The sequence below is a fragment of the Triturus cristatus genome, chromosome 7 (assembly GCF_964204655.1).
Source record: "Triturus cristatus chromosome 7, aTriCri1.1, whole genome shotgun sequence".
NCBI classification, from domain to species: domain Eukaryota; kingdom Metazoa; phylum Chordata; class Amphibia; order Caudata; family Salamandridae; genus Triturus; species Triturus cristatus.
The window spans coordinates 1,258,854,915-1,258,999,093 of NC_140590.1; the positions used below are offsets into that span (position 1 = coordinate 1,258,854,915).

At 45.8% G+C, this 144,179-nt stretch overlaps 1 protein-coding gene across 2 annotated transcripts; it reads left to right on the forward strand.

The window, feature by feature from the left end:
• The first annotated feature begins 17,824 nt into the window (after window positions 1-17,824).
• TRIM72 (tripartite motif containing 72) lies at window positions 17,825-103,595 on the forward strand. Of its 2 annotated transcripts, none has more exons than XM_085618754.1 (7): window positions 17,825-17,970; window positions 42,633-43,054; window positions 56,507-56,602; window positions 89,845-90,075; window positions 91,078-91,100; window positions 99,521-99,639; window positions 102,836-103,595. In XM_085618754.1, exons 2-7 carry the CDS (start codon window positions 42,662-42,664, stop codon window positions 103,396-103,398), a joined length of 1,425 nt encoding a protein of 474 aa, XP_085474880.1. In that variant the 5' UTR covers window positions 17,825-17,970; window positions 42,633-42,661; the 3' UTR covers window positions 103,399-103,595. The 2 variants fall into 2 exon arrangements, with proteins under 2 accessions (XP_085474880.1, XP_085474881.1); XM_085618755.1 differs by lacking the exon at window positions 17,825-17,970 and adding an exon at window positions 37,909-38,047.
• Window positions 103,596-144,179: the final 40,584 nt, after the last annotated feature.

A 144,179-nucleotide genomic window follows, 5' to 3' on the forward strand; every position in this document is an offset into this window, starting at 1 on the left:
GCCAAAGAAATGGAGGAACACCAAATGGAGAGTAGCACAGGACTGTAGGGAAAACAGAGGGCAGGAGAGAAATGGCCAATCTATCAGGTTTCATCTAGTGATGAAGGAAGATATCTCTCACCGGTTGACCCTCCTGCTTTTGGGTTTGATTCAGCTTGTGCTTTGAGATGCTAGTGAAGGAGTGTGTGTGGGTGAATCAGCAAGCCTTTTTATCATTCATATTCCTCCCCAAAGGATCTATGCTGGGGTCCTGACATGGGAAAGGGCCTTTATAACATGGGCTGAGCCACGCGTGCTGCTTCCTTGCAAGCTAAACCATGCTTGCCTCAACCACACATATACACTAACTACGCATATGCCTGTTGAAGGCTGTGCGCGGTCTAGATGCTGGGACGGGCGGGCACAGGAAGGATCAGGAGAGGACGTGGTCTGGTTAGCGAGCTGAGGCCAGGTTTTGGGGGGATGTGGGGTCGTTTTTAAGCGTTGGGGTAGTTTTTGGGACTCGGGGGGATCAAAGAAGTTTTTATGGCACGGGTTCAGGGTAGTGTTTACGGCTCGGGGTGTTGGGTAGTGTTTAGGGCTCAGGGTACTGTTTGAGGCTCAGAGGGAGTTGGGGTCATTTTTAGGGCTCAGGTGGGTAGTTTTTAAGGCACAGAGGGGTCGGGTAGTTTTTAGGGCTGAGGGGTGAGTCGGGGTCATTTTCAGGGCCCAGGGGTGGAGTAGTGTTTAGGGCCCGTGTAGTGTTTAGGGCTCGGGGGTTGAGTAGTGTTTAGGGCTCGGTGGGGGGTCGGGAGTTTTTACGGCTTGGGGGTAAGGGTTGTTTTTAGGGCTTGGGGGTCTGGGTAGTTTTCAGGGCTCAGGGGGGTCGAGTAGTGTTTAGGTCTCAGGGGGTGGTCGGGTAGTGTTCAGGGCTAAGGGGGATTGGGGTAGTGCTTAGGACTTGGGGGGATCAGAGTAGTGTTTAGGGCTCGGGTTGGGGTAGTGTTTCGGGCTCAAGGATTGAGTAGTGTTTCGGGATCGTGGGGTCGGGTAGTGTTTAGGGCTCAGGGGCGGGCTGGTTCATTTTTAGGGCTCAGGGGGTTGTCAAGGTATGTTTCATGACTTAAGGTGGGAGGGACTTATGACTATTGTGATCTTTACCACACATCCCTTTACCAGTCAGGCCTTCGCCACAAAATTGCCTGGTAAAGGCATGCGTGGTAAATGAATGTGTTGTTCAGATGCATTCCTTGTTGGGGCAGCGTTGAAGAGGCATGCGCGGTTTAGCCATGCGTGACTCTGTCATACAATCTCCTGACACTGGTACTTATCTTCACTATTCCACATATTTCTAGAGCCCACTCTCTCTATACCATGGAAGACATACACATCCTCTCCTGGGACTCTTGCCTCTCTATATACCCACCCAGTCTATTGCTCATCACAAACCCCAATAACAGTCAGTATTCCTTCGAAGCATATAGCAAGTAGAATAACAGGGCAAAAGGCATGTTAAGGCTTCATATTATGTTTTTTTTAGTTGTGCTCACATTGTCTGTCCCAATTCTGCAGAACAGGTGCTTGGCCGTACAACCCTAGCTCCCTCCGGGAAAATTTCCCTTGCCGTTGGCTCCTGGTGTCATTATGTGGAGCCCAATCCAGTCCCCTCTCCACCTCAGGCCGGTAGTAGCCAGTTACTTGGCCTGAAGCACCAGATTGTTAAATAAAAATCACTCTTTCAGCCTACTCAAAAAAGCAAAGAAGTTAGAATTCAGAAAACAGAATAATGTTTGGGGAGAGGAGTTGGCCTAACGGCTAGGGCGGTGGACCTCGAATCTGGGGAACTGGGTTCGAGTCTTGGCAACGACGCTGAACATCCTGTGATTCTGGGCAAATCATTTAATCTCCCTGTGCCTAACAAAAATTGAATGTGTCCTCATGTAATGCAACTGGTGCTATGTAAAGCGCTCTGATACCCGATACCTTCGGGTCAAGTTCGCGCTATATAAAACTCTGTAAAATAAATAAAAATAAATGTGGCTTCACCCTCCCAATGTTTATGCACATATGATAGTGATACATCTCGAAATCTAATTACTTTTATACTGTTTCTTCACATAGGCAAAGGAAAGAGTCAAAGAACAAAATGCTAAACTACTGACAGTAGGAGCTAGAGAATGTTTCCCCCATTCTCATAAGAAACAGTTGAAAGAGCTAGAAACCAAGATATATGGCAGAAGCTTCTCTGCTGAGCTAACAGGAGTCTAACTTTCTCATTTGCAAGTGCCAAGGGGAAAAGAAGGTTTAGGGCCTCTCAGATAAGAAGTCCTGCACATATTGGCACAACATTGGAATACATTGTAAATAAGGTTTCAAAATAACATGCTTGATGCAAAGTGACATTTTAATAAATGTATTACTGTTCATGGGTGTATACAAGCAGCCGAGATCTTTTTTTTTCTTATCGAGCTGCATGTGCCTGCTGGCTCTTTTTATCCACTAGAGAAGGATCACTAACACACATGTGATAGAGCTTGCCCTTTAGGTCAGACACATGCCACTGAGAGGTATGTGAGAGGTGGGAGTGCAGAGCTAACAGTGTAAGTGCAGGATGTGCGGTGTGATTACAGGGTGAACAGTGTGAGTGCATGATGAGCAGTGTAGATGCAGGGCGAACGGTGTGTGAGTGCAGGGTGAGTGGAAGGTGAGAGGTGTGGGAATGCTTTGACAAAGGTGTATGAGTCCAGGGTGAGCCGTGTGAGTGCAAGGTGAAAGGTGGGTGAGCAGTGTGTGAGTGCAAGGTGAACAGTCTAAATGCAGTGAAGGCACTGTATGCAGGGTGGGCGATGGCTCAGTGCAGTGTAGGCAGACAAGATGAGAGCTCTCTGAGTGCAGAGTTTTACTGCAGCGGGAACGATGTGTGAGTGTAAAGGGTCAGCAGGGCCTGTTGAGAGGTGTGATTGTGAGCAGAGTGAAGGGTTGTGAAGGCAGGGTGTGCGGTCAGCATGAGTGAGTGATGCATTAGCTGTATGCGAGTGTAGGACGATAGGTATGTGAGTGGTGCCAGTGCAATGTCATGGTGTGAGTATGAGAGATATATGGGTGCAGAGTGAGAGGTGTGTGAGGGCAGGGCGAGCAGTGTGTGACAGCAGCACAAGTGGTGTCTTTGTGTAGAATGAGTACTGTTTGAATGCAGGTTGAGTGGTGTGTGTTAGAGTGCAGGGTGAGCAGTGTCTGAGCGCAGGGTGTTTGGTGTGCAGAGTGAGTGGTGTATTAGTGTGTAGGGTAAGGGGTGTGTTAGTGTTCAGGTGAGTAGTTTGTTAACAGAGTGAGCAGTGTATGAGTGTGCAGGGTGAGCTGTGTGTGGGTTTGCAGGTTTTTCAGTATGTTTGTGCAGGGTGAGCAGTCTGTGTGTAGGGTGAGTTGTAAGTGAGTGCTGTGCAAGTAGTAGGCAAATGCAGTGTAAGCAGTGGATGGGTGAAGAGTGAATGCTGGGTGCTGGGGAGAGGTGTATGAGTGGTGTGCAAATGCAGTTTGAGTGATGTCTTAGTGTGAGGTGAGTTCCTGCAAAGTGAATGGTGTATGAGTGCAAGGTGTAAGAGTGGAATCTGAGTGCAGGATTAGCAATGCCCGAGCGACAGTTGAGTGTTCGTGTTCAGGATGTCAAGTGTCTAAGGCCAAAGAGAAGGTTGTCTGATTGTGAGATAAGCAGGGTGTGGGTGCAGAGTGAACGTTGGGTGTATAGAGTGAGCAGTGTGTGCAGGGTAAATGGTGTGTCTACATGGTGAGCAGTGAATAGACAGGGTGAACACTGTGTGAGTGTGCAGGTTTATGGGTGTGTGCAAAGGATGGTAGATGTGTGATTTCAGGGACAGCAGTCTGCATGAGTGGTGTGTTACTGCGTGGATGTAGGGCAACAGAGAATGTGAGTGCATAACCCTCGCACTGCGCCTACCCGGTATGACCTCTACCCCTGCTCCCCCCGCGGCACCCCCCAAAAACTTAGCCAACAAGAATGGTACAGTTGTGGTCGTTGTTGGCCGCAGTTTTATTCTGGTTACATACATCTGGCATGACATCGGTCGTATTGGGTTACTTGCGAACTGCCATCTCTTTGGACACAAAGCCGTGCCCCCATTCGTAGTTCGCTGTCCCTCCAGTTCGTAAAGTACCCGACCCACCAACCAGGTCTGTTGTTGTTCGTTAGTATTTCTCCTCTGGTCCAATTACCACTGGGACCACCCTTTGGTTGGTCACCCAAGCTTTTCTGCGTGTAGGGAGGGGTAGCTTCCTCTCCCCCCGGAGTTAGGCCCCAACTCGCTACCTTTTGTGCCCTGCCGACAGGCCGGGTCTGGGCCGCGAGCGCCGTCTCCGTTTGCTACCCCTCTTCCGTTGGCCAGGCCACATCACCCTGCCGTGCGGCATCCCAAGGTGAGCGGCCCTCCTCCTACACACCGCCCTGTCGGTGTGTCTCGTTAGCCAACCCTCGTACCGTTATTCCGCTACGCTCGTGTTGCTGTCCAGCACTGCGACATTGCTGTATCCTAGGTGTGGGTGGGTGGGATTTGCAGAGACAACGTTGGGGCGCCGCTCTCCCTGCTCCCCGAAGTTAGGAGCCCCTTGGGAGAGCGGCCCCTTATATCCCCCCATCTCTTCCTTCCCGCCGAACAGGCCTACCCCCCCATTGGGGGGTTTGCCTCATGTCTTGCCCCCCTATTGGCTGCGGGGGGGAGTGTTAGCTGCGAGGCCAGCGCGTGGGCAGGAGGGGCTACCACCCGCCGTCTTTGGTCGCCAAGGGCGCCCAAAACCGGTTCCTTCTTGTCCCCCTTCGGCGCGGCGCGGGTTATGGCGCCGGCCCCTTAGCCTCTCCCCCCCTCCGGGGAGGAACGGCGGGCCTCTGCAATAACCCTCGCACTGCGCCTACCCGGTATGACCTCTACCCCTGCTCCCCCCGCGGCACCCCCCAAAAACTTAGCCAACAAGAATGGTACAGTTGTGGTCGTTGTTGGCCGCAGTTTTATTCTGGTTACATACATCTGGCATGACATCGGTCGTATTGGGTTACTTGCGAACTGCCATCTCTTTGGACACAAAGCCGTGCCCCCATTCGTAGTTCGTTGTCCCTCCAGTTCGTAAAGTACCCGACCCACCAACCAGGTCTGTTGTTGTTCGTTAGTATTTCTCCTCTGGTCCAATTACCACTGGGACCACCCTTTGGTTGGTCACCCAAGCTTTTCTGCGTGTAGGGAGGGGTAGCTTCCTCTCCCCCCGGAGTTAGGCCCCAACTCGCTACCTTTTGTGCCCTGCCGACAGGCCGGGTCTGGGCCGCGAGCGCCGTCTCCGTTTGCTACCCCTCTTCCGTTGGCCAGGCCACATCACCCTGCCGTGCGGCATCCCAAGGTGAGCGGCCCTCCTCCTACACACCGCCCTGTCGGTGTGTCTCGTTAGCCAACCCTCGTACCGTTATTCCGCCACGCCGCAGGGAGGCTCCCGTCTTCTTGCGGCTCCCCCCCCCCCCACGCTTGTTCTTTTTTTTTTTTTTTATCTGCAACCTGCCAAGGCCATCGCGCCCCAAAGGTTGCCCCAGAAAATCTTCATCCCTTCCTCTGATAGATGCACCCCATCTTTGCCATACAGCTCCTGGCGCCCCAGGTGGATCAAGCCGTGTCTGACTGACTCCATGCCGTTAGCACAGCAAAATTTGTGCATCGCAATGTTCAGTTTCCTCCTGCTGTTTTCTACTGCTTTATGGGACTCTGCGCCCCTCCAGTGGCCCCTGCTTACTATTTCAGACCAGATGATGGTCGTTCCCCCGAATGCCGCCGCTGCCCTTACGAGGTCGTCCTGCATCGTGTGGCTGAGAACTCTCCTGCCCATGCCTGTCAAGTCATTCCCCCCGAGATGGATGATCAGTATGTCCGGGTGCCACGCTGCATCCGCCAGGAGATGCTCGAGCGTCGTTGTCAGCTTGCTCCAGCTCATCCCTGGTTGTCCCAGCCACCGTATGCACGTGTCTCTGGGCCTTTCTGCAAGCCTGTGGCCCGTCTGCCGCCACCAAGTACCCATCCTGGCGATGAACGAATGGCCCACAACCCACACTAGCCGGGGGCGTTTTCGTTTTCCTGTTGAACAATGGGGTGCATATCAGATCATCATACGGACCCTTTTCTCATTCTTCTTTTTTTTTTTTTTTTTTTTTGTTGGCCCTCCTGCCGCGTGCCACCCTGCCGTGCGGCATCCCAAGGTGGCATGCTGCGCGCCACTGACCCTGCCGTGCGGCATCCCAAGGTGAGTGGCGCGACCCCCATCTGCAGCTCAAAGCAGCTGCGGCCTGATATATGTTTTGTAGGCCCTGGACCGCCATCGGCCCATTTCTTGGATTCGTGCCTCCGGCATGCCGTGTTGTGATGCTGCCGTTGCCGCGCCGATCCTGAATGAGTGGGGAGCGAATGCTCGCGAGGGCAGCCCTGCTTTATCCAGGGCTTGGCGCATTAATGCAGTAAATTGAAACCTGCTCAGGTTACTCCCGTCCTGATGCTTGAACAATGCTCCCCCGCCAGCGGGGCGCGCCACCATGTATTTCTGCAGGCAGCATACTGCGCATGATCTGGTGTTCTGGATGCACCGCAGCTGCACTACCGCGCCCTTGCCCGCTTGGTCGGTTTTGGACCTTCGCAGCTTTATTTGCACCGAGGCTAGCCCGGGCGTGACGTCCTCTGCTTGAATGCAGCGCCCAGCCGGCCCCTGTCTCCTGGGGGCCACTAGCTCGCCAATGCGAAAGGCACCAAAGAACGCCACCGAGAATGCTGCTTGGAAAAGGAGGAGCTCAAAGTCATTCTTCGTGCACCCTGCTAATGCCTCCAACAAACTGCCCAATTTTTCAAAATCTATAGGCCTCCTGCCATCCACCCTTTTTCCTTCGACCCGCCTCCACCCTTTCATGGCCGCTTTGAGGTACAAGGATGCTGTTGGGTCCTCCCCCGTATGAATTTTTGGAAAATGAGCCATGGCTGCCAGATGTGCCTGTGCCCAGGACCTTGTCTTTTTGCTGGCAAATGCCCACTGTATAAAGCGCTCCGCCGCCGTTCTTGTTCCCTCCCTGTCGGACAGGGACTGGACCCCACCTATCTCCATGACTGTTGCAGCGTACTTCCTGTAGCGCCTAGCCGCATCGGGGGTAAGGGACTGGTTAACCAGGATTGAGAGGTCTACCCCCCCAGGTCCCACAGTTGCGCTGGGAAAGGTGTCATATGCTCGTCTGCCCCTGGCGCCAGCTCCCTGAAACGGTCCATCTGTGCCCTGGACAGGGCGTCCGCCACCGCGTTGTCCACCCCTGGGACATGGCGGGCCTTCACCTCCAAATTTCCTTCCAGCTGCAATTGAACCAACTGACGCATTAGCCTTAAGATATCGGGGCACCTGGCAGCCCCCCTGTTAATGGCCTGCACCACCCCCTTGTTGTCAGACCAGAGTGTTAGTTTCATGTTCTTTAGCTCCTGTTTCCATATTGTCATGGCCACCACAATGGGGAACAGCTCCAAAAATGTTATGTTGCTCGTGAGACCTATTCTGTGCCATCTCTCTGGCCACTGCCTAGCACACCACCTCCGGCCAAGAATTGCCCCAAATCCTGCACTGCCCGCTGCATCGGTGAACAGGGCTATGTGCTTGGCTGTCACCCAGCCTTCCCTCCATATGAGGATGCCATTGAAGTCTGCAAGAAATTTATCCCACATACCTAGGTCTTGTTTGACCCCCGCTCCCAGCCTTACGTGATGGTGCTGATGTGTGAGGCCTGCTGTTAACTGCATGAGTCGCCGTGCAAACAACCTACCCACAGGTATAACCCTGGCGGCGAAATTAAGCTTCCCAATCAGCCTTTGCAATTCCCTGAGCGTTGCTTTGTTCTTACCGCACAAGCCTCTCACTTCCGCCCTAAAATCTTCTACCTTGTCTCGGGGGAGCCTAGCTGTTCCGGCCTCGGAGTCCAGCTCTATGCCCAGGAATGTGAGTCGCGTGGAAGGACCCACCGTTTTGTTTGGGGCCAGGGGAATCCCTAGCGCCTCCGTAAGCTCCACAAACGCTGCCAACGTGCTCCCACAGATCGGTGACTGGGCGGGACCCGTGAACATGAAGTCGTCCAGGTAATGGAGCTTCCCCCCTTTTGGGTGTCTATCGTGCAGTGCCCATTCTACAAATGTGGCAAACATCTCAAAGTATGCGCATGATATGGCGCAGCCCATGGGCATGGCTTTGTCAATATACCGGTCCCCTTCCCACCGGAAACCCAGCAGATGAAAACTGGAGCGGTGGACAGGTAACAGCCGAAAGGCGGACTCTATGTCTGCTTTGGCCATCAATGCCCCCCGCCCTGCCATTTTTACCATATCAATAGCGTCGTCTACAGATGCATAGTTCACCGAGCATGCATCCTGGCTTAGGCCATCGTTCACTGAAGACCCCTCTGGGAAGGAAAGGTGGTGGATGAGCCGGAATTGTCCTGGCTCCTTTTTGGGCACGACCCCCAGGGGGGAGATCACCAGGCCCTTTTGAAGGTGCAGTGGTAGGGGGCCCTCTATCCTGCCCAATGACTTTTCCTTCGCCAACTTCTTGGTGACTACCTCTGGGTGCTGTTTAGCGGATTTCAAGTTCTCTGCCCCCCCCAGGGGAGGTGTGCCACTGAACGGTATAACAAAACCCTCTTCAAAACCCTTGACTAATGTTGCTGCGTCTGCTCTATTGTGGTACTTGTTCGCCAGTTTACGCAGCTGCTGAATGTGAATTGGAGACCTGGCTAACTGGCAATCCTCCAGACCCCGCTGCTCTCCAGCACTGTTTACTTTTCTTGTCCTTTTTGTCCCTCTTTTGGTCTTGCTTGCCTCGGCAGCTAGCTGACGGGTGGCCACCCCCGCATTTGGAACATGCGTGCAGGAATTTACATGCTGCGCCCCACGTGCAATCCCCGGCATCAAATCTCCAGCAAATTGCCGACGGGCCATTAGGTGGGTTCGGTTTCCCCCCGCCAAACTTGGGCCTGTGGAACGACTTCCCCTTCCCTCTATAGGAGGTCCGAAAGGACTGGTCACTCTTTCCTGCCCAGGTTTTTACCTCTTTGGCCACTAGCATCTTATGTATGAATCCAGAGACATCCTCCTCGTTCCATTCCATCTCTGGATGCCTCTGCATCTTCAACCTGAACCCTTTATCATACTCTAACCATGCATCACCTGGGAATTGCCTTTGGGCCCAATGAATGTTAGCTTCGTATAGCCATAAATCCGCTGCGCAGCGCGGGAATTTCTCTACAATGATGCATGCCATAATTCGGAATGCATCCAACCAATTATCAAAGTTTTGCTCTTTCCTGGCGCCGCGCCTCTCCTTCCTGTCTTCCTCCTTCCTATCACAGGCAGTGAGATCCAACCCCTCCATTTGAACCTCCAGCAAGGAAAAAATGTCTATGAATTCTTTCCGCCATATCCTTTCTTTAACCGCTACCGGGATAAGACTTGCTAAGCCCGTAGCCCTTGTGGTCAAGGACGCAGGACCAGGAGATGGCCTGCTGTACCCTTCAGTGGCCTGCGGATCGCTCGCTGGGGTGCCTACGCCGCCAGTGTACCCCCATGCTGCCACGGGTGACCCTGCATCGCCCTGGCTGTTCTGCCCACTTTGTCCCTGCAGTCTCGCCTGTCGTGCCCACCCGGGATCTATCAGGTGCCATGGCAAGCCGGTCGTGTCTTCTGCGCGCTGTGTCTGGGCTTCCCCGACCCCCTGCCCAAGACCCTTCAGTAATAAAGGCGCCATTGATTTAACGCATTCCTGCACAATAGTTGCAATATGCTCACCACTGGTCGTTTTGCTGGGCTCTCCTTCGCTGTCGCCTTTTTGTGCGCCTCCTGCCGGTGGATTCCTCTTTTGCGGCTTCCTCCTGGGCACCTTCCTCTGAACCAGCCCTGTTGTGGCAGACGCCGGCGCTGCCGTCCTCAGCTTTTTGGGTGATGGTGGGTCCACGTCCTCCGACACCCGCGGCTCCGTAATCCCCTCTCCTTCTAGGCCCAGATGAGGCTTCAGCCACTCCCTGCCGTGTACCTCCGCCGCATCCTTGATGCGCTTGAGGAGGTCGGCAAGCTCCTCCGGCTGCCCTTCTGCCATTACTGCTAGCGGGGTGCAGCCGCTCACTTATGCACCAAATTGATGTGGTGTCACAGGCTCCCTTTCACCAAGCCTTCTTAGTAGGGTATCGCTCCTTCCGTGCTGCTCGCGCTCAGAAAGGGAGGGGGGGGAGGGCGCGTGGTGCGCACGATGCAAATCAGGCCTGTTGCCGTGGCCTATGACCCCTTTCCGGCGTGCTCGCTCTGCCGCTGGATGCACCCGTGACCCGGCGTGTTAGTTATGGAAAGCGAGCTGCACCGCCCGTTGCTGCAGCTGCACACAATTCACTCTTTGTGACTCGTTATGCCCGCCAGGGCAGATCCTGATTATAAACTCTTCCGAGGCACCTAGTCGCTAAAGGCACTTCCTCTCTGTGGAGCTCCTCCCCTCTTTTCCGGGTTGCTCTGGGGGCCCTTGTCCCGGTTGGCTGCGTTCTCGCGTCCCGCTGGACGCACCGTCGCACAACGTGCCTGCGCTGCAGAGGCGGAGCCGATACCTGCAACAGGACCGCAGCCTCGGTGCGTCGCCAGGTAACCAGCCAGGTGTCTCGTCGCAAGCCAGCCAGGTGACTCGGAAGCTCTTTCCGAGAGCGGTGCCAACAATTAGCCCAACTTCGGGGCTGTGCGCCCGTCCTCCGTCGTCCTGTCCGGTCTCGCTCCCTGGGGTTCCGGTAGGCTCTTCGCCCGGCGGTGGTGCAGGGGTTGCTCTCGGACGTTCTCCTCTCCGGGAGTGCGGGTCAGCCCTTGCCAATCACGCCACTCAGCCGCTTGCTGCCCTGGTCGACGCCGTCCTTCTTTCGCCGGTCCTCTTCTTGCGCTGTATTCCGTCCAGGCAGTACTTCGTCCGTCTTCGTGTCCTATTTGCAGAGACAACGTTGGGGCGCCGCTCTCCCTGCTCCCCGAAGTTAGGAGCCCCTTGGGAGAGCGGCCCCTTATATCCCCCCATCTCTTCCTTCCCGCCGAACAGGCCTACCCCCCCATTGGGGGGTTTGCCTCATGTCTTGCCCCCCTATTGGCTGCGGGGGGGAGTGTTAGCTGCGAAGCCAGCGCGTGGGCAGGAGGGGCTACCACCCGCCGTCTTTGGTCGCCAAGGGCGCCCAAAACCGGTTCCTTCTTGTCCCCCTTCGGCGCGGCGCGGGTTATGGCGCCGGCCCCTTAGCCTCTCCCCCCCTCCGGGGAGGAACGGCGGGCCTCTGCAAGAGTGAGTGGTGTGAGTGCAGGGTGAAAGGAGCGTGGGTGCAGAGTGAGACATGTGTGAGCAATATCTGGAGGACAGGGTAAGTAGTGTTCTTCAGTGCAGGCTGAGCAGTGTCTTGAGTAGAGCAGGGTGAGTGGTTCCTTCAGTGCAATATGGGTGGTATCTGTGTGCAGGGTGAATGGTGCATGAGTGCTGGGTGTGTGATGTCAGTGCAAGGTTAGTGTGCCAAGTGAGCTGTGCCTCAGTGTGGCAGGTGAGTTGTGCCTGACTGCAGGATGAGAGATGTCTGAGTGCAAGGTGAGTAAAGTGTCAATGTGCAGGGTGAGTGGTGAGTGGTGTCTGAATCAGGATGAGTGGACAGTGTGAGTGGTGTGTTAGGGGTGTGTGAGTGCAGGACGAGAGGTATGTGAGCAGGTGGGGAAGTGCAGGATGAGAGATGGGTGAATGTAGTGTGAACATTGTGTGAGCAGAGGGTGTGAGGTGTGTGAGGGCAATTTGTGAGGTGTGCGAGTGTGTAGGGTGAGAGGTGTGTGGGTAAAAGGTGAGTGGTGTGTAAGTAGAGACTGAGGGATATCTAAGTGTGCATTGTGAGCAGGGTGTGTGTGCAGGGTAAGTGATAGGCTAAGTGAGGGATGGGTGAGCTATGGAGGTTAGGAGGTGGGTGAGTGAAGGATGTGGGGTCAGCATAGGTGGTATTTTAATGGTGTGTGAGTGCATGGTGAGGTGGGTTAACGGTGTAAGAGTGTGGGGTGAGTGGTATCAGGGTGAGAGGTAATTAGGTGCAGGGTAGGGTGACCAGATTCTCAAAACAAAAAACGGGGACAGGTCATAGACATAGAAGTAGGACTATGGTTTGCAGTAACCATCGACATAAAGGTAGGACTATTTGACAGCTGCCATGGACATAGAAAAAGGACTATAATGACCGCTCCCTCCACAGACCGAGATGAAGCATTTCAGACGACAAATCAGAGGTCTTTTATTGGCTGTAACCATTAATTCCATTTAAACAGACTTTGCCTCAACATTTGCTATAGTTGGTGACCACGGCTTTAGTGCTGGTGGCGCCCTGTGCGACAGTGTTTGTTGGTGCCCCCCCAAGACCACCTCCACCACGGATTCTCTCACTAGCACCCTTTAACAGTGACCAAGTCTCCATAACCACACTCTCTCAGATGCATTGAATTAGTTATATAGCGCCACTCATACCAGTGTAGGGTGTCCGAGCACTTGGCATCACACACACATTACACAGAGAAAATCAATCATGCATGTGTAATCAGTGTATAGGAAATGTTACATAAGCCAAAGGACTAAAAGTGTAGGGAGTCACATGTCATCCATACTGGTAGGCAGTATAGTTTAAGAGTGCTTGGTGTGGAGAAGCACAAACGCAGAGTTGAAAAAGAAACAGCATAGTTGGGAGTTTTCTTTAATAATAAGAATCGATTTCTAGCCAAATTATCCCTTTTTGCAACATTAATCAATTCTCTAATAATGTATACTTTGCAGTGTGTATGCAGTTCTAGGATGAAAGTTAATAGCTCACTATTCTATATCAGGACTTTAAGTTATAAATTGCAAGTAACAAAAGAATATCTCTTTTGAAAGCAGTAATCTGCTGATCTGTTTACATCATACGCACTCTGTAATCTACTTGGTACAGGTTCTTTGCAGCAGGCATGTTAACCCTCTACACTAACTTCACCGAAGTCAAAACCTCAACTATACAAAATGCTGATCTCTCTCCAGGAAGATTATTAATCACACGAGTTATCTTGACATTTATGTGAGGCCTGGTAATTGCTGGGGGTAAAGAAACGCTGCAGCAGGTGCTTCAAAAGCATAATAAACTTTAAAACACGGCGCCCCCAGGAAGCCAGCACCCGGTGCGGTGGCACCGCTCGCACCGCCCTAAAGCCGGCCCTGGACACGAAGTACAAACAGGTTACTGTTTCTAAACAAGGATATAAGCAGGTCCTGCAAGTAGGCTTTTACAAAATAAAGACATTCAAAGACGCACTGCCATCAGTAGCTGTTGGAGCAGGAGCGCTGCATTAACAAAACAAAGTTATCTCTGGAAGCACCCTAAGTGACCGGCATTTAGGTGTGAATGTATGCAGATTGCATCCTTTGACTTCTCGGCCTGGAGACAGAGGTCACATTCAAAGCGCTGAACCTCGCGCTGTGGAATGAAAGGAGCACCTCTCCCCACCCCCCATCCCATTCAAAGCCCGATTTCCCTTCCTGCTACAACGCTCACCTAAACGTCACGCTTTAATCAGTGCAAAGAGAGCATGCACGCGCATGCTCAAACAACCGAAACAAATGAAAAACCGGGACATTTGTATGTTTAACCCGGACACTGTTTAAAAACCCGGACATTTCATTGAATTGGAGAAAAGTGTCGGGACACTAGGTAGAGGTCAATAACAGAGGCTGTTAGTGGCTAGCTTGTACTGCCTATAAATAGAACCCTACGGCAGTTTCCTAAAGTTGTCAGTATAGGGATGGACCTGACAAAATCATCCCACAATCTTCCAGCTTCTGGCTTCTGCTTATGTCTGGTCTGGGTCATGGAATGTGTAGGGAGCTGGCTCTGTATACACCATATCAAAAAGAGATATAGTGTGTGCAGGATCCAGTAAGTCCCCAAAGGTATAGCAGAGGAAAAGGTAGATAATACCTTAATCTCAATTTAGTGGTAGCTGGGCGTAGCAGTTAGACTTATCAGAGGATAGTGTGAATGAATTGGTTTTACACACTCATACAAGGCAGGAAAACGCGCTCAATGACTAACTCCAGTCCAATGTTTAACAAAATATTACTTTAGGTACTTAGATTTTAGGAACCGAGTTGAACTCAGTTACAGGTAAGTAAACTTTTCAGAAATTTTTTTTATTGGCCTTTTTGTGCAATATGCTGGAGTAGGAGGTATCAGGGGCCCTGATCTTGTCTATTACGACTTAGGTCATCCCCCTATGGAAACAAGATGTTGGGGGAGATCTTTTTATCTGTCCGGCAGGGCCCTCTTTTTTTCACTTCCAAGGTCTACCTTTCGCTTAGGGGAGCTAGCCATTTTAACTACTCGTACAAGCCCATTGCTTGTTGGTTATTGCTATTGCATAATCATTGGACATCCATAAGCCATTCAAAAAATCCAATATACTCAAATTATCTCCGCTCCAAATATCACAAAAATGATATCCCTTGCTTTGTCTCCCACTACCGTCTAACTTAGTTACCCTCGAAATCAATGACAACCATTCCCACTGAGTTGGTGGGTTGGGCATTATCCATTTGATACACGTTTCACATCTGGCCAATAAAATTAAGAGGAAAAGGAGGTTTTCCTGTTTTTTACTTAGTTTGGGAAAACCTTCAATGAAGTTGCGGACCCCAACTATAACAAGATCTATGCTTACCTCTATTTGTTGGCCCAGTAAATCCGTGAGAACCTTACCGACTTCATTCCAAAATTTTGCGAGCTGGAGGCACTGCCGGAACATATGTACGTCATTCGCCCTCTCTTCTCCACATTTTGGGCAGCTTTTCAACTTCTGTTTGTTTAACTTAGACAACCTCTTCGGTCACCAGTACGCTCTATGTATAGTGAACAAATGATTCTTTCTTAAAGAGGCAGATTTGACAATGTACCAACATGTAGCCATAGATACTTGCCATCTGTCTTGTACATCCAGCGTCGGCAGCTCTTTCCCCCAGATCGTGACAGGCAAGGTAAACTCTTCTTCCCCGGCCGATATAAAGACCCAGTTTCAGCTTAAGACCTCCTGTTTTAATGCCCTGTTTCCTTGGAATTTCCTCTCTATCTCTCTCGTTCCTGTTTCGTTATGCCCGAGGCTCGTGACCCAGCTCATTAGCTGATAGTTTTTAAACTTTGATAGTGTGCCTTTAGTCTTGGTTATTAGTTGGTTTCAATTGGAGAGGTGAGTTAAATAGTGGGGGCACCCCGTGGCACCATCAGTTGGGCACTCCAAAGCCTGGGGGTTGCGGGTACAGGGGTGTCTTTGGTCATTGGGTTTCTCTCACCAGATCCGGTCGGGGGACCCTTCAAGATGAGCCTGCCGGTGTTGTGGAAAAGGTCAGGAGAGTTCTTCCAACACTGGATCCCAGGTCAGGATCACCAAGGAGACGTCACTGGATAGATGGGCCACTTGGACTCAGGCCATGGGTGAGGGGTGCAGAGTGGTGCAAGTCGTCACAGATCTGCCTGGATCTGGACTCCTTGGGTGGGTTTCTTTTCTGACAAGTCCAGTGCCTACGGGAGAAAATAGTCTTTGTTGAAGGCAGAATTTTGATACCAAACTTCTCAGTCTTCAGTAAAGCCATCAAGGAGCTGTGGAGTTCGTGTTGACAAACTCCCAGCGCATGTACTCAAAATTGCTTCAATGCACTTGCAGTGTACAAGAATGAACTAAGACACTGTCAGGGCATATTGCTCATGCAGCTATTCCCTCACCTGCCTTAGGACTGTAAGGCCTGCCGGAGAGGTGACTTATCTATACCACAGGCAGTGGTGTGTAGGCATGGTCCTCAGGAAAGTGTGCCATGTCGACTCTTTTAGTTTAGCCACACCACAACACATAGCCTGCAATGGAGGTGTGTACGTGTTAGGTGTGGGGTCCTTTAGGGTGGCACAATACATGCTGCAGCCCTAAGGGACCCTCTCTGGTCACAAGGCCCTTGGTACCACTGGTACCTATTACAAGGGACTTAAAAGTGGACCAAAGGTGTGCCAATTCTGGGAGCAATGGTACTGTTTTGGGAAAGAACACAGACCCTGGGAACCTGATTGGCAGGGACCCAGAGAACACTCAGTCAAAGTGCATCTGATATCTGGCAAAAATGTAGGGTGACCATGCAAAAAGGGGCACTTTCCCCTACAGAAAGAATTTATATTCTTACCCTGCCAGCAATCTCCCAAATGTCGAAAAACAATTCTGCAGAGCACGTAGGTGAAAGAACTCCACAGTGTATTGTATTGTAATTGCATTGCAATCAGTAGCGGTCCGTGGAGGGAGCTTGGTGGGGCAGTGAGGCGGGGCGGGGGAGTGGCAGAGTGGGGAAATGTAAACACCGGAATATGGATGAACGGGGGGGATAAGTACACATTTAAATAAATAAAACGAATTCCTTTGCGCGCGCTGCATCGCAAAATGCCCCACCGAACTCCCTCCACGGACCGCTACTGATTGCAATGCATTTGTGGACAAGTAGCACGCTACACTGATAGAGTGTGCCTGCTTGGAAGCCTGTCGAATTGCAGTGTGGCTTATATTATATGGCTAATATATTGTTAACAATTCTTTAAAATATACATAGAGTGGTCTTTGGCTCCACTCAGAGGAGTATAACTCTGTAGAACTCTTAATTTGAGCCGGTGGGTGCAGATGGGGCCAAATAGCACTTACTTTTTCTCAACTTTGACCCAGAATAAGAGAGAGAAAGCAATAAACGGAGGAAGAGAAAGGCGGGAAAACAATGGCAAAGGTCAATTGCAGGGATTGAAACAGAGTTACAGGAGTGAGACAAGGGGGCAGAGAATTTATGGAGGTGGAAGAAAGAGGCATGAGGTAAAATCCAGTCTACACAGCTTGATATGCAGCAATCCTGACATTTGTCAGTGCGGGTTGCGGCCTTCTCTCAAACACTTTGGGAAACATCATTTATTATTATACAAATTAATCACCGACTTTTAACCGGATGCTGTTGGCTATTCGGCGTATCATTCTGCCTTCCTGCAAATGCATCCATTGAAATACATGGGGACTATTTTACGTCCTAAAAATACAGTCATTCGCCACTTTGCCACATACAATTTCTCACTAAATGCATCCTATAGTTAAAGCAATCCAATCCCATTTTGCTACTTTGGTTTCCACCAATGACAAAGCCAGATGGACAGACATTAATGTGATACATGCCATTTATGCATGCAATGCATGTAAGAAGCATTCGCGAATACCTATGTTTAAATGCGTGGGCACTTTAAAGCTAACACTACTTGCTTTGCCAGTGGTTGTTTATTCTCCTGCCTCTATTTGCCATCGTTCCTCCTTTCGATGCCCTGTTGCTGTTTCTTGTTTGCTTCACCCGCCCCCCTATCCCCTTGCTTCCCTGTACTCTGCGCACTCGCGTGAACACTTGCTTACGCCACCCCAACTTTCTTCTCTCTTTGTAAGAGAGAGTAACAGTGACTCAAATAAATAGCCATAATGTTTCCAACTTCAGCCTCAGGATCCTACGTACGACTGGTAATTGTAACATCAATTATAAACAGAGAATCTAAACCGCAGAAACGTATCGTATCAAGCGCTATATACAAATTCCTATGTTTCTCTCCACTTTTTATTCACCCCACGGCTGTCCATTCTCTCGTGCTGTCATCTCTTGCTCTCTTCGTCTGTCCCCCGGCCCGCGTGCCCCTCCCCCTTCTCTCAGCTGCCACAGGCCTCGTGCCAGCCGTGCCCTCGACAGAAATAGGACGCAGGTGTTAAGTGGGAGGTGGGGGCGCGAGGGCGGCGCCGAGATTCCTCGTGCGGACCCTCACTCAGTCTCAATCTAGCGCCGCGGCAGACTGCTGTGACAGCCCACGAGCGGGAGCGACCTCCACACTTCCAGGTCAGATTAATGCCCTTCGGTGTTTTAACAAGGTGGAATATGTGTAGCGGTTAGTGGGCCAGATTGCGTATTGAAGCACTATAAATCACACCTGTTTTCCATAGTGGGCTCCGTGGTTAGGGCTGTACCTCTGAGAGGTCGGTAGGGTTGGGGTAGAAGAAGCAATGGGGTCAGGTAGAGCATGCCTGTACCTCGCCCAGACCCAAAGGGCTTCTTCCCCGATATCTTGACGGGTCGATCCCCTATCATATAAGACTCCCCAACTCTGAGAGATACTGGCTATGGGGTGAGCGAATCTCTCACACTTGGGTAAGTTAGAGGAGGTTTTCGAGAGGAGTGTGGCCAAGGATACTTTTGGGGTTATGCCCTGCGTTTAAGTTCCTGGTGAACTCTTCGCTAACCTGCAAAAGATTGAGCACCCATTAAGGTTTGCCAGGAAAACACGGAAATCCCTTAGGAAGAGCCAAGAGTGAGTGGTGGGGGCCCGAGGTAAAATGGCCGACATGTTTATTAAATGTTACATGGAAGTTGGATCTGTTCTGAAAGTGGACCAGTTAAATACCACACGCTTGAGGAAAGTATTCATGTGACTGTGTGCTCCTCATCAGGCATGCAACTGGACCCAAACTTTGGGGGAGGGGAGGGAGTGGGGGGTGGGGGAGTGGGGGTTGTCTCCAAAGCCATGTCTACTAACATTGGTAAACAGGGCTTTACAACAACTAAATTTGTGCTGCCTTGAGGAAGACGTAATGTAGTTGAAATGTTTTTATTCCTCCAAACTTAGCATGTCTGCGGCCCTGTACAGCACACATTCCAATGTGGGAAAAGTTTTAAATCAGTCTAAGCATTGTGTATTGCACTGGCAGTGCAAAACCTGTCTCAGAGAACATGTGCACACCTTTGCATGGTGCAAAGGTGGGTGCTGGTGCAAATTAGACAAATTGTGCACAGCACTTGGGAAGAGAGCAGGAGCTCCATATGTCTGTCGACGTGTCACTGTCCTGCCCTCTCCCTTTTACCCAATGCAGTACAGCAACTTCGGCTACTGCTATGCGTTGTTTGAAATAATAGTCCCCAATAGATGTCATCTGCAGAGACTAAAATGACTGATAGAACCAGAATGCAATATTCCACGCCTCGTATCATGAATGGGTCGAAGCACTTTGAAAGTAAAACAAAGCACTACTAATATTTGTTTACTTTTTCATATATTTTTTTTACTTTGAAAAGCAAAATCCCTCACAGATTGTTTGTCTTCTCATTGCCTTGCACATTGTGACAAGCTTGTATCTCTGGCTTTTGTTGTTGTCTGGGTGTGCAGGGCATCCCCTCTGCTCATTTGTCTTTTGCATCCACGCGGACCTATCCTATTCTAATGGTTACCTTGAAGAGGCCTAGATCAGGCACAGAGAGCAGGGCTGAGGGGGCACGGGAGGTATGGGCATTTAAAGGCAGTCTCATCAAACAGTAAATGGCCTCCAGAATGCCAGTCGAATATTTGAGAACTCCAAGTCAGCAGTACACGGAAACAAAAAACCGCTGCACGATCCTTCGCCGGAAACGCGCCCAAAATCTGGAACTCAATCTCAGCAGATATCAGAACTATCTCGTCCTTCACAAAATTAAACAAGCATTGGAAATGCAATAGGCCTCGCCTTTTATTAAGTTAAAGCCATTTGCTTTGCTAATGGTATTGTATAGCAAAGCAAATGGCTTTAACTTAATGAAAGGCGAGACCTATTGCATTTTTAATGCTTGTTAGTCACTGGTTCTGGAGCAGTGACGCTGAATCCGGGGGCGGGGCTTGCGAAGTACGAGTCCCACATAAAGGAGCCGCGGTGGGCGCCAGCTGCTTCCTCTGTGGTTGCGTGTTCCCTACGCCAAGTCCAGTCCGGCTGTTCCTCCTGCTGAGAAGAGAGCAGAGAACCAGACCTGTGAGGTACACTCCACCACTCATGTATCGCATCAGTTCCCTCCCTGGGCACAGGGGACACGGGGGACTCGTGACACACGTGTCCTACCTTTTAAGTACACTGCTCTCTGCCCATGGGCTGTCTGGGGCCTACTCTTGGGGTGTCCTATGTGTAATAAAAGGGAAGGTTTAGGCTTGACATGTAGGTTAACTTGTCAGGTCGAGATGGCATATCAAACTGTGCACACAGGCTCCACAGTGGCAGGTCTGAGACATGTTTAAAAGGCTCCTTGAGTGTGTGGCACAATCAGTGCTGCAGGCCCACTAGTAGCATTTGATTTACAGGCCCTGGGCACATGCAGTGAACTCTACAGAGGACTTATTAGTAAATCAAATATGCCAATCATGGAGAAACCAATTGCCATTACATTTTAGACACAGAACACATGCACTTTAGCACTGGTAGCAGTGAAAAAGCCCACAGAGTCCTAAAGAGAGCAAAAACGAAGTTCACAACATAGTCAGAAGAGGAGGTCAGAAAGCAAAATTTCACGGGAACCCATGACAAAAGACGCCAGGTCGAACAGTCACCTTGTTTGATTGTCTCTGAACTGTGTTCTGCACAGTCCCCTGCTGTTGTATCCTTCCTCCTTTGCTTTGAAGTAGCCTCAGCAACATAATAGTGCATTCCAAAGCAAATGAACAAGCAAAAAACGTTTGCATTAAAATGTTATATGTTCTCACTGAAAATCCATGTTCAGATTTGTAGTATTCATCAAATCAATCTGACACATGGCTGATAGATACGTATTGGCCTTGGAAAAAAGATATATATATCCTTGGAAATGATGTCATGCTGTAGAGACCTTTATGCAGAACTCAGTGTGTGGAATCGCTGTGCAGATTGATTGATGCAAGATAGCTCAGTAGGTTAATATCCTGCTCTGGACATCTGCTTAGAACTTTCAGGCTATGTTCTGGGGTGTTGACCTTTTCCACCTTCTGGGGCCGACGATGTGATTCCCGGTGCTACTAGTGACAATAGTGACATCTGTCATTTACAAAAGCTGAGCTGCTGTAGAACAGTGGACTGAGCACAGCATGAAAGAGGTCTTTAGTTACTCTCTGGGGCGGTCGTAGAATTCAACATGGAGGAAAATGTACATTTTGTAAACATCTGTACAGTATGTTTCTGTAATAATACACACAAGGCCAGTTCAGGGCACATGCATAGTTATTGTTATGTGTCATTTATTTTGCGCACAGTCTTCCACTGTCGTGTTATCTCATGGAACACCACATGACCTTCCGAGGTCATTTACCAATCCTTTTGACCCCGGAAGCACGGAACTCGCTGGAACTGTCTCTAAGGACATTTTCCTGGAGAAAGTCTACTGTATTGGAGCTTGAAAGATTGGCAGAAACCAGTTGAACACATTCTTTGGAGATCTACACGATTCCTCCCCGATGGACACATCACAGCGCTCGACTTGCAGAGTTTTGATGTACACACTCTGCCCCTTTCCTAACTTAACACCTTGCATGGTGGTGGCTGGCAGACAGTGCAGCGGAATGCAGCTCAGAGCACATCGCCTAGGTGCCGCCCTGCCAGGGGCTGCTCTGGGTCCGAATGAAATCGGTTTACGGCAGGTGGAGCCTGCCACCCTTGGCACACGCTCGCCATCACACTGCCAGTCCCCTCCACTGGCACCTGCATGTGTTGTGTCCTGACCCTTCAGTGCAACAGACGAGTTTGAAAAACTGTATTTCCATTATGTGTCGAATGGAGTGGCAGGTTGGCTTTGGTTGGTTGACACTGGGAATGTGTCCGGAATTAAATTCCGGACAGAGTGAAACTGCTGTTTCCAGTACACTAGGATCTGGCCTCTCTGCTGGTGTCAGCACGTGTAATACCCCCCTGTCTCCCGTGCACTGCACTATACCATTGTGCACTGTGGGTAAACGCCCAGCTATGGAGGCATGCGTGTGTTTACGGTTGTTGCACTGTAGATTTTGCTGTCACACGGGCTTTAAATCGCATGAATGTGGTGCTACCAGTTATTAATCCGGTTACAAGAAGCGGCCAATAGGAACGAAGCATTTACCTGGACCGGCAGAGATGACTTCCGGCGTCTGTGAAGAGGAAGTGACAGGTGGATGCAGGACTCAAGAAAGGTGGTCTCTCGCCCCCGGGGTCTTGCAAGAGTTGAGGGGGGCCCAAAGTGGAGGCACAGTCGGGCACCAGTGCCAGCATCGACGAATCTTTCTGAAGTCACAGAGCAAAAGAAAACTGGCTTCAAAATGAGGAAACGGGGCATGTGATCTGACAGAGATTAGGAAGTGTGCACCCTGGGGTTTCCTGCCAGCCCTCAGTGCCACCCAGCCAGAGGGGCTGCGGGTGGAGGTGGGTGGAGGCCACGAGACTGGGTCAGAGTTTGAGCACCGGAGACAAGACCATCCCCCCTCCTTCAAGCGGCAGCGAACATGTCAGAACAAGTGCTCGCTGCACTGGTCCCCTCCCATCACCTCAGCCCTCCTTATCCTCCTACCCCCAACACTTAGTTTCTCTGCCCTGCTCCCCTCCTGATCTCCTCGGCCCTCCTCGCCCCAGCCCTTTATCTCCTTGCCCGCACACCCCCTCAGCCTCTCCGCCCCAGTCCTGATCCTCCTCCTGCTGCTGCCTCTGGCCCGACTCTCTGCTCTCCCCACTCCGGGGTGAGTCCTCGCCACCGGTGCCCAGCCCCCGGGGCACATCTAGTCCCGCAGTCTCACCGGGCTTCGGGCACCGAGGCCTCCTGTGGCCGCCTCACGGAGTCCCTGTGTCAGCACCGGTGACGGTGCACGCGGCCTCAACCTCCGGTTCACCAGCGCGAACCCCGCACGAGGCCTGAAGTGTCGTCCTCGATGGCGCCTGAAACTGGTGGCGGCAGCGCGTGACGTCACGTGCCGTGGGGCAGTGCCCGCCGAGCTACCGCCATCATGCAGCCTGAGATGCGGATAGGGTGAGATCACCTAACATGGCTGCCGACCAAGAAAGACAGAGTACAGCCTAGTGTTACGGGCCCTGAAGACGCGGCCTGGAGTGGAGAAACAGACAGTTGTTGCAATTTAAGGTGTCGAATCGCGACCCTGAGGTTGGACTATTTTAATTAAATATGGCTGCCGGATTCTCGGCACGTGAGTCGGGGGAGGACGCCTTCAGGAAACTGTTCAAGTTTTACCGGCGCCGAAATATGGCACCAGACTTTTCTGCAGTCACCGACTTCTCATCTAATAGAGGTACTGACTGCAAGGTAAGAACCCTCAACGGAAACAAGCAACACCAACAACACCTCCCGCTTTTTTTTCTCTTTTAGAGTCGTTCCAGTTGGACTGGCTCGCGAGCCGTCCCAGTTGGGCTGTCTCGCATGACTGGTTTCTTATCTTTATGGGGCCATGTGCTTGCCCCCATAAAGTTAAAAAAACCTTTTACGCCAGCAGTAAGTCGGGACAGCCAGTCCAACTGGGACGGCTCTAAAAGAGAAAAGTGTACGTCACTAGACGCTCTTTTCCAATGGCTGGCCACCTTTTAGCATAAACGGTGACGCCAGCCAATGGAAAAGAGGGGCGGGGCTTAAAGCCCACTAGAGAAATCTACCCTAAAACGTTAAATCTCGCCAGCGAGACTGCGCATGTCTGCGCAGTCCTACGCCAGGCGAGACCTACAAAACAACTAAAAATACTTTTTCTCAACTGCTCCCTCCGGAAGGGATAGCCCCCGCCTCAACGCAAATCCCTAATCGCCGTTGCGCTCTGACACTGTATCACAATGTCCTACCTGCTCTCTGACCACCTCATGTTCCTTCCCCCGCTAAGGGTTCATCCCAAGACAAAGTGCACTAATTGAGGTTATCTCAGGTCACACGTACTACCTCAATACTGCACAGCACACTTGGACCTCCCTATCCTATATGTATAACACTCCTTTCTAACCTCCCCCTGTTCCTCCCCCCCTTAAAGGTTCATCCCAAGTCAAAGTTCACCAATAGAGGTTATCTCAGGACTCATGTACTACCTCAATACTGCATAAACAACAATTGATGGACAGAATGCAGAACAATATCATACACTCACCCCAGTCCAGAGATCTGGGCCTAAATCCATCGTTTTTTTGCTCACCATGCCATTCCAGTTTGAACCCAGCCATATGCAAATCAGTCTTGACCCTGTGCCCAATGTGAACTGTCCAGCCCAAACTGCCAGGCCACGTCCTCCCTGGACTGGAACCAAGCATCCTAGGACCGGTTTCGGGGTTTCACCCCTCTTCAGCCAGGATAGCTTGACTCCAGTGGCATGGCGAGCACGGGACCCACATCTGGGCATACCCGTCCCACTCGGGGTAACAACTGCAAAAACAACAATTGATGGACAGAATGCAGAACAATGTCATACATTCACGCCAGCACAGAGATCTGGGCCTAAATCCATCGTTTTTTTGCTCACCATGCCATTTCAGTTTGAACCCATCCATATGCAAATCAGTCTTGACCCTGTGCCCAATGGGAACAGTTCAGCCCACAGTGCCAGGTCCTCCCTGGACTGGAACCAAGCATCCTAGGACCGGTTTCGGGGTTTCACCCCTCTTCAGCCAGGATAGCTTGACTCCAGTGGCATGGCGAGCACGGGACCCACGTCTGGGCACACCCGTCCCACTCGGGGTGACAACTGCAAAAACAACAATTGATGGACAGAATGCAAAACAACGTCATGCATTCACCTCAGTACAGAGATCTGGGCCTAAATCCATCATTTTTTTGCTCGCCATTCCAGTTTGAACCCAGCCATATGCAAATCAGTCTTGACCCTGTGCCCAATGGGAACAGTCCAGCCCGCACTGCTAGGTCCTCCCTGGACTGGAACCAAGCCTCCTAGGACCGGTTCCGGGGTTTCACCCCTCTTCAGCCAGGATAGCTTGACTACAGTGGCATGGCGAGCACGGGACCCACGTCTGGGCACACCCGTCCCACTCGGGGTGACAACTGCAAAAACAGCAATTGATGGACAGAATGCAGAACATTGTCATACATTCACCCCAGTACAGGGCCTAAATGGGCCTAAATCCATCGTTTTTTAACACTCCGTCCATCATCCCCTTTGGTTTTGCTTTATTCGGCCTAAGTTGGCAGGATAGGCCCAGACGTGGGTCCCTTGCTCACTTTGTGACTCTATTCAAGCTAGCCTGGCTGATGACGGCTGATTAGCCAGAAACCGGTCCCAGGATGCTTGTTTCCGGTCCAGGGAAGATATGGCTTGGCAGTTCGGGCTGGACTGTTCCTATGAGGCACAGGGTCAGACGGATTTGCATATGGCCATGTGTGAACTTGGGTGGTGGAGTGAGCTAAAGAATGATGATGGATTAAATCCAGATCAGTTGACTGGGGGTGAGTGCTTGCAATGTTCAACACTCCGTCCATCATCCCCTTTGGTTTTGCTTTGTTCGCCCTAAGTTGACAGGGTATGCCCAGATGTGGGTCCCTTGCTCACTTTGCCACTGGATTCAAGCTAGCCTGGCTGATGACGGCTGATTAGCCAGAAATCGGTTCCAGGATGCTTGTTTCCGTTCCTGGGAAGACATGGCTTGGCAGTTCGGGCTGGACTGTTTTTGCATATGGCCATGTCTGAACTGGGGTGGCGGAGTGAGCTAAAGAATGATGATGGATTAAACCCAGATCACTTGACTGGGGGTGAGTGCTTGCAATGTCCAACACTCCGTCCATCATCCCCTTTGGTTTTGCTTTGCTCGCCCTAAGTTGGCAGGGTATGCCCAGACATGGGTCCCTTGCTCACCTTGCCACTGGATTCAAGCTAGCCTGGCTGATGATGGCTGATTAGCCAGAAACCGGTCCCAGGATGCTTGTTTCCGGTCCAGGGAAGACATGGCTTGGCAGTTCGGGGATGGACTGTTCGCATGAGGCACAGGGTCAGACTGATTTGCATATTGCCATGTCTGAACTGGGGTGGCGGAGTGAGCTAAAGAATGATGATGGATTAAACACAGATCAGTTGACTGGGGGTGAGTGCTTGCAATGTTCAACACTCCGTCCATCATCCCCTTTGGTTTTGCTTTACCTCAATACTGCACAGCACACTTGGACCTCCGAACCCATATGTATAACACTGCTCTACGATATGACTCTTGCGAAAAACTGCTGAGGTTCAACCCAAGACAGCGTGCACTAATCGGGGTTATCTCTGGACTCACGTACTACCTCAATACTGCACAGCCCACTTGGACCGCCAAACCTATATGTATAACACTGCTATACTATATGACTCTTGTGAAAAACTGCTGTGGTTCAACCCAAGACAATGTGCACTAATCGAAGCTATCTCAGGACTCACGTACTACCTCAGTACTGCACAGCACACTTGGACTTCCGAACCAATATGTAGAACAAGATAACAGGCTCTATTATATGACTCTTGCGAAAAACTGCTGTAAAGCGCTCCAATACACCCGGGTCCGGCCAGCGCTATATAAAACTCCTTAAATAAATAAATAATAAACATGGGGATAGGGGGCACTAAAGCCCTCTTAGCACAATGGGGTTTGTGCCCCTGCTCCTCACACAGGATACCTTTTATTCTCAGTTTACAAGGCCCAAGCTACATTGCTTCTCATTAACTTGAAAGGCCTAGTCTGCTGCTGTGATTCCAATTATTGTCACCCCACAATGCATTGACAAATGGATGGTAGGTTACATATGTCACATGACAGCACACCTACTGCTTGTAAAATGTATGAAAGAAATTACCAATCTGAAATTGATTATTAATTTATTTTTATAATTCCACTGATTGTCTTTACATTTATAGTAAAGAACCACAATTTCACACAGCATTGGCATGTATTACAATTTGACATAGATACAAATAACGAGATATGCATATATACCGCAGTAGGTCATATCTCGGGTTTTGTGTGTGAATCTTATGTGAAAAAGGTCGTAGGCAAAAAAAGTCCAAATGTAGCCAAAAGGTAAATCTCCACAAGGTAGTTTATTGTTCCAGTTACAGAAGATGACGTTGGTAGATAAGATGGTAAATAAGATGTAAGGTAACCCCACCAGAAGCAGCCTCCCAGCTGCTTAGCCTGGACACACCAACTGTCACTCAGCACATCACCAGGCACGAAAGCATTCCGTGACATCACCACACATTCCAACAGTCATCCTGGCTGAGCAGTAGGGAATATGTGACTAACAGAAAGGAGAGGCGACAATCAAGTCACAACAAAAACCAAAATGCGCTACCCTTTGATGTCATATTTTGGTGCCTCTAGATAGATATACCGGTTTCTCCAGTAATTCAATACTTCCTTAAACTACTAGTCAAGCTGTAGTGATTAGCTGCGTTTGTGACCTGCTACCTATTTTTGTGAGAAGAAGTGGTTTATTTTTTAAGTTGATGTGAGTCGTAGTGATTTGTGTCAAATGTGGATTAATGGTAAAATGACTCTGAGATATCTTGTAGTGAATGGGCTGAGATGCGTTTCAGTGGTTAAGATGATATGTTGTTGATTAAATTTAAATATGGTCTAGTGGATAGGCTCAGATGGGGGTAAGAGACTGGTTCTGGAGCCGGGTTCTAATCTCAGCGTCACTACTTATCCAGATTGTGTGATGCTGAATGGAAGTTGGGAGGAGGTGGGAAGAATCATAGTTTGTTAATAAACAGCTGGGAAAAATGTGTGCCTGCTTGATATGGTTTGTCATACCTAAGGAAAGATGGGTATCAGAGCACTGACCCACCATTTTGACTTGGCTGGCCAAGGAAGAGAAGTCAGAGTCTGGGATTCTGTGAGGAATTTATTCTCACTACCCGTTCTTTCACTATGCCTGCTGGGTTTTGTTTTAATGTTACTGTTTCATTGTTGTGTCATGTTATTGGGTGTAGACTAGATACACGGTGCCTGTTAGATATACGTCAATGAAGAAACAAGTACTAAATGTGCATTGTGCCCTTATTCAGGTGAGAAAGGCTTCCGCTCATTCAGCAATCAGTTGGTTGCTTGAATTTTGGAGTGTTGTTCCTTTATTTCTTATCCCTTTATGTCGGTAATCATATGTACTATCAGTCAGGGCCAACGCAGCATCAGTGCCTGCTGAGCTCCATGCTTTGTGGGAGGAGTATATAAAAAATTAGTTGGAAGATACTGTTTCTGTAAGGAGAGTGAAAGTAGTGTCTCTACCGCATCTGGGTGCAGGGCCGGACTGGGAACCTCAACCAGCCCGTGTTGATTGCTCCTCGAACTGCCCTTGGAGCAGGGGTCATAGAGGGCAGGTGGGGAGGGGGATGTCCCTGCCTGACCGGCCCTGGGAGCAGGGGCCAAAATTGAAGCATTACTGCAAAACTGGCTCCCACATGAGGAAAAACGGCCCTCACAGGCACAAAACCTGCTCCCACCCCTCCGGCTCACCGGGGAACTATCCGGTGCCCGCTACAGCCAGTCAGGCCCTGTCTGGGTATGAAAGGCTTTCATAACCTAACATATTCAATTGGGGGAGCAGTGGTCCAATGCACTCCCAATTTAGACAGATGATTAGAATGTGTCAAAACAAAGATCACCTGACTAATGGAGTATTCCAGTTTCCTTACCTTTAAAGCCCCCATTGACAGAGAACAGCACTTAAAAAGTATATATCTTCCCCACTTCAACCATTGGGTGACCACACTGAGTGATGGCATCATGTCAGGAGTGTTATTTTGCACAGAGATACTGATTTTGACTCATATTGCCTGTGTTCTGACCTTAAGATATCGCAACTTGTAACTATACAACCGTTGGAACCTGCACTGGACATCTATGGCGCCCCCCACTCTTATCCTGCTACATGCCCCTGCAGCTCAGCCCCCTGCGAGTAGGAAAAACTGCTTTAGCGGAAGACCTACTTCCTGCGACATAGGTACGGAGCGGCCGGAGGGGAGGGGCCTGGGATCGTTGCCGAGGTTGCCTGAGGGACTGGGACATCTGTGGGATACTCAGGAGCCCCCGGAGTGGGGCGCGTGTCCTGGGAACTTCCCCTTCACCCGGCGGCTGCTAAATGAATAACAAAGCCGAGAGAGTCCAAAGGGCATGCAGCTCATGGACGAATGCGCTACAGGGACTGACAAGGAAGAACCCCCAGTCGGGGAGACCCTGCTACAATGAGTGCCTCTCTCTTTCCAACCCAACTCCCTAAAATGGCCCCCATAAGTATGCCCTTGTCCAAAGCGCTCCTACTCCCCTTGTTGGGGATGGATCCAGCATCTTTGCCCTGGAGTCTCAGAGACCCCTCTGAGAGAGTCCACAGAGACAAGGGTGTCACACATAGTGGAGATCTGGGATTGATCCCCTTTCCACTGGAAACCGTATCCTACCCTGCCGGATGTCGGACACTGTATTCACACTAGGTTTCCTCCCCCCTCCCCCCACCTTTTCCCTCCTTCAGTCTTCTCAGTGTGCCTGTGACCAAAGCACTCCTCTCCCCTTTTTGGGGAGTGATCCAACATCTATGCCTTGGAGTCTCAGCGACCCCGCTGAGAGAGTCAACCGCGTCAAGGGAATCACACATAACGGAGGACTGGGAATGACCCCTCTACCGCGGGGAACCATTTCCCACCCAGCCGGACGTCAGACACAGTTACTTCCTCGTTTCCATACTGTGTCTTCTACCCCCTCCCCCACCTCTTCCCTCCTTCACTCTTTGCCTACCTTCCCTATTCCTTTCCTCTCTCCCCTGAATTTCTCTTCCCCTGCCTACTTTGTTTATCCTTATGCCTATGCTCCGCTTAATCTCCCTCCCCGCTACCCTTTTACATTACCCCCTTACCCTTCTACATGCCTTGAACCAACGGATGTAACCTGTAACGTATGTACCTTCTGTAACAATGTGTAATTTGTAACCTATGTAACTCGCCTCATGTAAAGCGCTCTGATACCTCCGGGTCTAGCCAGCGCTATATAAAACTCAAGTAAATAAAATATCATTTTACATCCACACACTAAGGGCATGATTACGATGATGGTGGGACCGCCACCGACAGCCCGTCGGTAGTGGTCTCACCGCCAACGCAATACTGATTACCGCCCGCCACTTTAGGATGGTGAGGGGATGGTTGGCGGTCGAAGAGACCGACCGCCACGGATCCAACGGGCTCAAGGAACCCGTTGGTCCGTCGGAGTGACTTGTATCTCCACAAAATTGGCAGGGCATGCCAGGGACCGCCGTAGGGATTACAATGTCCCTTCCCACCGTTTCATGAAAATTTTGTGCTGCAGCATGTGCTGTGGCCCGCAGCACCAATACAAAATATACACTTTGAGACCACTTTGAAGGCAATCGCATCGTGATTCAGGGTGCAGGACCGCCTACAGCTTGTTAGGCAGTCCCGTTTCCCACCAACGTGGCAGTGAGACGTAAGTCCGACCGCCATTCTAATCAGGCCCAAAGTACTTCCCATCAGTGCCAGGGAATACTCTGCAATATGTGCTTTTTAAGACTCCAAAAATATTTATGCTTTTAGCTAATGTTTGTTTTTTACATTGACATGGGCCTGGCAGCTTCCACCTACAGTAACGTATCGCAAAAACCATGGCGAAATCAAAACAAGCATTGGCAAAACCTAAATGCTTGGAACCAACACCAAAACTATTGACTTTGCCAATGCTTGTTTAAATGCAGGACTAATATTGTCAATTCATTTATATCCACATAAAAAACTAAATGTATATGTCACCTGGCTGAGAATGATGCCCCCCATAATAGCAAGCACCATACACTAACATACAACAAAACATGTCTGAACAGAATTTGGTGTTCAGACAAAATATTGAGTTTGAGATATCGCATGCAGAAATATTAGGGGGAAATATCGTGCTGCAACAATATTGTAATGCAGGAATATCATTGTGAAGAATATAGATTTTTTAGGTTAATAATATCGTTTCCAAGAATATAGTTGTTGTAAAAATAGTTTTTAATAATATAGTTGTAAAAAAAACAGTTTTTTAATTATCTTTATGTGTGTTATTTTATATTTACATTTTTGGGGGTTATGATCATTTGCATAATTGTGAATTATATTTTTAAATCTGGTTTGTAATGTTAAGTGGTTTATAATTTGTAATTTAATTATAATAGTAATTTATGTTGTCATAGCGGGTTGCTATGTTTGTAGGGGTGTATGGTGGGAAGTTAATTAAGTATAATTAATTAATAATGGATTATTAATGTATTAATAATTATGTAATTGATTATTAATTATGTAAATTGTGTAATTACATGTTTATGTTATTTGTTAGGTGCAGGTTGCTGTGTTTGTAGCGGTATAGGGTGAAATGTTAATTAATACTTAATTAACAGTTAATTAACAATTTACTAATAATTATGTAATTGATTATTAATTATATACATTTTTTAATAATTTTATTTTTTAAGTTAATTGTTAGATGCGGTATGTAGGGCTTGCAGGGGTATATAGTGTGGGACGATAATAATTAATTAATATGTTAATTAATGCATAATTATTAATTGATTAATTAACTTAACATGAATACTCCATTTATTAATTGTTGATTTAGTATTAATATTTAATTAGCTAATAATTATTTTAATTGTGTTACATTTATTTATTTATCTTATAATTTAAGTGTGGGCTGCTAGGTTTGGGGGGCATAGTGTGGGAAGTTAATTAAGTTATAAATAATTGTCCAATTTGTTTTAATTGATAATTAATTTTAAAAAATTGGTTAATCATTATTTAATTATTTTTGGTTAATTTATAAAGTTTATATTAAGAGTTTTATATTTTTATTAAATGAAAAAGTTTATGTTTCTTGTATGTTATGTGTTTGAAGTGAAGTACTTTTCCTACTGTTATGGGAATAGTACATTTTACCCCTCCGAAGTCCAGCACTTTCTCCACTGTTGCACAGACTGGAGTGGGAATAGTAACTTTTACCTCTCCTGAGTCCAACATTTACCCTACTGTTGCACAGACTGGAGTGGGAATAGTAAATGTTACCCCTCTGACCTCCAATGCTTTCCCTACTGTTGCACAGACTGGAGTGGGTATGATGTATGTATCACTCCCAGATTTTAATAATTGTTAATGATGTTTAAATATATTTATTATGATTATTATTAGTAAATTTTATTACTTGTCTAGTATTTGTGTGTATATAATATCTGTGTATATATATATATATATATATATTGTGGTAAGAACGGAGTTCCAATCGTGCACTCGGAACATTTTACAAAGATCACCAAAAACCACGGATCATTCAAAGGGAGTTATTAATTTCATAAACCCGACGTAACGCGTTTCACCCTCAAGGGGCTTGTTCACACACCGTTCTGCCCACCAACACAGGTTTACATACATTTCCGGTTTCTTCCCCATGGGCATCAACATAGGACTTAAAGGTCCATTTTGGGCGTCATTTTTCAATTTGCATAGTGTTAATACAATGCATACATAAAAGCGTGTTATTGCATTCTTAAGCCAACCAACATTTGCAAAGTTCCACTGCTCGTACTTTTGAGCATGACACAGTGTGACATGATGTTTGCGAAAGTTCTTCGCTTGGTGCCTGGTCGCGTTGTTAGGTTAGCGCATGCGGTGTATTCTGGGATTTGTAGTGCATAAAGGCTGAACTTCCCCGAAGAGTGGCGATAGGTATGTCTACCCATTGTGTTGCGGCATATATGTGTGAGCTAGTGTCATGTTATCCCAAATTAGTGGGAAAGGTGCTTGGCTCCAGGTCTGGTCATGACTCCTGGTGCCCTCGCTCGCCCTACACCTTCTCGATTGCGTTTCTGTGTCTCCTGTGTTTTTAACCCTGGTTAGTGGGTTGAATCATATTTGCCTGTCCCGTAGGGACATGTGGTGCGTCTCAGTCGCAGGGGTGTTCTGTGATATCTGCCTTGTGGCATGTGGTATCTTTCAATGTCGTGTTGCCTGGAATGTGCTTCTTATGTTGTGCTCATTGATAGTACTGATGAATCTCCATGGCAACCTAGCGCTAACCCGATGGACCCCTTGTAGTGGGAGGGACTGTGTTTTTATGCCTCCCATCAGCTGCCTTGTGATACCAGTACGCATATGTTCATGTTCGTCTGCGCGGTGGTGCACCACTTCCTCCCCAAACAAACCAATATGTGATAAATCATTTAATATTCAAAAAAGATTAAAATTGAGTGAGATCTTATCTGCTCCCTGGGAAGCAGCTGAAAAAAAGCGTAGGGATCCTTGTGTCACGGGCCCGATACATAGTCCCTTCCTTTCCTCCTGTGTAGATAAAATAACATAACACAAATAAATTTGTGTGTATGTGCAGAACAGATTGATACCAGCACATCGTTTGCAAGTATATGACTCAAGTTGCCAAGACTTCATACTACCACATGACTGTAAAAATTCATTTGAAATACATTAGCATCTCACTCAGGGGTGATCCTTTCTACATGGACTAATCGGTCTGTAAGTGTATGGCCATCTCCTCATCGAGGTTGTGGCCATTCGGATGTCGAGTCCCCATCCCTATGATGTGTCTTGACTCCCGTTGCCTAAACCTCAATGTCCTGTTGCCCCCTCTCATACTGAAGAATTACTTGTTCGATAGCATAGTAGGAACGTTTCGTACAATCTGAGAAATGTTTGGCCTCAAAATGGCGTGCAATAGGATACGGTTGATCTCTATTAGTAATGGCCCTCATATGTTCGAGAACTCTTTTCTTCGCCATATGTGTTGTGCTCCCTACATACCTTAGTTTACAGGGGCATTCCAGTACATAGATACCGTAGGTGCTGCTACATGTAAGGAATTGCGTAATGCTCACCATTTTGTTGGTGCTACTGTTCCAAAATTCCTTCTGCATGTGGCTGTTCCCGCAGGCCTTGCAGTGGCAAAAGCCCTGAAGATCTATTCGTCTTTCGTCTGTGTCGTTGGAAAGATCACTATGTACTAATAGGTCTTTTAGATTGTGCCCCCTCCTGTAGCTTATCTTAGGTTGTGTGGGTAAAGAGTTCCATATGATCGTGTCACCCCTGAGAATATTCCAGTTGCATGTGAACGTCTTGCGTATTTGGTCAGAGTGCCCATTGTATGTCAAAATCATGCGGGTGTCTGAGTTATCCAGGTCATCAGTACTGCTTGTGTCAGGTGGATTCCGGAGGATCATATCCCTATTGGCTGCTTTAACCCTCTCAACTGCTTTTCTAAGAACCCAAGTGGGGTACCCTCGGTCCTTGAACCTCTGTATCATGGTAGTCTGTTCTCTTAGGTAGCCTGTCTCTGTGCTGCAATTCCTTTTGCCTCGGAGCAATTCCCTATATATATATATATGTGTATATTTTTTGTATAATTTTGTTTTTAATATTTTCAGTAATCTTTTTATATTTATTTAATCTTGTAATTTATTTAATATTTTTCTTTCGATTTTTTTGTATATTTTTATGCTTTATACCTTAAAAATATATATATATAGACACATATATGCTTTTAAAGTAGTGGTCTCTTAATGTAGTTTTATTTATTTTGTATTTGCTATTATAGCCTGTTTAAGCTGGATTGTATCCCTCAGTGTTGCACAGTATTAAATTAATAAATAACAATACAATGTAAATGCAAGTAACCTAAATGTATATTAAGGTCCCAAGGGAAAGCCTACAAACGAAATTTAAAGTGGGGAGGAATAACTGGGGGCAGTGTATTTCGGCTACATTAGAAAAATAGGAGAGAAACACAGCTCACATTGACTAATGCGCTAATTAACTATAACTACAGGTCAGACCGGTTGCAGCACAGCTGAGCAGTGGGTGTGACCTAGCGAGCCCTCGTTGGGAGCCCACCCAGCCAGGGTAATGCATTCAGACAGTGGAGCATTTCTTCTGCTCACTCTCATTGCATTGCATAGAGCTTACTTACCCTCTGTTGCGCACTGAAGTTCATTGCATGTTGTGTGAAATATGGATCATCATATGGTGCGGTTGTGTGATCGCATAGTGTAATAATGACACAAATTGTATCAGGTGCAGGAAGGTCCAATTAAAAACCTTAGCTCAGTCCTGGGAGGCTGTGGCTCGGCGCAGGTAGTTACCTGTTAGTTTTAGCAGTCTCCAGTCCAGTTCCAAGTCCTTAGGTCAAACCACCATTGAAGTCAAAGAAGTGGTCCTGATGCAAGGGATACAGTATGCCGAAGGTGCTTGAATATGTTGAGGCTGCTGAACCAGTGCTGTGAGTCTTCCTGTAGCTACCCCATGGTGCTTGACCTGGGTGTGGGAGGGGAGGAGGGAGTTAATTTAGCCTCAGGGGTCGATCGTTCTTGCTGGGTGACCAAACTGCACTCTGACAACTCTCCTGAGTCCAGCAGACTCTGGGTCAACTTTTGAGGGTCAAGACTTGGTCTGATATGCTGCACCTGGGCATTCAGCAGTGGTCAGGCTTCTTGACGCTGGGCCCTCAAGGGTAGAGGCTTGTTAGTGTTTGTGGCCCTGTAACTCTAACAGGGATCAGCTAACTGACTCATGGCGCCACTTTCTCTGTCTGGCAAAGTTTCCACAAGTAGGGTACAACAGGCACAGTCATCTCTTTGCTAATCCACAGGTTCAGCAGGTGTAGTCCAGTCTTTGTTGCAGCCTCTCTTTGCTGGGTCCAGGGAGCAGCAGGGCTGTACTTTTTTACCCTCTTTCCAGTACAGAAATGATCTGATGTCTGGGTGCCACGGATGCTACTTTTATGCCCCCTTTGAGCCTACAGGGTTGTGGGACTAACTAGCCAATGGGCTACAAGTTTGCCTCCAAACTGATGAGGATTTCCTGTGAAGTTTGTCATTTAGATGTCCCTGAGTGCACTATTCTGCCCACTCCAACATGGCGAGGCCGTTCTCGCTCTGTGTAGTGCTCCATAGCCCAACCCAAAGGTGTGGCTACCTGGGGGCAACACTTTCCTTGAACAAATGGTTAGGCAACAGCTTTACCCTCTCTGCTTGAGATTGCGAGCCTGTCTGCCCCTTCCTAGTGTGACTACTATTTACCCTTCAAAGGTGGATTCCCCTGTGAAGCTCGCCTTTTGGGCCCACCCCTACTCCGGCCTTCCTGCCAGGAGGAGTTCACACCTCTTTCCTCGGCACGTCCTTTGCCCTCTTTCTGAAAGTCGTTCACATCTCTCCGCAGGAGGGCAGCAGACTGTCTTGAGGATATCTAGAAGCTGTGTGAACCATAAGCGGCTACTGTACAACTTTGGGCAACAAAGTGGCATCTTTCTAAAGTGCCATTTGTAAAATAGTTACATTCAATTAAATTCAACTTGAGGCAACAATTCAAGTTTAATTCGACGATTAATTTGGTACCTCGAAGTACCAACTTTAGTAGTCTCATTTGATTTGCACTTCTGAGTTTTCAGTGTGTAATTCCATAGTCGCTAATAGGGCTAATAGCCCTTCCACAGTAAAAACAACAATGTGGCGTTTTTACTGTCAGGACCTGGAAAAACCCATGTCTTTCTTCTCAAAATAATGCACTACGCCATTAGGGCTCGTTTGGCCTGCCATAGGGTCTATTATATATATTAAAAAGGAAGGTTTGGGCTTCGCTATTAATTTAAATGACGAAGTTGGGATAGCAATTTAAAACTGTTCTACCAGCCTGCAGTGGCAGACTAAGAGTCATACTTTGCTTTGTCACACTCGTGGTGGCAAAATTCGTGCTTCAGTCCACGAGGGTCACTTAACTTACAGGCCCCTGGATACCACTAATACCATAAACGAGGGATTTATAAGTAGGTTATCTTATGCCAATTGGGGAAGCCAATTAAACATATACTGTAAAGGATCGGAGCAAAGGGACTGGAGCCTGGTTGGCAGGTCTCAGTTCACTTCCAGAACCGAAAACCCAGCAGCATCAGTCCAAATGTTTGGGTGTGACCATGCAAAAAGAGACATTTCCTTACACATGTCAAGCACTTATGTGCCCTTAGGATAATAAATACACAAACGCGGTGTGAGACAAGACATGTGAACGTGCAGACAGCCTGATATCAAACTCAGAGAGTTAAAAGAGGGGCTAAGTGACCAAGGGCATGATTACAATGGCGGTGTGGCAGCGGGCCGCCACGCCAGTGCCCCGCTGCCACACCACCAAACCCCTAATCAGACCGCCGCTCGGTTATGAGTTTAATCCTGGTGGGCGAACCTGTGGTAGTGGTCCCATGGCAGTGCCTTTCAATGGCTCATATCTGAGCCTTAGAAGGGCACTTCAATGAGATTGTCACAGCACGTTCCTACATAGCATGGACTTTTAGGTCCATACCATGCAGGAATTGGGGTGCATATATACGGGGGGCACAACCCTGCATTCCCTGGCACTGAGGGATCAGGTGACCCTGTAGGGCCCCCTTTGTTTCCTCGTTGCCATACTTTTCATGGCGAGCTCACTGCCATAAATACTGTGGCGGTGAAGAAACTTGTAATATGCTTGACTGTGCCACAGTGGTACCGACAGCATATTTCAGGCCTCAGACTACTGCAAGACCACCAGGGATCACAGGTCCTTGGCAGTAGCAGCAGTCCTATGGCGGTCAGACCACCCAACTTATAATACGGTGGTCGGACCGCCGGTGGGGGGTTGGCGGACCGATGGACCGCCAAACTTGCAATTGGCTCCCCTAGATATCATGGTGACCAGTGGGTGGAGGCCTTTGGAAAAATATACACAAAGACACGACGTATTTCACTTAGCTTGCTTTCTTTAAATGCATTTGCCAGTGTTTAAAGTAAATAAATACAGTGAGTGTCTGAGTCCGAGCAGGCTGAGCACCTCTGACTTGCGTACAATCGCGGGTTTGGATCAGACGCCTTGCTCTCTGTCTGGGAACCTCCGTGCCTGACCTCCCCAGTGTGACTTTCACTTCTATATATAGTCACTTTGTGAGGCCCGGCTAGGCAAGTCACGCATTCCTCATGGACGCTCTCCAGGAGCTCTGCCAGCCCCCTCCCACCCATCCCACCGCCAGGTGCCGTTGGAGGGGGACGAGGCAGCTCTCCCACTCCGCCTCCGCAGCAGCATCCAGCAGCACTCTTAACCTCCAGACAGAACCCAGGGAGCAGGGAGTGCTCGGCTGAGGTGGCCCCGCTGACCAACGTAAGCTCATGACCTTTCTGGCAGCGCGCATGGACTCGGGAAGGGTGGGCTGCAGTGCCCCTGTAACTGAATGACCCCATGCGCGCGAGGGACATGCTGGGTGCGCCTACACTTCCGGTGCATGTGTGGTAACATCCTGTGATTCTGGGCAAATCACTTAATCTCCCCGTGCCTGAATGTGTAATGTAAATACGGTGCTATGTAAAGCGCTCCAATACCTTCGGGTCGAGTTCGCGCTATATAAATATGCAACAAAACAAAAAAAGAGAGCGGACAGACTGGCAGTGCCCTGTATCACTATCTGTTTATGGGACAGTGCCTGAGGGGGACAGTAGTGTGCTTGGAAGCGACAGGTTGCTGAAGCAAATTCTCTGCATGTAGTGGGTAGTATATGCCGGGTGTGAGGGGTTGGCGGTCAGGCCATATGGGTTCGATGTTCCTTGTACCTCTAGCACGGTGGGGGGAACATGTCTGTTGGGCCATGAGGTGTGTGTACGGGTGACGCCATGCCTGAGGGTTGGCAAGGGGTGATGCCCCTCTGGGATACTACATCTCTAGAAGAATGCCTTGGAACGGTGTGCTTGGTCCTGTAATGCCAGTGTGCCTGACAGCCGGGATTCCCTTTATTTGTATCATGCATGAGCTCTGAACAAATGGCAAATGAAAACCTGCGGCTCGAGCATTATTGTCTAATAAAAAATATCCCAAATGTTACCTAGCCAAAAACATGCTAATAAGTACGCCGCGCTTCTCCCTCCCGGCCCTGGCCCCTGGCATGTACCATGGGCAGCAGGAAAGGGTGGCTATATCCAGTGTTTAATTTGAGCAGGTGCTTTCCGGTGCTCAGCAGCGGTGCTTATAGCACCAGTTAAGGACACACTCATTTGGAAGGACCGTGATTTTCTACAAAATCACAGTATGTTGAGCAAGCCACGCCAAGAGTAGAACCCATTCCCCAGCTCCGAAACCAGCACCTTTAGCCATTAGGCCAACTCCTCTCCAGAAAAATGAGTGCCAGGGCTCTAGTCAGGAGGCAGTTTGCACCAGCACATTTCTCCTGTTAGCCCCGGCACTTTTTATTTGACAAATTAACCACTGGCTATATCTGTCAATGAGCAGGGGGCGGCTCTGGAGTACTCACCACCCCCCCCCCCCCACACACACACACTCTTCCAATCCGTTTTCTTGCCAGTGGGCATAGTTAAGAGGTGGAAGGGTGGGTCTTCAGGGTCCAAAGGGCCCCTGCTTTGCAACCAGTATTTGCTATAGCACAGTGACAGGGTTAGTGGTACAGCAATATGAGAGAGTCAGGGAGGAGAAAAAGAAAACTGAGAGAGAAAACCATGTCGTAAATGTGAAACAGGGGAGGAAAAATGATACAGTTTGGGAGGAAGAGCGCAGAGAAGATTTAAGGCATGGGCACAGTGGGCCATCCTAATGGGCAGGGACCTGGGAAGCCAGACAAGAAGGACAGGGGGGGAGGGGGGTTGTTAGGGGACATTAGGAATAACGAATGGAAAAAAACCACAATTTGGATAGGACGCAAATGTACATTTCATATTTTTCTATAAAAAAAAAAGAGGACAAAAGCATCGATTCTGTGTGTCTTACACTAGTGGGGGCTGACCCGCAGGCGGCGGGAACCTTTACCTCTGTGCAGCCCACGGTATGAGTTTCTACATTTTCGTGACAAACGAGTAGATAGATATGATTTTGTGGTTAATGTCTGAACAGATATATTAATATATAATTATCTTAGAACTGGGAGGCAAAAGTGGAAAGAAAATGAAAAAACCCAGCAAACCTAAAGAAAACAATGAAGGGTGTTAGCTTTAACTTAGAACACAGCAGACAGGGGTTGACCAGTAGAACAGAAAACATTACAGCAAGAGGAAAACAATAAAAGGTTACATGTGAGCAAAAAACACAAGAAATCAGGGGAAACGTTCAAAGAGGCCAACAGAATTAAAATTAAAGCAACAGCATAAAATAAACTGTTTATGTTATAGTATGTATTCTGAAGACAACTGGTTCTAATTATTGATAGGCAGTTCAGTGAGTCAATGCACTGACCAGAGAGATATGTGACGCAGATTCTAATCTCAGTCAGAGATCTGTGAGTGCATGCACCTAATGCAGACATCTGTGTGTAGCTTGTAATCTAAAGCTTCAAATCTCAAAGAACAAGAGAGCTATGTGTCATTTTGCTCACGTGTTCCAAATACAGCAAGGTTTATCAGTGCATAAACAAACCTACTGCAGAGATCTCAGTGTAACCTGTATATCAAAGGTTCAACTTCTAGTGTAACAGCTCTCTCCCAGCAGTACACTGACAGCATGGAATGTTCGGTGTCTGTAATTGAAAATTGCAAGCTTGTCACATTTTGCTGATTGTTCAAATGGCACAGTCAAACCAAATAAAAACATATCAATTAATTTATGTAGGATGGCGAACTATTTCACAAGAAGTTGCCTTCAGGTGAAAGGGCAGCACAATAGTTGCAATATACTTTGCCTCTTGCCCCACACCTACACCACGTGACACTCTCCCAATTTCACCCAAGATCACAGTTCCTGTACAGTCCTTCATAATTCTACCACTGATAACACGTTCCGGAGTCCTAATCTATGAAGTGGTCAGCAATATTTTGCAGATTGTATCAGCAGCAGTAAATTGAGGCAGTCAGTAGTGGCATGTACTATTAGCATGGATGGGGCGGTCGGGGCACAAACGCACACATAAACACTCACACTCATGCATTCACGCATGCATGCACACACACATCCATTAACAAAATTCTCTCCCATATATTTATGCAGGTACCAAACTTTAAAAATACAATCATACTTGCCTGTGTAGCTCTGCCTCGGAGGTCCGAGTAGGGTTGGGAGTGCTGACTTCCCTAATTGGCAGAACTTAGATCAGCCAATGAGGGAAGGCAGCAGTCCCTCAATCATCACCGAGTGAGATGAGGTCAGTAAGACTGCTGGTCCCACCCTCTCTGTGATGAGGTGTCAGAGATTGACAGTAAACAGTAAGCATTTCAGGGCTTAGAACTGAAGTGTCCAGGTCCAAGGCAATCAGTGACGCAACCCCTCATCATGAGGAGTAAGGCCTCAAGGTGCTTTATAGGCTGAAGATGTCACGCCCAAAGGAGGTGTGACCTCTTCAGCCAGCAAAGATCAGCTCAGGCAGCCAGGAGTCTGCACATTTAGTGCATGTCTAGCTCCCGACTGCCTGGCCTGAAAATAAAGTGTGTCTGTCAGGCTGACCTTTGCTCATCCTGACAGACATTCTTTATGGTGGCCAAAGGTGAGGGGGCGTGACTCCACAGCCAATTAGGATGGGCAGCGGCTGTCAGAATATTGAGTACAAAAATATTGTCCCACAAAAATATTGTAGCCGGCATATCAACTACCGCAATTTCATGTAGGTAATAGAGATGGGTGAGCAAAAAATGTATAGGGAGAGTCGAGTCAGAATCAAGCCAAGGGTCGGCTCTGTCTCTAAGAACCCCTGCACAAACCGAGCATTGGAAAAAATTGGCAGGTAAATCATGCAAAAACATCAATGAAAATAAGTTAGCCTTATCATTGCTTTAACACACAGAAGTGTTTCACCTGAATACATTAGATCATTTATCTACAGCGCACACCCTCAACTCACATATTGGTGCTCTTATATGTGATCACGAAGAAAATGGAGGCTTTGTGTTGTATACGAATAAACAATTTGGTCAAGTAGGGGGGGCAGGACTGGTCGCAGGTTTTCTGTATTCACATTATGCAATCTCCCCCCAGATGGCGGCCTATTTCTCTCCTTTTTAACACTAAAGGTTCACGCTTTGTTTATAATTCTTGGTGCATCATGGCAAACTCGTTTTCGACTTGAGGGGCCAAGAAGACCTCGAGCCAAGCCAGGCCTGCTCCAGCCTATATAAATACATAAATATCAATAAGATGCCTATATGTGGAGTACTTATCGTTATACTTACATTCATGGTTTACTGTTAGTTAATACTATGGCTATGTTCTTTTTTAGGACGATACTTGAAAAATAGTATTCAGGTACAATACTCTTGATTGGGCCTTGAATTCCATACATCTGTCTGATGCTATCACGCCTGGAACTGAACATGCCCCCTTCTTCCGACAGGAAGGATGGATTAGTTTGCTGTGTGTGTCATGCGTTAATACATGTTCTTGATTATTTAAAGTACTGAGTGAGTCATTGAGAACTTCTTCTCTTTGAGGAGACTGAAGGCTATCTCCGAGGGCGGGCTCCTACATTCTAGTGTGACCACCTCACCCCATGCCATTTTGGAACTTGTTTTCAGCCCTGTGCTTTAAACTTTTAAATCATCAATTTCAGGTGTGTTAGTCTCATTAGCAGAAGCGAAGCACAACGTCACTGTAAGGCCTAAAGTGCATTAGGTTGTTACATGAAGGTCCATGAATAGAAACAATGTCTGTAATGACATGGGGTGACGCGTCCACTCTGCTACATACTGTCTCATGTTGTGGTGCACATGGACACTTCCTGATTCCTTTGCTGACCTGTCCTCCTTGATCTTTCCCTTCCCAGATTGACGGCTCCCAGGTGACACCGCCACCATGTCAAAGCCCCTTCTGATCCAGGGCATGCACCAGGACCTGAGCTGCCCCATCTGCCTGGAGCTCTTCCGCTCGCCGGTGACCTCAGAGTGCGGCCACACTTTCTGCCAGATGTGCCTGGACGGTCTGCCCAAGGAGGAGGATGGCCAAACCACCGCCTGCCCCACCTGCCATGCCCTGACCCGGGCTGAGTCCCTGAAGATCAACCGCCAACTGCAGCACCTGGTGGAGAGCTTCCAGCAGGTGCCCCGGGACCACTGCGAGGAGCACATGGACCCCCTGAGCGTCTTCTGCGAGCAGGACAAACAGGTCATCTGCGGGGTGTGTGCCTCGCTGGGAAAACACAAGGGCCACAACATCATCAAGGCAGCGGAAGCCCATCAGAAGATGAAGGTATTACTCTTTCGGAGCTCCAGTGCTTAATTTGTGCCTGTCTTTGCCAGTGCTTAGCAATGGAACTTGTTTCTAAACACCAGCACTTATTTATGGCAGTCTACCACATGATAGCGCTGCGTAAATCAGAGCAGAGCTCAAAAATAAGAAAAGGTGTTCAATATAATTAAGAAAATAATAAACCCTCAGGAGGGAAGCGTGAGGTGACCCGTTAATACCTCGGATCCTGGCATTTATAATTTTACAAATTAAGCACTGCGGAGCTCTTTGTTTTTATTGCTTCCTCATGAAAGCAAAGGCTGTTTAATCAAATGCTAGAACGTTGACTGAGGGCTGTGAATGCAGTGCATTCATAGTAAAAAAATACCTAACGGATGTAAAACTGTTGTAAAAAAAAGTCACTATGTTCCTGTTTGTTTGTGCTCCCCTTCATTCTTCCTTTCTGCTTTTCTCTTGCCTGCTCGGTGTCAATGCTCGAAAAGGAAAAATTAGTACCGGTTCCAAAAATATGAGTGCCACCACCTGCAGACACCTTCTCAAATTAAGCACTGGGTTTATACATTCCGTTTTAGGTTGTTAAGTGGATATACATTTACGATAGATTACGAACACACGTGGGCACCCCATTATTACCCATGTGTCAAAATATGAATTAAATCATTTTAGTTAGAAAAAAATTTTATTGGCATTTTACCCAAGAATACATTTCAACCTTTGTGATGCACGTCCCCGCCCTCCCACCCATAGAACCACAGCGCACAAGCTATTTCAATCTTGGTAAATCTTATCAAGTTTCTGAATGAAGTCCACATCCCCACTCTCCAGAGGCTCCTTTTCCTGAATTCATGGTGCCTTTCAGTTGGGAGACTTGCAGTCTGTTTGGCCAAATAATACTGAAGCAGTCCTGCATAAATAACCGAAGAACACCTCGACAAAATCTCTGATATTATTTCGCATTGTCCTCCATTTCAGAAGCCTTTTTCTTACCAAAAAGGAAACAAGCTTTTGGTAACCACATGTTATATTCAGACTCTTCTTTTCCCCCAGAGTGTGAGAATTGTCTGCTTTGCTGCCAAGAGAAAGAAGGAGATTGTTTTTCCCTTTAGCACCATGCTAAGGACAGGTCTTCTCAGAAGGTGCTTCTAACAGTATGACTCAAGGGCATCTGGCCAAATCTTATCTGGTTATTCTGCGGATGTTGCTCAGAACTTCTTTCTAGTAATTCTTTTGCAAAGGCCCATCCCACAAGATATGAACGACTGATCCGTTTTCCCTAGACCCCTTCCAGCATGTGTCTGGCGGTGTCAAATCTATTTGGGGTAGTCTGTAGGCTGTGTGGTGCCATATATACAGCATCTTATGAAGTAATTCCTTGCGTTGTGCCTGTTTTGAAAAATTGTGTCCTTTCAGTATCTGATCCCATTGATCATCATATAAAGTAATTGACAGTTCTATGGGTCGAGCCTGCACCTCACATGCGCTGTGTGTTTGTGAGGTTCTTGTTTACAATAAAGGGCTTGGAGCCTGCCCGTTGCTTACTATTCATTTTCATCATTGTCACTCTACTATGCTGCCTCCTAATTGGCCAACATATGCTGGACGTCACTTCCATTTCTTTCTGTTGAGCATGGACCAAGCACAGGTTTATTCAACTTAATCAGTGTGTGCCTGCTGCACGTGATTGAGGGACTATTTCTTTCACTGCCCCCTCGCCCACTAGCCCCTCCCGGTATAAAAAGCAAGTCTGTTTCTGATCAGTGTTTCTTGGCTGTCATTCTGACACAAATCATTGCCATTCAGTTCAGATTTGGAATCAAATTTCCTTGGCTCCTTCTCAATGCGTAGTCTAATCCACCTTCTCCTTCCATTGGTAGTATTAATATAAATAATATTTTTATTATTATTTTGAAAAAAGACACAAATCAATTTGAATTTTCTGTTAGTGCCTACATCAAGGTCTTGCTGGCACAAAACTCAGCGGTGCTACTTTCTTCGACCTTGCAACGATAAAAGGCTGATTGAGCCATAATTATGACCTGCGAACTGCAAGTTAAAAGAATATCTTCGCAAAAGCCACATAACCCCACTGAGCTATCTCACTGAGATTGACGCCCAGTACTTGAAGGTTACGGATAGATCTCTAGAATAGTCAAGTTCATCCCCTGAGCGGTCTGAGTCAGATTCAAGCACGTGACCTGCAGGGTTTGCTTAGATCTGCACTTCAATGGCATTAACCAGATGAACTATATTAGTGTGATTTAAACTTTTGATCTGCTGCTTAGCAGTTGTCTCTGCAACAGTCTCTTAACCCCACTGAGTTATTTTACTCAGGTTCAAATCTAGGACCTTTGGCTTACAGAAAGTTCTCAGCGACTGGAACATGAATCCTCTCAGCTATCTTTCTAAAAACACACACACAAATTCACTCTCTCTGTCTCTCTCTCTCTCCTTGCATTGTTCTTGAAGGTGGGCGAGACAACCAATTACAGGAAAATCAAATCCTAAACTCTAAGAGCCCGTGCACAAGCCAAATTGCGAGAATATTTGAGTGTATGTCGTACACCAAACATCATGTAAAAGAGCAAAAATATAATACATTCCCTTCAAAATTCAAAAGGTGGTTCTTTCGCATGGTGAAGCGACTCAGCTTAGTACATTAGAATATATCACAGCATTGAGAGTTATTTATGAAAAGTAATAGTTATTAAATATGGAATGAAACCCACTCCTGTGCCATTAGTGAACAAAGGGACAAGTCAGCTGTCAAATGTATCATACATGTGGCTTACATTCTTATTATACATGGAGCAATATTATTGTCTGTTAAATCAAAAACGAGGTGAGGTTGCCACTATGACACTTCACTCTACCTCATTCCTATTTGTGCCACTTCCCTCCACTCTATTCCACTCCACTCTACTTTATGCCACTCCACTCTATAGCACTCCCATCTACTGTATTCCACTCCACTCTATGCCATTCCACTCTACTCTGTCACTCTGTACTATGCCGCTCTGCTCCACTCTACTGTACACTCCTATTCGTTACACACTCCAACCTTCTCTACGCCATTCCACTCTATACCACTCCACTTTACGCCACTCTACTCTGCACCACTCCATTCCAATCTATGGCACTCTAGGCCATTATAGTCTACTCTACTCAACCCCTTTCCATTCTACTCTCTGACACTTTTATCCACTCTACTGTGTTCCATTTTATGCTATTCCACTCTCCGCCTCCACTCTATTCTACTCCCCTCCACTCTGCTCCACTCCACCGTACTTTACGACTCCACTATACTCCACTCTATGCAATTCTAATCTACTCCAGTCTACTCTAAGCCACTTCACTCTACGCCCCTCCAGTCCACTCTACAGAATTCCACTCTACACTATGCCACTCTATGTCACTCTACTCTATCCTATACTATGCCACCCTATGACACTCCACTCCACTTCTCTCCACACCACTCTATGCCACTCTTCTCTATGCCACTCTACTCTATGCCAATCCACTCTATGCTACTCCATGCCACATCACTCCACTCTATGCCACTCCTCTCTTCACCAGTCCACTCTACGGCATACCACTCTGTGCTACTGTACTTTACTCCACTATACTACACGCCACTCTACGCCAATACTCTACGCTACTGTATTCCACTCTAGCCTGCGCTACTCTACTCTATTCCGCTACACTCTACTCTACACCACCATATTATATGCCACTCTAGGCCACTTTATTCTACTCTACACTACTCTATGCCACTCTATTCCACTGTACTTTATGTCACTCAAGCCTACACAACTCTACTTCACTCTACTATATGCCACTCTATGCCATTCCACGCTATGCCACTCCACTCCACGCCACACTGTGCTACTCTAAACCACTGCACGCTATGCCACTCAACCATATGGCATTCTATGCCACTCTACTCTGCGCCATGCCACTAACTTTTAGCCATGCTGAGCAGCAGCATACACAGCAACATTTTAGACCAGAAAAGTGAGAGATTTTTTAAAAAGAAATCTGGGAATGCATGTTCCCCTTTAACTTCTATTGAAGCAGAGGCAATTTCAAGCAGGAGACAGACAGCTATAATTATTATAATAAAGCCATTTTTGGTTTAAAAATCGTGAGTCTCCCACCTAAATTGGGTCTGTTAGCATGTATGCAGCCATGCTGCTATACAACATGTCTAAAAGACATAGCCAAAACCAATAGCTCTTGCATAGGAGAGACCTATTGGATTTACCAGTGCTTGTCTTCCCATTGTTTTTAGAATGGGAAGCATGCATTGTCCCTCACCTCCATCAGTAGTTTGTATTGAAGAGATGTCATGAGTCTGGACCAAATTGGCCTTATTCTGTTTTTTTAATCGGGTCAGCGATTCAGAGCTGCCTTCCCTGATTCCAAAAGACACACAATTGATTGACGGAATGCAAAACAAATCAAAACATTTGCCCCCAGTCAAGAGATCTGGATTAAATCCATCATTCTTTTGCTCACCACGCCACCCCAGTTTAGACATGGCCATATGCAAATCAGTCTTGACCCTGTGCCTCATGGGAACAGTCCAGCCCGAACTGCCAAGCCAGGTCCTCCCTGGACCGGAAACAAGCATCCTAAGACCGCTTTTGGGTTTCATGCTGCCTTTTTGATGTAATTTATCACCATCTAGGAACTTTCTTCATTTATTGCCCCTTGAGACCAACCAACGGTGGTCCATTCCCTGAAGACCTTTCCTCCATTAATTCTGGCTGTCCCTTGTATCGCCTTGTCCAGAGGAAGACCTTCTGTGCCTATTAGTAAATCACACACATTATGGGGTCGAAACGTCAACGTACTTGCGATAATCCTGACCCTACTCTCTCCGCCCCACATGAAATGAAAATTTAAATCTCAAGAGGTTCAGAGCTTCATGTACCTAGGGATGGATGTCCTCTGAATGATCAGTTTCAACAATTCTTACAGCACTGTATATATCCTGTTCACATTTAGCACATTTTGTTAGCACTTTTTTCAGTAAAGCACTTGCGCCGTTGGAACAAAGTGTATGTTCACGAACTCTGACAGCCTTTCAATGTCAGTTCGACACCATAAAATGTAAAAATATATGATTTTTCCTTAAATATAGACTCTAATTGATTCACATTTGGTGTGTCTTTGATTCATGTTTTTTGTCCATTCTCTTTTTTCCTTTTCATTGATTATTACTGAAAGGTTTGAGTACTGTTGTTTTGTATTGGTTATTATTGAGTACACCTAGAATCAATTCTGTTACCCGACAGAAATAACTTTCTCCACATTCTTGCACACTCAGGTTTTGAGAGGCACTAGGTCACCCCATTATTTTAAATGTACCTCATGTTGGTAAAGCGCAAAATCTGCCATGGGGAACATTTTGCCCACGGAAACGATTTGTCACTTTTTCACAAATTTATTGCAAACACGATTTTGTAGAATTGTGCAGTGGTTGCAGATTTTTTGGTCTTTTCTACCCTCAATGCTGCTTTGAAAGGTGGCAAAGAACCCCAAACCACCATGATACACCAAAAACTACAAATGGGCAAAATTTCAGCAATCCAGGAAAAAAGCATTTTGTTGAATTTGTTTTCTTCCACATTTTTGCAAAAATAGAATAATTTACACAGGCCTAGGCACTATTATGATGTGGGCATTTGAAGATGGATGCAGCAATATGGATAGTCGCAGAAGGTGAACAGGAGCCTGGGGAATGTGTCCTAGGTCCGCACAATGGATCATGCCTTCAGCCTTCCTATCCTTATCCATCCGTATCCTGTCATTAGTCCCCACTGGCAGGGAGGGTGGCCGGTAAAAGCAGTAGGGCACTGGAAGGTGCTCTTTGGGTGGATATCTTTAGCAATTCAGCTTGTCTTTGTTTATTCTTATGCTGTAGATCACTCTGTAGCCTGGTGCTATCAACACTAGCTTGTCGTTATTTGAGATTGTTCGAGGGCTGAGCGGACATGGATTGAAGCGTGTGCTTGCCATGAGCCGTTATCTGCCATACTTGGGCCACTTGAGCAGCATCCACCGAATTATCAGTTTTCATTGGGTGTTGATGCAGTTCAGGTGCTAGTAGTTGGGATTCAGGCATTGGAATAATAAGGCTAGATAGGTAGGTAGGTAGGTTAGGTACAGCGATGGCTGGCATAGCTGGGCTAATTGCAATGCGTGCTGTTCAATTTAAGAGTATAGTTTAGGATACTAGGGTTCTGCCTAGGTCTGTCATCTCTCTACTCCAAGAAAATCACATATTTACTTTTTCATCCATGAACTGTCACATTTGTATAATGCCACATACTCCTGAGAATGTCACAAATGGCTGCTGAGTGCCCTAGTGAGGAGCCTTGCTATTTGTAGAGCAGGACTAGTTGACTGTGGGTAAATAAAATGGCTAATGTAGGTAGCATGTTGAATCATGGTAGGAGCTTACTTTCAGTCTTCCCTGTAATGAAAACATAGATAGTTTCTACTGGTAGGACACCATGAGTGAGGAATACGTCTGGCATAGGTGATGCATAAATCTAGAATGTCAGCTTATGCGGCAAGCCAATACCAAGTAGATACTTTGAGGGGCATTTTGGTTTGTGAGTCTTCCACCATTATCGGCATTTCAAAGGGTTGGAGATTTTAGGCTCATCTTTGTGGTAGACTCTTCTTTTTCTGTAGGGCCATGGTGATGTTCCCTAGATGAGGTCACCAGGGTAAAGGGAAATTGATCTGTTGTTATGGATTTATCCTCTGGTTTAGCAGCATGGCAAATGACAAGGACCAGATACAAGAGAGAACACAATGCTCTTCTCAGAGACTTTACCTCCCTTTTCAGCAAAGACATTGGACCTAATGAGAGAAACATTGGAATAAGTTCTAAAGTAACAAGAATCACAGAAGACGGAGAAGAAAAGCAGCATAGTCCTCTCCAGGTACACTGAAGAAAGACATGCCTGTGATATTGAAATATTTGTATTTGAAAAAGAATTTTGACTTGACAGTTGAAGAAGCTCAACCTAACACCAGTGACTTGCTATTCTTCCACCCACGTAATCTCAATTTTTCAGCTAAGCTCCCAGTTTACACCAAAAAGAAAGATCTGACTTTTCTTGAATGGAGCGTCCAGGACAAAGGGCTCGTCTTAAAGTGGATGTCCCACTTATCTACAGGGGGACCAAGTTCTCCTATCTAGCTCTAGCCAGTTACATTACTTACAGCAGTGTCTTCCTCTCTAATAACAAAGAGACCAAGTGCAACAATACTCTGCAGAAGTCCCATGCTGAAATGCACATACTCTCTATCTTGGGATTATGCTAATTAACATCTCTCAGTATTTGGCAAAAGCCAGAAGTTGTCGATGACTTTGGAGGAAGGGTAAGAATTATGTGGACCTTTCTGGACAAGATGGAGGCTCAGACTTACTTTCTTTTGGATGAACCTTTGATAGTGTGAGTTTGGTGGTCATGGGTATGGTGTCGTTGATGGTGATGAGATTCCATATAAGGATGAGAGACATAAGGTGGATTGCAGTCAGAAGGAACATTCGTTAAAACCTCCTGTCTTCTGGAAGCGATGGAGCATAATCTGCATGCTGCACAAAGCCTTCAAGCTTAGGAATCACATCCTGCCAAAACCTTCGCCTGCTTCTGAGACCCCTTTGATTCTTCTTCCACTCACATATTGCTGTAGTTTGCCTTTGTCAAATCCTACAAATATTCCAGGGGAACTTTTAGTGGAAATCATCAAACTCTCTTGTGAAAGATGCACAGTCTCAATTCCATTCCATATGATATCACAATCTTCATGACACAGCACTGTTTTAGCAGCAGCACAAGGACACCACAACGAAGTTCTGTCAAGTCCCACTGTGCTGCTCCTTAACAATACCTGAGATTGCTCCTCACTATGTAAGTCAGGAAGAAGTTCAGATCCCTACGTTGGAGGTAGGCTGGCTTATGCTTGGGAAGGCTCAGTGACTGACGTTCAAGTGCAGGTATTCTGAGAAGTTCTTCCTGACGGAACAAAATAGTGAAAAAGAAATACGAGTATAATAAAATACTCAGTGACAGACCAGGGATATGGATAGTAAACAAAAGAGCATCAAGCTTTGTGAGTCCAACAAGGCAGAGAAGAGCTTAGCTTCATACTTAAAGTTTAAATTACAGAAGAATACGATTAAGAACCTAATAGAGCAAAAAGGTTTAGCTCACTCGGATCCTGACAGAATTGCAGACATTTTAAAGGATTTTTATAGCACTCTGTATAGCAAGAACCAGGATTTGGACAGCACAAAAACACAAGAATATCTAAAAGAATGGACATTTCCTGCACTCTCAGATCAAGAACAAATCAAAATCAATAGCCCAATCACCGCCTCAGAAATCGAAAGCTCAATTAAGTCCCTCAAAATTGGGAAAGCTCTGGGCCCTGATGGGTTTAATGCTAAGTTTTACAAATGCTTGTCCTCAACACTTACTCTCCCACTTTTAAACTTGTTACACAAATTTAGTAACTCTGGACAAATTAATGGGATGCCAGCAGAAGCCATTATAGCAGTAATCCCCAAAGAGGGGAAGGATCCAACACTCCCCAAAAATTATAGGCTGATATCTCTAATTAACTTAGACTTCAAAATTTATGCAATGATCCTCGCCAAACGCCTCCAAATTTTTTTCCCAAACTTATCCATCCCTCACAAGTTGTTTTTTTTAAAAACAGACTATCTAGTGATAATGCCTGCATCCTAGCTCATGTCCTGGAGAAAGCCAAACTTACTGACTCACCAACAGTTGCTATCACTTTGGATGCCAAAAAGGCTTTCGACAAAGTAGATTGGGCCTATCTGAAAGCAACGCTGGATAAATCGAACTTCGGTGAGAATTTTACGAGTATGGTAATGCCACTATATTTTAATCCCTTGGCCAGGGTACGCGCAGGAGGCAGCCTCTCATCTTCCTTCAAACTAGAACAAGGAACAAGACAAGGCTGCCCTCTTTCCTCTCCCTATTTCTACTTGCAATTGAACCCTTCCTATAGGAATAATAACCAGATCTCAGGGATACGTTTCAGTAATTGTACATTCAAAATAACTGCTTATTCTGACGACGTATTAGTTGTCTCCGAGAATGCGGAAGCTGCTATCCCTGTTCTCATGGCCTCAAGAGAAGACTTTGCTGCAGTATCCGGGTATAAATTAAATAAAGGCAAGACTAAGGTAAAACTCCTGAACAACCTTGGTGGTAAAGAAATTATTGGTGACTCGGGTCGCCTGTGGAAACCTAAGTGCTTCAAATACCTGGGATTGGACTTCACAGGAGATCTGATCACCACCCTCCAAACCAATGAGAATGCCCTCCCCAAGAAAATCTCTTCATTGTTAAATGGTTGGTCACCTACATTTTTATCTTGGTGGGGAAGAGCTGAGACTTTAAAAATGATGATTACTCCTCTTGTTAACTATCTAGCTAGCATACTACCTATGACGTTTTCAAATGACTTCCTGAATAGAATCCATAAACTTTTCAACACGTTCCTTTGGCAAGGCAAGAAACCCAGAATATCAGTGAAGAAACTCCAATTACCGAAAGAGAAAGGTGGTCTGGGCCTTCCGAGCTTTAGGAACTATCAAACAGCGTATCTTTGCAAACAAGATTCTAACTGGCTAATCCCTCAGACTGACTACTCCCCAGTCTGGATAGATATAGAAAGGTCAATCATCAACGATATGCCTCTACCTGCTCTCCTCACCATGGATATATCCTATCTCCCACACTCAAAATACATTTTGCTTAATACTAAGAGAGCCCTATTACGGCTGGAACACTTCTCCACACTAAAAATCAAGAGGTCCAATTTGTCCTCTCTCTGGTGCAACCCGAGCCTGAAGATTGATGGAGAGACACTCCATTGGGAACATTGGTCTAAAAACGGTATAAATCTAGTCAAAAACCTTTTTATAGGGACACTCCCATTACCTTTTTCCGCCCTCCAGGCTCGCCATGGGCTAAAACCGATGGATTTTCATAAATTCCTAAAGCTAAAATCTCTCCTCTTGATGCGCTCCATTAAACCCTTTGATCCGTGGATAGTCTCAAAGATGTCACAGCTACTAAAGTCAGGACACACGTCTCTAAAATATATAAACTTCTTTCCCCTAAACCTCGCAAATCTCACATGAAATGTGAGGAAAAATGGGAATCGGAACCCAACTCCAGCAATATCCAAAATGATTGGGAGAAAATACATATCACACCATTTTCTAATAAAATATCTCCAATATTGTCGCAAACCAAACTTATGCTAATAAATAGGACATACTGGACACCCGAGAAAATCTTTAAACTTAATCTCAGTGAGAGCCCGGCATGCCGGAACTGTAAATCTCACGTCGGTAATCTCGCCCACATGCTCTTCTGTTGCCCTACCTTACAAACATACTGGGATAAGGTTTACGAGTGTATAAGCAATACTTTCAACATAGCTCCTCCAAAGGAATTTTTCTATATTATACTAGGTGCTTTGGACCCTAAGATCGAAGATGTAAATGACCGATGCTTGATAGATCTCATGCTCACTTTAGCATGTAAAATTGTACTGTGTAAGTGGAAAAGCTCCAAAGAAGTTTCTTTTAGAATGTGGCAAGAATAGTTATCTTTCCTTAGAGGAGCAGATAATGTCGCACTTCATACCTCTCCCTAGCGTAAATCACACAGGAAGTCCCTTGATGCATCATCTTTCTCATATGACCCCCAGTGAAAATCGACCTAAGTTCCCAGACTGTAATGCATATTGTATGCTACATTTGCGGTGATACTCCTGTACTGCATTGTATTTCCTGCCTCCACAACTTTGAAAATGTACCTGCTTGACACACTTGTTCTACATATTGTATTGTATCTTTTTTGAACTCTCGTGGGGGAACTATGCTTGTTTGCCCACCTGTACGCCACTGCGGGTTTACTGCGACTACCATGGCTTGGCACTTGAGTAACTTGTAGTTTTCTATTTATTTATTTATTTTGATTTTGCATGATTTGTACTTATTATTATTGTTATTATTATTAGGATCTGTCAGTACTTCTCATTTTCGCTCTTGTGTTTTCGTTAATGTATTTCTATTAGTTATTTGTTCGTTTCTTGAAACTCAATAAAAATGATTTGAAATAAAAATAAAAAAAGAAAGTAAGGCCTGCTGTATCCTATTTCCACTTCTTAGTCCAGAATGGTAACTGGATGAAGAGTGGAAATGGTGACACAATGACGAAAGCCTCAACTCTTAGAGAAAAATAAACAATAGCTAAAACCCTCTAGGAATACAAACACATAAATAGCAGCTGCCAGAGCTTCATAGCAGAAGTGGGAAGTAAACTGAAATCTATCTAGAGTGAGCAATGAGTTAAGAATGAAGTGCAGTTGTGACACGCCAAACAAACTGACTAGTTCCCTTCTATACTCAGAATTGATTTGGAACAGAGAATGAAAGGGAAGTAACATTTAACCATATGGGACTGAGTAGATTACACTGGAAAAAGACAATAAAATAATTAAACCCATCAATAACATATCTGGCATGAAACAGCTACACTATAATGAAAGACTCTCAATTCTCAGCAGAGTCTGAACTAAATTGCAGCATTGTCCAACTAATACAGTTAAAAAAGGATAGAGTTAACTAAATCCTTCAGTCTGAGTAGACCCAACTCTTTTGTTAGAACCAAGGTTCTCTTTATCCTCTTTGATTCTGGAGCAACCTGACCCCTCAGTCCTGGGAACACATCAAAGAATTAGCCATGAGGGAATAGTGTATCCCTTCATGTCCACAAAGTGCAGAGCAACTTCCGTATGATTATTAACAGGAGGCGTGGCATCCTGCACATACAAAGATGCACTGCAAGAAGGACTTTCTCTGGAGCATATCACTTCCCAGGAAACTAAAGACATAGCATGGAAAATAAGACATTGCAAGGAATCAAATCAAGATACAGCAGCAAATCAAAGTCATGGCAGGCAAACAAATCTAGACAGCACAGGGAACCAAAGTCATGACAGTCAACCTAATCAAGAAACAGCAGGAAGCAAAGTCATAGCAGGGGAACCTAATAAATACAATCCAGGGATTTAAAGTTGTAGCCGGGGAAGATAATGGATACATAGCAGTAAATCAAAGTCGTTGCAGGGGAACCTATTCAATACATAGCAGGGAATCAAAGTTGTATCAAGGATCCACAAAGGCATTGATGACGCAACGTCATAGCAGGCAGCCAAAGTCATAGAAGGGAAACCTATTCAATACATAGCAGGGAATCAAAGTCGTATCAAGGATCCACAAAGGCATTGATGACGCAACGTCATAGCAGGCAGCCAAAGTCATAGCAGGGGAACCTAATCAATACATTCCAGGGATTTAAAGTTGTAGCTGGGGAACATAATCAATAGATAGCAGTAAATCAAAGTCGTTGCAGGGGAACCTATTAAATACATAGCAGGGAATCAGTCGTATCAAGGATCCACAAAGGCATTGATGACGCAACGTCATAGCAGGCAGCCAGAGACATAGAAGGGAAACCTAATCAATATATAGCAGGGAATCAAAGTTGTATCAAGAATCCACATGAAGTTATTGATGACCCAATGTCATAGCAGGCAACCAAATTAAGACGGGAAGTGAAATCACAGTGAGGATATGAGGTTTTATTTCATGCTGATTATTAAGTGATGCTGTTAGTTTAAGTTCCGAGATGAAACATTGGGCGAGCGGTGACCGGCTAAGGTAGGTCTAGATGCTTGGTTTCTCTGGTGCTGTACTGCTTGAGTCATAGTCATGGCCCAAGGCATGGTCGTTCACTGTTCTCTGGAGAGGTCTATGTTTGGTTGAGAGTAATGTCCAGCCTAAGGACCCATCCAGTTGTTGACCAATTGAGACAGACAGTTGGCTTTTAGATCCTTCGAGATACGTTTAGCTGGCATACCCATGCATTGTCAGACCTCTCAGCTGCGTGCACTTACCCCTGCTAAGGTTTCTTCTAATCTTTCCTGTATTTTAACTGACCTTTCAGTAGCAGGGGTCGTGTTGTGTCTTCTCTGAGAGCTGGAATGGGTAGGGGTTAGTCTGTTAAATCTGTGGCAAGGCATCTGAAGATGTCTAGGGCTGGTCCTTCCCTAAGAGCGGAGACCTTCTCCTCATATCAATTGTTTTTACTCCTGTGTAGCCTCCTAGACACCCTCTTCTGCTCACCTCTTCCTATCCTTATCTCTTGTATTAGCTCTCTAGCCTCCTCTGTTTACCCTAATTCCTTTTGTTGAATTTGCCACCTGCTGTGCTCTCGTTTTCCTGTCTATTTCCCCTCTCTCTTTACTCTCTTTTCCACCTCCACCCCTCCCTTCTGGAATGCACTAGAATCCTTTTTAAATTTTTTTATTTCGTTTCAGAAACAATTGCCTCAGCAACAGGTGCTCCTGCAGGAGGCGCGCGTGCGCAAAGAGAAAACCATCGCCCTGCTGGACCGGCAGCTCAACGAGGTGGAGGTGAGTCCATGGGTGGGGCAGCTTCCCCATGTCCCCTGGCAACCCGACTTTAACCCACCCGCTGACAGCCGCCACCAATACCAAACATCGGCAGAACAGGCCTTTGTTGGCATTTAACTTAACAATACTAAATTAAATGTACTTTTATGTTTTATGCATGCTGTTTGGGCTTTCACAGGCTGCAGACAGTAATAGCCCACTCTTCAGAAAACTGTAACTTTCTCACTATTTGACCAACGGTATTATTATTTATTTACTTATGTTTATGGCAGGGACACCACCGGTCAGAGTTTCTGGGCTTTGGAAAAGCGATTTACAATAACAATAATAAAAAGATATAGCTAGCAACATAATTTCAGATAACTGTATAAAGCGCTACAGTCACAGGACTCGAATAATCATGCAAACAATTTGGAGGATAACATGAGAATGGAAGGAGAAACAATAAAAACAAATAAAATCATAAAGGTACATATGTTTACAGTAACAAAAGCACAAGTAAAAGGACAGGTTTTAAAGAATCATCCAGTGCAACAATTCCAGAATACTTAACAATAGGTTTGTTGGAGATGGGCCAATTAGATTTGATTCCTTGGACTATCAAGGGTGTCTTGTGAAGCTTCCTTGGCGTTGCATTGTACTGCAGCATTGCATCGCGTTTCATACCGCTATGTAAGAAACAGAGGTGCATTTTCAAATGGGAGCTATCCTACACTTTGGGGTAGGGCATGGTTGTAGTGCTGTGTTTGTTGTAATCCCATGTCGGAAGCGTTTCGGGTAATGCCTGAGTGACCAGAGAAGTGCTTTTATCTTATCTCAACACACAGCGCCTAGCAGTGTGATAGAGGAGATATAAGAGATAGGTACGCAAAATATGACGGCATCTAGCTGGCGGGCACAATTTATTCTGCAGGTCCTGTGCAATATATCATGGCTTCTATTATGTTTGAGGAAGGGAAAAAAGTATGGATTTACCTTGATGCTCTGTATTATAGGTAGTTTAGTTAGAGGGGATTGCGTGGGACTAAAACATATATACAGCAGCTCTACACTAAGTTATTGAGAGGGGCAGAGCGGTGCTGTAGGCTTGTACATCAAAAAGGCAGGGGATTATTGCAGAAGGCCCAGTAATCCATATGGCAACATGCACATGACAGAGATGCTGTCTAGTGAGTAAAATGATGCCAAACTGGCAATTTTGGAAGCTGGTGATGAGTAGAAGTCATACACCTTTTTAGGTCTCGGCTAGACAGCGGATGCGCTATCTCTTCAAGACATTTTTTTTACTCACCGTGGGCTTATAGCCTGCCCACAGCTTTTCATTGGTTTGCTGCAACATCGCTCTTATTTCCTTCTTTCCGGTTTTTGAAAATATGCCTATGTCATGTCCTCTCCTTGTGCTTGGCCCTCCTCTGGAGAATAGACCAAGTACCTGTGTCCGTCAGCTGCTCCCGTTTTTGGAGCTACTTTTCTTTTTGTGTGTTTGTGTTTCCTCTCTGCCACAGTCTGCTTCTTCACCTGCCCACTTCCTTTTTCATAAACTCCACCGCCTTCCCCCGCTCAAACAACCTATGCCCTCCCTAAAATTTTCACCTAACTATAACGTCAGTTTATCATTTTTTTCAGTGAATATATATATACATATATACATACACACACACCCTGACGCTCCTTCTGGAACTCAGGACCCTTGGGAAGTGGCATGCATGCCAGCTGTCCAAACATTCACCAAAAGTTCAATAGGTGCGCTCACAGGACGAGTACAATCCACACCAAATTGTTGCAGGAAACTGTATATTCACACAACGCGTTTCGGCTGCCCAGCAGCTTCGGTCACATGAGGTGACATGAGGTTCTTAGTGTGCCCATAGTGTAATATTAACAGATGTGGTCACTATTTTACATTGCTAGTTTTTGCTATGAGTTTGAGAGGATGTTTCTTGAGCAGACATAGCTCTCACTGAAGAAAAGGTTGGAGGCCCTATATAATAAAATGCATTTTTTGAAAAGCCTTTCAGTATCCTGTAACTTGAGTAACTATTGGGGAAAGCATTAAAATACTATGGGCTTATTTACAAGCCCCTGGGGCCGTCGGTATGTCACTTTTTCCCATATTAAAAGTGATGCGTCGGCGGCGCAAGGGGCTTGTAAATAAGCCCCTATGAGTTCATAATGCGTTGTGTAAACTGTCCTATCGTATTTGGTAGGCTAAATGTTTTTTTGTGAAAATTAATCCACAGTTGTGCAGACAAAATGTGTTTCTGTGAGAAGTCTTCCAGCAGTGTTTGGATATTTTGTGAAAAAGCTTTCAGTATTGGGTGAATGAAACACATTTTGTGAAAGGGCTTGAAGTATTGGGTGAATGAAATACATTTTGTGAAAGGGCTTTCAGTATTGGGTGAATGAAATACATTTTGTGAAAGGGCTTGAAGTATTGGGTGAATGAAATACATTTTGTGAAAAGGCTTTCAGTATTGGGTGAATGAAATACATTTTGTGAAAGGGCTTGAAGTATTGGGTGAATGAAATACATTTTGTGAAAGGGCTTCAAGTATTGGGTGAATGAAATACATTTTGTGAAAAGGCTTTCAGTATTGGGTGAATGAAATACATTTTGTGAAAGGGCTTGAAGTATTGGGTGAATGAAATACATTTTGTGAAAGGGCTTGAAGTATTGGGTGAATGAAATACATTTTGTGAAAGGGCTTGACGTATTGAATGAATGAATGAAATGAATGAAACGGAACTTATAACGCGCAGACTTAGCCCAATGGGCGTCAAGGCGCCTAACATAAAAGCTGACTGGAAAAAACACATGAGAGCTTACTGATATGCCTTTATAAAAAACCAGGTTTTAAGAGCTTTTCTAAACAAGGCCAAAGAGGGAAGCGCCTTAATCTCTAGAGGAAGGCCATTCCAGAGTAGAGGCGCAACGGTGGAGAAAGCTCTGCTCCCCCATCTGGCTTTTTTAGAGCGGGGGACCACAAGCTTGTTAGCGACTGCAGAACGCAAAGACCGGCCAGGGACATATCGTGTAAGTAGAGACCCCAACGCATTTGAGGGGCCAGCCTGCACGGCCCTGTAAGTGAGACAGAGAAGTTTGAAAGAGATTCTGAATCTGACAGGGAGCCAATGCAGGTTCCTCCTGGCCATCGTCGCCGAAGAGTCCCTGGGGAGTCCTAGAACAAATCTAGCGGCAGCGTTCTGTACTACCTGCAGACGTTGTATCAGATATTTATTAGACTCCGCATATAGTGCATTGCAGTAGTCTAATCTGGAGCCCACGAGGGCCGTGACTGTCTGTTTTCGTGCCTGCGGGGACAGATAATGAATAATGCGTTTAAGAATTTTAATAATTCCCCAGCAAGTAGCCACGGTTCTGTTAGTCTGGCTGTTCATGGCAAGTGAGGTGTCAAAAATGACCCCAAGGTTCCTAGCCGTAGAGGAGGGAGTAGGGCAAGTTCCTAGGGAAGGAGGCCACCACTCATTGGACCAGATGTTTTGATCTTTGCCGAACACAAGGACCTCCGTTTTGTCGGCATTAAGCTTTAGGGAGTTAAGCACCATCCACTCAGCCACCATCTGCATACAGGCCCTAAAGTTCGCGGCAGAGACACTCAGAGAATGGTTAAGAGACACCATAATCTGAGTGTCATCTGCATAGGATACAACCTCCATCCCCTGCGATCTAACTAATCTTGCAAGGGGGGCCACGTACAGATTAAATAGGGTAGGGCTCAAGGCCGAGCCCTGGGGCACTCCACATTGCAAAGATTTGGGAGGGGAGAGGTAATCCCCCAGCAGAACTCTTTGCTCTCTCTGGTGCAGGAAGGAGTCCAAAAGGCTGAGAGCCTGTCCTGCGACCCCTGCCTCTCTCAACCGAGATGTAAGGGTGGAGGGAGACAGGGTATCGAATGCTGCAGTCAGATCCAGCAAAACAAGAATCGTAGACTGACCCAGATCAACTTTACGCCGGATGTTATCCACTACCATAGTCAGAGCAGATTCGGTACTGTGAAGTTTCCTGAAACCATGCTGTGAACTATCTAAGAACCCAGAGGAATCAAGGAAAGCAGAAAGGTGAAAGTTTAAATGGGCTTCAAGCATCTTTGCAGGAGCAGGCAAGAGGGAGATGGGCCTAAAATTCTTCATCACTCCCGGATCCAAGGAGGATTTCTTTAAGAGGGGTCTCACTATGGCCTTTTTCCAGACCACTGGAAAGCTGCCCTGAGTCAAGGCCGCGTTCATGACTGCCAGTAGTGGAGGCAGAAGTGATTCCCGACAGTCCTTAAGAACTTTCAACGGGCAAGGATCGGCCGGGGAGGCTGACTTAATCCGATCCAACAGTAGGTTGAGATCCTCGAGAGAGAGAGGCGGAAAGTAGGAAAGAGAGATGAGTGGATCTTTCCCCCAGCATTCCGAGACCTTAATGTTATTCAGAGAATGCTCATTCAGCAACTTCTTCTGATTGTCAAGGGCCGAGTGAATATCCGAGATTTTATTATAGAAAAAATCGGAAAGATTGTTGCAGAGCTCCTGCGAAGCCACCACAGGGTCAGGGGTCTGAAGCGAGCACAATGAGTCCACAATCTTAAAAAGCTCCTTAGATGAAGGAAGCGCCATTGTCAACTTGGCAAAATATTCCTGCTTCTCCTTGGTAACTTGAGATTTATATTCGCGCAGTGTCCGTTTGTGATCATCTCTGTCAGAAGGCGCCCATGACTTACGCCATTTCCGCTCCTTAGTCCTGCAGGATTGTCTTAAGAGTCTAAGTGGCTCCGTAAACCATGGTGCAGATGGTTTCCGCCGCGCGACATAGCGTAGAGAGGCGGGAGCTAGCGTATCAACCGCAACGGTGATAGAGTTAACCAGCTCCTGAGCGGCCCCATCCGCATCTCTTGAGCCGGAAATACCACAGTCTTTTAGGAAAGGAACAAGGGCATAATTATTAATATTCCTATAACCTCTTTTCAAAGTTTTATTGCAAGGCGCGGCAGCGAGAAGATCCTTAGTGGCGCATAAAAAACCTAAGGGAACCGCAAAGTGGTCCGACCAGACCAAGGGGAGGGGGGAGCCAACAGAGAGTCTGGGATCATTGGTAAACACCCCGTCCAAGGTGTGGCCAGCCCTGTGCGTCGGATGTTTTACACGCTGAATAAACTCGCAAGCTTCCAGCGCATCAATGAGCTGGGCAGAATCCCTGGAAACCACATCATCTAAATGAAAGTTGAAATCCCCCAGAATAGAAAAATGAGGTTTATCAAAGTAAGGTTCCAGGATACGGAACAGCTCAGAGCAGAAGCTGGTTCTAGGGCCCGGTGGTCTATAGACCAGGATACCCGTAAAGGACTCTGTCGGAGAGCAAGTTATACAGAAGTATAAGGCCTCGAATGCGTCTTCAGGGTCAGACAGTGTTTTAGTGGAGCACAGGAGTGGGGCCCTACAAATAATTGCCAACCCCCCCCCTCTCCGACCCACTCTATCCAGTCTATGTAGGGTATAGCCCTCTGGGATTGCCAACACCAGATCATGGCCCGACGAGGCAGATGCCCAAGTTCCAGTTACGAATACCCAGTCGGGTTGCCTGTCATTGACAAACTCGTGGAAGGCGATGTTGTTTTTTATGAGCGACCGAGCATTAATCAGAAAGCCGGTTCTAGGGGGTAAGGGAGTCAGAGGTGACGGGAATTTAGCACGTACCTTACCTCGAAAAGCCAAGGGACAGAGCACCACATGACACCGTGAACAGGAAGAGTAGCGTGTAAGCTCATCTGGCGACCAACTGTAATGACAGTGTCGAGGCGGGGGTCTCAGAGCTAAGAGCTCATGTACTAGGTAACATCTCCTTGTAAGTGCGGGAGGCACGGAGGTGCTAGAGTCGAGCCCAGCCTGCAGCCCGTCCTCAGCGCGGACGGGCGCAGACGGGCTGAACTCAGGCGTAACTCCGGCGGAATTACGGCGGTCCCGCTGCGCGTATCCGCTGCGCGCCATCTTCCGTCTAAAATAGGCGCCTAGTGTCCTTGTGACAACTAGCGCGTCACCCTCCAAAATGGCGCCGGCAGGCGTCTCGGAGTTCCCCCAATATGGCCGGCAAGCGCGAGCTGTCAGGGAAGAGGAGCCGCTCCAACGCGGTGAAAAACCAATTTAAAATGCAGGTAAGGGGCTTACATTAAAAACAGGGTAGACACTAAACTAAAATAAACAAAAATACAGAACAGGGAGAATTAAAAAAGCGCACCAGCAGTTCTGCGCGTGTCAAGCCACTCGTCAGCAAAGCGCGAGATACGCGCGTTAAAATGTCAGGCAGCACACCTAAACTGTTCCCCTTAAATAGGCGCCTAGTGTCCTTGTGACAACTAGCGCGTCACCCTCCAAAATGGCGCCGGCAGGCGTCTCGGAGTTCCCCCAATATGGCCGGCAAGCGCGAGCTGTCAGGGAAGAGGAGCCGCTCCAACGCGGTGAAAAACCAATTTAAAATGCAGGTAAGGGGCTTACATTAAAAACAGGGTAGACACTAAACTAAAATAAACAAAAATACAGAACAGGGAGAATTAAAAAAGCGCACCAGCAGTTCTGCGCGTGTCAAGCCACTCGTCAGCAAAGCGCGAGATACGCGCGTTAAAATGTCAGGCAGCACACCTAAACTGTTCCCCTTAAATAGGCGCCTAGTGTCCTTGTGACAACTAGCGCGTCACCCTCCAAAATGGCGCCGGCAGGCGTCTCGGAGTTCCCCCAATATGGCCGGCAAGCGCGAGCTGTCAGGGAAGAGGAGCCGCTCCAACGCGGTGAAAAACCAATTTAAAATGCAGGTAAGGGGCTTACATTAAAAACAGGGTAGACACTAAACTAAAATAAACAAAAATACAGAACAGGGAGAATTAAAAAAGCGCACCAGCAGTTCTGCGCGTGTCAAGCCACTCGTCAGCAAAGCGCGAGATACGCGCGTTAAAATGTCAGGCAGCACACCTAAACTGTTCCCCTTAAATAGGCGCCTAGTGTCCTTGTGACAACTAGCGCGTCACCCTCCAAAATGGCGCCGGCAGGCGTCTCGGAGTTCCCCCAATATGGCCGGCAAGCGCGAGCTGTCAGGGAAGAGGAGCCGCTCCAACGCGGTGAAAAACCAATTTAAAATGCAGGTAAGGGGCTTACATTAAAAACAGGGTAGACACTAAACTAAAATAAACAAAAATACAGAACAGGGAGAATTAAAAAAGCGCACCAGCAGTTCTGCGCGTGTCAAGCCACTCGTCAGCAAAGCGCGAGATACGCGCGTTAAAATGTCAGGCAGCACACCTAAACTGTTCCCCTTAAATAGGCGCCTAGTGTCCTTGTGACAACTAGCGCGTCACCCTCCAAAATGGCGCCGGCAGGCGTCTCGGAGTTCCCCCAATATGGCCGGCAAGCGCGAGCTGTCAGGGAAGAGGAGCCGCTCCAACGCGGTGAAAAACCAATTTAAAATGCAGGTAAGGGGCTTACATTAAAAACAGGGTAGACACTAAACTAAAATAAACAAAAATACAGAACAGGGAGAATTAAAAAAGCGCACCAGCAGTTCTGCGCGTGTCAAGCCACTCGTCAGCAAAGCGCGAGATACGCGCGTTAAAATGTCAGGCAGCACACCTAAACTGTTCCCCTTAAATAGGCGCCTAGTGTCCTTGTGACAACTAGCGCGTCACCCTCCAAAATGGCGCCGGCAGGCGTCTCGGAGTTCCCCCAATATGGCCGGCAAGCGCGAGCTGTCAGGGAAGAGGAGCCGCTCCAACGCGGTGAAAAACCAATTTAAAATGCAGGTAAGGGGCTTACATTAAAAACAGGGTAGACACTAAACTAAAATAAACAAAAATACAGAACAGGGAGAATTAAAAAAGCGCACCAGCAGTTCTGCGCGTGTCAAGCCACTCGTCAGCAAAGCGCGAGATACGCGCGTTAAAATGTCAGGCAGCACACCTAAACTGTTCCCCTTAAATAGGCGCCTAGTGTCCTTGTGACAACTAGCGCGTCACCCTCCAAAATGGCGCCGGCAGGCGTCTCGGAGTTCCCCCAATATGGCCGGCAAGCGCGAGCTGTCAGGGAAGAGGAGCCGCTCCAACGCGGTGAAAAACCAATTTAAAATGCAGGTAAGGGGCTTACATTAAAAACAGGGTAGACACTAAACTAAAATAAACAAAAATACAGAACAGGGAGAATTAAAAAAGCGCACCAGCAGTTCTGCGCGTGTCAAGCCACTCGTCAGCAAAGCGCGAGATACGCGCGTTAAAATGTCAGGCAGCACACCTAAACTGTTCCCCTTAAATAGGCGCCTAGTGTCCTTGTGACAACTAGCGCGTCACCCTCCAAAATGGCGCCGGCAGGCGTCTCGGAGTTCCCCCAATATGGCCGGCAAGCGCGAGCTGTCAGGGAAGAGGAGCCGCTCCAACGCGGTGAAAAACCAATTTAAAATGCAGGTAAGGGGCTTACATTAAAAACAGGGTAGACACTAAACTAAAATAAACAAAAATACAGAACAGGGAGAATTAAAAAAGCGCACCAGCAGTTCTGCGCGTGTCAAGCCACTCGTCAGCAAAGCGCGAGATACGCGCGTTAAAATGTCAGGCAGCACACCTAAACTGTTCCCCTTAAATAGGCGCCTAGTGTCCTTGTGACAACTAGCGCGTCACCCTCCAAAATGGCGCCGGCAGGCGTCTCGGAGTTCCCCCAATATGGCCGGCAAGCGCGAGCTGTCAGGGAAGAGGAGCCGCTCCAACGCGGTGAAAAACCAATTTAAAATGCAGGTAAGGGGCTTACATTAAAAACAGGGTAGACACTAAACTAAAATAAACAAAAATACAGAACAGGGAGAATTAAAAAAGCGCACCAGCAGTTCTGCGCGTGTCAAGCCACTCGTCAGCAAAGCGCGAGATACGCGCGTTAAAATGTCAGGCAGCACACCTAAACTGTTCCCCTTAAATAGGCGCCTAGTGTCCTTGTGACAACTAGCGCGTCACCCTCCAAAATGGCGCCGGCAGGCGTCTCGGAGTTCCCCCAATATGGCCGGCAAGCGCGAGCTGTCAGGGAAGAGGAGCCGCTCCAACGCGGTGAAAAACCAATTTAAAATGCAGGTAAGGGGCTTACATTAAAAACAGGGTAGACACTAAACTAAAATAAACAAAAATACAGAACAGGGAGAATTAAAAAAGCGCACCAGCAGTTCTGCGCGTGTCAAGCCACTCGTCAGCAAAGCGCGAGATACGCGCGTTAAAATGTCAGGCAGCACACCTAAACTGTTCCCCTTAAATAGGCGCCTAGTGTCCTTGTGACAACTAGCGCGTCACCCTCCAAAATGGCGCCGGCAGGCGTCTCGGAGTTCCCCCAATATGGCCGGCAAGCGCGAGCTGTCAGGGAAGAGGAGCCGCTCCAACGCGGTGAAAAACCAATTTAAAATGCAGGTAAGGGGCTTACATTAAAAACAGGGTAGACACTAAACTAAAATAAACAAAAATACAGAACAGGGAGAATTAAAAAAGCGCACCAGCAGTTCTGCGCGTGTCAAGCCACTCGTCAGCAAAGCGCGAGATACGCGCGTTAAAATGTCAGGCAGCACACCTAAACTGTTCCCCTTAAATAGGCGCCTAGTGTCCTTGTGACAACTAGCGCGTCACCCTCCAAAATGGCGCCGGCAGGCGTCTCGGAGTTCCCCCAATATGGCCGGCAAGCGCGAGCTGTCAGGGAAGAGGAGCCGCTCCAACGCGGTGAAAAACCAATTTAAAATGCAGGTAAGGGGCTTACATTAAAAACAGGGTAGACACTAAACTAAAATAAACAAAAATACAGAACAGGGAGAATTAAAAAAGCGCACCAGCAGTTCTGCGCGTGTCAAGCCACTCGTCAGCAAAGCGCGAGATACGCGCGTTAAAATGTCAGGCAGCACACCTAAACTGTTCCCCTTAAATAGGCGCCTAGTGTCCTTGTGACAACTAGCGCGTCACCCTCCAAAATGGCGCCGGCAGGCGTCTCGGAGTTCCCCCAATATGGCCGGCAAGCGCGAGCTGTCAGGGAAGAGGAGCCGCTCCAACGCGGTGAAAAACCAATTTAAAATGCAGGTAAGGGGCTTACATTAAAAACAGGGTAGACACTAAACTAAAATAAACAAAAATACAGAACAGGGAGAATTAAAAAAGCGCACCAGCAGTTCTGCGCGTGTCAAGCCACTCGTCAGCAAAGCGCGAGATACGCGCGTTAAAATGTCAGGCAGCACACCTAAACTGTTCCCCTTAAATAGGCGCCTAGTGTCCTTGTGACAACTAGCGCGTCACCCTCCAAAATGGCGCCGGCAGGCGTCTCGGAGTTCCCCCAATATGGCCGGCAAGCGCGAGCTGTCAGGGAAGAGGAGCCGCTCCAACGCGGTGAAAAACCAATTTAAAATGCAGGTAAGGGGCTTACATTAAAAACAGGGTAGACACTAAACTAAAATAAACAAAAATACAGAACAGGGAGAATTAAAAAAGCGCACCAGCAGTTCTGCGCGTGTCAAGCCACTCGTCAGCAAAGCGCGAGATACGCGCGTTAAAATGTCAGGCAGCACACCTAAACTGTTCCCCTTAAATAGGCGCCTAGTGTCCTTGTGACAACTAGCGCGTCACCCTCCAAAATGGCGCCGGCAGGCGTCTCGGAGTTCCCCCAATATGGCCGGCAAGCGCGAGCTGTCAGGGAAGAGGAGCCGCTCCAACGCGGTGAAAAACCAATTTAAAATGCAGGTAAGGGGCTTACATTAAAAACAGGGTAGACACTAAACTAAAATAAACAAAAATACAGAACAGGGAGAATTAAAAAAGCGCACCAGCAGTTCTGCGCGTGTCAAGCCACTCGTCAGCAAAGCGCGAGATACGCGCGTTAAAATGTCAGGCAGCACACCTAAACTGTTCCCCTTAAATAGGCGCCTAGTGTCCTTGTGACAACTAGCGCGTCACCCTCCAAAATGGCGCCGGCAGGCGTCTCGGAGTTCCCCCAATATGGCCGGCAAGCGCGAGCTGTCAGGGAAGAGGAGCCGCTCCAACGCGGTGAAAAACCAATTTAAAATGCAGGTAAGGGGCTTACATTAAAAACAGGGTAGACACTAAACTAAAATAAACAAAAATACAGAACAGGGAGAATTAAAAAAGCGCACCAGCAGTTCTGCGCGTGTCAAGCCACTCGTCAGCAAAGCGCGAGATACGCGCGTTAAAATGTCAGGCAGCACACCTAAACTGTTCCCCTTAAATAGGCGCCTAGTGTCCTTGTGACAACTAGCGCGTCACCCTCCAAAATGGCGCCGGCAGGCGTCTCGGAGTTCCCCCAATATGGCCGGCAAGCGCGAGCTGTCAGGGAAGAGGAGCCGCTCCAACGCGGTGAAAAACCAATTTAAAATGCAGGTAAGGGGCTTACATTAAAAACAGGGTAGACACTAAACTAAAATAAACAAAAATACAGAACAGGGAGAATTAAAAAAGCGCACCAGCAGTTCTGCGCGTGTCAAGCCACTCGTCAGCAAAGCGCGAGATACGCGCGTTAAAATGTCAGGCAGCACACCTAAACTGTTCCCCTTAAATAGGCGCCTAGTGTCCTTGTGACAACTAGCGCGTCACCCTCCAAAATGGCGCCGGCAGGCGTCTCGGAGTTCCCCCAATATGGCCGGCAAGCGCGAGCTGTCAGGGAAGAGGAGCCGCTCCAACGCGGTGAAAAACCAATTTAAAATGCAGGTAAGGGGCTTACATTAAAAACAGGGTAGACACTAAACTAAAATAAACAAAAATACAGAACAGGGAGAATTAAAAAAGCGCACCAGCAGTTCTGCGCGTGTCAAGCCACTCGTCAGCAAAGCGCGAGATACGCGCGTTAAAATGTCAGGCAGCACACCTAAACTGTTCCCCTTAAATAGGCGCCTAGTGTCCTTGTGACAACTAGCGCGTCACCCTCCAAAATGGCGCCGGCAGGCGTCTCGGAGTTCCCCCAATATGGCCGGCAAGCGCGAGCTGTCAGGGAAGAGGAGCCGCTCCAACGCGGTGAAAAACCAATTTAAAATGCAGGTAAGGGGCTTACATTAAAAACAGGGTAGACACTAAACTAAAATAAACAAAAATACAGAACAGGGAGAATTAAAAAAGCGCACCAGCAGTTCTGCGCGTGTCAAGCCACTCGTCAGCAAAGCGCGAGATACGCGCGTTAAAATGTCAGGCAGCACACCTAAACTGTTCCCCTTAAATAGGCGCCTAGTGTCCTTGTGACAACTAGCGCGTCACCCTCCAAAATGGCGCCGGCAGGCGTCTCGGAGTTCCCCCAATATGGCCGGCAAGCGCGAGCTGTCAGGGAAGAGGAGCCGCTCCAACGCGGTGAAAAACCAATTTAAAATGCAGGTAAGGGGCTTACATTAAAAACAGGGTAGACACTAAACTAAAATAAACAAAAATACAGAACAGGGAGAATTAAAAAAGCGCACCAGCAGTTCTGCGCGTGTCAAGCCACTCGTCAGCAAAGCGCGAGATACGCGCGTTAAAATGTCAGGCAGCACACCTAAACTGTTCCCCTTAAATAGGCGCCTAGTGTCCTTGTGACAACTAGCGCGTCACCCTCCAAAATGGCGCCGGCAGGCGTCTCGGAGTTCCCCCAATATGGCCGGCAAGCGCGAGCTGTCAGGGAAGAGGAGCCGCTCCAACGCGGTGAAAAACCAATTTAAAATGCAGGTAAGGGGCTTACATTAAAAACAGGGTAGACACTAAACTAAAATAAACAAAAATACAGAACAGGGAGAATTAAAAAAGCGCACCAGCAGTTCTGCGCGTGTCAAGCCACTCGTCAGCAAAGCGCGAGATACGCGCGTTAAAATGTCAGGCAGCACACCTAAACTGTTCCCCTTAAATAGGCGCCTAGTGTCCTTGTGACAACTAGCGCGTCACCCTCCAAAATGGCGCCGGCAGGCGTCTCGGAGTTCCCCCAATATGGCCGGCAAGCGCGAGCTGTCAGGGAAGAGGAGCCGCTCCAACGCGGTGAAAAACCAATTTAAAATGCAGGTAAGGGGCTTACATTAAAAACAGGGTAGACACTAAACTAAAATAAACAAAAATACAGAACAGGGAGAATTAAAAAAGCGCACCAGCAGTTCTGCGCGTGTCAAGCCACTCGTCAGCAAAGCGCGAGATACGCGCGTTAAAATGTCAGGCAGCACACCTAAACTGTTCCCCTTAAATAGGCGCCTAGTGTCCTTGTGACAACTAGCGCGTCACCCTCCAAAATGGCGCCGGCAGGCGTCTCGGAGTTCCCCCAATATGGCCGGCAAGCGCGAGCTGTCAGGGAAGAGGAGCCGCTCCAACGCGGTGAAAAACCAATTTAAAATGCAGGTAAGGGGCTTACATTAAAAACAGGGTAGACACTAAACTAAAATAAACAAAAATACAGAACAGGGAGAATTAAAAAAGCGCACCAGCAGTTCTGCGCGTGTCAAGCCACTCGTCAGCAAAGCGCGAGATACGCGCGTTAAAATGTCAGGTTGGGTGAATGAAATACATTTTGTGAAAAGGCTTTCAGTATTGGGTGAATTAAATACATTTTGTGAAAAGGCTTTCAGTATTGGGTGAATGAAATACATTTTGTGAAAGGGCTTGAAGTATTGTGCAGATAATGCATTGTTTGTTGAAACCCGGCATTTTGCTTTTAACCTTTCACTAGTCAGAGCCTGAAATTACACAGCCTTTTGGGGCCAACATATCCACCAAATGCACCAAAGTCTTGAAGAGCTGCAATCATTCACCCACTCCAATGTTTCTAGGAATGTTGGAACATACATGCCAAGGCACTGATAATCACATGGCAGACTCCAATTTTTATAAACATATGGGGCCTCATGTAGGTAGCCAAATACCGGTCGGTAACGGCCGATTTTCGGTAAATATGCCGTTACCGACCGGTATTCAGACAAGTGAGATGTAGGAGTCCAAAAACGACTTTTCGGTAAATATGAGGCGGTAAATACCGAATCATATTTACCGAATTCTAAAATACCGAATCAGAGTTACCGAATACATACTTAACGAATCGGTAAATATGAAGTGGTAAATATGAAGTGGTAAAAATTATAATGACATGTAGGAGCACTCGGTAATTAAGAAATCCAAGAAAATCGGTAAATAAGAGTCGGTAATTAACACGGATTGAAAGCAGGTGGTAACCATCAACAGTGCATATTAGCAATCCCAAAATGCAACAGCGTGGACAACATGGCCGCTATGTATGTCATTGCAAGGCGCCTACGTCTACAGGCAGCAGGACTGAGGGTTTGGCGACGGGAGGAACGCATCTACAGACAGCGCATCACACTATTCCACCTGACTGATGCAGAGATACATGAGAGGTACAGGCTACACCCCCAAACCATCATGGACTTAATCAGGGACCTTCACCCACTCCTGGACCAGCCAATAAGAAGGGCGCACGCCATACCCCCACATGTGCAGGTGCTCTGCAGCCTACATCTGCTGGCATCCGGCAGTTATCAGGTGGTGATAGCTGCGGTGGGTGGTGTATCCCAGAGTTGCCTGTCACGTTTCTTCAGGAAGTTCCTGGATGCCATGATGCAGAGAATGCACCACTACATCAGCTTCCCCAACACACAGGCTGCACTGCAGAAAACAAAAACAGACTTTTATCACATGGCACAGTTCCCCCATGTCATCGGCTGTATTGATGGTACACACATCCCAATCTGTCCACCAGCTGACACAGAGCACATCTACAGGAACAGGAAGTCCACCCACTCCATCAATGTGCAGGTGATCTGTGATGCAGGGAACATCATCACAGATATTGTTGCAAAGTTTCCTGGGAGCACCCACGACTCGTACATCTTCCAGAATAGTGGGATCTACACACGACTGAGTGCCGGAGAATTTGGAGAGGGATACCTGCTAGGTGAGTAACAGTGACGCCCCTTGCAACCTGCAAATCATAGTGTAAAGAGGCATGTGACTGATGTTTCCCTTCAACTCATATAGGCGACAGTGCATATGCATGCCGGTCATTCATCCTCACTCCCTACCTACACCCAGCAACCCAGAGTGAGAGACGATACAACGTGGCACACAAAACAACACGCAATGTGGTGGAGCGCACGTTTGGACTACTGAAGAGCAGGTTCCGCTGCCTCCACAAGAGCGGAGGTGCACGCCAGTACACACCCATCACCTGCTGCAAGATTATTGCCACTTGTGCAATGCTGCACAACCTTGCCACGAAAAAAGGTACAGATGTGGAACTAACATATTTTGAGGACAACGAGGATGAGTCAGGCCAGCCACAGGGCAACGCAGCTAGAGTGCCAACTGCAATCGATGGGAGAGAGAGACGGGCAGAGATCACATGCAACTATTTCTGAGTAAGTAAGGGGACACAGCCAGTTGTGATTAGTCATGACGTGGTTTTAATGTGGCACCACGCCATGAACACATGAACAAGCCAATCTGGCAATATAACATCTATACAAGGAGTATGTCCAGGGTTACGTCACCCATTGGGAAGTGGCTAAGCAGGGCCACATCAATGTTTGCGCATACGCGCTGCAGTGGTGGATGGCACGGCCTGTGCATCCTCAGTAGAGCCAACCCCAAGCCGCCTGCTGCTCCTGCGTGCTTCTGGGATGGGGGGTGTGATGCTGCTCCTGCTGCTGGTGTCGATGCTCTCCGCAGCATCCCCTGCAGCAGTTGTCGACGCCTGACTAGTCAATAGCACCCCTAGTGCACTTGTCACCTGCACCATCCCCCGAGACAGGTCGCTGCAGCAGTGTGTTAGGCCCTCCTGCATCGTCACAGAGCGCCGGCACAGTAGAGAAGTCGCAGTTGCCAGACGGTTGAGTGCCCTGTTGGTAGTGTCCCTTCTCTGCCGTTCCCGGCGCCGTGCCTCGATGTCAGCATCCAATTTGCTGCACAACTGCTGGACTGACTGGGACATGTCCCGAATGCCCGCAGCCATGCCGCTGATGTTATTGTCCATGTTGAGTAATGTAGTTTTCATCACCCGCATGTGCCTCTGGACTGTCATGACTGCCTTTGTTTGCAGGCGCTGTTGTTTCAACATTTGGCCCTCGAGACCCAAGAAGACACCATGGCCGTCAATGGGTGCTGGTGGACTCTGGACACGCGACCTGCGGCGCCCTCTTGCTCCCGTCTGTGCTGCCTGTGAGGTGTGGGGCACAGTGGCATGGCTCCCTTCCTGGGGCCTGGTGAGTTCTTCAGGGCCCATGCTGTCGTCTGACGAGGTGTCTAAGGCTCGTAGCCTGGCTGCTGGACACCTCCTCATTCCCACACCTGCAAGCGGAGATGTGGCCGGTGATTCAAACATGAGTGGCGATGCTGGCTCTGGGTGAGGTGATGCTGGCTCTGGGTGAGGTGATGCTGGCTCTGGGTGAGGTGATGCTGGCTCTGGCTGCGGCGAGGCTGCCTGTGTTGGTGGTGCGGCTGCCAGTGGGCCTGCTCCCTGGTCTGAACTTGTGCTGGCTAGAGGTGATATTTGTGGCCGGTGTGCCGTCTCTCCTGCAGCATGCCCTGTCCTGCATGATGTCACATCTGTGGACAGAAATACAACATTGGCTCAGTGTCCCCGAAGGGCTGCATTGCAAGCGTCACAATTAATAATTTCACATTCCAAAATGTCCTCTGTCTCCTTGTGCCTCGAGTGCGTGACATGCCTTGTTGCCCTGTAACATTTACGTCATGGTTGGTGTTTCCCTGACTACATCTCCCGGAATGCATTGCCTGTCTGCACTGACACGTGTGGACTGCAGTGTGATTCTCGTTTCACATTGGGGGATGTGGGATAGGGATAGGGGGTGCTACATTGCTGTGCTTTCGTCTTACCTTGTTGTGTGGCGGCTCTGGCAGAGCTGTCGGCGTCCCCAAGACCCACGACGCTCTCTTGCTCGATTGTGGCCCCCACCAGCTCCTCCAGTTCGGTGAGGGCAGGTGCCCTGTTGGTTCCACCTCCAGTCTGGCTGGCCTCCTTCTGGATGTCGCCCATCTTCCTCTTGGTTACAATCCTCAGGTCATACCAGCGCTTCTTTAGGACCTCTATGTCCCTGTGGGTCACTCCCACGGCATTCACATGGGCCTGGATGGCCAGCCATATGTTGCGCTTTTCAGCCTCAGGCACTTGCAGGGATTGCCTTCCAAACAGCTTCTGGTGCTGCTTCACCACCTCCTCCACCAGCACCTGGAGTTCCTTGGGGCTGAATTTCAGCTTCCTCCTCCTTTCCCCTCCGTCTCTCTGTGTTCTCTGGCTGGACATGATGTTCGTTTTCCCGCTCGCACAGGCACCGGCTCCCTGCCTCTCCTCTGCACTCCAAGCCTCTCCAGGGTCGGCTAATTATGTACACCTGCCTGGGTGTGGCCACTTCCTGGTTGGGTGGGCTGTGGTTGCACGGGATTAGCTGTTTCGTCAAGTCATGTGATTTTATTTACCGATTCCGTACATACCGATTCAGTATTTTCCGATTCGGTAAATACCACCTCGGTATTTTCCGATTCGGTAATTACCACCTCGGTATTTTCCGATTCGGTAAATACCACCTCGGTATTTACCGATTCATTGAATTCCGATTCGTGATTACCGAATGTTACCGAATCGGTAACTGTTACCGAATTTTTACCTACATATAACTTACCGATTCTAATTTACCGATTCGGTACGGCTCGGTATTTAAGAACCGGTAAAATGTATTTACCTACATGAGGCCCATGATGCCTTTATTTTAGTTATATTTCCACTTAGAATTACCTCAACTTCAATGCAAGTTAAATGGGAAAATACATCTCCCCTCCCAATGACATACTCTCCATCTTTCCTGTTTTCAGTGGCATGTCTGTGTGACCTGCAGTCTGACATATATCTACGGGAAGATGCATTGATAAAGGAGCGATCCTAAGAAGAGAAAAGTAACAGTACGCTATAACCAACCCTGCGTCTCTAATATTCACTAATATTAGGCATTCTAGAATGTTCCTTGCCTTGGTGATGTCTTTTTAGGGGGAAAAAGCCTTAACAACGCAGACAGAGCCACGTTTGCTGTTTCCCCACATGCGGAACCACACTTGCCTTAACCACGCATATGTGTGGTTAAGGCAGTGTGCATTCTCGATGCTGAGATGGGTGGGCACAGAAGAGGAAGGATGGAGAGAGGACGCAGACTGGTAAGTGGAGCCGGGGCCGCATTTTGGGGGGTGGGGGTAGTTTATAAGGGTTGGGGTGTTTTTTAGGGCTAGGGGGTCAGGGTTGCTTTTAGGGTCGGGGGGAGGTCATGATTATTTTTAGGGTGGGGGTTGGGGTAGTTTTTAGGGGTCGGGGTTGTTTTAAGGGCTCGGGGGTTGGGGTACTTTTTGGGGCTCAGGGGGGTGTTGGGGTACTTTTTAGGGCTCAAGAGGAAGGCTGGGGAAGTTTTTAGAGCTTGGGGGGTCGGGTAATTTTAGGGCTCAGAGTGGGGTCAGAATCGTTTTTAGGGCTGGGGCGGGTCGGGTAGTTTTTAGGGTTAAGGGTGGGTGGCCTCATGTGTGATCTTTACCACACATCCCTTTACCAGTCATGCCTTTACCTCGAAATTGCATGGTAAAAGCATGCGTGGTAAAGGAATGCGTTGTTCAGACGCATTCGTTGTTTAGGCATGGTAGTAGAGGCATGCATGGTGTAGCCATGCCTGCCTCTGTCATACAACCCTGTTTAGGTTTTGCAGCCAATTGTAACCTTATTTACCTGATTGTCCCTTCATCTGAGTGACCTGTTTAATTTCAGCTTAGGGTGGCGGTTAAACTCTTTTATTTTAATTATATTTAGTGTTTTGTGAGGAAATTTGAAGAATCCTGGCCTCCTCACATTCTGCAGCTCTCCCAGCCCCTCACACCGGCTCATCCTCATTCCAAGACGCGCTCGTGACACATTCTTTCATTCATTCCATAAGTCCTGGCAGCAGCAGCTGCCCTGGGCAGACACAGCTCTGAGCTGCCGGCTCCTGGAGGTCACTTGCAGACGCTGTCATTGGTCGGGGCGGTGGCTCGAGGGTCCATCACTGGCTGGGTCCTAGAGTCAGCAGCTGCTCTGTGGAATGGCGGGGTGTGGACTGATATTTATGGGGCAACTGCTTCCAAGCTGACACGCCCCTCACCTGACGGTCTGTCTAGGCTATTTTTAAATTTAAAAAGCAACCGTCTCTAGAATTGGTCATGGTTTTTTTGTTGCTTTTTTATGGTATTGATTTACGTTTAAGGAAGAGTATGTTCTGTTATGTTCTTATTTGCATAGAACCTGAAGAACCTCCATTCAAAGAGTGAGTAACGTTGGTTTTAGTGTGAAGAAGGTATGAAAAGACGCAGCGCTTGGAAAAGCATGGTGCAATTTGCGCTCAGATAAAAAATTATGGGTTATGGCTTGTGAATCTGCACTTTCTGGGATCCACCTTTTGTTCTGTACAAACAGGGCCCTCAGCAGCTTTGGTTGTGGGTAGATCATAATGCAGGGGTAGAAAAAAGGAGAAGTTCATGGAGTATGAATTCCTAAGAAGCAACATGGTAAAGGAAAATCTTACAGGACACGAGTGACAAAGATTTTGCTGTCACATACTCTTGACTACTTCTTCTCAGAACTGAATTGCAGGAGTAAGAAAAGGAGTAATACAAGAATTACCGCCCCTTCTTATAGAAAATTCTTTGTGAATCAGGCTCTCTGTGTTTTTATTGTTTCACATGAGTGGACAGTTACAACAGGGAAATGGTGAAAGAAGGCAAGAGTTGACTCCCATGGAGAAGGTTTTGGCGAAGCATGATTACGGATGGGAATTGGGGACTTATATATGAAAAGTGTCGCATCGCTGGGGCATCCTTGCGACACCATGAATGCGCCGTATTTACTGTACGGCGCTCCATTTCGCAACGATTTACAGATACGTCAGGAATCCTGACGTACCTATTGGCGCAAAAATGGTGCATTGCTGGAGTGTGTCTGGAAACAGACGCAACTCCAGCAATGTGTCATTTCACATGGGGCAAGCCCCACGTGAAAAGGCCTGCATCTCCCCTTAAGCCTGCTTCAAGGGCGTAAGGTTTTGATGCAGTGATGCTGTAGAAGTGACGCAGTGAAATCTCATAGATTTCACAGCGCCACTTCTATGAGGCTTTTCTGCGTCGGAACACCCACCCTGCATACATTATACCTGTCGCAGGTATAATGTAGTGCAGGGGTTTACAAATGACACATCTGCCTAGATGTGTTACTTTGTAAATATGGCGTAGTGTGGCGCTTTTTTTACACCACCACTGCGTCACAAAAAGTGACAGAACAGAGGCGTGAATTAGGCCGTGAGTTCTTGCCTGTGTAACTGTGTGAGCTCAACACAAAAAAAGGATCCATGCGAAATTCAGACAAGAATATGAAAGGAAATTAGGTCAATAGATTCTCAATAAGTTATGGAATGAAGTGCCTGATGACAGAACTTCTCCCTGCCAACATAGGTTTTGATTGCCTCGATAGAATGCCCCGGTGAAATTCCCATTACAATGGAACAGTCTCAAGAAATTTTGTTAATTTTGAGTTAAGCTTGTTACACAATCATTCCAAAAATGATGCCATTACATCATGTGGCAATTTCAGCAGGGATCCATGAAACAACACGATTGACCAAAATACGAGCGGCTGTTGTTCGCAGCACTGTGTTTTTTGTGTTACTTTTGTAGCGTAAAATGTGTCCTCAAGTCTAGTCTGGATGTGAAGACATGTTTCCTGCTAAAATGTAGTGCTAAATGCTAATTTTGCATTTCAAGTAATTATGTGTAATTTTGCATAAATATAGGTGACACTACTCCAAGGATAAATAGTCAAAGATATATGAAGGGCTCTCCAACATGTGTTGGAAATTGTGTTGGGCGGAAGTGAATTGTGGCTATGCCTTAACAAAATGGAGAAACACTGGACGAATGTGCTGAGCTGGATCAGGACGATCACTGGAGCCATTTTGCTGAGACACAAGCTATTAGTGCTTTTTAGCGTCCCATTGAAGGAGACAAGGTTTATAACAAACTTATTATTATGTAGCAACTGCAAGTTGGCAAGTAAGTTGAAGGCGTGGGGGCTCTCCATAAAACCGATTGAATCTTTAGCTGATGAGATTTCTTTGTCTTAGAAGAGTAGATATCTGTGGTAAATGATAAAGAAAGGCTATGGTGCACTGGGTCAAATACATTCATTAAGATAATTTTATTCACACCTGAGGTCCAAAAGGCTCATAAGTGTGCGAGAATTATAAGAGAGCTGCTGAGTGCAATTAAGTTGAGAGTAGGCATCAATGACAGTGGTAAATTTGAAATTCCTACCATGCCAGGTATCCCAAGTATTCCAGCTACCCAAACATACCCAAGTATTGCATCTTGACTTAATTTACTGCCTGTACCTCTCTCATATAAGCTTACTGCAAATATTCCAGCAATTATAACTATTTCAATAATAGCAGCTGAATGCAATTACTCCCCCGTTACCAACTATCCCGGACTATTCCAAACATTTCAGTCATCCAGTTTTTCTCGACTATGCTAACTATTCTATAACCCAACTATCCCAGTAGTTCTGTTATTACAACTTTACCAAGTATCCAAAATATCCAGTCAATTCACAGTATTCATAGTATTCAAATAATTGGACTATTCCAAGTAATGTCACTTGCCTATCCCTCACAAGTATTCCAACTATTCCAGCCACCCAGCCTATTCTATCTAATCCAACCACTTCAAATAATCAAACAAACCCAGCTGTCCATCCATTTCAGCAAAGGGTATTACATCTACCCAACTATTCCAGCTATTCCAAATATTGAAACTATCCCAACTATTCAAACATCACATCTATCCCCAGTAATACACAAGGTTAGATAGAGTATCCACCGGAAAGAGAGTAACCGAAGGTAAGCAACTTGTTCTTTAGGGCCTGATGTAGGACATGCTAGGATTAACAAAGTGATGACTACACTGAAGGAAGGTGAGGCAAGGAAGAAAAGAGGGAGTGTAAAGAAAGCATGGCAGGCGGGGGCAAAGAGTGGAGAGAGAGAGAAAGTAAAGGAGGGAGGATGATGAAATTATAGAGGTGAAAGCAAAACAAGAGAGGAAGAGGAAGTGGAGCAAGCAGCATGTGCCAACATCTGCCACTTCCTGTCCTCATGCACACCCCTGCCTGCTTCCTGCAGCTCTGCCTCTCATGCACATTCTTAGCTCAAAACAGCCAATGGGGGACTGTTCAGGAGCCCAGGGCGTTGCCCTGGGAGAGAGGATTGATGCAGTGCCATACACCCCTTCCTACTAATCTGCTTCCAAAGTAGAGGTGGGTAAGTCAACAAGTTCTTCAAGGCAGCCACGCCAGACGTGAGACAGGCATCTTGCGTATCTCTAAGAGCCTAAGAAAGAGCAGAGGCATCAAAAGATTAGGCATGTTAAGCAAGCAACACGTCACACAGAAACATAATAAAAACTCTTTAACACTCTTTAAAATTCAAGTAAGGGTTATTTGTTTAATATGTGCTTTTCAATTTAAAGTATATGATTATATGACGGCCTCAGCGACATGTATTTGTAAATAATACTTTATAAACAAAACTCCATTAGGGAGGAATGGGGACTGTGATGGAGCAGGATCAGCTGTGACTGAAGTACTTGGCCGTGCTCTATTTTGGCTCGTCAGTCCCCAGGGACCAAGAGCTGAGTCAGATCCAGACACTTGTCTTGAGCCAGGCGCGAGGCTTGATTGTATTGTTCACCTCTGTTATGTTCCCCGGCTGTGTACCATAGATGCCTGTAAGCCCACCACCACTTTGTTTTTGAATAAATTAAAGTGGATGTGTTCATTAATTTAAATTTAATAAAGGCCATGCAGACATTACTCCACACAAGTCTACTGTTCTTTGGAGAACTTACCTGGAAGTGCGCTAAGCCTATCCAGCCCTGATGGTCTTTAACATAAATCCTGGTTTCCCAGAGATATTATTTTCTTGCGTCTCCCGTGGGCAAAAATCTATTAATTTGCCGTTTTTTCTCTTGACTGTGTCTGTGAACGGATAGTGGATGGGGTTGTTCCATGTACCCATGAGCAGGGGTGTATCTTAGTCAATGCTGTTAGGAGGGTGTGTGCAGTAATGATGACACGCTGGTATGTTGTAATCCAAGTAGGTTTATTCAGGTAAGTAGACAAATCATCATTAACAGGTATATAAGTCTTGTAAGGCAGCCTGTAAGCCGATATCAACAACCCCACCAGGAGCAGCCTGCTAGCTGCTCAGCCCCTCTCACCAACTGTCATCACTCATCCGGTCACACAGGCATTCCACTCATGGCCCACATACCAACATTCCACTCAGAACACCCACACAGGCTCAGCAGCTAGAGAACAGGATAACATAGGAGAGAAACCATAACATCAGAATACTACAGTGTGAGTCTGAGATTTCCCAACAAGAAGCCTGCTGCAACCAGCTATAAAGACCCAGGTGATCTGTAGTGCACATGGAGGAGCAGTGAGTGGAGTTACGGGTATTTGTTGTTAATTATCAGTAATTTGAAACCATACCCCCAGAAAGGCCCCACGCATCCCTCTGCTTCATTTCAAAGATTCACTAGACCTAGAAAAGAAACATCTCCCAAGGTGTTGAAGTCTACATGCACCATCTGAGCTCCTATCCTCCAAACCAGCTAAAGAAGACACCGTCCTTGTCCCCACTGTTTTATCTCAGCTAAGATTCTCTACCAAAAACCCCACTCTGTTGTAGCTGCCATGTTCCCCTTCTTCATCTTATAACTCATGCTCTCCTCCTCCAAATCTGTGAGGAGCTCCCCAACTCTTCCTCTTAGGAGCCATTTCAAGGCATGTACAAAGTTGCCAGTTAGAAAGTGTCCCCAACTTCCAAGGGGTTAAGTGATCAAAACAGTCAGACGACTCATGCTTTCTGAAACCCCTGTCTCTCTCTACCTATCCCTACCTCTATGTATACCGATTTTACCCTATTGTTCTCTACCTTTCTTTATCCCTCTCTTTCTCTACCTTACGTATCTCCTAATCCTATCGTCTCTTTCACTCGCTATGTCTTTCTATCCTGCTCATCCCCTTTTACCTCTCTCTGTTCTTCTCTGCATACATTTAACTTATTCTAACCTCTCTCAGTCTTCCTCTCACTCTATGTCTCCCTTCTGATTTTACAGTGCATGTCTTGTGTTCATCTATCTCGTTCTCCATTATATATCTCAGCTTTCAACTCACCAATCCCTAAATCCTCACTCATCTCTCAATCTAACATTTTTAATACACTCTCCTCTTTCTGACTACCTCTATTTCACCTGGACCATGGAGAGAGAGGTCCATTGGGGCAGCCTCCAGGGCGCCACCGCAATGATCACTGACCCTTTAAGAAACCCCGAAGATTGAACCTACATTTGTACACAGTACACCTACTCAGATGTGTACCGACATCTGCAGCCACTGCGTAAAGACTCTTTTCCTGCTCTTCTGTCTGTATTGCACCTTCACGCTGGTAAAAAGAGGCCTCTTTTATTAAATGTGAAATGTGCAGGAATATATGAAGTTGGCACACAAGACCCTTCTTAATTGTGTCTTGGGCTTGAGGAAGAAGGGGAAAAGTAACGATAATGATGCGCACTGACAGCGCAAATTCTCCTACCAAGGAGTGCTGGGAGCAGGCAGTACCATGAGCTGGGTTATGGTACACGTATGTTGGAAAGCACATTGAAAACCTACGGAGTTGGTTGGAGCTGGACCTGGCAAAGCTTTTTCCATGGTGTGCACACAGCAGGATTCAATCTGAATAGAGCAAACAGTCAAGTAACCCCCGGAAATGTCTAGGCATATTTAGGGCAGAGCATTGGCTGCAGGGGTCATTTGACTTTTTGCGCATGGTCAGTTCTGGGTGGAAGAATTGTCCCGGTGCCTCTTCAGTGGGGAGAAGAATTCCCCCATGTGCATTTGTGTGTGAGCTGAGGACAGGTGGTCGGCATGTATGGGATTAGTGCTGTGTGTGCATTTTGTGATCTGTACAGAGGGTGAGGAAAATTAAGAATTGGTAGACATTTGTTTTAGTCACTAAAACCAGGGCCGGCTTTAGCGCTGGTGGCGCCGGATGCGACAATCACTTTTGGAGCCCCACATCCAATGACCGCCTCCTCGGATTCTATCCCTACCACCTGCAAAAGTGCCCCTCATCTCTCTTTTCATAAGATATTGATAAATACAGTGCCCCCTGAGGTCCCAGCGCCCCCCACACAGGTCAGCGCCCAGTACGGCCGCACCAGTCGCACTGCCCTAAAGCCGGCCCTGACTAAAACCAGGTAAGGTAAATGGGGTGGCAGAGAATCAGAGATTAAGCACTGAGCTCTGGAACACAGTTCATCTCCGTCTTCACAGCTGAAATGTATCACTTATCTTTAAACCCACTTGGCAGATAGAGATATGTAATGCTGGACTCTGTCCTATCACCTTCTAACAAGCCATATTTTACTGTGCCAAAAGCCCTAGTGGGTGAATATCATACTTTGTAAATGCTGAGCCACCTAATCATACACTGCACTTTGTAGCCTTTGAGTAGAGCTACACTAATAGTACTACAGTGGTAATGCTGATGAAGTACAAAACCTACACAAAACTGCGTCCGAAGAGCTCTGCCTCTCAAAACTATACTTCTGTGGCTGAGACCTCCACATATGTAATTATATGTTTAAGTAGTAAAAGTGGGAGGGACAGATGGGAGTTGATGGGAAAAGGGAAAGACTTGCACATACATGGGAGGGGTTTAGGAAGGAGTAAGAATGGTTCTAGAGAGGGCTAAAAAAGGGGTTTAGGGAGCGATAAACACACACCCACCCACAAAAGAGCAAACCCATTGCTGTTCACATTACTGTTCGTAGACTGCACTTCTAAAGTTTTTATGACCCAAAAGTTCCTAAAACAGTACTAAATATACTCCAGCTCAGCCTTGGAGTTAGTCCAGCACCAAACATGTATTGATGTGCTGTAACATTTTTTAGGTCTCGCCTGACTCAGCGCATGCGCTGGTCTGGCGAGACTTATTGAGAGGGCTCCAAAAAGTGCTACCAGGCCAGCCTAGAGCTACAGTGCATGTGCGCGGGCGCGCGCGCCACGTTTTACCGCCATTACTTTCACTTTCGACAACACGGCCGCTTTGATGTTTGATCGTGATTGCGATCGCAATCCCTTACACTTTTGCTGCCGCACGGCAACTTTGTATAGCCAAAAGGTCTCGCTTTTGGGACCTTATAAGTATTTAGTTACGCAACTGTTGCATGGCTAAACACTTATAAGGTCCCACAGGCGAGACCTATTGGCTAAGCCAATGCTTGTTTTTATTGCACTAGGTTTCAAAAACATTTTTGTAAACTATTTTGTACTCATATTTTACAATGAAATAGTTGTCTGTTTTTATCTTTATTATTTTTCCCTATACTTTACCATGGGAAGACCTCCACCCCGGTGGCGAAGACCTCTGCCAATGAGTAAAAAAAGCTATAAGTATTAACTTGACACTCAAGAATCCTGGTACAGGAGGCTCCACCAGGGGGCTGATACATGTAATTTTGCACCCAGGAGTATCTTTACAATGATAAATGATGAAAAGAAGAAGTTACTTTTAAGTGTAGTAGTACATTTCACACGAGTAAATCTACACATGTAAATGTAACTTTGTTAATTGACCCCTGAGGGTTAATGAGTGGGTTAAAGGTGGTTAAAGGAGGTAGCAGAAAGGTCAGGGTTCTGGGTGAATGGCACCTTGGACACAGACCCTAGGAAGGAGTGCTAGGGAGTGTGAGACCAGCACAGGTGAAGAGCTATGCCTCAGTGACAGGATGCATTGTAAAGAAGTAAGGTTCACGCAATCGGAGCCCTGCAGCTTAACAAAGGCACAGACTGCGTGAACAGCAAAAAGTACTCTGCAGAGGTAAATTGCAGAGTAACTTCATCCTATCAGTGACGTTACACAATATGATGTCCCCCCTGCAGAATGTGAAAAAGGGCTCCCGAGTCTCTTATATTTCACAGATATTCAGGGCCTTGGGCTATTTGTGACCCCCCCCCCCCCCTGTGGGGGGGCATGAAGTGTTGGGGCCCAGTGTTACGATCATGCATTCTAGAGTCATAATGTCCACACCATTAGCTATGTAAATGATTGTCACATTTAAAAGCATCTTAAAGGCAGTGCTTAATTTGAGCCACTGGTTTCCGGTGCTCGGCACCAGTACTCAATTGTTAACACTGTCACATGGTGGCACTGTTTGTTTTATTTAGAGATGAGCATAACAACAGTTGTTTTTTAATTCAATATAGTTGAAAAAAAACAATACCTGCCACGAAGCCATTCTTATAGCGTTGGGGGCCTGGAATAGTCTGAAGAGTCACTCTTTTAGGAGTGTGATGGTCAGTAGCTGTGTTTGTACTGTCATTGGCAGCAATGTCACGGGCAATGGGTGTTGCAAGCTGCAGTTCCCTCCTGACGTGGTCCCTGGCACTCATTTTTTTAATAAATTAAGCACGGCTTACAGGCCTTAGAGAGAGCGATACAGACTGCACAGCTTGCAGTGTGTACAGAGACATAAGACACCACAGATATTGGCCCCTAGCACCTCAGCTACCCTACAAGCTGCAGAATAATTATACAAATTATTCGCCAACATTACATGCAATACAGGCATTAATAGAAAAAATTGACTTGTCTGGGTCAGTGCTACACTGAGGTGATCATAGCCTCTCTGCCACATCTGCAAAGCCCCTTCTTACTACAAAATCACACTGTAGAGATGACTGCGTAACACATGTCTCGAGGCCATAGGAAAGAGTTGTAATGCAGTGCGCTGTCTCAAGCCGAACCCCACCAGAGATCACATGCGATGTCCATCAGCAAGGTTCCATAAGCAAGAGTGCAGTAGAGGACTACAAGTGATGCTGTAGGGACTTAGAGTCCAGCTAAGATCTGACTTTACTAGCTGGAGGGAGCCTCCAAATCCAAAATCCATGAAGTATGATGTCTGTCCTTGTGCATCGGGTCACTGGGGTCAAATATGTGCTTTAGCCCCTTGCACTAACCCTGACAGTCGCAGGTTAATGTGACCCAGCAGAGAAATTATTGGGGGAGAAGTTCCATCCCTGCCCCTCCCCCAAGATACACCCTTGCCTCTCTCCATTTATTTATTACCCCTTGGGGGTGACTGGTCCCACCCAAGAACCCCATGTGTTCCCAGCATTGGGGGCAGCTCAGGGAGTCCACCCCTGGTTGCCCCACCGTCTCCCGTACGGTTTCCTCTCTCAAACTGGTAGACCTCTTAACCAAGGGATTTATTACACTGTCCTTGCAACATTGTGGACTACCCCAATAGACAAGGAGGTGTCCAACAAGCAGGAACTCCAGTAGGGGCCAAAGCCTACAAGAAAGTGACCAAATATATAGGGGACCTGAGGGTAGCAGAGCCTGACGTTATAAATATAGGACTATAAATTAGAGGGACTGACCCGTAGATGGAGGGATGGATGAATGGATGCTTCCTTACTTCTTGGAATATTTCAGCTTCATGTCTTCTTACTATTTGAATCATATGGAGAGCAAATTTAGTTAAAGATAGAGGGCACAAGTCAGGATGGACTTGGGTGTAAAGAGTCCCCTACTGTTCTTTACAGAGGGAACTCTATTTCCCTTACCCGAGGCCAGAGGAACCTCAGAGGTGTCACCACATTGTGTTTCGGCACTGCAACCGATTGCATTTAAAACAAGCATTGGCATAGCCAATAGGTCTCGCCTTTGGGACCTTATAAGTGTTTAGCCATGCAACAATTGCATAACTAAATACTTATAAGGTCCCAAAAGCGAGACCTATTGGCTATGCCAAGCGGCCGTGCGGCCGCGAAAGTGATCGCGATTGCGATCAAACATCAAAGTGGCCGTGCAGCCGCCAAATTAAAAGTAATCGCGGTCAAGCGCGGCACGCGCACCCGTGCACATGCACTGTATCTCTAGGCTGGCCTGGTAGCACTTTTTGGAGCCCTCTCAAAAAGTTTGGGTCAGGCGAAACCTAAACACTGTGTAACCTAGTTATTAAACCCTCCTTCCCACTGGCAGAATACCCTTCATTGGGGTTATCCTTGAATCTCTTATCTGAGAAGTAACAGAGAACTTCACTCTATTAATTCTTCCATCAACTAATGAACTGTAAATGTGCAGCGCTTTTGTGCCTTGAAGGTGGCACAGAACACCAGCAGAAACCAAACATGCCTTAACACCAGGTTTATTGTTAAAAATACACCCAGTACATTATATTGATTGTCTAAATGCAACTTAAAGAGGTTATAAAAAGTTCCACACCTCTGTTTAAAAATAGTGTCCCCTTCTAACATTTCTCAGCTCAATTAGGCATTGATATGTGAAAAATCTACATTTAATTTATAAAAAGTTAAACAAAACAAAAAAAATGTGTGTCACATGTCTGTGTCATTAAGTTAAATTACTTTAATATTATAAGGCTATAACATTTCTTATTATTACGTCACTTTCTGTAACGTCGTTCTGAATTAAACATGCTAATTAGCCGCCCCCCCACTATTATTTTTGAGACTAGCCTTGAGCCACCGCAATTTAGTACCTGCAACTCTTTAAGACTTACGTAAAATCACATGTAGGAATGCCAGTTCTCTCCAATATCAACAAGTATACAGTCCTGGGCTAAGTTATAAAATATTTTTTGTTCAGAACGTTAGTCCATTTGGGTAAGATGACGCAAATAAAGATAACATATCCCATGTGCACTGAACCACTCTAGAAACATGGAGACCAATTTACAAAGCCAAAAGGGTCTCAAAACAGTAGTAGATGTACTTCATTTTAGCCTTTGACTAACTCAAGCACCACACATGGTCATTCACAGGTACTGCAACTCACTCCCATTAAAAAAATGAAAATGATGGAGGCAGGAACTACACCCCAAAGTAAGTATTAATAAATTAAAGGAGTTCAACTTTTAAATTAAATATATATGAAATAGTTTTGAGTGTTAGAAAGTGGAATTAGATAAAAAAAATATTTTATCATTAAAAAAATCAATAACTAACTTAATGAAATTAAAAAAGACAGTAAACGTCAAAAAATATTTGAGATTAGTTTAAAACAGATAATTATTATTTCAATTTACTAAAAGTTGATTAAGTTATAAAATATTAGTATCTGGATTTTTTTACATTTGGATTAAAAATATGTATACATTAATTTAAAATATTTAAATATTTAACTATTTTGTAAACATGTATTTGATTAGTTAATGTGAGGTAACATTTTATTTTACTCAGTATAGGTTAATATTAATTATTTTACATTACTTTACTTCGAAATATTTTGAATCCTTTAATAAAAATGAATAAACATTTTTAGATTTCCCTATGCTTTACCATATGGAGATCTCCACCTACACGTGAAAAGTTAGTAGTAGCAGTAACTTTACTCTCATAAATTCATCCCCCAACAGCTGAACTGAGGAGGTGGAGATGTCTAAATCTGCACTTAGAAGTAAATTGTGAAGAGAGAAAAAAAGTAGACTTACACATAATTGCAACAGTAAATTTACACATGAGTAAATCTACATGCATAAACTTGCCTTTGTGAATAGGGTCCATGGTGTTTTAAAGCACATGAATGCATTTTTCAAGTTTTAGCCACACACACTAAAGCTCTACATGTTGGCTACCACTTTCAATTCTCTTCACTCAACATTCAGGCCCTGATTACGAGTCTGGCGGTACACGGACCGCCAGACTTGTAGGGGCGGTGGAAGTCTCCCGACTGCTCTGATACGATATTGGTTGTGCAGCTGCCAGGAAACTGCCATTCCATGGCTGAGTGGCGGTGGTCAGGAGGCAGTAATATGCTTGGCGGGACCACCGCGGTCCCCCCAAGAATGTTACAAGTTTCTTCTCTGTCACAGTTTCATGGCACTTCCATCACCATGAAATCCGTGGCAGAGAGGAAACAAAGGGAGCCCTTCAGGACCCGCTGGTGTCTCACACCCTGTGGATGCACACCAGTTTCTGCATGGCATGGACTTTTCAGTCCATGCCATGCAGGACCTTTTTTTGGCATTCTTATTGCGGTGCCCATTTTCAGGGCACCGCTGTGGAAACGTCAAAAACAAAGCCGGTCTTACAAGAGGAAACTCCTTTTCTGGCGGGTGGTCTGACCACAGCTTTGGCAGTACTCGGAGGGGCGGACCCAGCGCCCCGTGGCCAAGGTCATAGCCGTGCCTGTGGTGTTTACCATTTGGAAACATTGATTTACTTTTGTGATTGTGGTTCTTTCAAAGGAGTAAATGTGTTTTGCCACTTTGCAACAATGCAGATTAAAGGAGTTCATTCTTTTTTGATGAGCAATACTTGTGATCATGGTGAGGCAATTACAGTATGTGAAGAGCATGGCTCGGGTGCTTACTTCCATGCATGCATATCTGGTGCTCAACTCATTTCAAATTCAGCAATTGCATTTGGAATGCTGCAACTTATATTATTGCCTCCATGAGGCTTTTGCATATGAAAGCCGTAAGGGAAGTTGTTAACGCTGATCCTGAATCTGTACCATATTTTGGAATGAGGAACCCAAATGACTGAAAATCTAAATAATGTCTGTGCCCTTACTGATAATGCTTTGTAAGACTAAAAGTCAGAGACACACGCTGCAGAAGTATCATTTCCTCCATTTTGTCTTTGTCTCTGAAAATTGGCATGTGTTTGCGCCTGTTGGCATAGGTCTGTGTGGCTCGTGATCCTGAGGAACACAATCTACAAACCGAAGCTCTCTGATACCTCTTATTTTCCCATGAAATGGTACAACAATGAGTTGATCTCCTCCCCTTGTAGATCTGAGAGCTGTACCCTGATGTACCCCTTTCTGCAAAGAGCTGTGGCTGCTGATAGCATTTTATAGACTTTGGGGTGCAATAAGTATACCCAAGAGAGATTCCTCCTTAAGCCCAGTGGCCTGGAGCCTATGTGGTGCCTTCATATTCATTTTTTTGTGCTTGAATTGATTGCCAATGCTGTGAGCATAACTTTTGAAATATTGCTTGGAAAAATCAGAATGTGTATGTAGATAAATGTTTTGCCGTTACTAGCAGTGCACCTTTTGTTAGGATTACCCTTGGTTGATTGCAAAAATGTCTTTGAAATCATGGTGGTTGCAAGATGTAGGATGGATGCTGACCACAGAAGACAACCAGAGCACTTCAAAAATTAGCTTTCTTTCCTTTCCTGTTCTTAATGGCGAATTACATTTTCCCATGAAAGCAGTCTCCTGTAGTACTCTGCTCTTTGGCGGTGGCCATCCTGCTACTTTATGGGAGTAGGTCAATGGGAGCACTAGCCAGAACCTCTTCCCCCTTTAAATGGGAATCTGCACCAGCCTGGTAGGCAGCATTTGGAACTTTCACTGTGTGCGGAGGGGCAGGGCCTTGAAGTGTGCAAGGATTTGCGTAGAGAACCACCTAAGAGGCACTCTGCCCTCCAACAATCTCCCCACCCCCTCCCAAAAGGAAAAAAAAGGTTTCTGGAGGTGTCACCGATGTCCTGGGGTGTTTTCACACCCCTTGGTGGACATATGCTGCTTACAGCCCCCACACACAAGCTGGAAAGCCACTTTGTGCAGTGGTTACTAGCTCTTCTTCTCTGCCACAGTGTGATATCAGCTCCTCACCAGGTAACCATGTGAAGGGAGCCATCATCGTATGACACACTGTGACACTGTGTGAGTTGGCAGGTATTTTTCTAGGCGCTTAATACTCCCATGATTAGGGTATGCACTCAGCAAAGAGTGGAGTGTCTATCTGTAAGGATAGGTACTCAGTCTTCATTAATCACCTAATGCTTGTACATTGACACCAATGTTTCTGAATTGGTGATCCCAGTAAATAATAGCATTACTCATAAACCCAATCCAAACATTTTCCAACTAAAGGTTTACACTTAGAGGTATGTCTGTAGTCGTTTCTTTCGTAGGGGCAGCCGATGTGCTAAACATCTGCCATCAATTATGAATTATGACTCTGAGGACTCTTTGGCCACTCCTGGTGTTAAAACTTCTCATCCTGTCATTGATGCACAACAAACAGCACCATGAAGTGGTTGCCATTGGCGGATGCATCACTCCCTTAGCCTCATCCTTATTCTCTCCTCCTCAGGACACTGTAGCAAAGTTCAAGGCGAATGTGCGTGACCAGCTGAACATGATGCGAGCCTACCTGAACGTCCTGGAGTCATCACTGGGCCAAGAGGCGGAGAAGGTGCAACGCGCAGCCTCGTCCGCACTGCTGGAGGAACGCAAGACCATGTCACGCTACCTGGAGCAGCTGAAGCAAATGGAGGGGGTGCTGAACGAAGTGGAGGGCGAGCCACAGACCGAGTTCCTCAGGGTACGGCGGCATATCAGAGGGGAGGAGGGGATGAAGAGGGAGAGATGGGTGAGATGGATGCATATTTCTGGCTGAGGTGGGAAGGAGGGTAGATTAGTTATTGTGGGTGTTGGTGTAGCTCAGACAGTGGGCTCGATTCACAAAGGTAAACTGAGACAAAAGTCTAACTTTACAACTTTCAGTATTCACAATGGGCATTTGTGAGTAGTAAAGTTAACTTTACAACTTTCAGTATTCACAATGGGCCTTTATGAGTAGTAAAGTTAACTTTACAACTTTCAGTATTCACAATGGGCATTTGTGAGTAGTAAAGTTAACTTTACAACTTTCAGTATTCACAATGGGCATTTATGAGTAGTAAAGTTAGACTTTTGTCTCAATTAAACGTAAGCTTTGGCCTTAAGCTTAAATGAGAGCAAAGGTTTGATCTCAGTTAAACTTAAGACCAAAACTTATGTTTAACTGAGACAAAAGTCTAACGTTACTACTCGTAAATCCCCTTTGTGAATACTGAAAGTCGTAAAGTTAGACTTTTGTCTCAGTTTACCTTTGTGAATCAGGCCCAGGGTTTGTCTATTTTCTATGCCCTGATCCATGCTTCTAGCTCCTACATAGAGGCTGGTCAGCATACTTGAAAACTGGACAATTTGTAGCTTTAAATGGCCACCTGCCCTGGGGATAGTCTCCGTCACATGTCAGGCTTAGATGCCTTGTAACTGACCCTTCCCCGACACTGCAAGGATTTCCAAGCCAAGCCATACATGTTACTAACACTGCCCAGGCTGTACTAGCGTTTGGTTGGTAGTGTTCTGTTGGAGTTTCTATCAGCTGTGTATGCACCTGGCACTGATTTCATTCTGACCACTGCTGGTTGATCATCTGCCTTGTGATCTGTATCTAGCTCTTCATGTACGTGAGTAAATTAAGTGTGTATTAAGACAGTATTTATCTCGTGATATCACATTCACTCATTTACCCTTTTCTTCTTTTTTGTCCTCACAGAAATATTGCCTGGTTGCGCACAGGTACAGTACAGCGTTCTTCTATATTATCCACTCTAGATTGGAACTGTCTGAACTCTAATTGCCAATTCGTGTACGCTGATAGAGGTCACACACTTAAAATGAATTGCTGAGGTTCACCCAGAATATTGAGATTTATCTGAAGTTTACAAACGGGGATAGAGCCTCCTGGACATTCAGCCGCATTGAGGATAGGAATTGATGGGTTGAAACAGACTTTTCTTTAGGTCCTGAGCAAATTAGTAACTAGTGGATAGCATAGTTGGTCACAACCATTGTTTGTCATTAGTATTCCAGGGTATTGAGTATTGTGCTGTGGTTAATTAACGAATACGTCATTATTATATCTGATTTTTCAATGGTTGCTTGATCGAGTCTTGGCTTTCTCTCATTGAGGTTATAGGTTTGTAGGTAAACTATGAGATGGTCATGTATTAAAGAGATCACTGCCCATTTGGTGCTATTCCTTCATTAAAGAAAAAGGGCCTTCTATATGGTACGGCAGCCAGCCTGGCAGGTCAGTGCAGAGATGTCCTCCTCTGACCTGGCGGAGGTCCGCCCGCCATACAGCGCCAAGAAACCGTTTAGTGATAGAGCGGTATATAAATTCTTTTCAACTTCAACTTCAACTTCATACTTGATCTCCAGCAGGCGGGTGGGGATGTCTGTGCCTTCAGCAGAGCCTCCGTCGGTTATCATGTTAAACTATTTAATGCAGAAAGGTTTTTTTGTATTACAAATACAATGGCTTGAAGCAGGGGCTTATTAAAACAATACACAATGGCTGTGACCTGCTGGGAGTTTTCTCCGAGCGCTTGGGGGGTCATTTCTTCGCTTTTCTCTTTGGGACTGCCAGGCTTTCCCTGGCAGTCTCCAACAGGAAACATGTACCTCTGATTGTCTGCCCTAAATAGGAGAGATGGTCTGAGGTAAATTGACTGTTTAACCAATGTTAGACGGGCTGGTGGTATAAGGTTTCCGCTGGTAAATCAGACATACCCTCTGCTGTCAGTAAATGATGCTTTCTGTGACTCTAAACAGAGTGCGTAAACTGCACATTTGGTGGCCAGGACACCCACCACTTTATTGGCAGATTTTCTGCGTCCTGTTTGTTGTGCTTAACGAGTGGGACGAAGTTTTGTTGAAAAGTATATTCTACATTAATATATTCGAGTTTTGATACCTAATTATTTAACCTGTTGTTGCATTTAAATGTTTCCTCCTAGGATTCCAGGGACGCACAGTGACCATAATTACGTTGCAGTCTGTCTTTCGAATTTCACGTAGTGAAGGATTATTAGCATAGCCAGTGCATAGATAGGATGCCCCATGGTGCATTTGACTCAATGAAAGGACTGCATCCCTTTGACCTTAGTAGGATAACGAGGGAGGGTATTATCAATTTCTCACCCACTCCTCCGTTGTTTTTAACGTTGCACAAGATAGGATAGCAAATGCATACTATTAAAATAGTTTTTTTAGGTCTCGCCTGACCCAGCGCATGCGCTGGTCTGGCGAGACTTATTGAGAGGGCTCCAAAAAGTGCTACCAGGCCAGCCTAGAGCTACAGTGCATGTGCGCAAGTGCACGCGCCGCGCTATACCGCGATTACTTTCACTTTCGCGGCCGCTTTGATGTTTGATCGGGATTGCGATCACTTTTGCGGCCGCTTGGCATAGCCAATAGGTCTCGCTTTTGGGACCTTATAAGTATTTAGTTATGCAACTGTTGCATGGCTAAACACTTATAAGGTCCCAAAGGCGAGACCTATTGGCTATGCCAATGCTTGTTTTTTTTACCTATCATTGCAATTTTAGCATTTCCACGGGAGACCCCCCCCCCCTTTCCTTTCATAAACAAATGATTCCAAGAGCTCGGAAAAAACCCGCCATGCACCATGTTGGTTGGTGCTGAAGGAGCAACCTCTAAGATGTAGCATGCCATCTAGTGTGAGTGAGGAGTTACATCCTTTAAAAAATATATATATAACTAGCAAAAACAGCTGTAAGAATCAGTATGATCTAGACACCCTAAAGACCTGAAGCACCCATGGTTACCCTCACTTAATCAGAGCCTAACCATTTTTTAAATGAATATAGTATATTAGGAGGCTGAACTGTTGTGGGCTCTATAATTTGGCCTCTCCCCCCTCTGTGCAGTTAGTTTCTCATGTTCTGCATCTGCCAAACTCTAAGGTGCGCTGACAAAAAAAGAAAAACACAAATCTGAATTTCTGTTCACGGACATAGGTGGAGATATAAGACCAAACAAGTTCTTGTTCCCGCATGCTTCATTATCAACAACCCACGGACCCATGACCTTGTAGTCGTTTCGTTTGAAAAACTTTATTAGATTCTTGTGAATCATAAAAGTACATAGTTACAGTAGTAAAACATTGCTTAAAATCTTCCATATTACATTTTGCACATACTAAATATAACCAAAACAACATAAAAAATGTCATAGCAGGGTTTTCTATAAGCTACCATTTTCTTTATATCAATCCAAGGGTGTAAAAATAAATAAGTAATAAAAAATTGCATAAGGCCCTATTTCCCAATTTCCCTATCACATTTCATATCTTTTTCTGATTCGCAAGACAGTTCTACTAAAATTGAACACAGCACAACATGTGACGGCATTGGACAAAGAACGTAAATAATTAAAACCATCCTGGTTTGAACAAGGGACAATTTCTCTCAGGATGGGCCTAATAGTCAGTCTAGCTAGATATTCATTCATTGGGCCCTAATGCAAGTCGGTCGGGCAGTGATTTTGAAGCCCCACCAATCTCCAGATCAACAGAGGTACTTGGAAGCCTATTGTGCTTCTGAGTAGAAGTGTTGGGAAGGGGGGTAGGAAAAACCAAAGTTAGGGAGGTCATTTGTGAGACTGGTATACAAGTTCTAAGAATGGTTCACATCCTGCTAGGGACAACACATTGCAATGTTAATCAATACGCTTATGGGCCAATGATTCTGCAAGGGTTTCTGGGTACTGTGGCGAAGATGAGAGTGGAAGGTACCAGAATCATTACATGGCACGGCACATGCATATATGTCTAACTGAGGAAGGGTAAACATGTTAAGGAACATGGACATTAAACAATAAGGTGGAAAAACATCTATAAGCCTAAAGTTATTGATCGTAAGGCAAAAACGATGTTATGCAATACCGCTGGGTTTGTAAGGAATGTTTTTTCTAGTATTATCAAATTTGTGGGTCTATGTTTTTGTCTTTAGCAGAAGACCTGCTGTGTGGCCTTGTTGGTGATGCCTCCATGTGATAGCTTTTCAATTGACTTCTGACGTTCTCTAGGGACAAAGTCTCAAATGTGGTTTGGAAGTTGCAGAATGCAACAGTGCCAAGTTAGAATATGCACACGTGGTTCTGCACACTGAATAGGCACACTGAATATGCACACTGTGTGTCAGAGTGAGGCCTGGTGGTACATCTGTGAGCATTGGGCGACATTCTTTTCTATGTTTTTTTTTAGACTCCCAACATGATGATGCATGCTTAAGTTAGAAGAATTGAATAATTATGTATCTCATTATGATGCAGCAGGACAAACCATATGGTTGCATCCACCGTCCCTCGAATAGGAAGGTGCTTCTTGTAGTGGAACAATGGCAAGGCGGGAGAGCAAGCTCAGAAGGCACACTTACCTCCATGTGGTCTGTATGGCATATCTTCAGTCCAGACCATTGGACATTGGTCCTTATGACTTCTGTGGTTAGCTCTTCTTCAAGTCGGCACTTCACAACAGTCTGTTGCAGTTCAACAATGGTCTCTGATGTTTGAGGGACAGGGCACCTCCTTTTTCCAAAGCAAGACATGGTTCAGAAGAGCCTTTAGAGTTGTTCCTAACACTGTGGAGATCAGTGACAGAGTCCTAGTCCAGACAGGCACTAACTCACAGCCCTCATGTAGAGCTCCTTCTGAAGTTTTAACTTTTAGTTATCTTATCTAAAGACCAAAGTATGGCATAAGCTGGTCCTGGTTGATTCAAAAACCTATGCCCTCACCCAACCACGGTAATGTTCACATTTGCAGGCTTCTTCCCAGCTAGGGCTTATTATTTTATTATAATATTCTCTCTGCTGCTTCTAAACTATGTTTACGCTATCTATTATTATTATTATTATTATTATTAGTGAGTTTTATAACGCGCCTGGTTACCCTTGGGCATCCCCGCGCTTATCCAGAATGAAACGCCATGACATGAGGCACCGGTATTAAGCAGGAAACAGGTGAGTTTTTAACAACTTACGGAAGCGGAGGAAATTTGATTCCAAGCGTAGGTGCAGTGGAAGGGAATTCCATAGAATGGCCACATTGATGGAAAACCTTCTACCCCCAGTTCTTGCCTTCCTAGCTCTCATGACCTGCAGCAGATGTTGATGCTCTGAACGAAGGGAACGAGAGGTCTTATAAGGTTGCACCATATCCCGGAGGATAGGAGGGCCTTTCCCCTGCAAGATTTTATGGGCTATACAGAGTGCCTTAAATTTCACCCTCTCCCTAACGGGAAGCCAGTGCAGCGCCTTCAGCGCAGGGCGGGCAGACTGACGCTTGGGGAGATCCATCAGGAGCCTGGCGGCCGCGTTCTGCACTTGCTGTAATTTATTTAGGGTGGACTCTGGAGCCCCCAGAAACAGCGCATTACTGAAGTCCAGCCGGGAGATGATAAGACCCTGAACAAGTAATCTCCTAGAGACAACAGGGAGAAGAGGTAAGATCTTACGGGCTGAACGGAGCAGACCAAAACACACGCCTACGATCTTTTTAGCGTGAGTCTTAAAGGTAAGGTCCTGCTCCAACCACACCCCCAGACTCTTGATCTCCTGTTTGGGGGTGGGAGCCGCTCCCAGGCAACTAGGCCAGCTACTCGGAGACAGGATGGGAGGGGAGTTTCCCAATATCATCAGTTCCGTTTTGGAGCCGTTAAGCTTGAGTGCTGAGCTACACATCCACTTGAAGATCTTGTCCAAGCAGGTGTGCAGCTGGTCGGGATGGTAAGACGACTGGGGGAGGCCTACCACCAGCTGGGTATCATCAGCATAGCTGATAATCTTGATACCCAGGGGCAGTATCTCATTCTCCAGGGGAGCCATATAAATGTTAAATAGGGTAGGGCTCAACGATGAGCCCTGTGGCACACCACACTGGAGAGAGACCGATGAAGATTTCGAATGGCCTTCCCACACCTCAAACGTACGGCCAACCAAAAAGGAAGAGAACCACTTCAGGGCCAGCCCGGAGACCCCCACCCTCGACAGTCGTTGGAGAAGCACTTGATGATCCACAGTGTCAAATGCCGCACTGAGGTCAAGGAGGATCACTGCCACTGATCCCCCTGTGTCCAAAATGCTCCTGGCATTCTCCACGACTGCCAACAGGGCAGTATCGGTCCCCTGACCGGGACGAAAGCCCGTTTGGGAATCACCCAAAAGGGAGTTGGACTCCAGGAAGCCCGAGAGGCGCCGATTGACCAACTTCTCCGCTACCTTGCTAACACCGGGGAGCAGGGAGATAGGCCTAAAGCTGGCAAGGTCAGCGGGGTCCAAGTTGGGCTTCTTTAAGAGAGCCTTGACAACCGCTCCCTTCCAGCTTGGAGGCACTATTCCTTGGGTGAAGGATAAATTTATCAAATCCGTCACTGGACCACCGATGATAGAGGCCACCTGCTTAAGATATTTCAGTGGTGCAGGGTCTTTAGGCGATCCACTTTTCATGGTCGTCAACACTGTGAGCACTTCTTCCTCGGTGACCGATCCAAAGGAAGCCAACTCTGCTGTCCGCGCCCTGGGCAGAAACTCCAACTTACCATCAGAGGAAGTCTCCTCGTCTAACCGAGGGAGTGATGAAAGGATGTTATCTATTTTAGATTTAAAGAAGGAGGCAAGTTCGGAGCATTTCCCAGTGGGGTCAGCATGGAGGACTGGGGGTTCGGGGGCTTTTAGAAGTTCCTTGATGACCCTAAAAGATTCTTTTGAGGAGTTGGCCGCCAAGCCTATTCTCTCCTCAAAGAATACAGATTTAGCCACCCGAATGGCGGATTTATAAATACTTAAAGCCGCCCGGTATTCTCTCCGGATTGCTTCGCTCCAATCTTTCCTCCAAGAACGTTCCAATCTCTTGCAACCCCTTCTCAAAGTTCTCAACTCTGATGTATACCAGGGCGCCGATCCCACTCTTTTACCCATAGAGAGTTGTTTCTTCTTAGGGAGGAGAGCATCAAGCGAGTTGGTCAGCCAGATATTTAGCCTCTCATCGGCAACTAACGGATTAGACCCAAGGGAAGGCCGGGACGCCTCCAGATGGCCCGCCCAGCTGTCTACTGAGAGTCTCGACCAAGCTCTTTCCACCGTGTATACCCTGGGAGCCGATGTGACTGGAACCTCACACTGCCACTGGGCAGGCACCATAAAATGATCCGTCCAAGGCAAGGCCAGCGCTGGAAAGGCCTTGAGGCAGACCGAATTCGAAAATATGGGATCCAACAAATGGCCCTTCCTGTGTGTGGCACCGGAATTAGTCAAGTTGATCCCCAAGGCTTGAAGATCACTTTGTAGGTCTACTCCCAAGGAGTTTTGAGAATCATCAAAGTGGATGTTAAAATCACCCAGGGCGATAAAGTTGCCAGTGGAAGAGGCAAGAAGCGCCACAGATTCCAAAAAGGAATTAGAGAAATTTCTCAGGGGCCCAGGGGGACGATAAATTAGAAGGCCTGTCAACGACGCCGTAGGTGACAGTCGAAGAGAGAACTGGCAACTCTCGCAGTCACTCATCCCTCCGTCCTGCACCTTACAGCCTAACGCGTCCCTATAAAGGATAGCAAGCCCTCCTCCCCTCCCCACAGGCCTATCCAGATGAGCCATTAGAAAACCGGAAGGGAGAGCTCTGACTATGTCAGGACCCGAACAGGAAGAGATCCAGGTCTCGGTTAAAAATAGCACATCTAAATGCCCATTATTCCATTGTAAATGCTTTGCTCCCTTGTGTTCTGTATTTTCTAGTTCTCCAAAGTTACCGTAGGATGAGAATTGACATGTAATAAAATACGCAAATAAATAAATACAATTGATTATTATAATGCAATGATGGTAACGCTTTCACAATGATCATACTTACATTCTAATAGAAAGTAACTTTAAAAAAAAGAATTTGTAGAAGTCAAGTATGGAAGATGAAACAGTTTGAAAAACGTTCGCTTCTTTTTAAAATCGTTTTATAGCTTTAAATTAGGTAGCTTGGTATGCCTCAGTTGCATTTTATAGTTTTTATATTTGACTTCCAACTCATTCAAAACTGCAATACCTTTACAACTTTGAAAACATATTAGAAACATAGCAGGGGCCTGATTTAGGGTTTGGAGGCCAGAGTAAAGGTAGACAGGGACTTTGTGTCTTCCACCCTGCCTTTATTCCACCTGCCAGATTTGGAGATGTCCACTGGCCCACGGACATCTCTATACATTGGCAGGAACTGCCGTAGTTGCAGTTTCTGTCAATGTAGGACAAGTTTGAATGGATCTGTCAAACATCACAGATGGCTTCAAACTTTTCCATAGTTTTTTTTTCAAAAACAAACTACCAAAGCAGGGTATGTTTTTATAAAATAAAAAACTAACGTCCCCCCCCAAACTCTGGCAAATCACTCCCTTGGTGGTAGTGGGGGCATGTTTCTGTTTTTTACTGTCCCTCACCACCAGGATATACCTGGCGCTGATGGATAGTAAAAGAAAGCCATCCAACCGTTCATTCTAAATATGGTGGATGGTCGGATGGCTTACTCCAACAGCTCCTACTCTTTCGGGCCAATGGGGGAAGGTTTACATTGATGGAGTACATTTTTCTCCCTCAGCGTAAACCTGAAGGTCCACCCACCTCTAAACCAGTCATGCAGACAAAGAGTTTGGTGAAGAGGGTACTCCCTTGTAATGGTGACAGAGTACCCTCTTCCCAAACTCTAAATTGGTCCCCAAGTTTCTTTTAATTTATACCATTTTATGCCAACTGAACACTACAACTATACTAGAAAACCTAATGTTTTTAAATGTATACATCTTTAGTTTCTATTTGATTTATATGCATGAAATATTATCTTGAAAAATGTAGAGAAGTGACGAAAAAACCCAAGAAAAATTCCATGAAGAAGAGTTTGAAAATATTCGGAATTGGAAGATGTGCGTTTTTAGGCGAAATTCATCTAGTCAGATAAAATATGTCCCATGTTCATAGGAACATGCACATGCCACTATCATAAACACATGCTGCTTTGACTCGTTTTAAAATCCTCTTAGTTGAGGCGGTTATGAGAAAATGGCTGACAAGCAGGAAACATTTAAAGCAGCATCTTAATAAAACAGTAATGCAGATCTGAAGCTTTGCACTGATGAAGTATTTTCTTTTTTGCAGGTTGAATAAAGTCCTGGGGGAATCACCCCCTCTGGGACGCCTAGACATCCAGCTGCCAATCATTTCAGATGAGTTCAAGTTCCAGGTGTGGAGGAAGATGTACCGTTCCCTGATGCCACGTTAGTATCTAAGAGCATAAGGTTGGATGAAGGCGTTTGTGTCTGAGAATTGGGGGAACAATTGTGATTTTTAGGGAGGCCACAGTAATTCATGTGCAAGCTACCAAGTACGAGGCCTGATCCTTAACTTGAAAAGGAAAGTCTAAAATCTCCCAGTCATAATCGCCTGCCAACAATTTATGTACATTTTCAAATTTTCTATAAAATCCTAAACATTCACAGCACACAAGTAAATCTGCAAATTGTAGATATCCATTTAAATGCTCCATCCACTAAACAAACTCCTTTGCTAGTCCAAAGGTTGGACAAGTCCCTTAAGTACATTTTGCAGAAATGTGCAAAACACATCATTTTTTGTCCAGATGGAAATTTGTATCCAGTGGGGAAATCCCCTTCTGTCACACCTGCATGAAATCTGCAGATGTTTCTTTCTCAGTGCCACCCTCGAATACATCTATCTAAAAATTGCTGGTTAGACCCACAAATATATGGGTTCTCCCTCTAAATAAAACGTAATACTGGGAATATCTGCTGTGCTGGTGGTTTGCTACAACACTAAATTCAAACTCCTGGCATTGGTTCTATGCCAGCTGATTGACACACCCACTCTTTTGAGCACCTAACTTTATACCTATACTGAAAAACTATGGTTCTGGCCCTATATATCTCTAAAGAATAATTGATTCTGATGTTCCCCTTCATCAAAGAGAAGGCACAATCTGACCTATGTCCTTATGGGTATGTTTTCTCAATTGCATTGCTCTATCCAGTTCATATTTTGACTTCAATTATTTCCTGCCAAAGTTGAGTAAGAAGTTAAAAGCAATATCAAAGGAAATGGGTTTCAGACACAACTTTTTTTCAGTGTACAGCAGCTGGTCATTTGCAAACCAAGTTGGATGCAAAACATAAACTAGTGCTGTTGCAAGGACCTTTAGGGCCTGATGCATCATTGTGGAGATTGCGTAAGGAGGTGCAAATTGAGCAGTGACGTTTTCTACCTGCTCAGCATTTTGCGATGTAACTGATGCACTAATGTGTTGCATCCCAAAATGTATATTTGTTGAGGGTCCAAAACCTCCTGGCTCATGAATAATAATGAGGTAATTCATATTTTGTGAGCCTTTTTCCATGGCTGAGATCACAAGGGAGGAGGCCTGTGAGGGACAGCAGACCTCCGTCCCTGTGTTCTGATTCCCAACATATCAACATTTTTTAAAAGCGAACCATGGGGCTTATTTACAAGCCCCTTGCGCAGCTGGTGCGTCACTTTTAATATGGGAAAAAGTGACGTATCGGTGGGGCAAGGGGCTTTTAGAAAATCCTCCATGTCACTTAGAGGGGCATGTGCTACTTAAAAACATATAGTTGTGTTGATACAACAGAGAGGAGAGCTGGTAGTCGTTCCCTAGATGAATGTCTGCTCACTTGAAACCACCTATCACAATTACCAAAAGCAAACCTTCCCCAAAGGGAGAGCTTCCCCTTCTCAAGTCAGTTACCACACCAACCTGGAGTCAGTAACAGATCAATGGTTTGAGACCCCAATTGTGGCCACAAACAATAGACACATTCCACTGTGCTGCTGTTTAAGAAATGTTGGCTTTATAGAAAGATATTGAGAAGGCTTGGAGAGGGCAGGTAGTGTTCTTTGAACCTCTACCTCCCCCCCGCCACTGACGTGATTCCCAAATGGGAAGCTTTCAGTTAATTACTTTCCCAGCTTGGCAGCTGGTAACAGTTGTGGCTTGTAACAAACCATTGATACATACCTGCCCAACTCATCCATAGGAGATGGACATGCCTTTCACGCCCCCTCATACTTGTGATTTGGAAATGTCCAAAAAAGCTTTTTACAAGTCAAAAACATTTTGTTACTCGTAGAAGGGCCTATGCATGTTGCAAAATGGTATGTCGTGGTACATACTCTTGATTTTGTGAATCGAAGCCTTTGCAGCTGCAAAAGTTCCTTATAAACCAGGCCTCTAGTTCTCCTGATGCAGATTCCAAGTTCAACATTTGCTGGTGGTTGTCTTGAGTACAGCCCAAAATGATTTTGATGAAGGAGGCATCTCATGTGCTTGGATTATGTTGTTGGATAATCAACTGAAGTCCACTAAAACCAGCACCAATTCTGTTCGATGCATGCAGAAAAAGTTCCAGTCATGTGCATCAGTGTAGTGAGCTATGCGTGACTAAGGGTGGTTGGGCAAGAAGTTACTTTCTCGGTTATTGTAGTTGCCACTGGGTTCCCATAGTTTCCAAAATGGCTTCCAAGAGTACACTTGCCATTGCTACATTGAATGAATAAAACTAAATGTGCCCAGGGACGTTAGACGTCACCGGCCTCTATAGTGCTCACAAATGTGATGAAAAAGAGATAAGACCTGTTTCACAAAAACAGGTGCAAGTTATAGCATGGACATTAGGCATGCAGATTTCCATAATTTATATCTGTTTACATTATTCACAAAATGTTTTTTTCTGATTCCCAATGCTTAAGTTGATGAAATGTGATAAAAGCAGACTTACCTATGTTGTTCAGCTACTGTATGCGTGCCCTTCTTGATTTCTAGATTCAAAACTATACAATTTATTTTTTGATGTTAATTTTTACAGTGTAAAGCATTTGTACTAAAAGGTTCTCACTACCTAAACCCCACTTCTGAAAACCAGGCACGTTACACTGCTTTAGAATATCATTAGTTGAGTAGTGTGGCTCACTGGTTAGAGGCGGCAGACCCGGAAGCAGAGGTCGGTCAGGGACCAGGGTTTGATTCCCGACGCGGCAGGGTCTTGGGCCAAGGTCAGCGGACTCGATAATTCTCACCTTGGTGCCTACTCTAATCATGGATCACACTCAGCAACTCTGGGCAATAGCTTACTTAATCTCAACTTACGGCCCCATCAGTGCCGGGGATGCTTGGTCTTCACCTTGGAGATGCCCAGTAACGGACCATCTCACAGGGAAAGCCAGGATGGGTTCCCCAGCAGTACACAGCGCCGGGACACTCTGCTTGAGTAGCTGAGCGCTCAATAAAACACCAGATAACATTACTGAGAGAGCTATGTCCCTACCAACCCCACCCCTTAGCTGCACCAACCCTCCCCCACCCTTGTAGCAACAATAGCTACTAGTGTGAGCCTTTGCCTGCTACAGAAGGTCTACTTATTTCAATATGTCTTTTTTTCTCAGCACTGGAAAATTTGACCTTAGACCCCGAGACAGCCCAGCAGCACCTTGTGGTCTCAGAAGACGGGCGGTCTGTGGAGTGCACAGACCACAAGCAGCAAGTGTCGGACGAGCCTTGTCGCTTTGATAAATCCAACTGCCTGGTGACCAAGGAGAGCTTTGATAGTGGTGAACACTACTGGGAGGTGGTTGTTGCTGATAAACCCCGCTGGAGCCTGGGAGTGATCTCGGAGACAGCCAGCCGTAAAGGCAGGCTGCACGCCAGCCCCTCCAACGGTTTCTGGCTCATAGGGTTCAAGGACGGTAAGGTATATGAGGCCTATCTAGAGCAGAAGGAGCCCCGGCAGCTGCGGGTAGAAGAGAAGCCAGAGAAGATCGGCATCTATCTCAGCTTCAGTGATGGAGTGGTGGCCTTCTACAATGCTGACGATGAGGACAACCTACGCCCACTTTACACGTTTCATGAGAAGTTCTCCGGGAAGCTGTACCCATTCTTTGATGTTTGCTGGCATGACAAGGGCAAAAACACCCAGCCCCTGAAGATCTTCGTTCCAGCCTCGGATTAGTGAAGACCTCTTTATCTCTATTTTTTTCTGCTCTTTCTTCCTTTCTCCTTATCTTAATCTTTGCATTTTCTTTATTTAATCTCTTTCATGTTACCTATCTCTTTTCTTTCTTCCTTCATTCACCTTTGTTTTCCGTCTGGCTTAGCGATGTCAAGATCTGCCAATAGGTACACAAATAAAAGTAATTTTAAAATGGATGTTGTGGATGGGTTATTAATGTAGCATTGAGTTCTCAAATTCTCCAGTCCGAGGTCATATGTAGAATTTAGAGGGCGATTACTTCTTGCCTCACAACACTTTTTAAGGATTTCTTTATGCTAATTTGTCATTCTGGAAATGTTGCCCCTTGATGAATAATTCCAAAAGCTCCAGGCTCCAGTAGCCATCTTAAATTTCTCCTTTTTTCTTCTTCACAGGGAAATCTCTGTTTATGTTGTCATTTTTCCGAGCCAATCTGAAGTTTTTCAATTAGCTTTCTATGTTTTTTTTATGTGTTCAGTGACATAATTTTAAATCTTATACAAGAGTACATTTTAGTAACCAATGTCTATTTTTTGTTTGATCTATTGCTTTTTGATTGTGCTTTTAAGCTGTGATCCATTTTTTCCAATCCTCCCCCCCCCCCATCCACTTAGGCTGTACCTTTTATGTGGTGCATTCCCTTATAAGTGAAAATTCTGGTTGTAGGCGAGCACTGAAATATCCAAACACAGCTGTTACAATTATTGCATATCACAACACGTTTAAGGGTTGTATCTAACCACTTTATCACACTGTTCTATAAACAGCTATTGTTTTCTTTGTAGTGGAGGCAAAGAAAGAAAGAAATACATAAATAAATAAAGCATCTTTGTGTCTCCTGTCATCTCTAAGGAGGAAATGGAGCCCAACTAATAAGATCTCCTCTTTGCCTGTGCCATGTTACTGGTCTTATGGCTAAATAAGTAACATGGTGGCGGTGTATTCTTTCTAAACATCATCTTTTGGGGACAGACCCCCAAATCAACCACAGAGTCTTCTATTTACAGCAGGTCACCTTAAAAGCAGATCTTTTTCATCGATTGAGGTCAGTGGTTCTCCTGCCCTCTTACTGTCAGACTCAGGCTCTTTGCAGCTAGCTCCAACTCTTTGTTTTAGTTATCAAGACCAATGGGGTGGGCATCTAAATCTCTTCTTGCTCAGTCACCCATTCAGCCACTCATGCACCCTCTCCTTCACCATTTAGAGCCACTGAAACACACACACTCACCCATACAGCCACTCATTCACCCTCTCATTCACTATTACTGCCACTTACATACCCACTCACTCACCCATACAGATACTCATTCACCCTCTCATTCACCATAACAGCCAATAACACACCCACTCACTCACCCATACAAAATCTCACACACCCACTCACTTATATACAGGTTCTCACATACCCACTCACTCTTCTATACACCACTTACACACCCTCATTCACCCACACAGGCACTCCCACAGTATATATGTTTAACACACAGTAACTTTTAGAAAACACTCCCAATCACTGGATGATGTCAGCAGCGATGTAATTTCAGATATCATGAGTGATGTCATTTCAGATGTCATCAGTGATTTTATCAGTGATGTCACTGACTATGTCATGAGTGATGTAATATGTGATGTCATAAGCAGTGCATTGCGGGGACGTAAGTTATAGTATGCTCAGCTAACTATAACTGCTACATTTCTCTGGTTTTGTACCAGTGAAATGAGAGCCTAACTTTAACGTCCTAGTAATTTTTGCTTTTTTCAGTGAATTTCAAACTTTTTTTAAATTCTATTTCCTAGCAATAAGATCCCTGTAGCCTTTGGTTGTTTCAGTGAATTTCAACGTTTTTTAAAATTGTATTTACGAATTGTAACTGGTAACCTTTGAAAGTGGGTGTGTGAGTGGTTGTACAGTTAGGTGAGTGGGTCTGTGACTGGATGTGTGAGTGTCCTAGTGGGTCTATGACTGATGCATGAGGGTCTCAGTAGGTGTGTCAGTGGGTGCATGAGTGTCCGAGTGGGTCTGTGACTGGTTATGTAAGTCTCTGAGTAGGTTTGTGAGTGGGTGAGTGAGTGTCTGAGTGGGTCATACAGTAAGTGCATGAGTCTCTGAGTGGATATGTAAGTGGGTGCATGAGACTCTGGATGGGTCTGTGACTGGGTGCATGAGTCTCTGAGTGAGTAAGTGAGACTCTGAGTGAGTTTCTGAGTGGATGCATAAGTCTCTGAGTGGGTCTATCAGTGGGTGTATGTGAATATATGTGAGTCTGTGAGTGTCTGAATGACTGAGTGGGTCTGTAAGCAGGGCATGAGGGTCTGTGAGTGGGGCATGAGTCTCTGATTGTGCTTGTGAGTAAGGGTGTAAGTTGGTGTGGGTCTGTAATGTTATGCATGAGTCTTTCAGTGGGTCTGTCGGTGTGTGCATGAGCCTCTGAATGGGTCTGTGACTGGGTGAATGAGTCTCTCACTTTAGGATGGGAACTTTTCACTGCCTTGTAACATTTCCCACAATGAACGATTGGTCTCAAAATCTTTCACCTTGCCCTTGTGATAACATTTCATTACAGTCCACGATTCATGTTATTCTTTTCTGTAAAGATTATTCTGTATTACGGACCACATTTTTAAAACCTATTTTTAAACAGTTTGGATTACGTCAATGCCGACCTGCCTTATTGGCCTTGCAATTACTTGACAATGAGTACAGAATTTATAGTGTCACTATTTTCTGGAAAAAACTCTCTTTTATAGGAAACAATTGTTTAATATTTGATTAATTCTTATCAAAAGCTCCTTAAGTTTAATACTATTTTATTCACAAAATGTTTTTAATGAACACGTGTAAAGACTTTTTTTCATTTTATTGTGCTTTTATGATTGTTTTGCTCAAACATTCGAATAAAGCTTTCTTGATTGATTGATTGAGTCTCTCAATGGGTCTCTGACTGGGTGCATTAGTCTTGGAGTGGGTCTGTCAGTGGGTGTATGTGAATATGTGTGAATTTGTGAGTGCCTGCATGACTGTCTGAGTGGGTCTCTAAGAGGGGCAAGAGGGTCTATGAGTGGGGCATGAGTCTCTGACTGGCTTGTGAGTAGGTGAGTAAGCTGGTGTGGGTCTGTGAAGGGGTGCATGAGCCTCTGAATAGGTCTGTGATGAGTCTCTGATTGGGTCTCTGAGTGGGTGCATAAGTCGCTGTGTGGGACTCCGAGTGGGTGCATGAGTCTCTGAGTGGGTCTGTCAGTAGGTGTATGTAAATTTGAGTGAGCCTGTGAGTGGCTGAATGAGTGTCTGAGTAGGGCTGTAAGTGAGACATGAGGGTTTGTGAGTGGTGCATAAGTCTCCGAGTGGACTTATGAGTAGCTGCGTAAGTTAGTGTGGGTGCATGAGTCTCTCAGTGGGTCTGTGAGTAGGTGCATGAGCTCCTGAATGGGTCTGTGATGATGCATGAGTCTCTGAATGGGTTTGTGAGTGGGTGTGTGAGTCTATGAGCCAGTCTGTGAGTAGGTGTAAGTGAGTCCGTGAGTGGCTGCATGAGTGTCTGAGTGGGTCTATAAGTGGGGCATGAGGGCTGTGAATAGGGCATGAGCCTCTGAGTGGGCTTGTGAGTAGGTGCATAAGTCTGTGTGGGTCTGTGAGAGTGTGCATACATCTCTCAGTGAGTCTGTGAGTGGGTGCATGAGCCTCTGAATGAGTCTGACTGGGTGCATAAGTCTCTGAGTAGGTCCCTGAGAGGGTGCGTGAGTCTCTGAGCAGATCTTTGAGTGGGTATATGTGAATATGAGTGAGTCTGTGAGTGGCTGCTAGAGAGTCCGAGTGGGTTTGTAAGTGGGGCATGAGGGACTGTGACTAAGGCATGAGTCTATGAGATGAGTGGGCTTATGAGTAGGTGGGTAAGTCTGTGTGGGTCTGTGAGGGGCTGCATGAGTCTCTCAGTGGGTCTGTGAGTGAGTGGCAGAGCCTCTGAATGGATGTCTGAGTGAACAAACCATAGGTTTCAGGGACGTTATAGTTAGTTGGACATTTCACTTGTACAAAACCAGAGATATTCGGCTGTTATAGTTAGTAGAGCTAACTATAATTTGCACCCCCGCAATGCAAAGCTGATGACGTCACATATTACATCACTCATAACATGCTCAGTTGAAGTACTGGGTATTTTAGACCCAGCGGTGCAGGGGCACACACCCTATGACTTCTGGGTTCACCCTGTTCCAGACCTACAGAAACACAGAGTCTTCTGGGTGAAGTCAAAGAATCGTTTATTGGCTGCAGACCAATTACAGGTATCCTAGAAGTACAACAGCGTGTATGTTCTCAGGAGACTGCTGAAAATCATAGGAACGGACTTCATCTTAAATAGGCTTTTTCTTGCCTCAAGCATACATTCCTAGGTTTTATGATACGGCCATATACAAGTGTACATTTCAAAAGAAAAGGCAGAGTCATGATGACCATCCCACATTCCAGTTCAGCCAGCCCACAATGATTTACACAGTAAGGTTCAGATCCCACATCGGATGTCAACAGACCCCCCAATAAACATGAGCATCTCCTGTTTTGGGAAACAAGTCATAAAGCAGGAACAGCCAGGTGTGAAAGAGATTAGCCAGGGGCTTGTGTAGAATGAAAGGGTTTTATGACGGGTCAAGCCCTGATGCTAATCACAGGTGGACGGAGGAAGGGGAGCTCGTGAGACCAGTTTGACCCGGGGCAGCAGAGCCAGCTGCCCAGGTCACAGAGAAGTCAGAGGAGAAGCCCATGTACTGTGAGGCCCGTATTTGCTCCATTATAGCCTATGTGAGGGCAATGACAAGATGGCCACTGCTTCCAAAATGGAACCCGCGTAGTGAAGCAGAATAACGTGTACACAGTGCATTCATAGCTAGAACGATATATAAAGCACTCGTACATGCCGCATTTACCATTTGCGGTTTGCTAATACCAAGATAGACAGGGGTAGGGCCCTGTTCCCTACGCGGTTCCGGAGATTAAAGTACGACAGACCCTCCTTTTGCCCTTACATAGGCAATCACTATACTCATCTTAATCCGAGTCTAGGTCAATGTTCACGAAGTCATGGAGATGTTGCTGTAGCATCATCCTATTACTTAGCTCGTCCCTCGATACAGGTTTCCTTACACATAAGGTAGCACAGAGGCCACATATCGCAGGAGCACACTGTATACACAGACAGAACAGGAAAAGAATGGCTAAGATCATTCCAATGACCATTAGAACTTTCCAACCCCAGGCAGATATCATTTCCCAGAACCACCCCACCAGTGACCAATCTCCTTTATCCACGTGTATGGATTCAGATATTTTATGGAGTTTGGAGATGGCCTGATACACTGTTGGAGCGTTATCTGGTATGAAAATGCAACAACTGGATTGGATAACCTTGCATACCCCACCGCGGTCTGCAAGAATAACGTCTAGAACCATGCGGTTCTGCAAAGTCATGAGGCGATCCGCTTGGAGCTCAGCTGTCAAATTACCAAGGGCACCAGCCGTTACATTGACAGTGGATTCAACCACACGAGTCAGCTGTCTCAGGTTCCTACTATTGACCATAGGTCCCCAAAACGGCAGGAAACCCAAGAAGAAGTCTCCCGCTTCCTGACCCGCAGTGTCCTCCTTACTAATCACGCCTCTCACAACTCTGGTCTTGTGATAGTCAGAGGCGGCAGTAAATGTTGGCGGTAGCAGATTTGCAATATAACATGTGCCCGAGAAATCAGGGGGCAACCATGTATATGCTCGGTCATTGCAGATGAAATATGTACCCTTGGCAGCCAAAAACGCAGGGGAAAACTGTGACGGGAAAGTGTACGTTTCAGTACAGTCACTTCTTCCCAGCTGAGCTCTAGGATTCTGACCATTACCCTGTAAGCAGAACCGACCCATGTGGGGTACGACCCAGATTGGAGATGAGATTTTTCGCTGTCTTTCACCCAGACTAATACTATACCCCGTCGCGTTCCATCCTACATAAGGTCTCAGCTCTTCTTTGGGAATGGATGAGTATGCATCGATATCCCTACTCATATCGGCAATTCCTTTCATCAAAGCCTTAGTATTGGTGATAGGTCTGATGGAACGCGGTTGGCGAGGGGAGTACGTATCTAGGGCATAGAGAAACATGGTCTGGAATGCCCATGACGATCCATTGTAACTATATGGCAGCACCAAATAAGGAATACCCTTGTTAATGATATGTGGCATTAACCCACACACCCAGCAATTGGTCGTATTCATTACTAGTTGGTGCTGGTGCAAGAGCTGAATAAACGAGTTATTTACGAACTCCGATCGTCTGGTCTGTTCGTGTTCAGGCAAAGGGTGAAAAGAGTGAGAGGAGGCAGTAGAAAGAGGTATAGGCTGTTCAGTGGGTTCAATGGGCTTTTGAGCGGAGAAAAACACAAATCCTACGATGAACATCATTATGCTACACAGTGTAAAAAGGCACAAAAATACAAAACATTTACTTTTTACAATTCTACACATCCTGGCTTTAAAGTTCATTTCCTCAATCGGTCTCTCCATCTTAAAAAACTCCATCCTCTACTCGGGCCGCTCGCGGCGGATGAGTTTCTTCTGCTAAGGAGTACACCTGTCAGTCCAGGGAAACGCCCTAGACCAACCAGAACCGTTGACCTAACGTCTTCGGCCTGTACCCCAAAGTCTTGGCACCGCGACCCTGCGGCAGAACCCGGATGGTGGTTCGAAAAACAAAAATCAAGAAAGTCCTTCAGATGGGAGAGCAAAAATATTAAAAAGGAAGTAGTAAGGAAAATCTTTATTTGTCCATGGGCCTTGGTCTCAAATTATAGCGGAGACGGCCAGGTGCTGTTTGGTCTTGGAACAAAAGTTCAGGCTCAGTGGTGTCCAGTCGATTTGATGGTGGCACAGCTTCCTGCAGAATATTGTCACTCTCTTGGTCTGAAACTGTGTCTCTTATGCGTGCGTCACTGAATGGTACAAAACGAGGTATAGTGTCTGCCTCAGAGTTGGCGATACCCTCCTTGACCCACTGGTCATATGGCATAGGCAAGGGGACTACTTTGCAGTGGGTGCCATGGATCCAGTGTTTCTTCCCTTTTACTCGTACCGCTGATCTTGTCGACAGAAGCACAAGGTGAGGGCCGATCCAGCGAGGCTCGTCGTTGCTCTTACGCTGGAAATTTCGGATCAGGACCCACGAGCCAGGGTTGATAGGGTGTCCAGGAGGTTCAGAAGCTTGGGGAAGAGTATCATGTACCTGTTGGTGCAAAACACGCAGTTTAACAGTCAAATCATACAGGTAATCGAGTAGTACTGGATGCTCAATCTCACTAAACTTCGTAGGCCTTGGTACACCCCATACGTTGGCCGGGCGGCCAAAAACGACCTCGTAAGGGCTAAGTCCCACTCGTGAGTGTATGGTCATTCTGGTGGACAGGAGTGCTAAAGGCAGAGCATCAGGCCATTTAAGACCGGTGCTCGCCAGGATTTTGGCCAGCTTGAGCTTTAAGGCTCCATTGTAGCGTTCTACTAGTCCAGCTGATTGGGGGTGATTTGCAGCGTGGAACTTCTGCTTTATCCCTAGCCCTTTACATACATTCTTCATCACTTTACCCACAAACTCACTTCCATTATCACACCACACCATTCTTGGCATTCCAAACCTAGGGAAAAATTCCTTCACAAGGGCTTTGGCTGTGGATAGGTCAGTGTTATCTTTCAGAGGATAAGCCTCTATCCATTTTGAGAAAGCACAAACAACCACCAGTACATATTTTAGGTTGTTGCATCTTTCCATGTGAATAAAGTCCAGCTGCAAAACTTCGAATGGACATGATGGGGGTGCAAAGTGACCAGCTGGAGTTGGGGTTCCCCTACCAGGGTTGTACTTTAAGCATACCATGCAATTCTTGACCACATTCTCTGCACACTTGGGAATCCCAGCATTCTGCCATACTGGAGCCAACAACTTACAAATTCATTTCGTACTGATATGTGCCATTCCATGTGCCATAGTAACCACCGGAAGCACATATGCATCAGGCAATAACCATCGCTTATGTTCTGTCAGATCAATCCAACAACCATTCTCATCCAACTTACCCATACTTTCTCTCCACTTGCTTAACTCTTTCTCTGTGGCTTCAGCCTGAAGCGACTTCACACTCTCTATTGTGTTCTCACACATCCCAACATCATCAACCCATCTTGCGGGGCCTGCAACATACATTCTAGTCTTCACATTCTGTGCTGTTTCTTTCGCGGTCTCATCAGCAAACGCATTCCCACGTCCAACATCATCTGTGACTTTCCTGTGCGCACTGCATTTCATGATCGCAACTTGCAACGGTAGGGTCAGTGACTCAAGGAGATCATTCACCAACTTGCCATTCTGAATTTTAGCTCCATGCGACGTCAGGAACCCACGCTCTTTCCACAGTCGCCCAAAATTATGAGCCACGCCAAAGGCGTACTGGCTATCTGTGTATATATTTACTCTCATTCCTTCAGACAACACGCATGCTCTTGTGAGGGCGATTAATTCTGCTGCTTGGGCCGAATTATGTGGCACTCGTGCAGTTTCCACGACCGTGTGTAAAGTCGTGATAGCATATGCAGCAGTCGTGTCACCATTGGGGAGCTTAAAACACGAACCATCCACCCATAAAGTACCATCACACTCAGTCAGGGGAGTATCTTTTAGATCTACTCTCCCTTTCGTCTCTTCTTCTGTTCTGAACAGACAGTCATGCTGCTCAATCTCATCTGAGTCTGCTGGAATTGGCAATAACGTAGCTGGATTCAGCGTATTGCATCTCTTTATGTGTATGTGATTTGCTAACAGTGTGAGCTCATAACCTGATAATCGCGCACTAGTCAAGTGTTGTGTCTTGGTTCTATTTAATAATGTGTCTACCGCGTGTGGAACCATAACAATCAATGTATTGTCCATTACCAAACCAGCAGATTGTCGGATAGACATTGCTGCAGCAGCTGTCGCTCTCAGACAGCTTGGCAATGCCCTCGCTACAGGGTCCAAGGATGATGAAAAATATGCGCATGGGCGCGGTCTGTCGCCAAAAGGCTGTGTTAACACTGACAACGCACATCCATCTTTCTCGTGAACATACAATGTAAAAGGCTTGCTATAGTCAGGAGTGCCCAACACAGGTGCTGAACACAATGCATTGCGCAATTCCAAAAAACTTTTCTGGCACTCTTCAGACCATGGGATAGGATTCGGTGTGTCTTTGCATGTTAATGCTAACAAAGGTTTTGCCAGCAAGGAAAAACTTGGTATCCAATGCCTACAGTATGAAGTGATGCCCAAGAAAGCACGCACTTCTCTCTGTGTTTTTGGCACACTCAACTGTGCAATGGCTTGAATTCTTTCTGGGGTCAGTTTCCTTCCCTCCTTCGATAAGAGATGACCTAAGTAGGTCACTTCTTGTCGACAATATTGCAGCTTAGAGAGAGACACCCTGTGATGGAAAGCGGATAAATGGCGCAACAGTGACAATGTGGCTTCTTTACAGATCTTCTCAGTATCCGCAGCAATTAGTAAATCATCCACGTACTGAATCAGGATAGCGCCACTAGGTAAAACAAGTGCATCAAGCTGTGCTTTCAAAGCTTGACTGTATATGGATGGACTCTCACAGTAGCCCTGGGGAGCGCGTTTGAAGCGGAAGCTTCGGCCTCCCAGACTAAAGCCAAAAATGTCTCTGCTCTCTTCTGCAATTGGGATGCTAAAGAAAGCATTCTTTAAATTGATCACTGAAAACCAGGCAGCAGAGGCTGGAATCATTGTTAACAAGGCAGTTATATCAGGGACAACCGGAAACTGTGGCACAACAATCTTATTAACCTCTCTGAGATCAATCACAAATCGGTAAACAGGTGGCTGTGAAGGGTCCGTTCGTTTTAAGACAGGTAAAATCGGACTATTGCAAACGTTGCCTCTTGTTTCTTCAATCACACCCTTATTAATCAAATCGCTGACAATGTCTAACAATGCTTTCTGGCCTTCATTAGAGATTTTGTACTGGGGAATACGCGGCAGTCTGACATTAGCCTTTAAAGTCACCACGTATGGCGGTATCTCCAAGAGGCCCACATCATTGGGACCAGTAGCCCAAAGGGCATCCGGAAGGGATGACAATTCAGGTGGCATTGTATTTTTAGACAAGTACATTGGGGAAATCACTTTCTTGCCTAATGTAAGTTGTACTCCTGAAGGAGAACAATACAATGTAGCGTGCAATCTTTTCAACAAATCTAATCCCAGCAAATTCTCACCACAACCTGTTGTTAGGATCAGGGGTGCTTTCAGCTCGCAAGGTCCAACAGAAAGTGACATGGGACTAGAAATCGGGTTCCTAACTGGGGCGCCAGAAAAACCTACTGAAACATTTATATCGCCAGACAAAGGTGCGCCAGGGAGTTTTGAATGCATGATTGAACTCTTTGCAGCACCAGTGTCTAGCAGAAAAGGCTCCGTTACATTTGCTGTAGTCACCTCAACATACGGTCCACTCTGATCCACTGGCACTGAAACAACTCCCTCTCTCTGTCTATGGCTGTCCTAGTAATCATTATTTTCTGCATCGCCATCCTCTGCATAATAATCATTATTATAATACTGGGCCGTATTACTAGTCGCGTTAGCTTGCTGATCAAAGCTATTAATGGTATTTTGAGGCGGCAGAGGACGCGCGTTCTGGGGAGCATTTCCACGCCCTCTGCCTCTAGGAGCTTGCTGACCACCCCTTCCTCTGGCGCCATACATATTGCCATTCCGCTGCATTAATTTAGGGCAACTATATTTAAAATGACCTTCCTCTTTGCAGTATGAACATTGGTTGGGACCTACAGGGACACGTGGTTGATAATACCCGTTCATTTGCTGATTGTTCTGAAATTGTTGGGGTTGGTGATAGACACCTTGGGGTTGCCTATAATTATTCTGACCTCCACGTGGCGGATAGGCCTGCTGTAAAAGGACCTTTGTCTTTAATTCCTTCGTTTTCTTTTCTGTCCTATCTTTCTCGTCTTTATCTCTATTTTCATAATACTGTGCAGTAGCCAGTATTTGCGCTGAAGAAGAAACAGCCCAAGAACTCTCTGAATCTTTCAACTTTTTACACAGGTCAGGGAGTAGATTCTGCACAAACTTATCCACAAATAACCGTTGGCCACCCTCAGTACTCATATCCTGCCCACTGTGGTCAATAAACGTTTCTTCAAACCTAGTGAAGAAGTCTGACACTGTCTCATCTTTCTTCTGCTTGCATGCAGATAACTTGTCCCAATTTACGCGCATCGCAGGCATTATTGTCTTCATATACGTGATGATTCTACCAGGGAGTTCAGCTACTAAAGGTTCTGGTTTCGCGCCACCAGTTTGTCTAGCATCAGCAGCAATAATGTTAGCCCATGTATCCCCTAGTTCTGCATCGTGATCTACATTACGAATTGACCCCCATAGAGGTTGTGGAACAACATTACCAAACAACATGTCTATGTCGGCCAGATTCATAACGCATGACCCTGCCGTATGTGACAACTCTTTATAATAACCTGCTGGGTTTTTACGGGGATCAGGTAAGGACTGCTTAAGCGCTAACACCTCAGAGCGCTTCCATGGAACATGCACCCAAACACGCTGGAAATGCGCTGGCACAGCGGCGATGCCGGCACCAGCTGCAACTGCTTCCTTCCATACTGGGGGAACTTCTCTCATGGGGTATTGTCGCGCTTTTACCTTTTTCCCCACAAGGACATCTTGTCCAAACAATGACTGTTGACAATCATCATTCCTGAAGGACAATACAACCGCAACTGCTTTATCTACTTCGCGGTCCACAATTATGCCAGTTCCAAAATCAAACCTCACTCTACACAATTCCTGCGGGCTCGGATTTTTACCACTATCCTCCAATTCTTCACAGAGAATTTCGCACATTTTCTCAAACACATATCTCTGTTTTGGGGCATCCCATTGATGGAAGACGTTGACCACTGATTCCACATCATACAATGAAGGGAAAACAATCCATCTGCGCGCCATGCTGTCTATTACCTTTTTCTCATCAGGGTTAGGCAATTGGCTACGCAATTGCTTACGCTGTAAACCAGGAGTCGCACCAGATGACTCAAAGAGAGGCGACATTAATGTAGTAACCACATTAGCTAAGCGCTGTCGCGCTGAAGGAGAAGCTGAGGCGAAAACAGGGGGAAAAACAGAGGGAAGAAAAGAGGATGTAGAAACAGGTACTGGAGTGGTGCAAGAAAAGGTGTCAGGGGAGGCAGCTGCTGAATTGGACAAAGTCGCAGGAAGTGCGGGGGCAGTTGGAAGCACAACTGGCAGCCCTTGAGAGGGCTGCGCTACAGGGATAGGAGCCGGCTGCAAAGCAGCTGGCGGTTGCGGCAAGGCTTGCAGTATATTAACTGGAGGTGGCATATTCACAAGCTGGGGAGGTGCTGTGGCATTTTGAGCATACGGGGGTGGCGAACTCAACAAATGTGACATCAGGGGATCTTTCTCCTTTTCTTCTAACTCATTCTGCTTAGAATGTGGTAAAGCTGGGTAACATTTGTCAATCCCTAACTTGCGCTGCCTGTGCAATTGCTCACTCATCTGCTCCTCCTCATTGTCTTTAAATTGTACAGCTGCTTGCATTACTGTCATACCTCTCTCTCTTTTATTCTTTTTCGCTAGCTTAATTTCCTTTTGTTTGGCTTCCTTTCGCCATAAGCGGAAAGAGTCAAACATCGCCGGCCGGGCTTTCTTTTTGAACAATTTAATTTCCAAATTATCTAAAATATCGGTATCGAAACTACCATTTTGGGGCCATTTTAAAACACCGTCTTTTCTGGTGTAGTGGATCCATATTTCATTATATGCAATGGGGCCTACGCCATGTTTTACATAGAGCTCATAAGTTGGAGTTCCAACCGGAGGAACCGGACATGATTCCTCCAGCTGGAAATCTTTTCCACAACCCAAACAGAATAATCTACCAAATATTCCAGAACCAGGCATCTTCGCTCACTAGTCTAGATCCAAACGTCAAAGGATTATCGATTACGATATTCTCGTGAATACACGAGTCCTCTGGCTTTGGCGTTTCCAAACTCCAAATTACCAATTCAAACGATCCCGAGGGATACCAAAACAAATGGGAGACGCTCCACTTATACTTAACTGAATATTGCTGATCAATGGCGTCACCAGAAGACTCTCTCGATTGTTTCGCTCTCTCAAACTCGTCAAGGGTCCAAAACAGGTCGATTAACCAGGGCAGCAGTCCTTCGTAGCCGTCGGGACGCGGAGAACCTCGCAGAAAAGACTTTCGGACCACGTCGACATGCAGGGGTCGATGAAGTGGCGGCCTTCCTCCGGAATTTCCACACGAAGCTCCTCACGAACCTCTGGCTTGGACTGGTACCGCTGAAATCGTCCCGAGTTGGGCGCCATACTGAAGTACTGGGTATTTTAGACCCAGCGGTGCAGGGGCACACACCCTATGACTTCTGGGTTCACCCTGTTCCAGACCTACAGAAACACAGAGTCTTCTGGGTGAAGTCAAAGAATCGTTTATTGGCTGCAGACCAATTACAGGTATCCTAGAAGTACAACAGCGTGTATGTTCTCAGGAGACTGCTGAAAATCATAGGAACGGACTTCATCTTAAATAGGCTTTTTCTTGCCTCAAGCATACATTCCTAGGTTTTATGATACGGCCATATACAAGTGTACATTTCAAAAGAAAAGGCAGAGTCATGATGACCATCCCACATTCCAGTTCGGCCAGCCCACAATGATTTACACAGTAAGGTTCAGATCCCACATCGGATGTCAACAGACCCCCCAATAAACATGAGCATCTCCTGTTTTGGGAAACAAGTCATAAAGCAGGAACAGCCAGGTGTGAAAGAGATTAGCCAGGGGCTTGTGTAGAATGAAAGGGTTTTATGACGGGTCAAGCCCTGATGCTAATCACAGGTGGACGGAGGAAGGGGAGCTCGTGAGACCAGTTTGACCCGGGGCAGCAGAGCCAGCTGCCCAGGTCACAGAGAAGTCAGAGGAGAAGCCCATGTACTGTGAGGCCCGTATTTGCTCCATTATAGCCTATGTGAGGGCAATGACAAGATGGCCACTGCTTCCAAAATGGAACCCGCGTAGTGAAGCAGAATAACGTGTACACAGTGCATTCATAGCTAGAACGATATATAAAGCACTCGTACATGCCGCATTTACCATTTGCGGTTTGCTAATACCAAGATAGACAGGGGTAGGGCCCTGTTCCCTGAGATTAAAGTACGACACAGTGACATCACTCATGACATCACTGATGACATCTCAAATGACATTGCTGATGACATCATCCAGTGACTGAATGTTTCTAAAAAATTTCATGAATTTTATATATATATATATATATATATATATATATATAAAAATTCACTTAAAAAACCATAGGTTCCACACATGTTATAGTTATCTGGGCATTTCACTCGTGAAAAACCAATGAAATTCCCCCGTTATAGTTAGGTCAGATAACTATAACTCGCGCGACCGCCACTCTATCACAAGGATGATGTCATTGGTGATGTCATGAGTAATGCCACTGACCATGTCATGAGTGATGTAATATGTGACGTCATGAGCACTGGATTGCGGGCACGCGAGTTATAGTTATCTGACCTAACTATAACGGGGGAATTTCATTGGTTTTTCACGAGTGAAATGCCCAGCTAACTATAACATGTGCTAATTCCTAACTATAACGTGTGTGAAACCTATGGTTTTTTCAGTGAATTTGTACGGTTTTTTAAATGCTAATTTATGTATTTATTTATTTATTTATTTATTTAAAGTTTTTTCACCATGCTCGTACCGTGCGCGCACTGTGCGCGTCGCGCACCGTGCGCGCCCACGTTATGTAGTTCGCGGAATTTTGCCGTTTCCACCGTGCGCGTACGCAACGCGCACTACGCGATTTTTCGTAAAAAAATTAACATACATTTTTGCCCTTGGGGGTCCTTCTGGGACCCCCTGACCAAGGCTAGGGGGTCAGTAACTGTCCAGCCTGCCCCCTTTTCACGTTATCCACCTTTGTTTTTCACCCCCTCAGACTGCGAGAGACAAAATGGCGGCCGACACTTCCTGGTTTCGTCCGATTCGAATGTTTACTAAGATCTAACAACCAATCAGAATCGCGCTCGCGCACGACAGCGTGCGCGTACGGTAAGCTTACGGTACGCGCTCGGAGCGCGCCTATAGATATATATATTGATTTAAATGCTATTTTCTCAGGAAGTACTGAACAGATTTACACCAGACCTGCAAAAGGCACATCCCTGACCTGAGGACTACCTCTCTGCCAAATTTCAAGTAATTCTGTTCAGCCGTTCGGGCTGTAGCTTGGACTAAAGGTCCTATGGAAAAATGCATTGGGAAAACGCGTTTTGGGACCCCCCCCTTTTTCTCAGCCCCTGCTTGACGAATCCCCCCGAGACTTTCAGGGAAGGAGCGGAGCAGGGCGCCCCACCTATTTTGAAACTTTCGTGAGGGTTCGTCAATCGGCGCCAAAGTTATTCCAAATAGAATGTTGCAGATTTCCTATGGAAACACAATCCTGACTATAACTATCTACTGGCGACCGCCAGTAGATAATATATATATATATATATATATATATATATCAGTGAATCTTTTGAGGCTGCTCATCTTATCAGTGGTAACACTCAAATCTATCTCGGTATTCCATCAATTTTTTCCAGATTTACTGATGCTTCTGGGGACATCCTCTAGCTTCACTAATCCTTTTCTAAACACTGGTGTTTAAACCCTCAGTTTGATTATTCACATGCCTTTAATATCAAGCCCTCACAAACCCATAAATGCGTGGTTTGGAGGCTCTTGGTGCTGAACATCTGGTTTTGGAAATATTTATACAATATATAAGAAAATAATAGTAATTATGTTCCTTTTTTCCAATGTATATTAGTGTCAATTGAATAAATTAACAGTCAATGAGACTCAAACATGCAATGAACAATAATCAATTTAGGAATAAATTATAAGATTGAGGCAACAATCTTAAAACATCTTACACGCAGTTCAGTACAGTGTAAAGAAAGGCAGAAAGGTACACTCCTGCGGAGAAAAAATGGATGACTCTGATAAACCTTTAAAGGATATTTAGACAGAATATCGGAAACCAAAATATTGTGGAACAAAATATTGCGTCTAGAATATTGAGGACAAAGATGTGGTGAAGGTAAGTTTCTATAGGTAAGCACATTTTTACCATATATAACTCCATTTATATGCACCATGATGATATATATAGCTTCATGATACATAGATGTGGAGTTAAGAATAGTAAATATATACTTACCTATTTGCACTTACCCTCTCAATATTTCAATATTTTTGACACGGTATTCTGTCCATATGATCATTTTCTTTCGGATATTCTGTCAGTGATCCCCTTTAAAGGGAGCATCTCCCTAACACCTGATTGAAAAACTGTTTTTTTTCTTGATATTTTCCCCTAAATGCAAATACTCACAGTTCTAAAGAACAATACATTTATTCCAACCCTATTGTAAAAATTTGTGCCATAGTGATATTTTAACAGAATGTGTTTTTTATCCAAAATATGACTTCATTTTACAACCAAAACTTCCATAAAAAAAATCAGAGTTTTAGCAATCATCTATTGTGTCTTTGGTTGAATGCATTGTTACACCCTGAAGTTCATTGGACTTCAGATACATTAATGGAGGTGTCTCCAATGTTGCATTGTATGAACATCAAAACATTTTAAAGCGCCTTATTTACTAAAAGGTCATCGGACACACTGCGGTTAAAAATGCTGCTGTTGCACAAAGTTAAACATGACTTTAGTTCAACAAGTGGTGTTGAAGTCTAAGGGATTTGCACAGTGGCCCTGACCCCTCCATTAGCACCCCATTCTGTTGAATTATTGGGGATTTGACAATACATTATGCAACGCAATTTAAAGCTACCGTTCAGCACAAAAATCCTTTTACGTGCAACAATTGACCGCCATTGCCATTCGTGTCACGTGAGTGCCCAGACCAAAGTTTAATAATTCTGGGCAAGGGTTTATGGTAACACAAACACATTTACAAGTATACTGTTGCAGGAGAGGCATTGTTCCTCAGAATACTGTGCTCGGTATGATGTACAGAGACGCAATCACACTGCCATAAATGAACTGGACAAGGTATTCATTATTTTCATGTAGTCAATGAATACGAATGATGTGGGGAGAGTGAGGCAATGAATGCTGGTGACCCAGTTAAAAATTTAGGATGAAGAATCCTAGTTCCCCACTTGATCAAATTGTGTGCTCTTGGGCAAAATCCGTCTTTCTAGCCCAATACCTTTATTTTAGTAGCTCAAAATGGCATTCCAGCTTGCAGTGTGAGCCACTGTTTTGATCTTATAAACAGCATTTATTAAGAGTGAGCAATTCTTTTAGCTTGGCAAAAGGCATAAGAGATGCCACACCACTGATAGATTTTGCACTATACAATTACCAATAACATAACACAAAAGCATGCAAATGAACAGTGCTGCCCAGGGCTACATTTTCATTCATGGGCACTCTGGAATGAATTCTGGGCCTGGGATATAAGCCAAAAGTGACTTCTTAGTTCCTCCTGCGCCTACCCCCAAGCATACACATCCTTCACTTCCTGCCTTTATCCAAGACTAGTGTGTTACACGTCTGGTGCTTGACACATATGGTCTTGGCTCAGCTTAGAGTGGAGTTCCTGCACTGGATGCAAAGGTCTTTACGTTCCCAGGTGCGTGCGTAAGTAGCCAATCATTTCCAGGGTGTTTTGCATTCTAGGGTTTGTTACCTTGATTTTATCAATCATTTTAAAGGACTCTAAATCACTAAATGCAAAGAAAAATAAGCATTTGCACTGCAATCGGTCTTGCATTTGTGAAAGTTAGAACTATTGGCGTTTTAAATGACAACGTTTTTTACTTCTTTTTTTGTTTGCAGTGGAGTGATTATTTAGAAAATAAGGGCACGCTATACCAAAGAAAAAAGGAACATTCTAAAAAAAAGTGGTTGCATAGGTTTCTAACCGGTCTACTGTGCCAGACACAAAGGAGTCTCGGACTCCCAGCAGTAGCATAAGCAATACAAAAAAAATTCACGAAGCAGAGGAAAGGTTGCAGTACCACAGGCAGTTACAAGGCGTCCCTCTTGACCTTTTTTAGCCACATAAGGTACTGCACCGTGCAATCCTGAAGAATCCGATTAGCAGCACAATGATGACAACAACAAATAATTGCCAATCAATCAAGTATTTGTAGAGCGCACTAATCACCCGTAAGGGTCTCAAGGCGCTGAGGGGAGATGGGGGGGTGCAGCTACTGCTCGAACAGCCAGGTCTTGAGACGTGTCCTGAGGGTCAGCAGGTCCTGAGTCTGTCCCAGGTGGGTGGGGAGGATGTTCCATGTTTTGGCGGCGAGGTAGGAAAAAGATTTGCCGCCAGTGGTCGTCCTGTGGATGCGTGAGACGTGCGGTCAACGGAGCGAAGCTGGCAGTTTGGGGTGTAGAAGGTGAGTCATTTGTTGAGGTATACTGGTCTGGTGTCGGGAGTGCTTTGTGAGCATGGATGAGGAGCTTGAAGGAGATCCTCTTGTTGACTGGGAGCCAGTGCAGGTCTCTCAGGTGAGCTGTGAAATGGGTGTGGCGGGGGATGTCGAGGATGAGTCGTGCGGAGGCGTTCTGTATGCGTTGTAGAGGAGTCACGGGTCAGGGCAGCCCCACTCCGGCAGGGCAGGCACAGTAAAAGAAAATTAAGCACACAAAATAGGCACGAAGCACACAGAGTGAGAACCTGAGTCAGGGTGTACTCAACCCTGCAGCGTGGTGTCAGGCTGTCAGGCTTCGGAGGTGACACACGGCAAAGTGGAGCTGCCGGGGAGTGAGCTCCAAGGACCGAGGTCTGTGGACTCACACGTGCTCCCCCACAGCGGCCGCCATTATAAAGGGGAGGTGGGAGGGCTGAGCAGCTGGGAGGCGGGAGCGAGGCGGTGTGGGAGGAGTCACGGGTTAAGGCAGTGGGGACAACAGAAAGGAAACTAACGAGAACACACACACAGCGGCAGGCACAATAAACAAATAAGCACACAGTTAGGGCAGGCACAGTAAAAGAAAAATAAGCACACAAAATAGGCACGAAGCGCACAGAGCGAGAACCTGAGTCAGGGTGTACTCGAACCCTGCAGCGGGGTGTCAGGCTGTTAGGCTTCGGAGGCGACGCAGGGCAAAGCGGATCCAACCTCCTTAAATACGAAATAATGTAACGTATGAGCCCAAAGTTTAGTGTTTCAATGCACTCTCCGCCACACATGGGCCACGCAAGACTGTGCTGCTATGGCGGGGGCCCTCAGTTAGTACACACAACAGTTGGAGGCGGGGTCTTTCACAAAAACAAGGACAGGGTGATGGAGGCACCAACTGTGGCCCGGGGTTCACTGACACAACATTGATGTAAAAAATATTGATGTTAAAAATATCGAGTAAAAAATATACACAACAAAAATATTGACTCCTATACTCAAGAAGGTAAGTACAAAGACATTGACTAAAAATACTGATGTAAAGAAATATATATTGTATATATAAAATAAAATATTATATATTACATATATTATATATTATATATATTATATATTAAATATAATTTTAACAAAATAAAATACATTTAATATACATTTTAATACAATATAACAAATAAACATAATAAAAAAAGATAAACACACAAACATAATAATTTATACATATATATTTACTTTAAAACAATTAATAAACTATTATTTATGATTTAAAATATTTAAACTTACATTTCAAAATACAATCAATGCAACAGTAGGGAAAATGTTGGATAGCAAAAGGGTAAAAATAACTATTCCCACTCCAGTGAGAGCAACAGTAGGGTAAGGGTTGTATAGTGGAGGAATTAAATTTACTATTCCAACTCCAGTGAGTGCAACAGTAGGGAAAGTGTTGGATAGCTGAGGAGTAAAATGTACTATTCCCACTCGTTGAGAGTAACAGTAGGGAAATTGTTGGACAGCGGAGGGGCAAAAATTACTATTCCCACTCCAAAGAGTGCAACAGTAGGGAGAGGGTTGGATAGCGAAGGTGTAAAAATGACTATTCCCACTCCACTGAATGCAACTGTAGGATAAGTGTTGTATAGCGAAGGGGTAAAAAATAAATTATTTCCACTCTGGTGAGTGCAACAGTAGGAAAAGTGCTGGATAGCGGAGGGGTAAAAATTGCTATTCCCGCTCCAGTGAGTGCAACAGTAGGGAAAGTGTTGGATAGCGGAGGGGTTAAAATTTACTATTCCCACTCCAGTGCATGCAACAGTGAGGAAAGTGCTGGATAGCGGAGAGGTAAAAATTATTATTCAAACTCAAACAGTGAAAAAAAAAAGCAATTCTAAAAATTTTAAAAATATTAAAAATAAATAAACAATTTAAAAAGATAAAAATAAATTATATTAGATATATAAAAAGTAAACATGTTATAATATTGATTGCATATAACAAAAACCTACAAATATTATATAAAATAAAATAATAACTAAATTAGATTTTTTTAAATGTTATACTAGAAAATATTTACGAAAAAAATTAAATCAATACATAAATGTATTAATTTTATTACAGAGCGAACACTTAGCAAGGATATGGGGGTGAGTTTGCTGCATTGGTACCCGCACACCAAATACACCAAGGTGACCAGCAAATTTATTGATTTGGGACTGATAATAGCTAAAAGGGAGATAACCAGCCATTGGAAACACAGTCAGGGACCTAGAGTCCGGAGATGGAAACACAAATTTCTTAAGTGGGCAGCGAGCGAAAGTGTGACTAAATTGCGGCTGGCGCATAGATCACAGAAAGAGGCAATGCTGGAAGGGGCACGGGCCTGAGAGGCATTAGTAGAGGCGCTGCATAGGCCTGTCAGAGACTTGGAAGACGAACCGGAGCCCCTTTTGGATGACGGACCACAGGGAGCTGCGGGGGGGGCGCGAGACCACGAAGAGCATTAGACAGGGAAAGAGCCAGGCAAACCGGGGAGGGAGGCTGTGAGAAGTTGGCCTGATGTATGATGTCACTAGTTCTAGTGTACACCTTATATCAGTCCAAACAACCCTTATGGTGATTGGTTGTAAAGTCAACCTTATAGACCAGCTATCCTAGTGGTAGCATGGACAAGAGCAGTCTTAGGCTAAACTCTGAATGGCATGTGAAGCCAGCTGTTATACCATATGTAACCCCTTGAATACCAAATGAAAGGACACCACAACAGATATATATAAAAATAGAATGTATTTATTCTAGTCAAACCCTCAGCACTCTTTATGAGATTCGAGGTAAGTACAACACAGTCTTAATTAAGCATACATTAAGTCACACAGGTAAGTAATACAGTTAGGCCCTAGGGGCCACGCAAACCATATACTAAAGAAGTGGTACAAGGACCACTGTTACGGAAATAGGATAGGCCTAGGCCTAGGGAATCGCTGGGGCTACACTACACTACCAACAGTTCGGAAGTGGGAGGCCCACGGGATTCAGGTGCAGAGTGGAAACACTCACGCGTAATGCGTATAATCGATAGAAATAGTACAGTTTAGAAATAAGCAGTTTTAGGACACTTCTGGAGCAACTAGAAAGTCGAGACTCGGAAACTAGACCCTAGGATAGTCACTACCCTTGTGAGCACCGAAGTACCCAAGTTACCTAGCCCACAGGCTGCGGGTGCATAGGTGTGAACTTGCGTCGGGTTTCGTCGTGGACTTCTATGGATGCCTGAAGGAAAGTTGCTGACAGGCAGTCAGTGCAGTGTCCGGTGGATCCCAAGGCCGGGATCAAGAAGGAAGGGTACCTGCAAGCAGAAGGGGACAGAGTCAAGGTCACTAGCCAGTGACCACGTGGACCCAGGAAGGAACCAGGCGATGTCGTGAAGATTGCAGGCGAAGAGGTGAAGCTTGTCGCAGCAGCCACGGGTACCAGGAGGCGTCGAGGATGACCAGGACCAGGAGGCGAGCTGTCCCACGAAGGCTCTTGCTGTCGGCGGCGTCGAAGTCGAACTAGGACTCACCAAGCCTTGGCCCACGAAGAATGGAGGACTTGCTTCTGGTGCAGACCAGGAAGGTCTGGGGTGCTTCTCTTTTGCAAAGAAGCGGGAACCAGTCTGGAGGAGCCAAACCAGCAGTGAAGATTTAAAGGTGTGTCGTCACAGAGGCCGCTAGCCAACGGGCAAGCAACCGGACAGACGCGGCAAGCAGGAAAATGCAGAAGGGCCCCACGCAGGACTCGTGGAGTGTGGGGGGCTGATCTTCGGTGCAGATGGTGCTTGGGGTTGGGGCTTCTCAATCCCCGGTGCACAACTTCGAGGGTACCTCAGAAGCTGCGCTGGAAGATACTCGCCACTTTTCCCAGGTAGCCGGTCCCACGTCTCTCGTCGCCTCCACGGATCTCAGCTCAGCTGTGGATGTGGATCAGGGTCGGAGAAGTCTGGAAGTCAAGGCTCTGGTCGGGCTCTGCAGTCGGTCCCTCGTAGAACTTCAGCAAAGCAAAGGGTAAGTCTCTTGATGGTGCCTGTTTGCACAGGGTAGCCATTCCTTGGCTACAAGGGAGATTCTTCAGTCTTCTTCTTTCGTTGAATGTCGAAGGTCCAGAGTTTCTGTTCAAGATGCAGGTTCAGGATAATCTAATCTCCTGGGGCCCAGCTACCACACTTATACTAATCTGGGGGGCTGGGTTGCCTGCTAGGTCACGCCTTATGGGTGGGACCTGGGAGGGGGGTGGTTACACCCCCTTCCCTTTGTCCAGTTTCGCACCAGGACTGGGGCTGGAGTGCCCCAGCACCGGTTTGAACTGGACTATGCATGGGACACCTTGTGTGCCCCAGGCATGTCTCATTCCTTTCAGCCCTCCCTGCCCCAATACACTAAAGTCTGTCTGGGGAGGTGCTAGCAGGAAACCTATTGTCCAAGCCTCCCTGGCCGGGATCACTCCCAGCAGCAGGAGGTCAGACTCGTGTCTGTGGTAGCAGCATCCATTTTGTGATGCTGAGGCTTTGGTTAGAGTTAAACAGCAAAGTAGGATTTTAACATGTCTCTCTCTCTAGAAGGGGGGAATAATATCCTCATCACCTGAAATGGTATGGGGGTATTATTCCAAAGTGTTAGACACCTTACACAACATGTTTTGATAAAGCCAAACCATAGTTACCATAACCGTTTAAGATTATAAGGCACTTTAAGAGTATATGGTAGGCTATATCATAGAACAGCTATAAGGACATGGTTCCGAAAGCTGCAGACAGGCTCAGCTCATGCTAGAGCACCATCTCACATGTTACCAAGCACTCTGCCTCCAGGATTGTTAAGGCCTGCCATAGGAGTGGCTGATAGGTACACATGTGTCTATTTTAAGGGTAGATATAGGTATACTATATCTAAGCAAGGGGTGATTACACGACCTTGCCCCAGCTGAGTGATCAGCCAGTTGTGTCTGATTGGAAGGCCAGACCAGGGGTGGCATAATACATGCTGCAGCCCCTGGGAGGCCTAGGGTACACCTATGCCCTGGGTACCTAGGGTACACTGTACAGGGTCCAATAAGATCTCAGGCCAACTAAGTCGAAAAACCAGCTAGACACTAGTCAAAAAGTTGGGGGTAACCATAGTCAGATATCCACCTTCCTACACAACCCCCCCCCCCAAACGAAAGGAGATAAGGCTGGCCTTGACCAGGTAAGCCTATACTGCCTACGTCAGGTAGGACTGCCCTGGCTTGCCTTCATATAGCAACCGGCCTGTCAGTTGCGGCTTCCTCCAACTACGAAAGGTGGTGCTGCAGCGTTAGTCGAGATCGCTGATTTCTATTGAACCAAAGTAGGTACTCTCCCAAAGCTTCCCGTCACCAAAACCTTTTTACTCAGCCATGAGCCCTTCCTTAATGCGCGCTTGTCCTTACAGATAATCGTACCGAATTTCATTTCGGATTGGATCCGAAGCATATCATTCACCAGATACGGCCTCTCTTACAGGAAAACGCCTTTTGAGGTGAGCCTCTTCTAAGCGCTTAAGACGTTTGTGTTTATCCCGCGATTGTCACGTTTTATAATTAATCTCCAAAATCGGTCCGAATGTTTCAAATGGAGGGTATTTGCTTGATTACTCGCAATTCTCCTTTTGACGTAGTCCTTGTCATTTAAATATTGTCGAGGCGCAGCTTCAATGTTTTTTGAGAATTAGTGTTAGTGTTGTCTTGACGTCATCCCGCGCTTTATTTGACTTTCAGAGACCCCATTGGATGAGGCGCTCTGTCCTTGAACACCTGAATGCTTGATTGTTAGGCCATCCTAGACCATATGGCTAGGTGAGTTATGGCCTCTCATTATTAACTAATTATATTTAGGACCACACACTAAAATAATTACACATCACATTTTTGATACGTACTTTACTTGCTCCTGCAGGTTGCCATCGTTTATTTTAATGTCCTGATGAAGACCCTACATGACGATTTAGTGTCGCTTACACTGGGTTGAAACGTCGACGATAATAGCTAGGACCAGTTCAATACCTGTTTCTATACATGCTCTGATTTATTCGTGAAACGGTGTCATTGTAATTCTCTTCAATACTGGCCCTCTTCTTGTATATTTTGTACATAAAAAGTTTTTTGTATTCAATCTTTGTATATAGTATGCACAATTCTGTCACTTATGTCACTTTGTCACTGATTCACTGATTCACCTTACAGTTTATTACTTTGGTAACCTCGCTTTACAAATGACATGGGTGTTTATATAAATGATGCAATTTATATATAAAGAACAGCATTTCACCCTCCAAAGTTGGCTTTACCGTGATTTGTACTTTAACGTTGTGTGTGTCCTTTATACTTCACAATTTATGTGGTCAATTCTTGATTGATTCTTCAATTGCCCTTGATTCATTTGTATAACAAAGTAATTGTTTTGCTCATACCCGACAGAACCATTGTTTTCTTATAATAATCATACCCAGGTTCTGAGGGACACAGGGTCACCCCATTGTTTAGACAATATATTGCCTAAGTGGCCATATAAGGAAGAACCAGCACTGGCATGGTTACCCCCGGTCTAATGGTCCACTAAGCAATCCCTCATCCTAAAGGTATCATAGGGTCTCCACCATAGGGAATCTCTACCTTGGGTGTGTCTTTGCAAAGTAAAAGGCTGGTGTTGAGATGGAGTACTGAAGTGAGTGTCCTCAAAGTGAGGCCTCAGCTTCCTCCAATCATCCTCCACCATGGATGCCTTTCTTTCTTTAACTGAGTTGCACTGTGCTCTCAGGGTCAGCCTCTGGCTACCTAAAGCTGGAGGCTGGGTCCCTTTTGTGGGCTTACTGGAGGGACAGGTCAGGTTTGGGGCCCTAAGGTCCCATGTTTGCCTGTGCCCAACAGAATCCCTCTGGGGGAGGTCCCTAACTACCTGTAAAGGGGATCCCTCAGGAATGTTTTTAACCATCACCTGGCTAGGGCTACTAGCCAGGCAATCCTCATTCTTTTGATGGGGGGGTTCTTGTGGACAGGGGCCCTCTTGGGGTCCACTGGCCTCCCTGACCTCTGCAGCCCTGGGCTGACTGAGGCAGGGTAGAGAGAGGCAGGCTACCTGCACCAGACTGGGTCCCACCTTGGAAGGGGCCACTGACATCAGAGGCTCTGCCAGGCCAGGCCTGGCTACCTCTGGGGCAGTTCCTTCACGAGGGGTGAGGTCAGATTCCTGAGGAGGCTGACCTTTTCCTAATGTCTGGGGAGAGGGAGACTTTTCTTCCTCCCCACTACTCTCTGTTTGTGTGGAGTGATCCATAGTTTCAGGCTTCACTACACCTATGTCAGTCTGAGTATGGGCTGAGACCATTACAGCCTTGTCAGCCTTTTCAGGGAGGCACTCAGTTTGGGTTTGAGCTGTGACTGTCACAGCTCTGCCAATCTCTACAGGGAAGCCTGTCTTTGCCTGGGCTGTGGCTACCACTGCCCTTCCAACCTTTTCAGGGAGGAAATCTACTTGGACAGGGGTTGTGGCTGGCACAACCCCACTACCCTTTTGTGAAAGGCCTACCATTTTAGAATGGGTGTCTTGTTCAACTCCAGCCCAAGCTGAGAGTTCTAAGTCATTCCCCAGTAAGCAGTCCACAGGCAAGGTTGGAGACACTGCCACCCTTTTAGGGCCAGTGACACCTCCCCAGCTGAGACATACCTCTGCCATGGGATGACTGTTCTGTTTGCCATCAATGTTAGTTACCTGGTATGAGAAACCAGGCAAAAGCTGCTCAGAGGGAACTAGCCTATGGGCCACCATAGTGATGCTAGCTCCAGTGTCTCTGTAGGCCTCAGCTTTTCTACCATTGATGTAGGGCTCCTGTCTGTACCTACCCAAAGTGTTGGGACAGGCAGTGAAGTTGGCAAACCTCATGCCACCATCACAGACAAGAGTAGCTGCTGTAGGGGAATTGGCTAAGCCAGGGTCCCCCTGTGTTCCCCAAGAAAACCCAAACAAATTTTTGGGGGCACTCCCACCACCTGGGGGAATACTGCTGAGAGTAATAGGTGGTGTGACAGGAGTAGTTGGAGGAACAGTTTTGTTTTTAGCCTTTGGGTAACTGCTGTCAATTTTCCAATGCCCAGGAGTTTTACACTCATGGCAGTAAGGCTTTTTAACTGTGGTAGAGGAGGGAGCTTGGGACCCACCACCCTGTGTGGAGTTATGGGGCCCTGAGGAAGATTTCTCTTTTGTTTTATCCCCACCCTTCTCTTGAGGCTTGGTGGTATCTTTCTTTTGGTCACCACCCTGATTTTTAGGCCTAATCCTGGTCCTGACCCATTTATCTGCCCTCTTTCCCAATTCTTGGGGAGAGGTCAAATCTGAGTCTACCAGGTGTTGATGGAGAAGCTGGTTCTGACAATTACTAAGGATCTGCTCCCTCATAATCAAGTTGTACAATCCTGTATAGTCCTGCACCTTGCTGCCAGTTAACCAACCCTCCAAAGCCTTAGTGGCACAATCCACAAAATCAGACCAGTCCTGTGTCTGTGTCTTCTGGGTGTCTCTGAACAACAACCTATGTTGCTCAGTGGTTAAGCCAAACCCATCTATCAGAGCACTCTTCAGGACTTTGTAATTGTTAGCATCATCATCACTAACTGTGAGGAGCTTGTCTCTACCTTTGTCAGAAAAGGAGAGCCACAAGATAGCTGCCCACTGACTCTGGGGCACCTGCTGTACTTTGCAGGCCCTTTCCAAAGCAGTCATCCACTTGTGGATGTCATCCCCATTCTGATATGGGGGGACTATCTTGCTTAGGTTTCTATGGTCATAAGACCTATCCCTATCTCTAGGAATGTTGCTGCCACCAGTGGGTTCTGACCCACACAATTTTTGCTCTCTGGCCAGAGCAAGCTTATCTTTGGCAAGGACAAGTTCTTCCCTTTCAATCCTCAGTTTGGCTTCCTTCATTCTGGCCTCATGCTCTCTCCTCTGGGGGGAAGTCATCCCCCTGTGGGATGAAGCATTGGAGCTTCTTGAGTGATAGGAGTGGAGAGAGTCTCCTGAGGGAGATCTACCCCTCCTATCTCTCTTTTTAAGATTACTTGGGGGCCTGTAAGGGAAGCTCCCATGCAAGCTCCCATGTAAGCTTAAGTTAGCCTGACTAAGTCTTCTGACTGGGGTCTTGCTACCTCTCTCTTCTTCTGAAGTCTCTTCTGCCTCATCTGTATCAGTTAAGTCAGGGGTCTCTTCCGTGGAGGGGAGGCCCTTATCTACAGCTATGGCACCATACTTGGCAGCTCTTTCAGCATCATAGGCCTCCAGAAGCTCCACTAGCTGTCTAAGGGTAAGGTTGGAACCCTGTTTTAATCTCCTCGAGGTACACAGTTGTCTCATCTCCTGGAAAGTGAATGCATCATATCTAGAGGGAATCTCTCTAGGATTCTCCTCTCCTGAGGGAGTATCAGTGTGATCTCCATTCAGGGACATGATTCTAGTGAGGGTGTGGTGTGTGCACCTACCTACACTAGTTGTATCTACTAAACCTCTCTAGTAGTTGTAGTCAGGGTGTGCTAGGCCCTTCAACCTACAACAACTAAGTCCAGTAGGACTTAAGTATTATAATCTATGTTATATGTACCTAAACAATATCTGTGTGATCTTTCAATTTAGTATCTCAAGATTACAATGGTATTACAACAGCAAGCTCAGATCCCAACCGCTGCTCACCAATGTGAGAAGTTGGCCTGATGTATGATGTCACTAGTTCTAGTGTACACCTTAAATCAGTCCAAACAACCCTTATGGTGATTGGTTGTAAAGTCAACCTTATAGACCAGCTATCCTAGTGGTAGCATGGACAAGAGCAGTCTTAGGCTAAACTCTGAATGGCATGTTAAGCCAGCTGTTATACCATATGTAACCCCTTGAATACCAAATGAAAGGACACCACAACAGATATATATAAAAATAGAATGTATTTATTCTAGTCAAACCCTCAGCACTCTTTCTGAGATTCGAGGTAAGTACAACACAGTCTTAATTAAGCATACATTAAGTCACACAGGTAAGTAATACAGTTAGGCCCTAGGGGCCGCGCAAACCATATACTAAAGAAGTGGTATAAGGACCACTGTTACGGAAATAGGATAGGCCTAGGCCTAGGGAATCGCTGGGGCTACACTACACTACCAACAGTTAGGAAGTGGGAGGCCCACGGGATTCAGGTGCAGAGTGGAAACACTCACGCGTAATGCGTATAATCGATAGAAATAGTACAGTTTAGGAATAAGCAGTTTTAGAACACTTCTGGAGCAACTAGAAAGTCGAGACTCGGAAACTAGACCCTAGGATAGTCACTACACTTGTGAGCACCGAAGTACCCAAGTTACCTAGCCCACAGGCTGCGGGTGCATAGGTGTGAACTTGCGTCGGGTTTCGTCGTGGACTTCTATGGATGCCTGAAGGAAAGTTGCTGACAGGCAGTCAGTGCAGAGTGTCCGGTGGATCCCAAGGCCGGGATCAAGAAGGAAGGGTACCTGCAAGCAGAAGGGGACAGAGTCAAGGTCACTAGCCAGTGACCACGTGGAACCAGGAAGGAACCAGGCGATGTCGTGAAGATTGCAAGCGAAGAGGTGAAGCTTGTCGCAGCAGCCACGGGTACCAGGAGGCGTCGAGGACGACCAGGACCAGGAGGCGAGCTGTCCCACGAAGGCTCTTGCTGTCAGCGGCGTTGAAGTCGAACTAGGACTCACCAAGCCTTGGCAAGCGGAACCCACGAAGAATGGAGGACTTGCTTCTGGTGCAGACAAGGAAGGTCTGGGGTGCTTCTCTTTTGCAAAGAAGCGGGAACCAGTCTGGAGGAGCCAAACCAGCAGTGAAGATTTAAAGGTGTGTCGTCACAGAGGCCGCTAGCCAACGGGCAAGCAACCGGACAGACGCGGCAAGCAGGAAAATGCAGAAGGGCCCCACGCAGGACTCGTGGAGTGTGGGGGGCTGATCTTCGGTGCAGATGGTGCTTGGGGTTGGGGCTTCTCAATCCCCGGTGCACAACTTCGAGGGTACCTCAGAAGCTGCGCTGGAAGATACTCGCCACTTTTCCCAGGTAGCCGGTCCCACGTCTCTCGTCGCCTCCACGGATCTCAGCTCAGCTGTGGATGTGGATTAGGGTCTGAGAAGTCTGGAAGTCAAGGCTCTGGTCGGGCTCTGCAGTTGGTCCCTCGTAGAAGTTCAGCAAAGCAAAGGGTAAGTCTCTTGATGGTGCCTGTTTGCACAGGGTAGCCACTCCTTGGCTACAAGGGAGATTCTTCAGTCTTCTTCTTTCGTTGAATGTCTAAGGTCCAGAGTTTCTGTTCAAGATGCAGGTTCAGGATAATCTAATCTCCTGGGGCCCAGCTACCACACTTATACTAATCTGGGGGGCTGGGTTGCCTGCTAGGTCACGCCTTATGGGTGGGACCTGGGAGGGGGGTGGTTACACCCCCTTCCCTTTGTCCAGTTTCGCGCCAGGACTGGGGCTGGAGTGCCCCAGCACCGGTTTGAACCGGACTATGCATGGGACACCTTGTGTGCCCCAGGCATGTCTCATTCCTTTCAGCCCTCCCTGCCCCAATACACTAAAGTCTGTCTGGGGAGGTGCTAGCACCTTCCCAAGCAGGAAACCTATTGTCCAAGCCTCCCTGGCCGGGATCACTCCCAGCAGCAGGAGGTCAGCCTCGTGTCTGTGGCAGCAGCATCCATTTTGTGATGCTGAGGCTTTGGTTAGAGTTAAACAGCAAAGTAGGATTTTAATATGTCTCTCCCTCTAGAAGGGGGGAATAATATCCTCATCACCAGAAATGGTATGGGGGTATTATTCCAAAGTGTTAGACACCTTACACGACATGTTTTGATAAAGCCAAACCATAGTTACCATAACCGTTTAAGATTATAAGGATCTTTAAGAGTATATGGTAGGCTTTATCATAGAACAGCTATAAGGACATGGTTCCGAAAGCTGCAGACAGGCTCAGCTCATGCTAGAGCACCATCTCACATGTTACCAAGCACTCTGCCTCCAGGATTGTTAAGGCCTGCCATAGGAGTGGCTGATAGGTACACATGTGTCTATTTTAAGGGTAGATATAGGTATACTATATCTAAGCAAGGGGTGATTACACAACCTTGCCCCAGCTGAGTGATCAGCCAGTTGTGTCTGATTGGAAGGCCAGACCAGGGGTGGCATAATACATGCTGCAGCCCCTGGGAGGCCTAGGGTACACCTATGCCCTGGGTACCTAGGGTACACTGTACAGGGTCCAATATGGTGATCCTTACCAATTGTGTATGTATCTAGGGTACATGGAGTCCATTTTAAAGAGAGAGCAGACAGCCTGAGACCCTGAATGGCAGGATCTCAGGCCAACTAAGTCGAAAAACCAGCTAGACACTAGGCAAAAAGTTGGGGGTAACCATAGTCAGATATCCACCTTCCTACAGAGGCCACACCATAGAGAAGGCACATTTTCGAAAAACCCCAAGGACTAGTCCGTATGACACAAGGTATATGGTACGGAACGGAGCACACTGGAGGGGGAGGGGGGGGAGCAGGGGTTGGAGGGCGCTAAAAGAGCGGCTGTTGGGGGATTGATTGATTCAGAAAATAATTGTGACTTGATATACGGATGCTAAGCTGTTGCCTGTAAACCAAAACAATAAAAAACGTAAAAAAAAAAAAAAATGTCTTTATTTTATTTCCTACCCTATAACACTACACCGAAAACATAACACTTCAACTTTTTAAATTAAATTTACTTCCATAATTAACATAATTAATAATCAATTAAAGAATATTATTGATAAAAAACAAATAAACATTAATTGACTACACACACTTTAACACTATAATATCCACAACACACCCCAAAATTAAACTATAAAATAATAAAACAGAATTAAAACTTATATTTAAATTAAAAACTATTACTATTAACAACTAATAATAGATTAATTAAAATGTATTTAATACCCACCCCTTACCCATTTAAAAGTAAAAGCAACACACAAAAAATAAACAATTACCCAAAATAAATATCAAATAATTAACATTAATTAACAACTATTACTCACAGCTCCAGTAAGTAAATTCTTTATTGCGTGATTAATAAAAATCATTGTAATCAAAATGTCTCCACAATTAAATAATTGATAAAAACAGAATATTCTATACTGCAAATATTATTAACAAATATACCAATACATTCATAAATATATCAGAAAATCAAACATGGACCAGATCATGCAATATATAGTAATTCCATTGAAGAAACAAAGTTTTTTTTTTTAAATGTTAATAAATACTATAGCAAGATATTGCACATGTTGCGAGTTAAAGTGCCAGCGTGCCATAATTAGTAATTCCATAGTTCAAGGACAATAATAAAGTGCATCAATTAAATCTGTCCCAAGATAGTCCCAGTAATTACATTGTTTAATTATTACCCTAAAAGCATATACACTTTTGTCTTCTAGGGTGCCGATTCCGATCCGGGTCGGAAAGCACTCCGACCGAGCCGGATCCGGAGTGTTTTCCGACCGAGCCGGAGTCCTGCAGTCCGACCGAGCGAGTACGATGCAGCCGTATGCTGCCAGACTCGGTTCGGTCGGACTCCCATAGAAGTCAATGGGAGCCGGTCGTACAACGCGTACATGGGTTCCCATTGACTGAATTGGTACGTCACGGACAAGTGCGCCCCTACAGTGGGTATGCGTCGGTGCCATCCGCACCGTACATGACTGTGTTGGGGAGACCCATGGGTCTCCCCCTGTGCCCGAGTCGTAGGGCTGCGGGTGTCAGGGGGTCTGACGCGGACCACCAAAGGCAACCACCCGGACGTTTTGCGAGCCGGACACTCCGGCTTGCACAGGCTGTCAGACGCATGCATCGTACTGGCTCGGTCGTAAATCGCATCCATTGCACGCCATGGTTAGCTTCCGACCAAGACATACGGAGAGGTTCGGACCTGGGAACGACTCAGTCGATGAATTTCACGTAGCTCGCATCGTACTTGCTCGCTCGTACAGCTGTACGAGTCGGGCAGAAAACACGCATACGGCTCGTAGTTTATCCGGCCGGATCGCGTTCGGTGCCCTTCCGACCTGGATCGGAATCGACCCCAAGGTATCAAACTATGCAGAGGATCTCTTAAGGTCAAGTGGTACAAATCATGCAATAAATAATAATTACATTGTGGAAACACATATTTTTTTTTTTAAACATCAATAATTACTATAACAAGATATTGCACATATTGCGTGTTAAAGTGGCAACGTGCTATAATTAGTAATTCCATAGTTCAAGGAAAATAATAAAGTTCATGAATTATATCTGTACCAAGATATTTTCAGTAAGATCATTGCTTAATTATTACCCAAATAGCATATACACTTTGTTCTACTAGGTATCAAACCGTTCAAAGGATCTCTTAAATTCAAGTGATACAAATTTAATACATTTCAAGCTGGCGATACCAAACATTTTTCCGCTGCATGGTAAAAATGTATAAACTGGCATTACAGCGGAATCGACTCACCGGTTAAGGACCTAATAAGTGCCAGGCATGCTGATCTAACCCCAATCTTCAAAAATAGGGGTTTAAAAAAAATACGCCAAATGGTAATCATTTTAGGACACACACATACTATATGAACTAATGCTTCTTGTGGCCATCCGCATAGTCTGCAATTAGTATCTGCCCACTGCTCAATCCATGGCTGCATACACTCTTTGCCGTCAGATAGGGCTGAATACGTAACGACTGGTATGAGTTGATCACATACCATACATGCTTTTTCCCAGTTTTATCCAACTTAAGGGATTCATCTTTAATTCGTTTTTTTTAAGATCAATTTATAATTGGGCATTATCAATTCCTGAAGTGCTATTTGCAGACCAATAACCCTTAGGCATGTTGAAATGTAAGATCTCCATTTATTAGTATAAGCAGACTTATTTATTTCAAACCAGCAATAGTTCCCTAGAGAGGCAGGGGCAGAAGAAAACATAGAGAGCATGCATTTCAAAAAAGCGCCTGCTGACACCAAGCTCTGCCTTTGGAGACCAAACTCTAGTCTTATTCCTGCTTGCCCTACTGATCTGGAAATTACCAACTATATATTAGTTAATTATACACAACTTACTTCCCACCCTTTACTCCTATAAACACTGCAACACACACCTAAAATTAATTACACAATTACCATAAAAAAATTCAATTAATATCAATTAACAATAAATAATAATAACAAATAAATAAACTACTTAATACTCTTTGCCCCTATAAACCCCAAAACAAACACCTACAATTAATTACACAATTACCCTAATTAATTACCAATTAATTAATTAAAATTAATTCACAACCAATTATTAATTCATAAATTCAAAATAAATTACTTCCCACCCTTTAAACGTATAAACACAACACACACCTAAAATTAATCACACAATTACCAAAATGAATTACCAATTTATTAATTAATTAAAATTAATTAATAACCAATTATTTATTAATTAGTGATAAATTACTTTACACATTTAAAACTATAAAATGTCAATTAAACAAATATTAATAAATAAAAATTAATCAGTTTATCTAATATAATTAAAGTACTTCCCACCCTATTCCCCTATAAACCCACAACCCACTACGAAACTAAAACCGCAAAATTCAAATAGAAAGAAAATTAATAACTACTAAAAATGTAACACATATTTTAAAAATACAAACAATTCTTATGCAAAAAAATACATCACATACATATAAAATATGTACTAAAATACATAACATTAATTTAAAAAACAATATTTTTAACAACTATATTTTTGCAAACGATAAGGCCCCCTTGCAAGGCCCTGAGTAACTTGATAAAGCCACAGTAATGCAACGCAGTGCAAATTGCTGCCTTGGGTTACTCTGCTCCAGGGAGGAGTTCCATGTGTTTTGTGTGGGTGTTCCCAAGCAAAACTCATAGATTTTGAAGCATTCCCAGATTTACAATAAGTGGTTGACCTGAGAATGTGTCAAAAACGATAAGCCTTGCCAGGTGAGGCGGAACTAGGAGAAATATATTTATTTCTCCACGATACTTCCTTTTTCCATGTGTGCCGCATTCTTCAGCACACATAGAAAGAAGAATATGTCTATGGGCTTTTCTTGGTGCAGGAGGGTGCCCCTACTAGCACAAAAACAATCCTGCTTCCAGTGCAGGCACACTTGAACCATTGTGTAAGAGTGCCTGTGTTGGTGCCAGGCAGAACATTGTGCGCCAGTGCTGGGGAAAGGCAGGAATGCACGATATTGTGATGAATGCACTGAGTTACAATTTGCAAATATGGTCCTGGGTTTTGAAAGACAAATGAAAATATGATACAGTGTGTGAAGAAGTCAGCACAAACTGTTTATTCTTTGTAAAAAAAAAAAAAATTTACTCAGCGGGAAATTGCTTCCATTTGTGGTATCATATACCAAGTTTCCTGAAAGATGGTAGCCCGTTGGTGGTGCTGAGATAGAAAAGTTTAGGTCACCCTTGTTGAACAGCAATGCAAACAAGCACTGGCAAAGCCAATAGGTCTCAGCAATCCAAGAGCTATTGGCATTGTCAATTTCAATGTCTTTTAGCCATGTGTTATGAAGTGGAGTGGATCAACTTGGAGTGGAGTTGAAATATGTGTAGTGTAAATATATGGCATGGTGCAGAGTGAAATTAAGTTGAGTGTGATTTTGTTGCATGGTGTGGATGTACATGGAGTGGCATTGTATTGGGAGGAGTAGAAAAGAGTGGAATTATGTGTAGTGGAATTATGCAGCATGTGTGCAGTGGAACTATGTGGATAGTAATTATGTGGCATTGAGTTTAGTGGAAATATGTTAAGTAGAATTGTGTGTCATGGAGTGTAATTATGGAGAGTGGTACTGTGTGTCATGGAGTGGCACGGAGCAAAGAGGGATTATGTGGCATGGTGTTGAATTATCTTGCATGATGTGGGATTCTGTGGTGTGGATTGGATATATGTGGTGTGTAGTGGAATTATGTGTTGTAGAATGGAATTATGGGTTTGGAGTGAAATATGTGGTGTGGGGGCAAGTGTGTGGAGTCAAATTCTGTGGCATGGAATTGTGTGGTGTTGTGTGGAATTATCTCGCACGCTGTGGAGTGGATTTATGTGTAGAATTGCTATGTGACATGAAGAGGATTTATGTGAAGTTTAATTATGTGGTATTAAGAGGAGTGTAATTATGTTGCATGGTGTGGAATTGTGTAGCATTGAATTGCATGACATTGCGTGGAATTATGTGGCATGGTGTGGAGAGGAATTGTGCGGAGTGTAATTGTGTGGCATGGTGCAGAGTTGAATTTTGTGTAGTGTAATAATGTGTTTTGGAGCTGAGTGGATATGTGTGAAGTGTAATTATGTGGCATAGAGTGAAGCTATGTAGCGCGGAGTGGAATTATGTGGATTGGAGTAGAGTGGAACTAAGTTTTGTAGAGTGATATTATGTGAAGTGTAATTATGTGGCATAAAGTGGAATGGAAATAAGTGAAGTTTAATTTGTTGGCTTGTATTTATGCCTCATGGAGTGGAATGATGTAGATTAGAATTGTGTGGAGATGAATTGTATAAAATGGAATTGTGAGATGTTGAAATGTGTTTTTTGTTGTGGAATTTTGCGGTGTGGATTCATGTGTTGTGGAATTACGTGGCACTGTGTTGAATTGTGTGGAGTTAAATTATGTGGAATGTAATTATGTGGCATAGAGTGGGGTTGAATTATGTTTTGTGGGATTGTGTGGCATGGATTGGAATTATGGGTAGTGGACAGGAGTGGGCTAGCAGATGGGGAAGAAAAAAGAGGGACACTGCAGGAGGGGATGTATTCAACTGCAAACTTTCCAGTGTCAAAATAAATAGTGTCACCAATGTAAACATGTTTATCTGCCATCTGATATCTGCAAACAAGCCAGGGGAGAGGATGTGGTGTAATGAGAAAAGCTGCCGACTTTGGAGCTGGGGAACCTGGTACGAGACTTGGCGCCGATTCAACATCCTCTGACTCTGGGCAAATCACTTAGGGTCCGATTATGAGGTTGATGGTGCTATGGCGGGACCGTCACGCCGCCGCCCCTCCAATCCCGCGTCAGGACCGTCAGCACTATAATCACTTTTTTTGTCATTGGCGGGCGCATCCTTTGCCATTTCCATGGCTGTGTCTATAAAATAGGTACCGCAGTGGGAACTTCAAAGGAAGTTCCAGCACGGCATGGACTTTTCAGTCCATGCCGTGCTAGAACGTCTTTGAATGTACACAGGGGGGCACATGTTGTGACGTGACCCCTTGTGTGCATCCGCAAGGCATGAGGCATAAGGGGGCCCTGCAGGGCCTCCTTTCTTTCCTCACCACCACTGTTTTCAAGGAGGAAAGACCTCCATGAAAGCAGTGGCGGTGATGAAAGTCATCCCAGTGGTCCAACCAAACATATAGATGCCTCTGGTCCGCTACGCCACATTCAGGACATGGTGGTTCCCTGGAGGAGTCGGTGGTCCCAACGCGGCACGATCACTAGGGTCGTAATGCCACCACAAGTCTGGTGGTTCTCAGTTTGCCAGACTTGTAATCGAGCCCCTAATCTTCCCATGCCTACACTAAATGAAGTTATCAAACAATCTATTATTTCTTCTTTTTCCAGGCAGCAGAGCCTGCCCAATATCAAAGCACTAAAACAGGTATTTGTGACTTTTGTGTAGCAAGAGCTTGCATGTTGCTTTTGTTATATTTTTCATCTGGTTCCATAGAAAGACCTTACGATTATTCAACAAAATTAAGCATGTCATGCATTTTATTTGTTGACATATTTCTCCATAAAACTTTCAGGCATGTGTCAAATGTTGATTGTTTTAAGGAGAAATGCGTTGTCTTGCTTCACTGTTTAAAGTCCCAGAAGGCAAAGCAACGTCAGTGTTTGCACTGGGAAGCTCTGCCTTCTGGGGATTCAAACATGGAAGCAAGATCTTTAAGATCTCCAGGGCAGAGGACATGGCTTAATGGCCAAAGCTATCAACTTTGCAGCTGGAGAACCTGGTTCGAATCTCGGCTTCAGCTCAACATCCTGTGACTCTGGGCAAATCACTTAGGGCCTGCTTTGGATCTCGGCGGTGAGTTATTCTGTGACAACGGTGACAGATATGCTGTCCGCCGAAATATAAATCGCTTAGGATATTTGGAATTTATATTTGAGTGGACGGGATATCTGTCACTGTTGTAATGAAGTAACCCGTCCTCCAAAATCGAAATCAGGCCCCTAATCCTCCTGTGTCTACACAAAATGAATGTATGCTTCTGTAAATCAATCCAACACCTTCGGGTAATGATAACGCTAAATAAAAGCTGCGACCAAAACAAAATTCAGAGGACAGGACAAAGGCATCTTGTCTCCTGGCACATCCATTGTGCTGAGGGGGCACGTCAATGGGAGGGAAGTGGAAGAAGCAAACACAGACAACGCAGACAACAGAGCCAGCTACAAAAGATGCACTCTGTAGAGTGGCTCCACAAAAAGAAAAAAATTGCTTCCAAAAGGACGATCAGTGAAAGGACACAATAAATAGGCTCATGCTCCAGGCGAGGGTCACATGCAAGAAGAGGGATGTGGTCACCAGCAGGAATCAAGCAATTGAAAGTGGCTTTGAAGCCATCCAATTGTAAGTAATGAGTAACCTCCAAGCCTACCAACAGTAAAGAACATGACTCTGAATTTATTCATTTCCTTGGGTCCTACCAACAGGCCATAATATCAAACGCACAACCACATCTCCCCACACCAAAGGCCTTTTGTTCCTGTCCTGGGAGCAAGTTCATACCTCATTTACTCTCATTGAAATGCTATTTTACTATAAATCTGGCTTCATCCGTGGCCAGTGAATTGAGCCTGTAATAAATACTTCAACAGGTTCAAAAATTAAATTTGCAGCTGCGCAAAAGGTGGCAATAATATTGATTAAATTCAATATGTTATCCCAATGCTTTTCTATTAATCAGCCAACATTGCTACAGTAAATGCAGCTTTGAGGTGCTAGTCGCTGTAACGACATGTTTAACATCAACCTTTACATGTCCTACTTTTAAATACCATGCACCCTCCTTCAATGGGCAATAAGGTTTACTTAGGGGTGACATAAATATTTAAAGGAAGGGTTTTAGCCTTGTCAAAAGGGGTAATTACAACAGGTCCAATTTGCACTTTTAACCTGTACAGCCAGGCTACTGGTGGAAAGCTGCTGCCATGTTTGCACTGTCGCTGATGTGAGTGGCACAGTGCATGCTGCAGCCCACTAATGACATCTAACTTATATGCCCTGAGTACGCTTAGCGTAATAGCAACAAGGGGTTTGGCCCTAGGCGGCTGGACGGGGCTGTAGTAAACTCAGAAAAAGAGGTGTCCTATCCGTGACATTCAAATGCTGCTAAACCAATTTAAAAGAGTAAAGGCCATCAATTCAATTGATATGGACTTGAAGCATATATTTGCAACTTCAATCTGTACACTTTACTCCACATTTAATTATGGGTCAGATAAGTGCAGATACGTTTCAGTCACGAACAAATTATATATATTAAGCAACAAAAAAAACAAAAACATACAGACTTTGTGATGAAGTAATGTGATGTAACAAACAATACATGAAGCGTGATACATAACAACAATTATCTAAACCTTATATCACCAGTCTTAGTCACACAAGAAGGAGCAGCTACTAGGACATCCTTTGGCATCCGCATTTTGTAACAAATTTAAGAAGCTGCTATCCACGGGAAAAAGAGGCATTATACCCAGTAGTAGTAAGACAATTCAAATAACATTTCTACTGGTGGAAACTTAATTAAATGAGAAAGTCCCTGCATTGTGTAATGCCGACGCGTTTCGATTCCCAAGACGGTTTGCGGGATTCTCTTCAGGGCGTGGACTGGTTTATCTGATTGAATAGAGAAATAAATGTGCACGTTGCAGGCGAGAAGAGGCAAGTTAAAATGTAGATGGCACGATTTCCACCAGACGGGCGGTGCTTTTACAAAAAGGTATAGGAATGCTTGCTGCCGGTTAAATGGAAGCCTAGTTGTACTTTGGAAGGGCGATTTTTGCCATGCAGGCAATGTTTTCTTTGATGCTTCCTTTCAGCTCTCAGTCGGTTTAGTAATTGTCAATAGCTGAACTTGTAACTGGAACAGGGCCGCTCCGCTGCATATTTCACAAAGCGGTAAAGAGGGGTTGCTTCCATTAAAGTTCGCACAGAAACGGACCTCATCGTGTCTCTTTGTAATCGGCTGTGAAAGTCGTCTAATGGTGTCTCATTCCCAGTTTCTCACTCGACGATTGAAGTAGCAAATAAATGCTTCAAGTACAACATATCAATTGAATTGATGGCCTTTAGTCTGTTAAATTGGTTTAGCAGCATTTGAATGTGACGGCTAGGACACCTATTTTTCTTAGCTTTGTATACTTAGGGCACCCTATACTAGGGACTAATAGGCAAAATAAATAAACCAATCTAGCGTATGTCAATTTCATCATGATGAAAGGAGGAGCACAGGCACTTTACCACTGGTTAGCAGTGGTAAAGTGCATAGAGTTCTATAGCCAGCAAATATAGTGTGCAGGTTCAGCAAAAGGGCAAACAATTCTGAGGTGACACTGCAGAAAGGGTACATTTACAACACTAAGCTATAATGGAAAGAAATGTAACCTGTGAGCTGCTGGTAACACAAGAATACCTGCAACAAATGAGGTAACTGTAATATTTTGAAGTTATAGTCTCCAGACACAGAAGGTTTATCTTGATAGAAATTTATTCTTAACAAAGGGTCTCATCCAGCCAGCTTGTCAGGTCAACTGAACTCAGCTTCAATGAATAATACCATGACATATGTATGTTCTAGATTGCAATACCTCATAACCATAGAATGAATGAGAGAAAGAGAATAGACAGAAAGAGGAGACACACTATATCATAGAGAAGAGGATATCACACACCTCCTCTCCTTAACAACTAAAATAATACAATTTCACTAAACTTTAAATATGCCTAAAATAAATTA

What these genes read in the sequence shown, in the direction of transcription:
- TRIM72 (XM_085618754.1), top strand. Translation starts at nt 42,662, where the DNA reads ATGTCAAAGCCCCTTCTGATCCAGGGCATGCACCAGGACCTGAGCTGC. An exon ending in TATTGCCTGGTTGCGCACAG is followed by an intron (nt 91,101 to 99,520) that starts GTACAGTACAGC and finishes TCTTTTTTGCAG; the next exon opens with GTTGAATAAAGTCCTGGGGG. An exon ending in GTACCGTTCCCTGATGCCAC is followed by an intron (nt 99,640 to 102,835) that starts GTTAGTATCTAA and finishes TTTTTTTCTCAG; the next exon opens with CACTGGAAAATTTGACCTTA.